Consider the following 144,179-nt stretch of genomic DNA (forward strand, 5'->3'; position numbering starts at 1 on the left):
CTTCTGCCACTAAACTGACCTAAGTGACTGCAACTTCCTCCTCCTAAATGTGTTAACAAAGAGGAGGCTGGGACTCTTTGTGTTTCTCCAGTCCTTGAGAAGCACTTCTGTCACCACAGATCTGTTAAACAGACCCACCAGAACCTCTCTGAGCTCCCTTGATGTATAACATCTGATCTGGCCCATGGCTTTACTCATTTTCACTTTGGCTAGTTCCATAGACTTTCTCCCCTAAACACTGTGGCAATTTGCTTAATACTCAGCTGTCTACAATGAACAAGCGTCCTTCTCTAATCTCTTCAATCAGTTTGTTTAACATTTCTGCTTTTCACCAGCTGGGAGAGACCACTTCAAGATCCATGAGCAGCTACAAATTGGCCCTTCTTCCTTGTGGGTCCCTAAAATCTTCTGAGCAGAATTTACACGTCTCTCTTAAGCAATAGCCACAGTTCCCTCCCTGCCTCCAACAGCTGTGCATGCTGTCTTCACATTACCCCCACCTCCAGCCACTCTCGTAGTAATATTTTAAGTAATTTAATTTTGCAACTTAAGTTGGACACTGAGATTTTTTATATATTAAAACTATTTTGTTCGAAGTTTAATTGTTGTTGTAATTAAGTTGACCATGTCCCTGTGCTGTATATTGCATACATTATACCTTCACGCAATTTTCTATGAAAAGAAAGAAGAAAACATATAGCCAGAATAAAATACATGTAACGTATAATATATATGCATACATAAAATAAGTCTAATGAATACTTCTATTTGCATGCCGAAGATCACTGGCAGGGAGGTGGCAGGCAGTTCCTTGCAGGCAGCGCAGCGATCTCGGACCTGCTCACCATGGTCATCCACCCTCTTTCTCTTCATCGTTGCTGGGGCAGGGGTATGGGAGGGAAGCAGGAGGCAGGACAGTTAGAAAGATCCAGGAAAGGGATGCTGAAATGCCTTCCTGCCCCCAATCCTCCCGCCTTGGGTTATAACAGTGCAAGACGAATGCGGTACTCTTTGACGTCGCGGAGGAATTGTGCGGGTAGCTGAAGAGGTGCCGCGTCCCGAGCCATCTTTGGTCCAGTTGTCAGTAGTAGCCGCTTTTCCAGGCTTTCGCTGCAGCGCTGCATCCCTGCAGCCTCCTCTTCCGCCTTAGCAGTAAGCATGGATGAAGAATACGATGTGATCGTCCTGGGCACCGGCCTGACTGTGAGTACCCACCCCTGAAAATGACAAGCACGTTACTTCTATCTGCAGTCAGAACTCAAAGACTCCCATTGCCCCCTATATGCAACCCTTTCCCGGACTAGAGAGGGCTGGCCACATAATAAGGATGATTTAGTGGACTGGGAAATATGTGCATCAGTTTTTCTTTTGTAATGTTGCATCAGTCTGCCACTCCTTCCCGTTATGCAGGCCTATGTTTATTTTTTCCGATTTTCCTATTATTTTTAGCTGTGTGCTGTTTGGGGGGATTGCAGGGTGGAGAAGAGGGCGGTGATGATGGCGAAGGTGGGGTTGGAAGAGCTGTGCGAACTGGAGGGTTTAGTCATTTTAAAATGACTGAAAAGAGCTCGGGATTTTGCAACCTGCAGTATAACCTTTTCTTAGAAGGGGTGAACTAAAATGACACACACTGTTCCTTTTATGTAAAAGATATATATATAAAGGTGTGGATGGATGAACAGTAAAATGGAGGCTCTTGTATTGATTCACCAGTTGCTGAGGCTAGTGGTTTAATAACCCATTCTTTCTATGTTGCCTTTATTGTTTGTTTTCTGGGTGTGAGGAGGGGAAATGTAATTATGACACTGGAATCTCAATAGGAAGGCATGATTTAGGATAGGGATTAGAGATTCTACAGCCAACTCAACAACCCTCTTGTTAAATTATCAGTAGGAATATAGGGAACCATGTTTTTCCTCCACAAGACAAACTAATCTGGGTATTGTGTGGCCTTAAAACGAGATTTACATAATTCAGATCTGTGTGAATCCATGGCTAGCCATCATGTTCAACCTGTGATCTGTCATTCTGCTGTCACCGACTCTTATGTTAAGGTCTAGCATTCTGCTGTCACTGACTCTTATGTTAAGGGACTACAGAGTATCTAGCCACTCTTGTACTCGAAAGTGTGGCTGTCTTGTATTTTTTGATGGTACAAAATTTATTACCTAGGTGTGGTATAATTTGGAAGCAGAGTCCAATACCAGGCTCTGTTATTGACTATCCTTGTCTAACTGCTGGGGATTCATGTTATCTCCCTGTTCTAATCCCTGGCCCTGTCACTGATGATATGGCACTTCGAGCCCTTGTATTGCCCCGGGTCTCGTTGTTTTTCCTTTTTTAATTTGTTAATGATAAAAGTGACAATATATGACATAATATGATTCTAGTTATTAATGCCTCTGGTGGCCGCTTTCATAATTATTCAATTGTAATATGTGTATTTTTTGTTTTTTTTTAATCTTGTTTGGGTGAAAGACATGTCTAAAGTACTGTTTATATATTTTTAATGTGTATGAACATATGTGAATTTGGTCCATGTCCAGTATATCACTGAAATAGCCTGCAGAGCCTTAAGCTTGGCTCTGCCCAAACAGTTACTGAGAGAGCCTGAAGTGCATTAAGCTCAGCCCAGCAAGCCATTAATACACTGATTTTTGCAGGAATGCATCCTCTCTGGGATCATGTCGGTGAATGGTATGAAGGTATTGCACATGGACAGGAACCCATACTATGGTGGGGAAAGCTCTTCTATCACCCCCCTTGAAGAGGTAAGGAGGAGGAAAAGGGGATCTGTTAAAGGAACAGCTCCTGTATTTATTTCACAATGTTTCTTACTGATTTAGGGGGAGTAACGTGCAGAGGAAGCATCCCCAGCCTGAACGGCACATCTCGCAGCACTCGGCCTTGCTTAGATTTGGTCTTTGTGTTTGCTGTTATTGAGAATTAGTGTCTGTGCATTCAAAATGCAATTTAATTTAATTTTGGCATGTATAATCTGCTTAACCATCAATCACACATTATAAGCAGGTACTTTCTCAGGCCTAGGTGGCTCACAATCTGTTTTTGTACCTGAGGCAATGGAGGGTTAAGTGACTTGCCCAAGGTCACAAAGAGCTGCAGTGGGGTACAAACCCAGGACGCTGGGATCAAAGCCTGATGCACTAACCATTAGGCCACTACTCCACTCATGAGACTTGGTTCTCTAAAACCCATCCTATAAGAGGTACTCCCTCTATCTGGCAGTGGAAAATTACAGTACTTGGGGTAAGGGTTTATATCCCAATATGACCGATTTCTTGTACATATAGAGGCTCATTTTGTAATAGGTTGCCTAGGTGAGGAACAGTTGTGTAGCCAAACCTTAAACTTTGGAGGTGTCTGAGCCCAAACTTGGTGGGGGGGGGGGAGAACAAACCTTTGTTCCACCCCTTCTCTCTGCTCCTGCCCCATGACAATTGAGGGTGTTGGCATTGCAGCCTATGTAAAGTGCTGCTGACTGGTAGGCCAACAGTGGAGGACCTTTTCAGCCAGCAGAACTTGGGGATTCTTTCCAGCCCCAGTGTCATAATTTTGAGGGGCCCTGATCCCAAAGTGAGGGGCCTCCCTGGTGGCTATATCACTGGTGAGAAGGCTAAATAGACACCTGTTTTTTTTTTTATTTGTATGAAATACCAGTACAAATCCACACCTGCTGTGGATCAGATGTAAATATGTGCATATGCAATATTTGCGTAAATCACGACTCTGCCCATGAGCCACCCAACATCCACCCTGAATATGCCTAAAACCTATGTGGCTTAAAAGTATGCACATTTTTAAAAAATTCTTTATAAGTTTCATTACTACATTTACATAACATAAATGTTTTAAAGAGAAAAAGAAATAAAATATACATAGAATTTTTTTTTTAATTACATATGTTCGTCCACTATATAATTGGACAAGATACTAGGAAATAAAATAATAAGAAATTATCTAAACTAAGAGGGGGGATGCAAAAAGTCCGCTAGCGATTTCCAGCATTCAAACTGTAGGAGCATCCAGACTACGAACAACTCCTCCTTCATGGGATATTATAAATTCCTGCATTTTCTTTGGTTCGAAACCCCCCCACACAATTTACCACATTTAAGGAAACTAAACATCTACAGGCAAATTTTAAAAGAAAAGTCCCATTCAAGGCAAGAACTCTTGATTTCAAGCCCATAAATTGCCGCCTACTTTTTTGAGTTTCTTTATTCAGATCAGGAAATATTTGTAGTTTAGTACCAAGAAATTGGTCAGATATATGCCTGAAATATAATTGGAGTATGTTATTTCTATCAGTTTCAAAAGCAAAAGTCACAATGAGAGTTGTTTGCTCTGTTATCACCTCGAGGGAACTTTCCAGAAATTCCGTTAAATTTAATTGCTGTTGAGGGTCCACAGGAGAAGCAGTTATCCGAGTAATATAATAAGCTTTAACAATAGGTGGTAATGCCTCTTTAGGAATCGCTAGTACTTCTGTGAAATACTTCTTGAATATCTCAAATGGAGCAATCAGTGGTGACCTTGGAAATTTAAGGAATCTCAGGTTGTTCTTCCTCATCGGATTATCTAAAAATTCTATTCTTTTATCCATAATATTTCTATCCTGGATAAGGGTTCCAATGGAACTTTGTAGTTTTTTTTATTTCACTATCATGCGTATCAATTCTTTGTTCATATGATTGAACTCTCTCTGAATTATTAATTCAAAGCTGAAAATTCTTGTTTAAATGAGTTATTTACCTGAAGACACGAGGCATTCAAAGTCTGGATAGCGTCCCATAGCACATCTAGTGTTACTACCACTGGTTTTTGCATCGCCTCGAGGTCTTCGGAAGTAGTTCCCATAATTGGAGAAGACAGAGGGGTCCTAGCCTCCACTGCATCTGCTGATATTATTTCCACTGGGCTAGATGAATCGGCAGGGCCTCTCCCAGCCCTCGAAGTAGAAGTACCAACTTCGGGAAAATCACTTTGAGGCTCAACTGCCGCCATTATTCTGCTTCCTGGTCTCGGTGATGGTAGTTGAAGAAGCGGGCTTAGCGAAGCCTCTTCAATGCTGGGTTCCTCCGCAGATTGGGAGGAATCAATCAAAGCGGGCCTTTGCATACCCAGTGGTGGAGCTTTGAAATCCTCAAGCGTCGTCTGAGAGCGGGATTACCTCCGAGGTTAGGGGAGGCTTTCACCCCGGTTTTCCCTTTCCTCTTCCCCATTTGAAAAGGGGAAAAAGTACTTCTCCTCGAGGGACGCGCTAGGGGTTTCAGGAGCTCTCAAAACACGTCTCCTCTCGTGGACGCCATCTTGTCCCAATCAGTATGCACATTTTTAAAATTCTATTTTATTGAAAGAAAATAACATCTCATACAAACCAGAAACGAATCACTATACAGAATTGCAGGACTGAAGTACATATTACAAAATATAGAAAAAAAAAACCTCCCCCAGCCCCCCATAAATGAAAATAAAACAAGCCCTACCAGTCTAGGTAACTGGAGAGCTGTGTGACCCCGCTTGGGCTGGCAGCAGGGTGTGCTAGAGTCTGATTTCCAGGTGGCCTAAAGGTTCCAGATATTATGATAGATAATATGCCCTTTCCGAATAGCAGACAGCTTAGACATCAGATGGATATAGTCCAACTTCCGTAGAATAACAGGCAGCCCCAGCAGAGTGGGTTGCTTCCAAGCAGCTGCTAATGTCAAATTACTAGCAACATATACATGTACCACAAGCTTATGAATGGCTGGCTTGACTGCATAGAGCTTAAAATGTAGCAGGCAATGAGCCACTTTGAGCGGATAAGAAACGTGCGTTAAACTATTAAATTGTAACACCTTTTTCCAGTCTTGTTGCACCTGTGGGCAAGTCCACCAAATGTAAAGTATGCGCACTCTTGTCACATGGGGTAGTTTTACAAGCAGTGTTTTATGTGCCTGTAAAAAAAAAATTGATCCCTTTGGAGAACTGTTCCCATGAGTTGTCTCTTTGGGCTAGCAGATGTTTGCTACCTGTGTTCAGAGGTTTGATGTTGCTTGGACAGTCATGGATAGCATCCCCAAGGTGAGTCTCGGTGGAGATGCAGGGCAGTACAGATGAATCGGATAAGAACACAGGAGGATAGAGAGACTTCAGACCAGGCAGCTCCCTTTCTGGTTCACAAAGAAGCAGGGGTATCATTAGCTGTGGGTACCTCCTGACACTCAAATCCTGGAGCTTTAAGTACACTAGTACTCCATTCCCTTTCCTCACAGAACTTCGCTCCAGCAACTACTTACTACTACTTAACATTTCTAGAGCGCTACTAGGATTACGCAGCGCTGTACAAATTAACAAAGAAGGACGGTCCCTGCTCAAAGGAGCTTACAATCTAAAAGACGAAATTTCAAGTTGGGGTAGTCTAGCTTTGCTGAGTAGAGGTGTAGTGGTTAGGTGCCGAAGGCGACATTGAAGAGGTGGGCTTTGAGCAATGATTTGAAGATGGGCAGGGAGGGGGCCTGGCGTATGGGCTCAGGGAGTTTGTTCCAAGCATGGGGTGAGGCGAGGCAGAAAGGGCGGAGCCTGGAGTTGGCGGTGGTGGTGAAGGGTACTGAAAGGAGGGATTTGTCTTGAGAGCGGAGGTTACAGGTAGGAATGTAAGGGGAGATGAGGGTAGAGAGGTAAGGAGGGGTTGCAGATAGAGTGCATTTGTAGGTGAGTAGGAGAAGCTTGAATTGTATGCGGTACCTGATCGGCAGCCAGTGAAGTGACTTGAGGAGAGGGGTGATATGAGTATATCGGTCGAGGCGGAAGATAAGACAAGCAGCAGAGTTCTGAACGGACTGAAGGGGGGATAGATGGCTAAGTGGGAGGCCAGTGAGGAGTAGGTTGCAGTAGTCAAGGCGAGAGTGATGAGAGAGTGGACGAGAGTTTGGGTGGTGTGCCCAGAGCAGGGGCGTAGCCAGACAGCCAATTTTGGGTGGGCCTGAGTCCAAGGTGGGTGGGCATGGAATTCATGCTCCCCCGTCCCTAGCCCCCCTCTGCTCTGATTTTCTCTGCTCTTTGTCCCTCCCTCCACCTGCAAGCCCAAAATATTAAACACCTGAGCAAGAAGGGATCTAAAAAACCCCGCCAGCTGAAGATTTCCTCTTGCTCAGGCAGTCAGCGCTCTTCCTAACAGCAGCCAGCAGCACTTTCCTTGAGCTGATGCCACAGCCAGCAGGCTGTGCATGCATGAAAACTAAGCATGTGCAGAGGTGTCAGCTTGAGGCAAATTCTGCCAGCTGTGGTTTGAAAGAGCACCAGCTGCCTGAAGAGGAGGAAATCTTCAGCTGGTGGGGTTTGAGGATCTCTGAGAGCCACAGCAAGAATGCCAAAATTTTGGGTGGGCCTGAGTCCAAATAGGATGGGTCCAGGCCCATCCATGGCTACGCCACTGGCTCAGAGAGGAAAGGGCGAATTTTGCTAATGTTATAGAGGAAGAAGCGACAGGTGTTGGCTATCTGCTGGATATGTGCAGAGAAGGAGAGGGAGGAGTCGAAGATGACACCGAGGTTGCGGGCAGATGAGACAGGGACGATGAGGGTGTTATCAACTGAGATGGAGAGTGGAGGGAGAGGAGAAGTGGGTTTGGGTGGGAAGACAATAAGTTCGGTCTTGGCCATGTTCACCCAGACTTTTCTCCCTTAACCATTCCAGTGTTCCTGGGCTGGTGCGTGAAAACCCCACACTTCCTCCTTCAGCATCGTGGTTCCTGCAGAAGCACTGTTTGAGCCAGGTGGAGCTCTGAAGAACCCCAAGCAGTTCAAGTAGGAACCAGATGACTGAAGGAGGCAGCTATGAGAAGCCATCACAGTGCAGGAAGAAACATGGGATTTTTTGAATGCTAGACCAGGTGCAGAGGGTGGCTGAATGGGGGGGGGGGGGGGGGGGGGGGGGGGGAGACACTCCTGTGCCTTGTGCTACCACTGAAGCCTCTGGGCCTGCATTCTGGAAACTTCCAAAGCTGCTGCATGGAGACCAACTTGGAGACTGCGATAGCAAATAAGAGGGAAGATGAGGGAGAGACGCTTTGTTTGGGTTTTTTTTTTTGCCTGGTCACACGTGTAGTAGCCTGTTAAGGGAGGCAGTGAGACACTTTGGGGAAGGGTAAAGGATGTAATAGGAGAAAAGAGGGAGACGTGAAGCACCCTGAGAATAGAGGATAGATGGAAAAGGTTGGATGGAGGATACTGCTTCTTTGTAGAGAGTGGATGGACAGAGAGGAAGTGGAGGCAAGCAAGGATGGGAGAAAGGTGTGGTGACGGGAATAGAGAAGACTAGAGGCAGAAAGAGAGGTGTGTGGGCCTGGGATATGAGCAGGGGCAGACTGATCATTGGAACAGGGCAGTGCTAAAGGGTCCACCGCAGAAGGCGGCCCGCTTTTCGCTAGTTCCATCTAATTTAATCACTTTTGATAGGTGGTTAGGGGCCCATGTCCCTTACTTCCTGAGGGCTGAGAACACTGTCAGGCCACCCCTAGATGTGAGGCAGAGAGGTGGCAAGGAATAGAGGGGAGAGCGTCGGGTGACTGAGATAGAGTGAGTCAGGCCAGAGATGCTTAGCTATAGGAGGGGAGAACTAGAAGTATTCTCGAGGGAACCTAGATTTGAAGGAGAAGTGCAAGTGGGGATTGGTAGGGAGGGGAGTGCCAAGATTGTCAGATTGGTGGGTAGGGGAAAGAGAGTGGGCAGATCCAGATTTGATGGGGGTCTCAGATAGTTGGGGAGAGCGGGCACTGAGAGATTGTATGGGGATTGGATGGAGGGGGGGGGGGACCTGAGGATTAGAAAGAGCAGAGACTCAGTTTGGGTAGGAGGAGAGTGGGAACTCGCGGAAACTGAGTAGGTATTTGGTGGGATAGTAGGGAGTCAGTAATTGAATGAGGGGCAGGAGTGTGAGCATGAATGTATTAGATGGACTGGGAGATAAGACCACGGATATATTGGAGGGACTGGGAGATATGAGCTCAGGCTAGGGGTTAAGATGGGGTGGGAGAGAGGGTTAAGAGTTGAGGTAGGTAAGAAGAACCTGGAAGACTAGGGAATTGGTAAGAAGTAGTGGAGAGGAATGAAGACTTGAGACAGAGGAAAAGCATGGGCCTGTAAGGAGGCCAAGAGGGTGGAAATGGGACTGGAAGCATAATAAAAGATGTAATGGCAGGGTGGGAATACAAGACAGAAGAGAGTGACTGGAGGCAGGGAAGAGAGTGAGTGAAACGAGGGACTGGGGTGAGTCAAGAGATGAGGGATTAGAAAATAGTAGTTAAGGGCTGAGGGGGCTAATGGAAGTGGGGGAGTTAAGATGGGGCAAAAGATACAGGGGAAAATAGTATGGAGTGAGAATACAGGGAGGAATGGGAATACAAAGGAGGGACCAGAAAGCAACAAGATGAGCTGGAAAGTGAGTTGGAGATGGAAGGTAGGTGAGAAGTTAAAGGAGAATGAGAAGTGGGAAGGAGTGGAATCTGAGTTGATAGAGAAGAAAATAGATAAAAGGGGGAAAACAAATTGATGTTTGGGACAAAAGTAGGGAAGGTGAAAAGAAACTGAAAATGGAAAAGAAGTGAGGGGAAAAGTAAGGGGGAAAAACACACACACTTGGGTCATTGTTATGACAAATGTTTTCTTGCCCATTCTCCCATAAAACAAATATCAAAAAGAAATAATACATCAGCAGTATCCAAATCAGTTCAATGCCCAAGAAAGAATCCTATCTAAAGAATAATCCACCCCATTCTGTATTAGAAGTTCTAGAACCTAATACAGTTCCAACCTTCAGCCCTGTATAGCTAATTCAGTAAATGGGGAAACAGATTTTCAAAGCTTTCCTGAGTTTGGAGAGATCATTCAGCACACGGAGGCAACTTATTCCATCACTTCAGAATAAATAAAAACACTTTCACATGCGTTCACTAATCTCTGATCTTTTTGTGGTGGTGACACAAAGACCCTATTACTCAGACTAAGACTCTAGAATCAAGGCTTTGAAGTGGGCTCTTTAGAGCGTTGATTTTTCAACCTTTCATCTCGTGGCATGCTGACGAGGAGCAAAAATTGTCAAAGCACACCATCGTTTTTTTTAAGGAAATATATATTATATCATTTAGCAAATGAATATTAAAATTTCAATAATTACATTTTTAATCCTTCTGTGAGGACACAAGTTGACAAAAAGGCAACAATACATTTCAAAGATAACGAAATTAGCCACAAATAACATGTATTCAAAAACATGGAAGGCACCATTCAAAAAATGTTCTGATTCTTGTGCCGTCTGAGCTATAGCTAAATAACTCTTCTCCAACTAAGCACATTGTGAAATACAAAACCTGAAAAGAATCCTAACGTTCATGAATAAATATGTCTTACATCAGCACTAATTTCTATGATTCAAATAGCAAGAATCCTACATATGAATAGGCAGCACTACAAATATTACACGGGGCCCAAAAATACCAATACACCTCCTGGTAAAAGAACAAGTGAGATAGCTACAGAGCTCTACACAGAAGCTACATGCCCACAGAACCCATACCTCAGTCCAGGGCCGCCGAGAGACTGGGCCAGGCCTGGGACAAGGCCGCCCCTGGGCTCCCCTCCGTCCGCCGCCGGGCCCTTGCACTATATGTAGATCCTTCAAGAGGTAGTGTGTCATGATTTAGGCTCTACACCTTTTCTGATGTTTTGGTGCCACCTCAGTAAGGCCAAAACACAATCTCTCCACTGCAAAACACTATACACAAACTTGTGCAAAAACCCACTCATAACCTTACCCATAACAGCACTAATTCCAAGGACAGGACGAGCTACAACCTTATGCGTGGAAAGGCAGCACTATAATTACAGCGGGCTCTAAAACACCAGTACACAACCTAATGGAAAACAAAACAAAAAGGGCTGCAAATACTACACGCTAGCAGAATACTGTACCTTGATCACACATGAAAAACACATGACAACAGATATGACACAAGGAACTAGAAATAAAAAAAAATATGAAGGCAAAATACTGAACTAGAAAGCTACCTCAAGAAGTCAGACTCAGCATGCAGCAATACTAGAAAAATTGAAATTTGCATGAAAAATATCACAGATACACATTTCCAAAAGCTGACATATTCCAATTAAATAAAACACTTTTTTCTACCTTTGTTGTCTGATCATAGTTTTTCTATTCGCTTTGATCCCGTCTTCTGTTTTATGCAGTGTCTTCTTTCCATTTGCTATTTTTTCTTTCACCATGTCCACCATCCTCCTGTGTCCTTATGCGTCCTGTCTACTATCTGTAGCCCTGTCCCTATCCTTCCTCAAGTTTCGGCGTCTGTCCTGAAAGTGTTCCGATCCAGCCCTTAAAATTCAGCAATTTTCCCTCCATCCATATCCAGCATTTCTTCACTCCCTTCCCCTCCATCCGTGTGCATCTCCTTCCTTTGTCTTTCCTTCCCTTCCCTTCATCCGTGTCCAACATTTCTTCTCTCTTCCCTGCTCTCCACTCCATTCATCCGTGTCCAGCATTTCTCCTCTCTTCCCTCCACCCGTGTGCATCTCCTTCCTTTGTCTTTCCTTCCCTTCCCTTCATCCGTGTCCAACATTTCTTCTCTCTTCCCTGCTCTCCATCCATCCGTGTCCAGCATTTCTCCTCTCTTCCCTCCCCTCCATCCGTGTGCATCTCCTTCCTTTGTCTTTCCTTCCCTTCCCTTCATCCGTGTCCAACATTTCTTCTCTCTTCCCTGCTCTCCACTCCATCCATCCGTGTCCAGCATTTCTCCTCTCTTCCCTCCCCTCCATCCATGTGCATCTCCTTCCTGACTTCACTCCCCTCCATCCACCCATATCCAGTAAATTTCCTCTCTCCCCTGCCCCCTCCAATCATCCATCCATGTTCAGCAGTTCTCCTCTCCCCCCTGCCCTGCCCTCCTGTCCAGCGATCTCTTCTCTCTCCCCTCTGCCCTGCCCTCTTGTCCAGCAATCTCTTCTTTCTCCCCCTGCCCTCCCCTCCCTCCGAGATCCAAGGCCCCCCTCCGTCCCTCCCTCCGTCCAAATTTCAAAAGCGATCTTCTTACTTCGTCGGGGATACGGCGACAGCAACACATAGTGAAAAGCGTGCAGGCTTGCGCTTCAGCCTTCCCTTGTCTGTCTGTCAGCTCTGGTCCCGCCCTTGTGGAAACAGGAAATGAGGGCGGGACCAGAGCTGAGAGACAGACAAGGGAAGGCTGAAGCGCGAGCCTGCACGCTTTTCACTGTGTGCTGCTCTCGCAATAACCCCGACGAGGTAAGAAGATCGCTTTTGAAATTCGGAGGGAGGGACAGAGGGCAGGCCCTGGGAGTCGGAGGGGGAGGGACTGAGGGCGGGCCCTGGAACTCGGAGGGAGGGGTGAGCACCTATGGACTCGGCGCCTATGCATGCAAAGGACATGCGGTGCCGGGCCCCCCTGGCGGCCCTGGCCCGGGGAATTTTGTCCCCCCTGTCCCCCCCTCTCGGCGGCCCTGCCTCAGTCACACAAAACAAAGACAGACCCTCATCAAATACAGAATGAGATCATAAATTAGAAATAGAAATATAAAAACAAAAATTGATCTGGGAACCCCAATAATTCAAGCTAAGCATATACCACAACATGAGAGAAATAACAGAAATGCATTTCCTCATAATACAAAAACATCCACGATGTACATTTCCTAAACTAACATTGTTAAGCAATTCATAGTAAAACACTTTTTTCTACTTTTTGTTGTAGGGACATTTTCCCCATCATATTTATTCTAATTTTTCTTTTCTGCTTTCCTGTCTGTATTCTCCTCTTGCCAGGGGTTGCTGTCTATTTCTCATTTCTCTTTTCTCCTCCTCTCTTGTTCCATTCCCTTATTACATCAGTCTCTGACATGTTGATATTTTCTGTTTTAATACTTTCCTTCCTTTCTTTTTCTATCAACTCAAGATTCCAACTGCTTTCTCAGCCCGCAGTACTCTCATCTATTTTTTTTTTTTTACTTTTTAAGTACTTATCAACTTTCCATATCCTTCTCTCACCTCCTAGCTCTCCCAGTTCATTCCTTCCCCTTCCTCCTAATCTCTTTTATCTTTCCTCTTCACCATTGCCACATTTTTAGCCTCTCTACGTATTATCCTCCTTGACACCCCCCCCCATGACCTCTCCCTCATAGTTCCCCCTCATGCCCAGTTTCTCTCCTTCTATTCTGCATTTGTTGCCCCCCCCCCCTTCCTTCATTGTAGCCTGACATCTGCATGTTTCCTCCCTTCCTTTCTGCCCCTGTGACCCCAACATCTTTCTCCTTCCCCTTTACCTTCAGGTCCATCATTTCTTTCTTCTCCACCCCTTGAGTTCATCACTTCTTTCTTCCATTCTCCCCCTCCCTGGTCCATGGGTTTTTTTTTCTTCCATAACTCCCCTCCAATCCCTAGGTCCAGTATTTTTCTTTTTCTTTCTTCCTTCCTTCCTTTCCCTTTCCTTCCCCTTTCCTTCCTTGCGGTTCCAGCATTTGACTTTTTCTTCCTTTCTCCCAGGTGCAATCTCTCTCCCTCTCTCTGTCTGCAACCCCCCCCCCCCCCCCCCCCCCCACACACATGATCCTCCTCTCCTAATCCCATACCAGTCAAACAGTGAATCTGAGTTTTGTGATCTCCTCTGGCTTGTCTGCATATAACTACAGATGTCAGAACTGTCTCCATGTGGTGATCAATTACTTTTGATCACCCAGAGATTATTGTAATTTGAAGAGAATTGTGCTCGTGACCATCTTGGACTAAAATGGCAAATTTGAGATGATGTGAAAACTTTCAGGTTTCAAAGGCTCAAGTGAGAGCTTATTGATTTATTTGTGTTTGATAATACCATAATTCATTAATAATATCAAAGCAGTCCATAATAAATATAGCTGCAAGATTGGTCATTATGTAGAACCCAAGGGAAATAGAGGCTAAAAGTATAACAGTGTAGGCCCCAACAATACAATAGAGAGATTATAGATAAGAAGGAAGAGATGTGGTTTGCAATCTATGTTTGTACATTTTAGGATGGAAAACAAGAACCCAGGGCACCTGCCAGGCAAACCTCATCCTTTCCGGAAAAGAAAGGGGGAAGAGCCATGTCTTAACTCCAGTCTTGAACCTGAGATAAGGCGTCTCCATCCTTAAGTTCAGGGGATAGAGAATTTCAAAGTGAAGGAGCCACATAGCAGAAAGAGTGTCATATAAAGTCAGGCTGATTTTTCTTTTTTTTTTTTTTTTTTGGGCAGTGGAATGCAGAGATTACTTTGTAAGGATCTAAGTTTTTGGGAGGGGATGGGGTAAGGGATGAGCAGGGTTTGTTTATTTATTAAAAAAACGTATATTCCGCTCAATCCATATTTCTTAGTGGATTACAAATTTTCCTACATAATATAAAAACAAACCAGACTCAACATCATAAAATAAATCGCTGAACCAGTCCAGATCTTCATTCATCACCTCAACTATAGCCTTGCATAAACAGTTTTCAGTTCCCTCTGAAATTCTTTGAACTCTGTAATTAAGTCTGAGGGGTGACCCCATTCCAATATATTGGGCCAGCAATATAAAATGTCTTTGTTTCTGTACTTGTCTGATCGCTCATATGATGAGATGGAATATCGAGCAATTGCAATTCCTGAGTTCTTGATCTTAAAGGCCAATTTGGTTGATAAATATGAAGTCTAGTCACAAGTATCTCTGAGACTTGTTGTGTCACCAAGAAAATGGTTTTAAACTGGACCCTATACTCGATAACCAATGTAAACTTCTGAACACTGGAGTGATGTGTTCAAAGCTATTTGTCCGTGCCAGAACCCTAGCTACTGAGTTTTGAGCTGTTTGTAATTCTTTAATCGGGGTCTTTGAAAGTCCAAGTAATAATTCATAATCAAAACAAGGAGTAATTAAACTCTGCACAACAGTTCTAAAATTATGCTGACTCAATGAGTTCTTCAATCTTCTCACTAGCCGTAATTTTAAAATAAACATCTCTAATAATCTTCAACGCATGCACTCTCATTGTCAGACCATCATCAAGCATTGACCCCCAAATCTGTTTCCAAACAGTAGATATTAATTATCATAATGAAAAATTGTGGGAATATCAGGTGACTCATAAGTTGTCAACAATAAAATCTGAGTAGTGTTAATATTCAATTTCAAACTGTTTGCAGACATTCAACAATTCAGAGTGCATGATTAATTTCAATTCATCAGATGTATCTTGAACACTTTTCTCAAATGGAATTAAAAATTGTATGTCATCTGCATAAAGTCTGAATTGAATTCCAGAACAATTTAACAATCTACAGAGAGGTATTAAAAAGAATAGCAGATGAGCACAATCCTTGAGGGACCCTTCTTTCTAAGAACCTACATTTCAGCTACCATATCCATTTACATACAGTCTAGAACAGGGGTTCTCAACCCAATATTTGTGACACAACCATCCAGTCAGGTTTTCAAGGTATCCATAATGAATATGCATTAGAGAGATTTGCATGCACTGCCTCCATTATATGCAAATCTATTTCATGCATATTAATTGTTGATATCCTGAAAATCCGATTTACTGGGTGTGTGTCGAGGACTGGGTTGAGAACCCCTGTTCTAGAAGGATCTACTGGATCATCTGTTTTACTGTAATGTTCATACCTTATATATGAACAAATAGTAAAGCTGATCACACACACACAAAAAAACCCTCCTGCCTTAAGTCATGTTATATATTCTGTATCCCCTTCCTTCCCTTCCTACCCCTCTCTATCCATAACACCAATAAATAGTAGTGATAGCCATGTAAAAACATAAGAGAATAGACCCCCCGGGGATGTTATGGCACATCTGAACCTTAAACCAGAAGGGACTTGGACTGTTATAGTCCCTTCCTTAGTAGACTTCTCTAGTGATTGTTGTAAGTCACTCTCTGCCTACCCTGTGTACCCCATCCTCCCTCCCTCCTGGGCACCCAAATGTACTCATAGCATTCTAGAATCTTCCTCCCAACGAATTAACCACTAAGCTTCTTACTGTCTGGGATGGAGATATTCAGACTTGTAAAAATGGTTTCTTCTTTCTAGGAGATTGTTTAGCACCCTGAAGCTCCAGAAAAATGAATGCATGCACGTTATTCCTCTTCCCAAAAAGAGGGTGCGGAGTTCTGTGTTCACGATCCCAGTGTACATTTTAAAAGCAATTGCTCTTGTTTTCTGAATAAATAAATTAGCCCCCAATGACTCCCAAATCATTTCCCTTCTCCAGCACCTAGCCCAAAGGAAGATATTTAAAACCTGATCTAGAATGTTCTGCAAATATTGTATAACAGAACCTCAAAATCTACAAACTTTGGGACAGCACCAGAACATATGTCCTAGATCATCATTTAGGACAATCATAAGGATCCACCCAGCCTGCTCTAAATGCTCTGACTGAGGAAAAGTAAGCTCTATGGAGTACTTGGAACCAGTATTCCCTGTAATTGGCACTGTGCAGTACATTTGGGATTCTGGGAACAATCCTTCCTATATCACTATTCCAAGAATTGATCCCCAACTCCTCTTGTCATTGAGTTATCAGTTCCCTATACGTTTTAGCTGGACCTAACATAGAGATAGCTTTATACAAGGAAGGCACCGAAAGAGGGTCAGGCTTTCCTCTCGTAAAATCTCCTGTACTTTGGAATTTCTACCATTAATGCCCTGGAGTTTAATGAATGAACGTAATGAGACAGTTAATAATATGCATAGTTGTCTGCCGGGCAATTCCCTGCTTATTGCCATATGGTTTCCGAAGATAAAAGCTGGCTGCCTTCTTGAATCATATGATCCGGCAACAAGATTCCTTTTGCCTTTCACCTAGTAAAAACTTTCATATTCCGGGGAAAACTCTGTGTTGCCTACCAACGGAAGGAATTGTGAACATGTGGAGTCGATACCTCCGAGATTATGCAGCAATCTCCAAACCTCACAGGGGGGCCAGAAAAATATACTATTCCTTAGAGACTGTGGGAGCTTTCCTTGCATGGCCTGAAGTAAGTAATTGCAGATACCATGGAGAGAAATGCTCCCTCTCCATAATCACAATGAGAGTAACTATCAGTATCGTAAATACAATCATTTAAGTGATGCAACAAACATGCCCAGTTTTATTTTTGAAAAATTGGTAACCCTAATCCCCCCCCCCCCAACCATTTTCCCACCAGAAAATCAAATTGCATCTTCTTCCCTGCCCGACAAAATCTCCCTAATTCACATCTTAGAATACATAAATCTTTACATAAAATATGGAAGAGTCCTCAAAACATAAAGCCATCTTGGAAACAAGGTCGTACAGTTTAACGCTGTTCTGTGTGATAGTGATAATGGAAGGCTCTGCCAAATTGTTTGGTGGTTTGAAGCAAGCGGGAAATGTTTCTGCTATATAAAGTTCAATAGTGGACGTTGTCAACTGAATGCCTAGATAAGTAAAAAGAAAAAAAAATCAGCCCAGCATAATGGAAAATTCCCCCTCCAATTATGACGCTTGGTATCATCCATCAATAAAGCTTCTGACTTATAAAATTTCAATTTAAATCCCAAGAAACTTCTGAACTCCCAGAAACTTTCCATGAGTTTGTAAGGGGTTTTCAGGAGACATCAGGTGGACTAAGAAATCATTAGCAAAAGTCCATTTGGGATAGAAAAGTACCTGCAAAGATAGTATACAATAATAAAATGTATTGATAACCTGCACTATCATAAAATTCTAAGCGAGGAACAAAATTGCATATATATGTAAACTGCTTTGACAGTATGTACAAAAAGTTAGTATAAAGTGTGGAATAATATGCACTCCCCTAATGTCTAAATTATTCTGAATTTCTTGGATTAGAGGATCCATCACAAGTATGAACAACAACAGGGACAGTGGGCAACCTTGTCTGGTACCTCTGGAAATGGAAAATGAGTCTGAAGAGGAGAGGCATAAAAAGCTTGTACTGCCCTGATTTAAAAAAAATATATATATCTCCCAGCCCGTACCTCTGCATAACTGTAGACATAAAATTCCAGGAAATTCTGTCAAAGGCTTTTTCTGCATCAAAAGTAGAGGAGTGTGGTAGCCGTGTTAGTCCACTCTTAAGGTTATCAATAGAAATCAAACAAAATAAAACATGGAAAAGAAAATAAGATGATACCTTTTTTATTGGACATAACTTAATACATTTCTTGATTAGCTTTCAAAGGTTGCCCTTCTTCCTCAGATCGGAAATAAGCAAATGTGCTAGCTGACAGTGTATATAAGTGAAAACATTCAAGCATTACTATGACAGTCTGACAGGGTGGGAGGATGGGGGTGGGTAGGAGGTATGCATGGGGACATCAAAGCATATCATTGATATTCTAACAGGGTGGGTGTGGATAGGTGAGGGGAGGGTGATCAACAGAGACATACAGCTTTATGGTTTATAATGGGCTAGGAACCCCAGATCCTTGTTAAGTCCTTTCTGTTGGGTGTTAAAATATTTAATCATTCTGACTTCAAAGGTTTTACGTTCTTGCATCAAAACTAATCAAGATGAATGGTAACAATTTGCCATGGACCACCTCAAAGTTCTGGACATTGTTGGGTCACCTATTGTAAGTGGAAGCACCGAGCCAAACGGTGCACTAGAACCTTTGCCAATAATTTTAGTCTTCTGTTCAATAGAGATATAGGTCTATATGATTCAGGTTTCTGGTGGCCCTTACGTGGGTTAGGGTGGACTATTATTTGTGACAAGTTCAAAGTCTCATGTAATTTCTTATGAGTTAGGATTGCCATAAACATTGCTTATAAAAAAGACACAATATGGTCTTGTAAAATTTTATAAAACTCCATGTGGAAACAGTCTGACCCAGGCACTTAATGACAATGACTGTCTCACTGCCCATTCTTCTGAGACGGGACATTCCACAATTGTTTTGAAAGACTGGTCTAAGACGGAAAGATCTATACTGATTTTGCTATCCACCCCCCACCCCCAAAAGTATTATATAAGGCTGGGTAGACTTATACAGTCTGTGCCAGAGCCGGTGGTTGGGAGGCGGGGCTGGTGGTTGGGAGGCGGGGATAGTGCTGGGCAGACTTATACGGTCTGTGCCCTGAAGAACACAGGTACAAATCAAAGTAGGGTATACACAAAATTAGCACATATGAGCTATCTTGTTGGGCAGACTGGATGGACCGTGCAGGTCTTTTTCTGCCGTCATCTACTATGTTACTATGTTATAATATTGAGGAAATCTCCCTGTCCTCTTTCACTTCCTGTCCGTCTCTTGTTTCAGTGATAAAATATGCCTTTTCCTTCACCATTGTTTGTCAACCTTACTAGCAGCACACCTCCTGTATTGCCATGCATTTAAAGCTTATATTTGTAGTACAGCTGTGATTTCACTGCATGTTGATGGAGGCATGTATTTAAAGTCACCTGAGTGGCCATTAGATGTGCTTTGACCTGAGAAGGGACTTCACCGTAAAGGCTGCGTAGTATTTCTCTCAATCTCTAGTCTTTTTTTTTTTTTCTTTTATGAGCCATGTAGGCAGTTGTTTCTCCTCTAAGTACTGTTTGGCTGCCCCCCAAAATATGACAGTCCTATCTTTATTATATGAATTTAATGCCTTGTATTCCTGCCACTTTTTAATGAGGGAATCCTGAAAAGCAAGATCTTGGTATAATTCCAAGGGAAATCGCCAAAAGTAAGGGCTCCATGATTATATGCCATATCAATATCGAACCATACCATGGCATAATCTGATATTGCATAGGGACCTATCCGGATTTTATTTTCGAGAACAAATTCTAGTGGTCAGTAAATCTACCTTGCTTGAGTGTCATTCACTTAGATAAGCGAGCACAGTCTCGGTCCTGTGGGTGAAATATCCGCCGTACATCCAAAAGATGAAGAGCTGCTAATACCAGCGGTATACCTTTTAAAGGATCTAACTTGTCTCTTGGTGAAGGATGAGATTTATCTAATGTGGGATTATGGGCAGAGTTAGTCACTTCCCAGTTTAATAGGAATGTTGTTTTGTTTTTTTTTGCAAAAAAAACAAAACAAAAACCTTTTTATCATAAACGGGTGCATATAAGTTACATAATAAATAGTGGTTCTGTTCAATTGTCACGTTCTAAAATACCTCCCTTCTTCCCCTATATAAACTTTCTGTTTTTCAACCAACAGGTTTTTATAGAAACGAATCGCACACCCTCCTTTCCTATTTACTGCTGATGTTGCAATGCTTTCCCCTACCCACCACTGTTGTAGCTTAGCATGTTTCAAGGTGTGTCTCTTGCAACATTGCTGTAGAAACTTTTTTTCTGGTTGAGTGCTGCTTGTAAAATGTTACTGTGATGGCGACGTAATACCACCTACATTACAAGAAATTACTAATTTTACGTAATTGCTTCACAGTTATATAGCTTAAGAAAATACATAATTAGCAAACTTAGGGCCATGTTTGCTAAGCCGCACTGTAGGCGTGCACACTTTTTTTAGCGAGTGCTAAAAATTAGCACACGCTAACGATAAGAGATGCCCATTATATTCCTATGGGCATCTCAGCGCACGCTTAAAAAGTGTGCGCGCCTACAGTGTGACTTAGTAAACAGACCCCTTGAGGGTCCTAGCCACACACAAATAGGAAATCAAATATATCTAATCCAATATTGACATTTTTATTCTGCTTATTGAGATGACTTGAGGCAGATCACATATAAAATGTAAACCAAAGAGATAATCCCTCTTATAACAGTATATTTCTATGATGATTGTTCTGGTTCATATAGAATCTCTAAACACATGTCAAATACAAGGGAAAAAAAGCCTTTAATAATTCTCCTAAAAGTGTTATAACATTGTGGATATTACACGGCAGTTCATTCCACAAAGCCGGACCCCTACCAGTCAAAATTTTCTGCCTAGTCATTGATTTCTGACAAGTTGATATCGCTGGAATATATAATCTAACTTCCTGAGCGGGAAGCAATACCCTGGAAAGGGAATAAACAGAAATTATATATTGGAAGATATTCAGGAGTTAAACCATATAAAGTCTAAAAAAACAAATGTCAGCCATTTTAAAATGTATCCTAGCCTTTACCGGCAATCAATGCAATTCAGTAAGCAATGGGGTAACATGATTATGATTCCTTCCCAAAATCAGCTTCACAATTTGGAGTTGATGTAATTGTCTTTCAGGTAATCCTAAAAGAACAGTATTGCAATAAACAATCTGACTTAGTACCATAGATTGCATGACCATCTTAACAACAATTGTATTCACTTGTTTTTCCATAGTTAGTTTAGAATCCAGAATTATTCCTTTTATATTCATTTGAATTAGAACTTCAGTCAAGGCTAACTTTATTGTCTCTTGTGGCAACTTCTTTGTGTGCTACCCATCAATTTGTCATATCTGGATTAGTTTTCAAACCATTTGCATGCATGCACAACGAAATAGAATCAAACACCTCTGACATCTACAGTATAGTCTCCTGAAAGCTTCTCGCTACAGGAAATATATAGAGATATCATCTGCATAAGAGAAGTACTTTTACTTCAAAAGAACTAAGCACATGTTGCAGTTCATTTAAGTATACATTAAAAACAACTGGAGAAAGTTGAGCCTTGTGGGACTCCACAAATCATTTTTTCAAGCCATTGAAAGAGATTTATTCCATACTACTTACAAAATGCGGTGCTTCAAAAATCCTGAAAACCACTTCAAGACTGTATCTTGAGATTTCAGTTTGAGATAATCTACCTAACAGGATATCGTGATTGACCAGATTAAAGGTGGTCAACAGATACAGATCCAACTTCATAACCACTGTTGGAATGCCGTTATCTAAGTTGGTTTTATTTTTTCTTAAGTTTGTCATTAAGGCCAGTAAGAGTTTCAGTGCTGTAGCTAGGACGAAATCCCGATTTGTTTGGAGTCCGATATTTGGATATGAGAAGGGTAATTCTGTAGCTGTAATCCCACTACTGCCAGTACCATTTATCCAAAAATGGAATGTTGGCCACTGGTATAATTAGAACAGAGATTTTAATTAACATTTAAGCTCTTCGGCAAAGGAGACGGCAGAATATGCCCCAGTTGAACTGGCATATCCCTTACCTCAAAAATTGATCAGCTGAGTAAGTATAGACACCAAATGAGAAGGCAAGGATTTCAGATTTTTAGCTAGACATGGATCTAGTTGACAGGACCCTTTTGCAAACTTATGTAATTTTGCTTATGACACCTCATCTACAATGGAAAAGGAGTTCCAAACGTGCTCGTTAAGGATTCCCATAGGAACCACAACTGTCTGATCCCTGTCTAACTCTAGTTCTGTCTTTCCTTTGAAATATTGCTCTTTATCCAGTTCTCGTTGAATTTCTAGAATTTTCTCCTTAAAATATAAAGCTAAATCTGAGTGATGTCCGATTGTGAAACTGACTTCTCAACAGGACTCGACAAGTTTCTCACTATATTAAAAAGTTCCTTAGAAGAATTGCAGCTGTCCACAGTCTTTTTGAAAAATACCTCATCTTTTGCTGCTGAATTTTATTTAAAAAAAAAAAAAAAAAAAAGATTGATTTGCTGTCTCCAGAGAGATTTTAACTCATCTGTCTGTTTTAGTGTCCAATCTGTTTCCAGTCTTGTGCATTTCTTTCTTTGCTTCAGCTCCTTGGTGATCATGGGTCTATCAAAGACCTTGGCTGCGGGAGTTGACGCAAAGGCATAGGAGCCGGCTCTGTGGATGCTTGAGCACCCCCAATATTGAACAAACTCCTTGACTGCATTCAGAGAGAGGTAATTTTCCAATAGGTCTAGCACCCCCAATAATTTTGGAAAGTTGGCTTCTATGTGCAAAGGATCCATATTGTCTAATGTAGGTTGAAAAGTTTCGCTCCAAATTTGCAGTGAGATGTTTGTAGATGATAACTCAGAAAATCATTTTTCAACCTCTAAACATAATTGGGGAAAAATCTTTCCTACCCCTTGAAAGAGCTATAACTCTATCCCTATAATGTGATTTGTTTACTTGTAAGTATAAAGTAAATTCATGCAAGAAATTATCAGACCATAAAGACTTGTGAGCAGCCCAATGATCTACTAAGGTACTTCGAGGGGAGTCGAATGATGTTATAATAGCATCTAACATGTCCTGCCTAATGTGTGCTACCTTTGTTTATGATCTGTAAATTTTTTTATTTTGTAAAAATTTCCAAAAACGCTGTTACAATTTTTATCATGTTTATCTAAATGGATATTTAAAGTCCCCAGCAACAAGAGTGGATTGAAATTGAGGCAGGCTGCTTCAATATTGCAGAAAGATCTTCAAAACTCCCCTCCCAACTGCCTGGTGGCCTATTTTAAAACTAGTACTCCCACTGAAGTCATAAGAACAGCCATACTAGGTCAAACCAATGGTTCATTTAGCCCAGTATCCTGTTTCCAACAGTGGCCAGTCTAGGTCACAAGTACCTGGCAGGAACCCAAATAGTAGCCACATTCCATGCTACCAATCCCAGGGCAAGCAGTGACTTCCCCATGTCTGCCTCAATAGCCTTCAACTCGTTTTTCATAGTTGCCTCAACTAGCTCCACCTGTAGAAGTTTGTTGTAGATAATCGCTAGGCCCCCCACCTCTCTTATGTTTCCTAGCAGCAAAATGAATTGCATATAGCCATAAGGGCATAGTAAATTTGCTACAACCTGATCCACCAGATTTCTGACAAGAGGAAGTTACCAACCCAATTATCTGCCACAAAGTCTCTAAAAATATCTATTTTATTTACTACTGACCTAATATTGGTATACTAAATGGGTACTGGTAATAAATCTTCTGTTACATTCCACCTTTTTAGCTTAACTTTTTATAAGGCAGTTTTTCCTTTTTATCAGGAAGTCTCCTAGAGAATTTTTTTTCTTCTATATTTACCATTACCCAGAACAACCTCGGCTTCATGATTAGCCAGCAAACAAGTTGCCCTTAATAACACCATGACCCATAAAGAAAAGAAAAATCTCTCCTCCCCCAAGCTCCAAAAGGGGAGAAACCAACAAATTCAAGTACCACCCAAATGAGTAAGCATAACTAGGCTACTTGTAAGGTATAGCAATATACTACTACTACTACTACTTAACATTTCTAGAGCGCTACTAGGGTTACGCAACGCTGTACAGTTTAACAAAGAAGGACAGTCCCTGCTCGAAAGAGCTTACAATCTAAAGGACGAAATGTCAAGTTGGGGCAGTCAAGATTTCCTGAATAGAGGTGTAGTGGTTAGGTGCCGAAGGTGACATTGAAGAGGTGAGCTTTGAGCAAGGATTTGAAGATGGGCAGGGAGGGGGCCTGGCGTATGGGCTCAGGGAGTTTATTCCAAGCATGGGGTGAGGTGAGGCAGAAAGGGCGGAGCCTGGAGTTGGCAGTGGTGGAGAAGGGTACTGAGAGGAGGGATTTGTCTTGAGAGCGGAGGTTATGGTAGGAACGTAAGGGGAAATGAGGGTAGAGAGGTAAGGAGGGGCTGCAGATCGAGTGCTTTTGTAGGTTAGTAGGAGAAGCTTCAACTGTATGCGGTACCTGATCGGAAGCCATGTAGGTTAGTAGGAGAAGCTTAAACTGTATGCGGTACCTAATCGGAAGCCAGTGAAGTGACTTGAGGAGAGGGGTGATATGAGTATATCGGTCCAGGCGGAAGATAAGACGTGCATCAAGGGATGTTACAAAAAAAAACCCAAACTGTTCCAAATCCTTACTAAAAAAAAAATGGCCCCAGGCCTTAGACCAGGTCTGAATGTGTTCTGCAGGCAAATGTTCCATAGTACAAATATATGTTGAAATAATTTTTAAAGTTAGCCAAGTACAGTGTTTCAGTAAATTTAATTCATGAAGGGGGAAAGCTGTGTTTAGGCCTTAGCTGTAAAGTTAAGCTTACAGATTCACCTTCTAGCTGAGGTTTTTGACATCTAATGGTCTTAGTAGAGCTGGAAAACCCCCCAGTTCTGTTGATGTCTCGTGTTTTTGAATATTGGATTTAGTGAGGCTCTAGCTCCACTTGTCCATTTTGTTAATCAGAGTAACAGGTATCTGAAGGAGGCGGAGACTTCTGCTCAGGATGGGGCTGGTGGAAGTTGAGATTGTTGATAAGGTGAACAAGGTTACCAGCTGGCTCTAGATTCTCTGGACCAGGGGCGGACTGACAGTGATCTGGGCCCTCTGGCAAAAAAGGTCATGGGGCCCCCAACCACCTACCAAAAGTGATTAAATTAGATAGAAGTTAGGGCACAGTGGGCCCCTTACTGTTGTGGGCCCTTGGGCACTGCCCTGTTGTCCTCATAGTCATCCCCCCCTTCTCTGGACAGGCCTTATCTAGTCCTGGGTTGTGCAAGGACCTGTAGTTTTCTTCTTTCTATTGGAATACAGTTGGAAATCGGAACTAGAAGTCCCTTCATGCAGTGTGATAACTCCAGGACTACATCAATGCTATCAGGCAAAATCTGGAGCCAACTGGCACTCCTCACCCATGAATTAACCCTTGTAGTCTGTGCCAATCATTTCTGCACAGACACTGCATGTTCTTTGGTCCCATTCAACACACACACCTACACCCCTCGTATCCTTACAGCAGAACACACACACATATATTACACCCTTAAACCTAAATGAGATTTATAATGTTCTGTTTAATGTATAAAAATATTTAACTTTTTGTATATAATTTTCAGTATTTTGGTGCATGATTCCCTGCGGTTTATCTTGTAGCAGAAAACTCAAGAGTTGCTGCTTATCATAAGTATAGGGTGCGGTTGCAGAGATGGATATTGTTAGTAGGATGAATTTTGATGTTGTGGACATGGTATGATAAAGGTCTACAGAATTCTAAGTGGGTAGAATGTGTAAACGTGAATTTATTATTCTTTCAAAAAGTACTATGATTAGGGACACTCAATGAAGTTACATAGTAGGTAATACTTGTAAAATAAATAGGAGGGAATATTTAAACTTTGGAACTCCATTACCAGAGGATATGGTAACAGTTTAACAATGGTTAGTGTATCTGGGTTTAAAAAAAGGTTTGGACACGTTCCTGGAGGAAAGGTCCGTAGTCTGCTATGAGATACACATGGGGGAAACCACTGCTTGCCCTGGGATTGGTAGCATGGGATATTGCTACTGTGGGTTTCTGCCCAGTACTTGTGATTTGTTGAAAGCAGGCTACTGGGCTAGATGGACCATTGGTCTGACCCAGTATGGCTATTCTTATGTTCTTATTACAGCACCTTTGCTTCTGAATTTGTTTTGTACGGTATCTTCCTCACTCACTCCCCCTCCTTCACACACACATTTACTTGCAATGTTGTGCCAGGCAAGAGCAGAGACGAGGACTGTTTCATTTTTCTCTCTCTCTTCTTTTTTTGCCTTCTATTCTGCAGCTTTATAAACGATTTGAGATCCCTGAAGGACCCCCTGAGAGCATGGGGCGGGGACGAGATTGGAACGTGGACCTCATCCCAAAGTTTCTGATGGCGAATGGTGAGTGAAGTGAAAATGAGGTGTGCTTTCTGGACTTTATGGTTCTTGCCTAGGTAGCTGGCCCCTTAATGAGGGCAAGGGTATCCCTAGAGGTCCTACACAAAAGCAGTTTATAGTCATTTTAAATAGGAAGAAAATACTACTCCCCCCCAGCAAACCAGTACACAGAGTAAAATATTCTGGGGAATAGGATGAGGCCGGGGTGATGGACACAAGGCCTAAACTGGATTAAAGGCAAAAAGATCTCTCAAAATCAAGACGAGCTCAAAGTTTAAACTGTAGTTGAGTCCTTAGACCTGAAGTTCTCTTCAGTGTTGTTCTCTGGTTCTGCCTTTAGTGATGGTCCCTAGGTGAGCACCTCTGTCCCCACTGTCCTTGAAGATGACTAGTTTCACCTTCAATCGTTTGAGTGTCTAGTTTAGGCATCACCAGAATAGTTATGCTCTGGTCAACAGAACACCAAACTTTTTTCTCAGTCCTTCTAATTCAGCAGTTATCGACCCAATCCTCAGTACACACCCAGTCAGACTGTTTTTTTTAAAAGATACCCACAGTGAATATGCATGAGAAGTTTGCATACATGCAAATTTATCTCATGCATATTCATTAATACTTTCTTGAGCCTTGTGTTATAATGGTATATAAAAACTGTAATTATTATTAATAATGTGGATATCCTGAAAACCTGACAGGAAGTGCCCAGCCAGAGGACTGGATTCAGAGCCACCACTCTGGGTTAATTTCTCCTGTGGCTAAGGGATTTACTTGTGGTCCTCCCTGAGAATGCAAGTAAGAAAATTAGATTTCAAACTGTTTAAAAGAAACTCCTGGATAAGAGGTGAGAGATGCACTTGGGAGGTAGATCCCTGACACCACAGTAATCAGTTCTCTCAGGTGTAGAGTAGATGGGCAGCAGGTCTCCCTTCAGACCCTGAATCGGTTCTCTTCTCTTTCCTGGCTCCTCTGTTGCTGGATTCTTTATTCACTGGCTCTCTTTTCCTGTCTTCTCCTTTTTTCAGTGTGGTTGAGGGGTCAAGCCTAGATGGCTTGTGAATGAATTCTATCCTGTAACAAGTGGCTGAGTGGGTCATACAGGATGCAGCACCCGTGGGCAGAGCCGGGCCCCAGCTGTGGGTTCAGAGAGCTTCTCCAAGAGCTGGTGTCAACTATGTTGATGCCCATAGCAGAAGTGTCATGGGGGGCCCTAAGGCTCACCACAGTAGGCTGTATCTTGTTTACATGTTAGGTAGAATGGGGGTGTGACAGAACAGTGGGTATTTTTAAAGCCTATAAAAGTGCCTTAATTTTTAGTGTATTTCTCTAGTTTTGCCAGCAGGTGGATTATGTTTATTCTTAAAGCTGTTGTCGCTTTGTCACCAACTTCACTTAGTAGACCCTTGGCGGGTGCACAATCCCACTACTCGGGACTATACTCATCAGTCCAAAGTTCACCAAACCTGGTCGAGAATTGATTATATCTTGGTTTCTCAAACATGGTTTTTCAAGGTCAGGAAAGCAGAGCTGGGCCCGATGGCGGTTTCCGACCATGCAATGATCTGGTTGGTACTGGATCTGGCTGTGGGTTCGCCTGGGGTAAGATCATGGAGATTCCCCCTCATATCTACACCAAGACAAACAATTTCTAGAACATCTGCAGGCAAAGTGACAATTCTATATTGATACTAACGCTGACTCGTGCGATTCGTCCATTACATTTTGGGAGGCCTCTAAGGCCGTCATGAGAGGGGAGGTGATTGCGTACCTAAGTGCAAGGGCCAAGAGACTAGCTTCAGGGGTACTTAAGGGGAGTATAAGCTAGCAAAAAAAAAAGTATATTGCGCTCCCTTCTCGCGCAAAGATAAGATGGATGCTTCCCTGGTGGCACTCAACACCCTCCTCCATGAACAAGCCCAGAAACATTTATTGGCAGGCCGGCTAAAATTTCAGTGCTTTGGTAACAAGTCGGGTAGATTGCTGGCAAGGGTAGCACGGTCGCACGCCCCGCGTCAGTTTATCCCCACGATTCTTAATCTGAGTGGGACCCGGGTCTCTACCCCGCAAGCCATTTTAGATGGGTTTCGAGCCTTTTTCGAGGACATGTATGCCACGGGTGACCGCGAACTCGGACCCCCGCCATGGGATTATTTTGAGGATGCAGGAATGCCCAAGTTGAGGGCAGACGCACAACAGGCGCTATCTGCTCCAATTCAAGGGATAGAGGTACAAAAAGTTATTAAGACATTGAAGTTGGGCTCTGCCCCTGGGGCCGACGGATTCTCCAACGAATACTTCAAAATTTTGGCACCCCAGCTCTGTGGCCCCATGGTGGCTTATTATGATGAGGTGATAGAGCGGGGGTTCTTCTCTAGGGGAGAAAATGAAGCTCTCATTACATTGATACCTAAACCTGGCAAGCCATCAGACCAGATGGAATCCTATCGACCTATATCCCTGCTTAATGTGGACTTAAAAATCTTGGCCAGAGTCCTGGCGGATAGGCTAGCAATCCACATTCCATCTCTAGTGGGGGAACACCAGGTGGGTTTTGTACGGGGCCGGCACGCGGTCACTCGTGTGCGGAAGGTACTGTTAGCTATGGCCAGGTTACTGGAGACCCACTGCTATTGGTGAGTCTCAATGCAGCCAAGGCCTTTGATAAAGTGAACTGGGACTACTTATTCCATGTCTTAGAGTATATCGGGGTGGGAGGGCTGTTCTTGGCTGCCACAAAGACTCTCTATCGCAACACTACGGCACGGGTGCTGGTCAAAGGGCTCCGCTCGACCCCCTTTCCAGTGGCGAGGGGTACTAGGCAGGGGTGTCCCCTTTCCCTACTGTTGTTCCTTCTATATTTAGAGCCCCTCCTGCGTACTATACTAAAGGATCCAGATATCAGGGGAGTGACATGCCGTGGGAGGGAGACGCGGGTGCTTGCCTTTGCGGATGATCTCTTCCTGACCCTTACATAGCCTACCATCTCAGTCCCCCACGTACTTGAGGTCATAAGGGAGTTCGGGGTTTTTTCTGGACTCACCCTTAATCTACAAAAATCGGTGGCACTTCCGGTCCAATCTGTGATAAAAGAAGAATGGGTGGGGGGATTTCCCATTCCAATGGGCCGAAGGGATGGTCCGCTATTTGGGTGTGTTGATTCCATCCGACCTCACCCGGTTGTCCGCCATAAACCTAGCACCATTGAGGGATAATCTTTTGAATACGCTGCGGGGATGGAGGGGGCTTCCACTTTCGTTGCAGGGCCGCATCGCTTTATACAATAAGATCTTATTCCCTAAATGGACGTATATCCTGCAGATGCTACCGCTTATCTTGGGCCACAAAGAAGACTTGTGGCTCCAGAAGCAGCTTAATGGGTTTCTGTGGCAGGGGAAAAGAGCACGAATTGGGATCAAGACACTAATGCGGCCCCAGGGGAAGGGAGGACTGGGGCTTTTAGATCTGAGACTTTTCTCTATAGCCAGCTGTCTACGTAATTTATCGGATTGGTTTAGATCCACTGAATTTTTCTCATGCATGGAGATCGAGACTGCCTTGATGGAACCTCTTCACTTTGCATATTGGCTACAGGCCCCCCCCCCCCCCCCCCCCCAGATCAGCTACCCCCCTTGGGCCCCTACAAAGTCATTTTGAACCCTTTACGTAAAACATGGCAATGGCTCAGCAAAACTTTTAAATGGGACAAATCAGTGTCGCCCTTACTGCCAATCCGGGGTAATCTGGCATTCCCAGAGGGAGGGTCCTCAGCTCTATGGAAGAGGTGGTCTACTCGGGGGATCCACTTTCTATTCCAGGTGGTCACGGAGCAGGGATGCATAAAATCGTTTCAGTCCATGTGTGAGGAGTTTGGTTTAGATAGGGGTAATGCATTTGCATATTTACAGCTGAAACATTATGTTCGGTCACTGCCGGCTAACTTCTTGACTAGAGGGGTGTGGGAGCGCCAGGATGAATTACTGGGGCTAGAGGCACAACTGAGGACTCCTCTGAAATACTATCATGGTTGCTTACGAGACTCTTTACCACCACTTGACACCACTCCCGTATGCACTCGGTGGAGTCAGGAGCTGAAATGGCATCTGGAACCTCAACAGTTGGAACTTTGTCTGAAATTGTTGTGCAAAGTGACAGAGAATACGGCGTGGTGGGAGTTGAACTACAAGTTTTTACTGCGCTTACACATCTCACCCCACAGAGCCTTTAGAGCAACCTTGAGAGAGTCAGATGATTGCCCTAAGTGTGCTGGAGGAGGCGCCACCCTGGGCCATATGTTCTGGTCTTGTCCGGTGGTGCATGCATTTTGGTTGGCCATGGGCAAGCAGGTATCAGGACTGTGGAAAGTGCGATGGAAGCCCGCCCCTGGCCAGCTGTTTGATGTGTTTTCGGTGCAAGGGCCCATGCCAGAGGGAATGAGAGACTTCTTGAAGAGATCTGTGTTGATGGGGAAAAGAACCATCTTGCAGCAGTGGCTCACCAGGGAGGCCCCCTGTATGTCGCATTGGTGATGCGCCATGATGCAATGTTGCTCAGTGGAGAAGCAGAGGGTCTCTAAACGGGGAGACCACTTTTGCAGGACCTGGTCTCCGTATTGGGACTCGCTCACTCCCACAGCAAAAAGTAGAATCTTGAATTGTTAGAGGGGGTGGGGAGGGGGGGTTTGGTGGGGGGGGGGTTATACGGGGGGTAGGGGGGGGCGTAAGTGGTAAATGAAAATTTTTGATGGCACCTTTCATATACAGGCCCTATTCTGTTCTTGTTACCCAGTGAAATGTTTCTGTGGTTTTGGTATTTTGTAACATATTGTGTTGTGCCAATAAACAATATTAAAAAAAAAAAAAAAAAAAAGCTGTTGCAGCGAAGACCTGCAGTGATGTGGCCAGCTTTCTTTTTTAAAACTTGTGTTCTGGGCTCTGATTGGCCTAGAGTTTGAAGTTACCCAGAAGTTACTGGCTTTCATCTTCAGCGTTAGCCAGGAAGAAAAGAGATTAGGATCTCCTTGCTGAGGCTCTGTGAACAATTATATGTCCTGATCTTCCCAGGTTACTACTGATAGTATACAAATGTTTACTTACTGTTATAATTGATCCACATTTCAGTTACCTGTTATTGTTCTGCTGATTGCACTTTTCCTATTTCACTGTTCAGTTTTTCAGACAATAAACATTCCTTTTGTTTATTGCCTCTGCTTGTCTGGACTGATAAAGAATACTGGTGGTTTGTGTGTTGTGTGTGTTGGGTCTGTGAGTGCTTTCTGGAAACTGTGGAACCACTGGGAGTGTGGACTTCAGTAACCTAGAAATCACTGGCGATAGTTTTGAGAGTGGTCGCCCAGAGGCGGTTCTGACCTAGTTGGTGGGAGGAGGGTGCTAATGTAGAGCACAAGTGGCAGGTACAGGAAGACCTGAGCTGTGCTAGGGATAGACCCTCTTAAGTGGGTGCGAGGTAGCACCAGGCAGATGGCTAAGCATTTTGTGACAGGGGGGCCTATTATATATATATATATATATAAGAGAGTGTGTAAATCTAATGTTTGGGATGCACATATGCTCCTAGAATGGTGGGATTATAGTAGTGGATGGGGATTTAAATGATGTGGTGGATCCTCAAATGGATAGGGACAATTTGACAGTATTGTGTAACTTCCCTTTCCTATTCCCTCCCCCCCCCCCCCCCATTCTTGGGTACTTCAGATGCCAGGTAAACATATTTGTGATGTTCTGCAGCCATTCACACATGCATGCGTTTCTGATAAGATGTCCCCACTGTTGCTGCAGGTCAGCTAGTGAAGATGCTGTTGTACACAGAGGTGACCCGGTACCTGGACTTCAAGGTGGTAGAAGGCAGCTTCGTCTACAAGGGTGGCAAGATTTACAAAGTGCCGTCCACTGAGACAGAAGCACTAGCATCCAGTGAGTGGCAGCAGATACTGCATCAACAGAGACCCAGTGTGATCACTGGGTACTGGGGGCAGGTAGTAAGGTTTCTGAGAGAAGGGGTCCCAAAGGAGGAGGAGTGGGGGTGGTGTCTCTGTGGCATGGGCTTGTGGCATTTTATTACAGGGTTCAAGCCAACTGCTGTGTCTCTGGCTGACTCGCACCCCCTCTGCCTTCTTGTCTGTATCTCTCTCTGGTTGAGATTACTTGCTATTTCTCTGTCTGTGTCTCGGGTGGTGAGAATAGCTCTATAAGGAGCTACTAGCTGCGTGAGTGGGGCCCAAATGCTGGGCATAAGGCCTCTACTTACCCTCCACAGTTACATTTATTGACAAAGTAATACCTGAAGCTGTAAAAGTACAATTAACCAAAGACAGGACTCAGGTTCTGGGGATGTGCAGTGTTCTCTCTGTTCAGGTTGCAGTGCATGTCTCATGGCACGATATATCAGGGGTAATATTCACTAGTGACAGTCACCGTATTCAAACACCAGCTGTGGCATTTAAGTTAATACCTATGAGTACATAAATATTGCCATACCGGAACAGACCAAAAGTCCATCAAGCCCAGCATCCTGTTTCTAACAGTGGCCAATCCAGGTCACAGGTACCTGGCGAGATCCCAAAACAGTACAGTATATTCAGCACTGCTCTAGTTTTTTTGAGTAGTGCAGTGACCATTGCCTTCACTCTCCCCTGATTGTATAACTGGGCACCCACATCATGTGAATAAACTTACAGAATACTGAACTCATGCGCTTCAATGCGCACTTAACCTGAAAAAGCGCTAGCACACGAATGCAAGGGGGGCAATAGGCGGGGGTCCCACTTAACAAATGCCCCTTCCTCATTTAGGCACCCACAGTTAACACCAGGTCTGTGGCTGGTGTAACTGCAGTTGCGTAAATATAAGACACGTTTATTTTCTTGTTAAGCTAGCATTCTATAACAGAATCTGGGCTATGCTAGCGTTCTGTAACGGAATCTGGGTGCTTTAACTGTATTTTCTCAATTTGTAATTTTTCCTAATTTTGCTGTAAGCCACATTGTGCCTGCATGTGTGGGGAAATGTGGGATACAAATGAACCATAAATAAATAAATTTAAAGAATAGGCATCTGAGCGCATCTAAATAGAGGCACTCACTTTAGAATTGTCCCCTATGTGTTTAGGTTACTGCTCAGCAGGCCCAAACTAACCATATCATGAGTACATATAGCACCTGCATATCCCCACTGTATGGATCACTTTGTGACTCCATTCTCCCTCCACCTCTCTACCATATGGATAGTGTCTGTCTGAAACCTGACCTCAGTATGTGTTGCTGTTTATAGCTGCTGTTTCCTCCAGTATTAATCAAAACTTTTCCTGCTGATTCTTTTGTGGGAAGGTTTTGATTTTTCTCTGTCTTCTTTGGGAAATCTCTGCCTGTCTCTATGTTTCTGTCGCTCTGGGATAAGGTTACCTGCTGTTTCCAGGTTCAGTCTCTAACCATCGCTTCCGCTTTCCACCCCACTTCCACCCATCCCTGCTCAGATCTTATGGGCATGTTCGAGAAGCGACGCTTTCGGAAGTTTCTGGTCTTCATAGCTAATTTCGATGAGAACGATCCCAAGACCTTTGAGGGGGTGGACCCCAAGACCACCACCATGCGGGATGTTTACAAGAAGTTCGACCTGGGGCAGGATGTCATTGACTTCACCGGCCATGCTTTGGCGCTCTATCGCACTGACGAGTGAGTGGTGGGGGGTGAGGGAGTCTTCTTTCAGCATGTCTGTGTGTGTAGGGAGGGCTCTGTCTGAGGTGGTCTTCTGAGAGTCTCTGGGGCTTTGAGGTTTTTTGTGTGCCTCTGAGAGGATTTCCAGTGTAATGTTCAGCTAAGTATGTGGTATAAAAATACAAACGCCAATAAATGCATGTAATGTTTTTCTCTACCTTTTGGGTGATAGTTACCTGGACCAGCCTTGCCTAGAGACCATCAACCGCATCAAGCTGTATAGCGAGTCCCTAGCAAGATATGGAAAGAGTCCTTACCTCTACCCTCTCTATGGGCTTGGAGAACTCCCACAGGGCTTTGCCAGGTGAGGGACTGTGGCCCAAGCAAATCTTCCCTTTTTTAACTTGTACAGCTGAAAAAAAAAATCCAGAAAGAGTGTTCCTGTGACACATTCTGTCCCAAGACAGCAGGGACTGTGCAAAAGGACAGTGTCCCTGTAAACACATTCTACCTGAAACAACAAGGTCTGTGCAGAAGGGACTGAGTGTCTCTACTTGAAACAGTGGAACATGGTAAAAGGGTGAGCACCCCTGTGTGACCCCCCCCCTTTCTTTTGCCTCCAGGCTGAGTGCCATCTATGGTGGGACCTACATGCTGAACAAGCCTGTGGATGAGATCGTGATGGAAAGAGGAAAAGTGATTGGTGTAAAGTCGGAAGGAGAGGTACACTGTTGCTGTTTCTCTTGTCCCCTCTCTCCCTCTCTCTCATATGTTGCCCCATGTCTCTCCCTCTCTCTCTCTCTCATATGTTGCCCCATGTCTCCTACTACTTCTCTTGTTCTGTCCTCTCGCGCTGTCTCTTTTCCTCTCTGTATCTGTGGCAAAACGGGGAATTTAATGCTTGTGACTTGTAATGTTGTTTTATGGTACTCTTTCCCCTTCAATGCATTTCCCTTGTTTGGCCAGCAGGTGGCATCTATCCTCTGCTTTATAGCCATCGCCGAGGTCTGTTTTCCTTTTAGCTTATCATCCCCAGAGAAAGAGGAAACCCTTAGTGTTAGTGCTGTGGGCCCTGAAGCCCAAGATCTAGCCAGAATATGCTAGAATTTCTCCAGTCTCAGCTGGGTCTGTGGACAGTGAAGACTTCTGCACCAAGACCCTGTTTAAATCCTATGAGCAGTTATTTTTCCTGAACTCCCCAGGTACTAAAGTAGTAAGACAGTGTTTAGCTAGTTTTAATGTTGATTCCTGTAAGTTTACCTGTTACTGTTTGCTGTTTACACCTTTATACCGTTCACTCATTATTCTGTTTACTGTTCTACCTTTTTTATGATAATAAACGTAATAGCTTGTTAGCTCTGTTGTCATGGACTAAGAATCCTGGTGGTTTGTGTTCTCCGTCTGTGGGTGTTTTCTAGGAACTGTGGGTCCCCCCGGGATTGTGGTACCAGTGTTCTTAGAAACCACCGGGGAAATAACTTGCGGGTGGGAGACTCGCCCAGAGGCAAGCGGAACCCAGTAGGTGGGTGGACAAGTATGCCAGTGTAGAAGCAGGTGCGAGCGGGCCTGGGCAGTGCTGGGACAGACCCTCTAGGTGGCTGCAGGGTTAACCCCAAGTGGGTGCTACAGGTAGCACTTAGGCGTTACATGACAGTATCTCTCTCCTGTTGCCCCATATCATTTTCCATTCTTGAACTCCCCTCCTCCCCCCTCCCCCAGGTAGCCCGATGCAAGCAGCTGATCTGCGACCCCAGTTATATTCCTGATCGTGTGCACAAGGCTGGTCAAGTGATCCGTGTCATCTGCATCCTCAGTCACCCTATCAAGAATACCAATGATGCCAATTCCTGCCAGATCATCATCCCCCAGAACCAAGTCAATAGGAAATCAGGTGAATTGTCGGGTTTGGGGGTGGAAGATGGGGGCAGAGGGAAGCAATGAATGAGGGCATAACTCCTTATAGAGATTCTACCAGTGCTAATCTGCAGTGGGTCGTTAGGGGTCAGTGTAAGGGCTATGCGTAGCTCACCACATGTCCTCTTCTAAGGGCAGTGGATAGTACTCTCCCCTACCTTCTGTAAGCAAGAGACCAATCAGGGAAGTAGGAAAGAATAATTTGGCTAAAAGAGAAGACAGAAACCAGAGGCATCAGCCGGGCAAGAGGTGTACTGGTATTTTGAAAGAGAAGGGAGGTTGTTAGTCCCTGATACCCATCTGCCTCTTTCAGCACCCCGTGCTCTTGATCTTTTCCACCCCCTGCAGATATCTATGTCTGCATGATTTCGTACGCACATAACGTGGCAGCACAGGGCAAGTACATTGCCATTGTCAGCACCACCGTGGAGACGACGGAACCAGAGAAGGAGATTGAACCAGCATTGGAGCTGTTGGAGCCCATTGACCAGAAGTAAGGTTCCTTAAGTAAATCTCTTGGGAGTGAGGTGATGCTGCTCTGTTAATTTGTCATCAGGACCCTTTGCAGGCTCTTCGCTGATGCTGTCCTAAGCTAATCAGCTCTGATCTGTGCCTTTCTGGGTGCTGTTGGCATGAAGTGCCATGGATGCTAAGTTTCTTCCTGGTCTCTTTCTCCAGGTTCGTTGCCATCAGTGATTTATATGAACCAACAGATGATGGACTAGAGAGCCAGGTAAGGTCCTTAACATTCCTGTAATGGCCTGTGGTAGAGGGGAGGGTGCTGTAGAAACTAGAGTTCTAGAAGTCAGCAAGGCTTGAACACTAAATAATTTGAAATAGAAATCCAGCAATGTTTTTTAAGGGATGAGGTGGGTGCAAGAATATTTATTTATTTATTTATTGCATTTATTTATTGCATTTGTATCCCACATTTTCCCACCTATTTGCAGACTCAAATGTGGCTTACAGAGTTTATGACGTAGTCATTACATAATATCAGATATACATAGTATTGAATAGAGATTAAGTAAGGGAAGAGAGTAGGAAGGTATTAGGCAGGATAGTATGGAAGGTGGACTTTGATAATTGGAAGGATTGGTGAGGTGGTTTTGTGAGGTTATGGGTTCTCTTTGTAGGCCTTGTTGAAGAGATATGTCTTCAAGGATATGCGGAAGTTGGTTGTTTTGTCAGTGGCTTTCAGGGCTGTAGGTAATGCATTCCACAGCTGCGTGCTCATGTAAGAGAAGGTGGTGTTGTGTATCAGCTTGTATTTTAGTCCTTTACAGCTGGGGAAGTGCAGATTGAGAAATTTGCGGGATGATCTTAAGGCGTTCTTGGGAGGCAAGTCCACGAGGTTTAGCATGTAGATTGGGGCGTCTGCGTGAATGATTTTGTGTACAATCGTGCAGATCTTGAACGCAATGCGTTCCTTGAGTGGTTGAGTTGGATACTAGAGAGTTAGATGAGAGGGGAGGAATCAAGAGCTTTTTTTTTTTTTTTAATCTGGCCACAGGCACCAGAAAACTTGGCGTTGACCCAGAATAGCCTTTCCTTGTAAGGGGTTTCTGCTAACAAAACTGCCTCAGTTTTCAAGCTTGAGATCATTTTTATTAAAGAGAAGGAGGCTGAGGAAAATGACCTGTCTCTTGACACATGAGTCTGTTTTATTGCAGAAATGCAGTCCCAGGGTAGGTGTTGATTTTTGGCAGTAAAAGTTACAAATGTGGAAAGGAAAAGCGCAGAGGTTCTGTTGGAGTGGGAACAAAAATGCTGTATTGAGAGGAGGATACAAAACATGAATGTAGCTTGCCTTGAGCTACAACTGAAAAAGGAGTGCGCCAAATCCAAATAATTTAAAAAAAACAAAACATTTTGTGCAGAAGATCATAAGGGAATAATAGGTTGCAGTTTACGTGGATAGAGAGGGTCTGGAATTGGCTAAAGGTGCAGCTATACAGGAGCTTTCAAGGGTACCTTTTGAAGAAGGGACGTGTGTGCTGTCTGGAACATTCTGTTATTTTTATGTTGGTTCAGTAAAAGGAGTCTCAGTTTCCATAGAGCAGGCTCTTCTATGACCCCAAGAAGCCTGCACCGTCCTGATCAAGGTAAGAAATGTGGTTAGGCAGTTGGCTGACCCTCTGACTTCTCAAGTTGTCTCTTTCTCTCTTGTGGCTGGGATTTTTGCAGGTGTTCTGCTCCCGTTCGTACGATGCCACGACTCACTTCGAAACCACCTGCAATGACATCAAAGACATCTACAAACGGATGAGCGGCACAGACTTTGACTTTGAGAACATGAAGCGCAAACAGAAGGATGTCTTTGGGGAGGATGAGCAGTGAAGAGAAGGAAGGGGAAGGTGGGAGCAGCTACATGGAGGAGTGGAAGCTCCTCCCCCCCATGCCGTTCCTTCAGTGATCTAGCCGATGCTGCTGCTTATCCACTGTCACCCTGCTGTTCAACAGTTACCTATTTTATTTGTCTATCCTAGGAAAAACACCCCTCATTTCTTTTTTTTCTTTTTCTTGGAAAAATTAAATTGGGCAGCCCCTCCCCCCCTCCAGCTTCCCATCCCCACACGTCCCATGCCCTGCCCACAACTACCCTGGGCATAAATGCAGTTGTTTTCCTTTTTTGCCACTTTCCTTTTTCTCACTGGTGTTCTCTTTGGGGGAGGGGAAGGGAAGGTTTTCTTGGCATTCTCCAGTCTGGAACGTGTCTTATAGCTGCAGGTCCAGGTTTGGAAGCGGGGTTCTGTTTTACAAGAATGGGTCGCAGAACTGGAATTCCATGTACAGAAATGTCTATCTGAATGGAACATGCGTTGGACAAAACTTTTGTCTTGTGGTTAGTGTAAATGTTGCTTTAAAAAAAAAAAAAATTGATAGCCAGTTGCTTTCATAATTGAAATGATTGATGGAACCAAGTATCCTTTTAATTCCTTCTCCTACTTCTGCCCAACACATATTTAATTCAGAGAGAATTAATCCAGTTCCTCCATCTGTTTACCCCTTCCTTTCCATTAGCACCCCTCCCCCGTTCAGCGATTTCTTGCTTCTATCAGAAATTGACATTTTCCAGATTTTTGTCCACAAGGTGGCGACCTTGCTTCACCCAGTAAACTGAGGGAGAGCAGGCAGATGGTAGGGGGAAATTACATTACGTGCTAGTATGAAAAGAGACTTTTGGGGGTTGGGATTTTTGTTTTGTTTTTCTTGTTAACTTGGTTGAAGCTTTGTGCACTATGTGCGTATGTGTGCACGTCATTGTTGCACAGCTAGATCAATTCTGTCATCTCTGTATCCATCTCCATGACGCCCCTTTCTGTCTCTTGATCCAGGGACCACAAAGCAATGCAACTTGTCTTCTGAATCCCTTTGTGATGCTGTGTCAGGAAAGGGAATTTCTCTTTCAAAGAATTACAAACAAAAGAGAGGGGGTGGAGGGGGGAGCAAGAATGGAAGCGAAATTTAAAGATGTAGCCTGAAGTAACTTATTTTAACTTATTCATTAATGGACAGCTGAGAAGCCATGTGGGCAGCAGAGCTGATAGACATGCAGGGAATATGAGACCCAGAAACATACGTTGAGAGCGTGTGTTTGGAGTTGGGGGGGGGGGTCATGCTGATTGATGAGGAATACCTATTTCGGTGTCCGTTCAGCCAGGGTCTCAGCACAAGGGTTTAAAAATAGTTGCAAGATTTAATTCTTGTTAGAACATGTAAGGACTAATGGAGGATCCCCTTTCTCCTGACCAGCATTCTCCCAGTGTCCTTCAGTTCTGTTTTCCTTGTGGCATTGGCTTGAAATAGTGGATTCAGCTGGTGCAAGAATCCACCTCCCCTGTCACTGAAGCCTGGAGCTCCCTTGGTTATAGTGTTTGGATTTTTCTTTTCTCTGGTGTTTTGTTTTTGGAGGGGTGAGGGAGGGTAGAGTATCCATTTTTTTTAAGTTCTTGAACTGTGTGTCGCCTTCTGCGTCATTTCTGAAGAAACCAAACATAATAAACAGGAAAGGTATCTGAACCGAAAGTAGATGTCTCCCTTTAATGTGTGTTTGAGAGAAAATAAATACAAATTAAACGTGGGATAAAAAATGGTTATAATTTTGTGACTTTTGTACTTGATTGCATCCTGAAGTTTGTAAGGATTTGACAGACATCCTTAGCTATGACTATCAGGTAAGAGTTAATAGCTGGGGCAATGGTTCCCAACCCTGGTCCTTGGAGGCACACCAGCCACTTAGGTTTTCAGGATATCCACAACAAATATTCGTGGCAGATTTACATTCAGTGCCTCCAGTGCATGCAAATTTCTCTCATGAGTATTCATTGTCAATATACTGAAAACCTGACTGGCTGGGGTGCCTCCAGGACCAGGTTTGGGAGCCACTGAGCTGGGGCCTTAATTTCTCTCAAAGAGGATCTAGTCCAGGTTTTCAGCCTACCCAGTAAGATGGTTAGATTTGGACCTGCTTCTCAGTGGTTACACCCCTGTAGTCCTTGTTTCAAGGAGGTTTGTTGAACAGGAGACAGTGTGACATCACAAAGCTGAAGCTGAACTCCACCCAAGAAGGTTTTAATTCTCTCCAAGTCAGCTGCCACCATCTTGGTACACCTAAAACAATAATTGATATGGTGACAAGCTCATAAGTATTGCTCTGCCTACCTGCTTCAACCCAGTAATGGGCTAGATAGGTTTATGCCGTTTCCTGTTCATCAAACCTCCTTACGTTGTTTTTAAAGTATGAAGGTCATTTAAGTTTTGCATTGATTCCATGCTTTTTCTATATTGGGATTTATCTCGCATGTTTTTGAATTCTGGCACTGTTTTTATCCTCATTACCTCCAACAAGAAGGTGTTTCAACCATCTATACAACCCTCTCTGTGAAAAAGTGTTTCCTGATGTTACTCCTCTAAGCCTGTCACCCTGCATCCTCAGTTCATGTTCTCTAGTTACCACTTCCTTGGCTCTGAAAAAAAGATTTGTTTGTATATTTCAAGTATTTATAGTTAGGCCATTTAATACCAGATTAAATAATTCACAGCGAGTTACAACAAGATACTAAAGCACAATTTGCCCAGAATGTCACAAATTTAACAGAAACGGTTATAGGTTAGTTTATTTTAAAAAGTATATAGTGGCCTAGTGGTTAGGGTGGTGGACTCTGGTCCTGAGGAACTGAGTTTGATTCCCACTTCAGGCACAGCTCCTTGTGACTCTGGGCAAGTCACTTAACCCTCCATTGCCCCAGGTACAAATAAGTACCTGTATATGTAAGCCGCATTGAGCCTGCCATGAGTGGGAAAGCGCGGAGTACAAATGTAACTAAAATAAAAAATATATATTCTAAGTATATATGATTATTTAAAATGTCTGTATCATATCTTCCCATTCCCCTTTTTCTTAAGAGTTCTGATTTTCATTTTATTAAAAGGAACTAATGTCCATTCCTGCAAGGGAGCACAACGAAGACGGGCTCAAGCTGGCCTTAGGTGATATGAGCTCCTTCTTGCTCTTTCCTAGCCACCTCCAGTCTTCAAGATTTATAGAGAGATGTGATAAAATGAACTTTGAATTCCATAAGGGGACTTTAAACCGGAGCCTTTTTTTGTAGGCTCTCCAGAGGGGGAAGTGCTTTATGGAAGACTAGTAAAAAAGCCCCGTTTCTGATGCAAATGAAACGGGGGCTAGCAATGTTTTCTTCTGTGTGCATGTGGGAGTGTGTGTGTCTCTGGCCTCTCTCCCCTCCCCCCTTTGAGTCCTTCACTGTTACAGAGCCAGCGATTTGATTTCGTGCTCTGCTGCTTTCCTTCACTGACTGTGTTACAGAGAGGGCGGGGCAGACACTCATAGGGAAACCGGATATCTCGCCCCCTTCACACTTCCGGCTGGAGGCTTCATAGAACGTTGGTGTTGCCTTTTATATAGAGAGATTTGGGTTTGATTACAGGGCCTCTGCACATCTCACCGTTTTAGTTGGTCACTCCCCACCAAGGTGGTGGTTCTCTTTCTGGCAACAACAGATGGCAGCACCCTTTCTCATACTCTTTCCCCTCCCCTCAAAACCCCTTGTTCTGTCTCGCTCTCCAGTTCCCTTTGCTTGTTCCCCGCTCATTCTGTATCTTGATGGTTAGAGATGCATGTAAGGTTGAAGAGGTGGAAGAAAAGGGGCTTGTTCTGTAAGAGCTCCACTTTAAACAACCTCGTAGACGTGGTTCCATGCCAGAGAGTAGACGCTGAGGCGTGTAGCTCTAGCATTCCCTCCTATTGATCTCTCAATTACAGCTGCAAAATCTTGCTACCTGGTCTGGGAGTGAGAGGTTTCTTCACACTAGCGCCTGAGTATTCCTCAGTGTGGTGTTCTGCAGCATAGCTCTTCTGGAAAGGCAGCTGAACCTCCACGGAGGGTGACGGAGCGGAGTTAAGGTGCCTGAGGGAAAGAAGGCGGATATTCAGGCCCTGCTCTGTCAGCTCCACATGGACTGCGAAGGTAACGGCTGCAGTGGAAGCTAGTCTCAATTTTTAAAAAGCTGCAGTCTATTTATGACCGGGCAGGAGTAGCCCATGAAAGGTTAGATGGATTTAATTTAGATTTATATCACCTGCAACAGCGTGTGAGTAATGTGGAGGACAGCATGGCGGTGGGAGGTAGCCTGATGAAGGTGATGAGTAAAAAGGCTGGCGGAGCTAGAAGCTAAAGTTGATGATTTAGAGAACTGCTCCTGCTGGAATCATCTGCACCTCATCGGGTTACCAGAGACTTTGAAGGACTGGTAAACTTTCTGGAACACTGGATCCTGCAATCTGTACATCTGGGCCACCACTTAGGGCCTTTGCAGGTGGAGCGGGCACATTGGGTGGGCCCCCTGATACAATCCAATAATAGATCTCACCCTGTGATAATGTGAATTTTGAATTATGATCACAAACAAGCTATATCAAAAGCTATCTGTTCTGGGCAATCTTTAACTTACGAAGGAAAGACTGCTAAGTTTCAGGACTATTCAGCACATGTAGCTATGGCCAGGAAAACATTTGCTTCTCTGTGCAACCTCTTTGAAAAGAAACTTAAGTTTTCCTTGTTATACCCTGCAAAACATGAGGGTAGTGATACATTCTTTGAGAATGCAGGTCTGGCCAAGGAGTTCATTGCATCTCTACATCTGGGTTCTGAGGGCAAACTTCAAAGGCTTTAAACTGTTGCTGAGATGATAAGGGTTACCTCTCTGGGTTCCTGGTTTATTTTTCACATGTTTATGGATTCAACCTAGCCCTAGGAGAATGTCCCCTTCTTGAGACTTCATGATGTTATGTGACTTTGTTGCTGACTGCTGTTGTGAGGAGGTGTGGAAGTGGACTTTAATGGGGTCCTTGCGTCGCATCTGCAGTACGTTTTCCCTTTATCCTGGACTCCACAGTCTTTGGCTGGGCAAAGAGAACAGCATAAGCTCAACATGCCTTGTATTTGTTCTTTTTAATGTGTTTGACCCATTTTGGCTTTTTCTGCCGCTGTTTGTTGTGGTATAGAGTGTTCTTATGGGGTTGGGGTATGGAGGGGATGGTTTGGGCATGTGAAGGGATCAGGGGAAGTGTTTGCAATGGGAGATTCTTTCTCTTTATTGTCTTTTCCTTTTTGGAGAGGGTCCTACAACTAGGGAGGGGAGGGGTACCGGGACGTGATGAATTTGCTTTGCCAACTCATTTGTAGGTGGAAGGGTTGGGAGATCCAGTTGGTTTGGGGGGTGGGGGTTGGAGGGAGGATCCACCACTTTTGGGATTCAATTGGAGGGATAGTTTTTCTTGTGTGTGGGTTTTTTTTTTCTTTCCCCCTTTTCTTCAGATGCCTGTGAGATGCGTCAGGCTGGAGGAGGATATAGGCTGGGACATCCTACTGGCAATCACTGTTGGTGGGAAGCTGGACTACTTTGATGCTAGCGATACTTGGAATGTCAGTGGTGTTACTTCACCAGTTAAGTGTAGTAAGATACTGCAGGTGTTGAACAGTCAAAAGACACAGGTAGCTATGTTGCAGGAGACACGTTTAAACTCCATAGAGCACAAGAAATTGTCTGTGGTAGGTGGGGGATTATTTAGAAGGTCCCCTTATATTATTTCACAGGAGCTTCTGGAAATTTAAAAAGCATATCATAGATCCATTGGGGCATTACATTATCTCACACATGAGGTGTTGGATCATGTGCCAGTGCTGTTGGTGAATGTGTGTGCTCCCAATCAGTATGATAAATCTTTTTTTCAAAACTCTGCTCAGGTATTCGCAAACCTTTGATAGTGTCCCTATAATTATTGGGGGGTTGACTTTTAATTTGGTTTATGACCCTCTCTTAGATAATTCTAATTAGTCCAACATTGCCCCCAATAGACTATTTGAAGGGAGTTTTTTTTTTATTGTGTACTGTACTTGATTTATTGGACTCTTGGCAGCTTTTCTACCCTGGTGAAAAAGATTATAGCGAAGATGACTAACAAAAACAAAAATAATCCAAAATGTAAAAAAAGATCAAATTTGTATTTAAAAATACAAATACATAAAAGAATTAAAAAAATGAAAAAGACGACACTTGTTTATAAAAAAATTAAAACACTTTATTAATTAAAGGATAGCAGGGAGAAAGGGACTCGACACAGCTGTGTTTCAGCCGTGCAGGCCTGCGTCAGGAGTCTTCTTGATTTCACAGAGACGAGACGTTGCTCTGATGCTTTTTGCCTCACTTTGTTACAAAGATCATTTAACGCTACAGCTTTAAAAAGAGACTCACATATTTTCTTTATAATTGGATAGAATTAAAAATCAACACACGGTGAGAAGACTCCTGATGCAGGCCTGCACGGCCGAAACACAGCTGTGTCGAGTCCCTTTCTCCCTGCTATCCTTTAATTAATAAAGTGTTTAAATTTTTTTATAAACAAGTGTCGTCTTTTTCATTTTTTAATTCTTTTATGTATTTGTATTTTTAAATACAAATTTGATCTTTTTTTACATTTTGGATTATTTTTGTTTTTGTTAGTCATCTTCGCTGTTTTGCTTTTTTGGTGTTTTTTGCGAAGACTGGTTTCTTCTGTTTTTTGTACGAAAAAGATTATACCCATCACTCATGCGCTCATGATACTCTAGCGCTGATTATTTTTTTAGTATCCACTGAGTTGGCTCCTCTTCTGTATCAGGCTATAATCAGTCCGTCTCAGGCTTTCAATCATGCTTCGATCAGGATTGAGTTGGATTGGGGCTCAAGGGTACAAGAAATTTTCGCTGGCAGTTTCCCAGATGTCTGTATTGTTTCATACTTTCTTGCACAGTAAATGGCATGACTATTTTTCTTCTAAACTGGACCTTGTCCAAACCTTTTTTTAAACCCAGATTCGCTAACCACTGTTACTGCATCCTCTGGTAAGAGTTCCAGACCTTAACTATTCATTGAGTGGAAAAATATTTCCTCCTATTTGTTTTTCCGTGTAATTTTATTTAGTGTCCCCCTAGTCTTTGTACTTTTTGAAAGAGTAAAAAATTGATTCACTTCTTGTTCTACACCACACAGAATTTTGTAGGCCTCAATAATCTCTTCTCAGCTGTCTTTTCCAGTTTGAAGAGCCATAACCTATTTAGCCTTTCATCACAGAAGAGGAGTCCTATCCTCTTTCATTTTGGTCGCTTTGAACCTGCTCTAATTCTGCTATATATATATATGTATTATTATTTTTTTAATATATTTTGAGATAGGTGAGCAGAACTAAACTGAATACTCAAGGTGAGGTTATACAATGGAGCGATGCAGAGGCGTTATAGTATTCTCTTTTATCATTCTTTTCCTAGCATCCTATTTGCTTTTTTGGCCATCGCTGCACACTGAACAGAAGACTGCAGCGTATTGTCTACAATAACACCTAGATCTTTTTCATGGGTGCTGACCCCCAAGGTGGACCCTAGAATCGGATAACTATTATTCTTCCCAATGTGCATCACTTCGTATTTGTCCACATTAAATTTCATCTGCTATTTGGCTGCCCAGTCTTCCAATTTCCTAAGATCTTCTGCATCACAGTCCGCATGTGTTTTAACAACCTTGAATAGTTTTGAGTCATCAATTTAATCACCTCACCCATCATTCTGATTTGCAGATAATTTATAAATGTTAAATAGCACATGCTATGATGATCTGTTGTATGCATGCTTTTTACGACACTCGATTTGTCTACTAGCAAGCTTATCACCAAAGGTCTTTCTAAAGACCCGTACAACAGATCATCATATCACGTGCTACCTACGGCACATATCAGCTGTTCTTCCTGGCGTCTGAGACTCAATAAACGACACGTTATTGAGCAAGATTCCTGATGCAGGCCTGACGGCCGAAACACAACAGTTGTGTCGAGTCTTTTCATCAATAAACAACCTTTGTGGCTTCATTCCAGATACCATGATCACGGTTTGTTTCCTAGTGGACCCAACACCATTACATCTTGTACTATGCCCTGCACTCTACTACTACTTATCATTTCTATAGCACTACTAGATGTATGCAGCGCTGTACACTTGAACATGAAGAGACAGTCCCTGCTCGACACAGCTTACAATCTAATTAGGACAAAGAGGACAAATAGGATATAAGGGTATTACGAAGGTGGGGGTGATAAAATAAGGTTACTGAACAAGTGAGTAAGGGTTAGGAGTTAAAAGCAGCATCAAAAAGGTGGGCTTTTAGGCTAGATTTGAAGACGGCCAGTGATGGAGCTTGATGTACTTGCTCAGGAAGACTATTCCAGGCATATGGTGCAGTAAGATAAAAGAAGCGGAGTCTGAGCAGTGGAGGAGAAGGGTGCAGATAAGAGAGATTTACCCAGTGAACTGAGTTCCGGGGGAGGAGTGTGGAGAGGTACTGCATAGTGAATGCACTTCTAAGTCAATAAGAGGAGTTCGAACTGTATGCGGAAACGGATAGGGAGCCAGTGAAGTGACTTGAGGCGAGGGCTAGTATGAGCATAGTGACACTGGTGTAATATAAATCGTGCAGCAGAATTTTGACCAGATTGAAGAGGAGAGAGATGGCTAAGTGGGAGACCTGTGAGAAGCAAGTTGCAATAGTCTAAGCGAGAGGTGATAAGAGTGTGGCTAAGGGTTCTGGTAGTGTGCTCAGAAAGGAAATGGCAAATTTTGGTGATATTATAGAGAAAGAAACGACAGGCTTTAGCAGTCTGCTGAATATGTGCAGAGAAGGAGATAGAGGAGATGACCCCAAGGTTACGAGCTGATGAGAGTGTTACCCACAGAAATAGAGTATGGGGGAAAGATAAGAAGCTTAGGCTTGGTCATGTTTAGTTTCAGATGGCGGTGAGACATTCAGGCAGCAATGTCAGATAGGCAGGCTGATACTTTGGCCTGGATTCCTGCTGAGATTTCTAGTGTGGAGAGGTAGTTCTGGGAGTCATCAGCGTAAAGATGATGAGATAGAGTACCAAGGGAAGAAGTATAGATGGAGAAAAGAAGAGGTCCCAGGACTGATCCCTGAGGGACACCAACTGATAGTGGGATAGAAGTGGATAAGGATCCACCAGAGTATACACTAAAAGTATGATGGGAGATAGAAGAAGAAAACCAGGAAAGAACAGAGCCCTGAAATCCAAGTGCCGTCAGCGTATCAAGGAGTAGGCTGTGATCAACAGTGTCTAGATCTAAACTGGCTTGCATTGGGTTTGCACTCTAATGCTTCCACTAAGGCTCGCTCGCTGGCATCTGTCTGTGTTAAATCAGCTGGTCCATTCTAGGGCCCAGAAGTCCTTTGCATGCTTGACCAATTGGTAATGATAGTAAGTAACCAAGCAGGGAAGTTTACGAGAGCAGTATGATTGTATGTTCTGTGTATTCCCAATGTTCTGTCTCCCCTCAAACACCTGAGGTTCCTCTCCCCCTCCCCCCCCATGGCCACCTGCAGTTCTCTTAATCCCCCCCCCCCAAAAAAAAAACAAACAAAAAAAAACAAAACAAGTGTTCTGGCATCTTCCCCTAGCCCTAGACTGCTTCCCAGCCAGTTATACCTTTTACCAGTTTTAGTAACATCTTCGGCCTTGCGGCCAGGGTTGCCAGGTAGAAATTTTTTTTCCAGCCCAAAACCCGCCCAAACACAAACCCCGCCCCTGACACCCCCACCCCCGCGTCACCGGCCCCGCCCCCACCGTCACCGGCCCCGCCTCCCACGTCATCGGGCCCGCCTCCCCGTCATCAGCCCCGCCTCCCCATCATCGGCCCCGCCTCCCAAGTCATCGGCCCCGCCTCCCTCGTCATCGGCCCCGCCTCCCACGTCATCGGCCCCGCCCAAAACATCACTAACCCCGCCCACAAACGTCACTAACCCCACCCCCCGCGGCCGAAAAAAATCAAAAAGCCGCCCAAAAAGCCGCCCAAAAAACCGCAACCCGCCGCGGGCAAAAATTTCCCGCGGCGGGTCGCGGAAAACCGCCCAATTGGGCGGTAAAACCGCCCACCTGGCAACACTGCTTGCGGCAGCGGTACTGGAATGCTACCCGAGGCTTGCATTGGGCCTTCCCTTTGACCCATCCCAAACAGGAAGTTGTATCAGAAGGCTAAGGGGGTGGGGGATGGCTCAAAGGGAAGGTCTGGTCCAGGCCGCTTTTCAGTAAATGGAAAAAGGTAAAAGTGGATGGGAAGGGGAGGGAAAAGAGCTGCCGATGAGCTGGGGGAGGGGGGAGAGAGGCCATACCATGTGCGGACAGGGAGGTAGGCAGAAGGCAAATCATTGCTCATATTTAAATTTTTTATGATTAACATGCAGCCCTAGTAAAAGCTGAGCTTAACATGGGCTGGTGCTGTCACGGGTTCAGGCATTTGGTGCCTTTTAGCGGCTGCGCCCTGGCCTACAGCCTCACCTGGTCCATAGCTTAAGCTGGCCCTGGCTCCTTCCCAACAGAGACACATGAGTAGTGGTGGAGGGGAAGGGAAAGGGCACAACAAACCTGTCACGAAATGCCTAGCCACCTGCCTAGGGTTACCCCGTGGCACTTAAAGGGTCTATCCCCAGCACAGCACAGGTTCATCTGTACCTGCTGCTCGTATTCTACACTAGCACCCTCCTCCCACTGATTGGGTCACAACTGCCTTTGGGCAAGTCTCCCACTCTCAAATTATCCCCAGTGCTTTCTAGGTTACTGGAGCCACACTCCCAGTGGTCCCACAGTCCCCCGAAAGCACTCACAAACCCAACACACAAATCACCATGATTCTTTAGCAGTCCAGCTAAACAGCATGAGCAAAACAATTATATTTATTCTCTTTTAAAATATTGAACAGTGCACCATTTACTGGCCAAACAGGAGAAATACACTTCAGACATATTTAAGACAGGAAAATATCGAATACATTTTATAGGCTTAAAACACACTGTTTCTTCACAAAACCGTTAATGAGTAACACTACCCCTGGCCCCAAACTGCTTCATCTGTAGCTTCCCATTGGTATTAACATAGAGAAGGTGAGGTTCTTAGTAAACCCTGGGAAGGGAGCCTCCATGTAATGCTGAAATAACTAGAGTTGCAAAAATGATTGTATGTTCTGGATATTCCTGCAGATTCTCTTACAGTGTAGACATGGTTCCACACTGCATCTACCAATGCTGGTGAAATGATGTTGTATAGAGAGATGAGAGAGCATGATTATGTAGAGAGAACCAATTGGGAGAAAGAGAGGCAGCGATGTAGGTTCAGATACCTGTACACAATGCATGTGTATGTCCAAAGGTAACATCGCTTGAATCTGGACATAGGTGAGGTAGTGTAGGGGGGGTGTGAGAACTTCCTGCAGTTGGTGAGCTGCACACTTGGCCTGTCTACAATGCTTTGTCTACTTAATTGGAAGCAGCTCATCAACCTACGTGAATGAGGAGGTACGAAGTAGTAAAATGTAATGTGCCATACCCATTGAGTGCACAGTTGACAATGGCTTACTGGGCACATATCCTGTTATTGGCTCGTTCTGTGGCCACGTAAATGGTGTGCACATCGAGAGTAGGGCACCTTAACCTTTAGGATGCACACAGTGTGGGAGTGTGCCTTTAGGCTCATGTTCCAACCAACCCGCTGCTTGTGGAAGTTAATAGTGATGAAACTCTGAGGGCCTTAAGAGAACACATATCCTGTAAAGGAGGTTTTAACCATAGCTGTTGTGGGTGAGGGATAATCTGTCCCAAGTATGAAATTTACAAGCCCTGGTGACTGGAGCGCTTCTCGTGACTTAAAGTAGAGAAGGTGAAGTCACTGTGCCTATGTCGGCAGAACTTGCCTTCAGGTCTGAACCCACAGCAGATGTTCTAACTGCTAGCCTACCCCAAAATGTAATTGACATATTCTCATGGCCACATAAACCCTCATACAAACATTAGAAAGCTGAACATACAGACCTGAGGTGGCTTGAGATCTTCGTTGCTGCTCTGGCCTTAAAGTACAACAGGTGAAGTTGTAGTGACTATGTCGGCACAGCCTGCCTTCAGCTTTGAACCCACAGCACTTTGATGACAGCAGATGTTCTGTTAGGCTACCCCCAAAGTTTAATTGACATGTTCTCATGGCCATGTAAACTCTCATACAAACGGAAAGCTGAACATGCAGACGAGGTGGCCGCATCTCAGAAGTGACAAACAGTGGCTACAATAAGGGCTACATGTTACTCTGTACTGATGGCAGAACAGCGCTCTGGATGAAGTGTGTTCTTTTTGAGGGTGTGGATGTGAAATCAAGGCTGCCATGTTCAGCTCTTGCTGTATCATGTGGGGATTATGTTGTCATCAGTAGGTGGAGTTCCCAACCCTTTTATATCCCGACCCATATGACCTCATGTACTCCCAAGTGCTGGTATTATGGAGTGCCAGACCACTAGGTCAAAAGCCTTCTCTGCATCAAAGCTAATTAACGTGGCTATTTTCTGCTTTTTTTATGTGTTCTAATGATAATAAAGTGCTACAGACACTTTTTTTTACAGCTTATTTACTTTGTACAAAGCAGTGGCTTAGCTATGGGGGGCCTGGGCCCCCCCCACAAAATGGATCCGGGGCCCCCGCCAGCTGAAGCATTTCTCCAGCACTACTCTCGTTACACTGCCTGCCCTGTTTCCCTCTCATCGCGTGCATGTTCGGTTTTAGTTAAACTGAGCATGTGCGACACTGCGCATGCTCGATTTCATTTTAAAATTGAGCATGCGCAATGTGAGGGGAAGCAGTGCAGGCACTGTAAGGAGAAATGCTTCAGCTGGCAGGGATTGGGACCCCCACCAGCCAAGGTATGTGATGTTGCAGTGGGGAGGCAGGCCAAAATATGTCCCCTCACTTTGGGCTCTGAACCCCCCCCCCCCACACACACACGGGTGGCTACACCCCTGGTCCAAAGCCTATCTGAGAGGCTCTGATAAGAATAGGAAAATATTGTGCTAGCCTATTTGCCATAATTTTGGCCAGGAGTTTTGCTTTTGGCAGCGTAGGATAACAACATGGCTTTGGAAAGACTATAATGTGTGCTAAATTTAATACCTCTGGCAGGTTCTGCGATTGAATGACTCCAATCATTAAATACAGTGGTCACTTTAGTAGTGAGTGTAACACTATTTACACTCACTACTAGATGGCAGACGAGAACAATCTGATCGCCTGAAACAGCACGAAGAGTTCCCCTTGAGAAAGCCAGGAGGGTGAAACAGGCTCCTGTTGGGGTGTGCTGCTGTATAGGCATACAGATAAGTGATTGATCCCTTAAGCCATCAGCTATAATTATAATATAAGAGCCAAATGGCATGCTTCGTAAAAATACACGAAAAAAAGTAAAAAAGAGTAAAAATGTTGGTCAACAAGGGTGCTAGGTAGCTCATTTAACGGTAGGACGGTGGGTAACAGTCTATGATTATAACTAAGCAGCATAAGAGATACTAAACGATAACCGCTGCCTGATTATGAGACTTTACCTATAAACTCCACCATATAATTCTCCCTTAGCACTCTGCTGATTTATTTGTTGGTAGTAACCTAGAAATAAGCAGTGGATTTTCCCCAAGTCCGGCTAGTTGCATTGTCTTTTTTTCACAAGTTCCTCAGACACCATCACCCCAAGGTCCCTCTCCTAAACTGTGCTTATCAATCTCTCTCCTCCCATCTGATATATCTCTTTTGGATTTCTGCACCCCAAGTGCATCACTCTACACTTCTTGGCATTAAATTTTAACTACTAATATCTAGGAAACAATGGGCTTCTTTTACAAAGCTGCACTAGCGATTCCCACGTGGCAACTGAGAGGAAGCTCACAGGAACTGAATGGGCTTCCTCTCAATTGCCGCACTGGGAATCAGTAGTGCGGCTTTGTAAAAGAGACCTAAAATAAACAAATCCTTGTGCTCAACCTTAAAATAATACTAACTAGCACAGTGCAAACATGTACAAAAATAAACCCACCAAAACACTCAAAAACTGTGCACATGTGCTCAAACCAACACCATCAAATGTAGCCAGCAAAGAAACTGATGAACACTGGCACACCCAAAACCCACAACAAGCCACTACTATTCAACATCTAACAATTTGGACCACAATAGACCTTTCCTGAATACTTTTTAATCCCTTTAAAAGAAGGAACACTCAGCATTTGAAGGGTACAGGCTTTTTGTTCTCTTCCTGTGCCCAACAACTAAGGTAGTCAGATCAGTCAAGCCATAACCATCCAATATTTTAAAAACAAAACAACATATTTTAAAACCATTCTTGCCTTCACAGGTAACCAATGCAGATCAATTAGCAAAGGGGACACGTGATCATATTTAGCTTTCTGATATATAAGCCTAGCTGCTGAGTTTTGAAGAAGTTGCAACCTTAGCAGCTGCTTCTTAGCAATCCCAGTATAAATAGAGTTAATCTAATTGTGATTAGGACAAGGAGCTGAAAATGTTCAGGGATGAAATAAGATCAAACTAATAACTGCAATTGTCTTAGTTTAAAAAATACCTTCTGAGAACCATTAATTTGAGCACTCGTATTCATAGAAGAATCCAATATAACACCTAAGACTCTTGACTTTTTATCAATAGTTAGCAATGAACCATCTGAACAGAAAGCATGGCTAAGGTATATTTGACTCATTTGTACTGAACCATAAAACTTTTTTCTGTATTTAGATTGCCGTACTGAAAGGGACCATAGTTTTATTAAACCCACTCCAGACTTAACACCAATGAATAGACCATTCACCAGAAACCAATAAGAAAATATAATCAGCAAAAAGTTTCATACCATCCTCCAGCTTCACATGCCTAAGCGAAAGCATATATATGTTATACAGTAATGGAAATATAGGAGATCACTGCAGAACTCACAAGGTGGTTGTGAATGTGATGAGATTCTTATAACCCACAAATTCCCAACTAGCGGTTCATAGCAGGATCCAAACAAATGAAAAAAAGAAAATTGAATACAATAAATGAAAAAGAGATAATGGAATAAAACTAATAAATGAAAAAATGAAAAACAAAATTAACTATAGAATTTCTGAAACAAATATGTTTTCAAATGATTATAAAAGCTTAAATACGTTGCTGATATTCTAAGAGTAACAAGTAAACAGCTGCTTGATAAGGAAAAGCTTCTAATGGCAACTTATATTTAATACCAACTAATGAAGGAAAATAGAGAAGATGGAACATTCCTGATCTAGAGAAAAATGAAGCAAATGGAAAAGCAAACAATCTTACTAAATACTCAGGACTATAGCCATCAAATATTTTAAAGACCAGAGAAATCAGCTTAAAAAATATTCTGGCCTTTACAGGAAGCCAATGAAATTGAACCAGGCAAACAGTTGTGTGATTATATCTTTTTTTTTTTTTAACTAAAAATCGATCTGGCTGCAGTATTCGGCAGAACCTGTAAACAGGACAGCAAGGTAGATGAAGCAAAACCATACAAACTATTCCAGTAGTCTAAAGGGGACTGAATCAGGGACTGTACCAAGATAGCAAAATGTTCTACCAAAAAAAAAAAACAGATCTCAACAAATGAAATTTGAAGAAGACTGATTCTGCCACTGAATTAACTTGTGGGACCAAGGATAGAGTGGTATCCAAATAAACCTCTAATACTTTAAAAACTTGTTCAATAGCAAGAAACAAGCTGTTAGTCAATGTAATTCTAGAAACAAGAACTGTGTCAACTCAGCTAAGCCATAATAATTTTGTCTTTGTTAAGATTAAAGCCACGAGCAGTGCTTAATTTTTCAATTCTTTTTCTATGCATGATGTGATATTAGGTAAGACAGAGAAAATATCTTTATCAATATGTAGTAACAAAAACTTCTATTACATCACAAGGATCAGTCCAGACAAATGGGTTGTGACCAGCAGGTGGAGATAGAGAACTCAGTTGTGCCTCACAAGCTCCTGTGTTTGGCAACCAAGCCAATATTCTCTATCTCCAGCAGGCAAGAGAGCAGATCCTGTGCGCTGTGGTGACTTCTGTGTGGCCTCCTGTCCTGCTTGCAGGTTCAGTTGAGTTTTGGGTGGAGAATATCCCGTGTCTCAGGTGTAAACGTAGTGGTCTAGTTCCCCCCCCTGCTCCCCCGTTGCCACTTTCTTCCTCTTTATCTCAGTCTTCCCTTCTCTTTTTCTCCTCTATAAAATAAACAAACAAATAAATAAAAAGCAGTCACTGCAGTTCTTTTTGAGAGCACTTGTGCTGTGGGAAGATTGTGGGGCTTCAGTGCCTTGGAGGTTACAAGACTGGCTGTTTTCTGTGAGTATTTTTATTATTCTCTATGTCTGAGCCTATTAAGTCTTGTGTGCATTGCGGCAGTAAGCTCTCGGCCACTGGTTCCTCCACGCTTTGCTTTACTTCTGTGGACATGCCGCTTTTACCTACTTTGGACATCAGTACTCCGTCTCCGGGGGGTTCAATCCGGCTCTGCTCCGATGGCGGTTTTGGCGTGCTCAACGACAATGGCTCCTGTACTCCACGAGGCTTCGGTGACCATTTTGACAGCAGGTTCCTTGCCTACCATGTCCCGGGATATTGGTTTTGTGGGGGTAGAAGTCTCTGCCCTGCTTGCCTGAATTTGTTCTTTTATTACATTAGGCCTTTTTATTAAAGTCACCTCAAGCTGCCTCTCCTTCTTCCCCTCACGTTGCTTTTGAAGAGCAGCTTTCTAAGAAATGAAAACTTTCCGTTTCACAGGATTTGGAGAACATTCCTCCTCAGGACTCAGAGGTTTTATCTGTGTATTCTGACTGTCCTAGTTCTGCTGAAGGCCCTGCTATGGCAGACGGGGGTGATGATCCTACTGTAGCTAGGCTGCTTTTGAGAGAATTGCCTCTGTTGATCACAAAATCTATGGAGGCTTTAAACACTTCTTCCCCTGCTTCTCAGTCCCCTGGTTCTTCTCCATCTATTATGTCAGGTAATAAGAGACCTCCTGTATCTTTCCATATTTATGAGGCTATGCAGGAGCTTATTGCAGCTCAGTGGGATACCTGATTCTAACCTCCAGGTGGTTTGCACTATGTCCGAATGATATCCCTTTCTGCCGTCTGATTTAGAGCAGTTTGCTCTGCCTACGGTGGCTGCCCTTATTACAGCAGTTACTAAACTTAACACCACCCCTGTTGAAGTTGGCACTGCATTAAAGGATATGCATGACTGCAAGTCTGAGGCTTCCCTAAAGCTTACCTTGCAACTAGCTGCGTTAAATTCTCAGGCAACAATTTATTCTTCTTTTGTAGCCAGGGCTTCTTTATCGTGGCTTCAACAATTGTCCATGTTGAACATGCCTCCAGACTTTCTTCCTACCCTAGAGGAGGAGTTGTTCTATTTGTCAGAAGCTCTTTATAATATTCTTCATGCATCAGCTAAGAGTATGGCCTTGGCCATTTCGGCACGATGCTGGCTATGGTTCAGGCATTGGGCTGCTGATGTGGCATCCAAATCTCAGCTGGCAAAGTTGCCCTTTCAGGGGAAAACTACTCTTTGGTGCAGATTTGTAGCAGGTTATTAAAGACCTGGGAGATTACAAGCTCCAGCGGCTACCTGAGAACAAGCCTAAGCCTCATCTCCAGGCAGCTTTCTAAGTCTCATTTTCAAGAAGTACAGAGGTATAGAGCTTTCACTAGTGCTTTCACTCAAAAACCTCGCTTTCCTCACTCAAGTTTTACTTTTATTTGATTTATTTATTTGTTGCATTTGTATCCCACATTTTCCCGCTTTGCAGGCTCAATGTGGCTTACAATACATTTTGAGGAGGCAAGAAGCCCTTTTCCATTTCCTCAAGAACCTCTTCCTCTTCACAGCCCTCACAATGATGGGGTTGAGGTTCACTCCTTATACATAGACACAGGTGGGTGTCATTCCTGCTTTCACAAGCAGTAGACCACCATTACTGCAGACCAATGGATCCTCTGTATCATTCTCCATGGCTATAAACTAGAATTTTCAAAGCCACTCACAGATCTTTTCATGCTATTCCCTTGCTGCAGCTCTGCAACAAGACGGACAGTGCTAACTACCTTAGCCGCTTTAAAGCAACTGGGAGCCATTCAGACCGTTCCTCCAGCAGAAAGGGGCACAGGCCAATATTACATCTATTTTGTTGTCCCAAAGAAAGAAGACTCTTCGCCCAGTTCTAGATCTCAGAGGGGTGAAAAAGTCTCTCAGAGTGCTGCACTTCCGCATGGAGACTCTTTGTTCTGTTTCTTACCTCATTGGACCTCGAGGAGGCTTATTTTCATATCCAAAATTTCACCAGCAAGGGATCCAGGTACATCCTTACCTTGGCGATTGGCTAATTTGGGCGCCTTCTTATCAAGAGAGCCTTTGCAGTACACAGTCTTGTCTCTTCTTTCTGTGCGGGGTTGGGTGGCGAATTACAGCAACAGCCATCTAACCCCCACCCAGATCCTGGTGTTTCTGAAAGTGTACTTCAATACCCAGGTGGGGAAGGTTTTCCTGCCTGAGCATCGTGAGCAAATTCTTATGCTTCTCTTTCTTCCCTGCCCACGGGCGTGGGATTATGCTCAGATTCTCGGTTTATGGCAGCAATTTTGGATGTTCTGCCTTGGGCAAAGTTCCACATGCGGCCACTACAGTTGTCCCTATTGAGCCAGTGGTCTCTGGTCTCGGGGACTTACAACCAGCTGGTGCCATGGCCACCTCAAGCCAGACCGAGTCTGACTTGTAGCTTCTCCCTGCACACACTCAGGTGGGGTTGCCCTTTCAGACTTCCAGTTGGTGTGTTCCCATCTCCAATGCCAGCCTTTTTGGATGGGGAGCCCGTTATCTCCACCACTCTGCACAGGGCCGCTGGTCCAGAGTGGAGGCTTCCTGGTCTATCAAAAGATTGGAACTTTGAGCTGTCTGGAAAGCTCTAGTAGCCTTTGCGCCTCTTCTTTACGGGAGGCCGGTGTGTGTGCTTTCAGACATCACAGTCATGTCTTATAGCAACAGACAAGGAAAAACAAAGAGTGTATCTCTAGCCCAGGAAGCATGTCTTTCTTTTCAGTGGGCAGAATTGAACATTCTGATGATTTCAGCATCTCACATAGCAAGTTCACTGAACTCACAAGTGAATTTCCTCAGCAGAGTGTCTCAGGACCCGGGGGAATGGCAACTGTCAAAGACTGTATTTTGATTCATTTCTAGAGTGGGGCTTCTGGTTCTGGACCTCATGGAACCCAGACTCAATGCATAAGTACATAGATTCTACAGCTGCTTCAGGGAGAAAGACTCCCTAGGAATGGATGCATTGGTACTGCCTTGGCCATTGGACAGCCTCCTTTACGTGTTTCCTCCGTGGTCTCTTGTGGGAAGGACATTGCACAGGATTGTGCATCATCCCAAGAAGGTCACTCCTATAGCTGCACACTGGTCCAGACATCCTTGGTATGCAGACAGAATACATCTTCCAATTGCTTTTCAGTTGACTCTTCCTCCACAGATGGGCTTATTGCACCAAGGTCCAGTACTTATGGAGGATCCCTCCAACTTTGGTCTTATGGCTTGGCTCTTGAGAGGGCATCATTGAGGAAGAAGGGTTATGTGGATGATATTATTACCTTGCTGCAAGCCCAAAAGTGGTCCACTTCTTCTTATTACGCTAGAGTGTGGAGAACGTTTGAAAGCTGGTCTGCACAGAATGGTGTTTCTTCATTTCGTGCTTCTTTGTCGCATTTTATCCTTCCTTCATAAGGGATTCAAAAAAGGCTTGACTCTCAATTCATTCAAGATTCAGGTGGCAGCACTGGTGTCTCAAACAGGCAAGATACAGAATGCCTCATTGGTTGCTCATCCTGATATAGTGTGATTCCTCAAGGGAGTTGCTCATCTGTGTCCTCCTCTCCACAATATTTGTTCTCAGTGGAGTCTTTAAGTGGTTCTTAACTCTTCAGTCAGCCCCCCTTGAGCCCCTTCATTTGGCAACTATCAAAGATCTTACTTTAAAGGCAGTATTTCTAGTTGCCATTTCGTCAGCATGGACAGTTTCAGAGCTTTAACCTCTCTTGCAGGGATCCCTTTCTCTGCTTTTCTGACTTGGGAGTTTCCATACGGACAGTTCCATCCTTTTTGCTGAAGATTGTATCTCCTTTTCATGTCAATCAGACTGTGTTTCTTCCTTCTTTTTCCAGAGAGGTCTATTCTGCAGAATATGCTTCCCTGTGACTATTGCATCCTTATGCGCTATCTTACCGCTACCAACGATTTCAGGCTGTCTGATCATCTTTTTGTCCTCTTTGCGGGACCTCAGAAGGGTTTGCCAGCCTCTAAAGTGACAGTGACTCAATGGCTTAAGAAGGCTATTTATTCAGCTTACATTCGGAGGGGTAGATCTGCTCCCATGTACGTCAAGGTTCATTCTACCAGGTCTTAGGCAGAATCTAGGGCAGTTTCGTTGGCAGAGATCTATCGGTCAGCAACGTGGTGTTCTTATTAAGCATTACCATTTGGATGTGTCTGCTTAGATGCTTCCTTCTGGACCATGGTTCTTGCTGCAGGGATATCACAGTCCCTCCCCTCTTAAGGATTGCTTTTGTACATCCCATTTGTCTAGACTGATCCTTCGGACGTAATGGAAGGAAAAATTAGTTAATTACCTGATAATTTTCTTTCCTTTACTTCCAAAGGATCAGGCCAGAGCCTGCCCTTCTGTGATGGTTTTGGTTTTTCCCGGTTCTATGTAATTTCGGCTGTTTGCATTGTTCTGGTTCCATTATTTCTATAGCATGGGTTTTGCCCTTTAATTCATAGTTCTTTTTGTACATGGAGGCTGGAGGTTTTTTTTCCTCTTAAAGTTACTCTCTTTCACTGCTTTGCTATCGAATACTGGCTCGGTTGCTAAGTGCAGGAGCTTATGAGGCACAACTAATTAGAGTTCTCTATCTCCACCTGTTGGCAGATGGTCACAATTCATTTGTATGGACTGATCCTTTGGGACTAAAGGAAAGAAAATTATCATGTAATTAACTAATTTTTCCATGTCATCTGCATAAGAAAAAAATTGCTGAAATGTAAGAAAACTAAAACAGAACTAGGTCATATAAATATTAAAAAGTGTTGGGGCAAGTGTGGATCCTTAGGGAACTCCACAAGATGAATACCAATAGGAAGAAAAAGTGTTCTTCATTTTAACTTGATAATGCCTATGAGACAAAAACTCATTAATCCAGGATAGCACATTACCTGCAAGACCCATAAGACTCAATTTATATAGCAAACTGTGGTTGCCATGAGTTAGAAGACTTTCCATCTTTCATTATTGAATAATACCTATTTACCAAAAAAGAATGAAACCATTGAAGAACAGATGAAGTAAACCGTAGTTCAGATAACGTCAATTAGATTACTGTGATTAGAAGTGTCAAATGTGGCAGAAATATCAAATTGAAGCAATACAATATCTCTTCCTCTTCTCCATACCTTCTTCATGGTGAGCGCCACTCCCTACCTCTGGGTGGCAAAAGGCAGCAGCCCTGCTGGTGTACATGGCAGGCCTGTATAGTTCCATTAATGCAAATTAACTGGCTCCAGTACTAATAATGTTTTGATGAGTGTAACTGTTATATGTTAATAAAGCTGTGGCCTAATGCTTTCCCAAGAAGCTAGTGTCTGTGTCAGTTATTTAGGTAAAGTCACACTTTCTCCTGAGCGAAAGTGAATTGGGCATGTTTCATGGTGGACAGGGCAAGGGAATGTTACAGCTGCCTATGTTATAATGAATGACTTTGCTAACACCCCATTAGGCAACTAATTCAACAGGTCCTGGGACCAGGGTGTTCACCTCTGTCAACACATGTGCTGAATATAAATATATATTGACCAGCACTGCAGCAGGGAAAATCATTGCTGGCACTTATGGAAAAGTTCAGGTCCTCAATATTGTGTGGAGGGGAGGCAAAAGGCATAGTAAGGACGATTCAATGGTTTAGACAGAAGGGCTGCTAGAGAACACAGCAGAGATGTGTACACGCGTGAAGCATCTGACATGAGTAGAAGCTGGACCGGTTGATTCTTGGAGTGGGTGGGCTGAGGTGTATTGCTGGACTCCTCCATCTTCAGGATGTGCACTGGCACGACGAAAGAGAACGGGCAGAAGTGAAGTGTGCAACGCCATCAGCAGGGTAGACAAAGAGGTGCAGAGCAGGCGCGAGGTTTACTTTGCAGCGGGGCGAAAATGACGCCGCCATTGCCTGTCTGTGACGTCATCAACGGAGCGGAAGTCAAGAGGAGGAGCAGGACGTAGACGTGCCGAGGTGGCGGAAGTGGGACTGGGTCTCTCTGGGAGACAGACGACGAGTTGAAGTGACAGTGTTGCTGTTCGGTTGTCGTTTGCTGCTAGTTGCTGTGTATTTTGGTCTCGGTTTACAGTATCCACAATGGCGCAGTACAAAGGAGCGGCGAGTGAGGCAGGGAGAGCCATGCAGCTAATGAAAAAGAGGGAGAGGCAGCGGGAGGAGATGGAGCAATTGCGGCAGAAGATCGCCGAGGTAACATCTGCCCCCTCCTCGTCAAAATGCACACAAATATATATCCTCGTTTACGACTCACAAGCATTTCATTAATGTGTGTAACTTGCCTCGGATTAGGCTGACTAACATAGTGCTGGAAACGTACAAATATTAATATTCAAGACACCACTTAGGGACTAATTTTCAAAACACTTAGACTTACAAAGTTCAATTGGTTACCATGGGGCTCATTTTCGAAAGAGAAAAATGTCTAAAAAGTGGCATGAAGCAGCATTTGGACATTTTTCTCTCCAAAATGTCCAGGTCTGTATTTTTGAATCCCATTTCCAGATGTTTTTCTATGCTGCTTATTTGCAGTGTGGCCAGATCTCAAGGGGGCATGTTAAGGGTGGGACTTGGACGTTCCTAAGACCTACATGCTTTTTCAGCCATAATGGAACAAAATGAAAACATCCAGCTTGGAGAAGAGACGGCTGAGGGGAGATATGATAGAAGTGTATAAAATAATGAGTGGAATGGATCGGGTGGATGTGAAGCGACTGTTCACGCTATCCAAAAATACTAGGACTAGAGGGCATGAGTTGAAGCTACAGTGTGGTAAATTTAAAACGAATCGGAGAAAATTTTTCTTCACCCAACGTGTAATTAGACTCTGGAATTCGTTGCCGGAGAACGTGGTACGGGCGGTTAGCTTGACGGAGTTTAAAAAGGGGTTAGATAGATTCCTAAAGGACAAGTCCATAGACCGCTATTAAATGGACTTGGAAAAATTCCGCATTTTTAGGTATAACTTGTCTGGAATGTTTTTACGTTTGGGGAGCGTGCCAGGTGCCCTTGACCTGGATTGGCCACTGTCGGTGACAGGATGCTGGGCTAGATGGACCTTTGGTCTTTCCAAGTATGGCACTACTTATGTACTTATGTACTTATGACTAAAACTAAAATCTTTTGAGCTAGACCTGTTTTAATGAGTAAGCTGTAAAAAAAAAAAAAGTGCCCCAAATAGCCAGAAGACCACTGGAGGAATAAAGGAATGACCTTCTCTTACTCCCCCAGTTGTCACTGACCCTCATCTCCCCCCCAAAGATGTAAAAGAAACAGTACATACCAGCCTCTGTGACAGCCTCAGCTTTTATAGCCAGTCCTATTACTGTAGTAAGCAGGCTGCTGGAGTAGCCTAGTAGTCAGTGCAGTATACTGTGGAGAAGGGGACTGAGGCCCATATCCCACTCGTAACTGTTACACTCGTGGTGGAATGTGTTAGGCTTCCAAAACTCACCAAACACCTACTGTACTCCCATACAGGTGACCCCTTAACCCATAAGGGCTATTGTAGTGGTATACAGTTCGGGGCAAAAATGCCCCCTATGTAACTTTGTAAGTCCTTCCCATTTATAAAGCTGTGCGACAACGCCGACACAGCCCATTCAAAGTGAGTGGGCTGTGTCGACAGTAGCACACCATCAGCCGCTGGCACGACTTTGCTTTAAAAATATGCCTCCATGTAACTTTGTAAGTCTAAGTGCTTTCAAAATATGCCTCTTACTGTTCACGTACTGTAGTGATATACTGCCTTATTTTATTTGCAAACAAATGACCAGATTAATTTATTTCATTCTCACCTAGTTTATTGTTTGTAAACACTGTTGTAAAATTTGACATTATTAACATTCATAATTTAAGGATTTTGTATTGGTATTAACATTGCTTGATTTGATGTAGATGTTTTTAATATTTATGATATCATTGATATGTGGAACTTCTTGGTAATTGCAAAGCTATTTTAATATTAATAACTTTGTTTTCATGTCTTTTAATATTCCCAAATACATACTCTTTCTGAACTCAGTATTTGTAAGTCTCTGTTAGCAATAACACACATTACTTATTAAAATGTTTGTTGACATCATGGATAAAAAAAACCCAGTTCTCTGATATATCTGGCTTTCTGGTCCAAGTTTTAAACCTATCTCCAAACAAATATTGGTAAGTGCATTTTGCAAGGAAAAGATACCTTTCAAAGCTGTTTCTGTGGGTAATTTTGCGTGTTGTTCAACAACCTGCCCACTTGTCCTCATATTTGGGGGAGGCATTTTTGGGGGATCACAACAAGGCATGTAGTTTTCACCAGAAAAAGTACCTCGTGAAAAAAGCAGTAATAAAGCCTATACTAAAGTGCAACTCTGGTGACCTGCTTGACTTAAACAACTATCGCCCTGTCTCCAACCTTTGTAAAGCTTCTAAGATTGCATAAAATATTGTATTCAACCAACCTTCTTCTTTTGCTGGAAAAATTCATATTAGTCACCCAAGACAGACTGGCTTTCGGACTAATCATAGCACAGAAACAACTGTGACCATTTTACTCAGCGATCTTCATTCTGTTCTTTTGAGAGAGGTCAGATTGCTCTTCTGATCTCATTAGATTTGTCACAGCATTTGACCTCATAGATCACACACTTTCTTCTCTCTTGTTTGCAATCTATTGGATTGTCTGGACATACTCTTGCTTGGTTTACCTCATTTTTGAAAGGCTGCATTTCCAGTGATATCCCTCTTCTGTGTGGAGTCCCCCAGAATTCGGTTCTGTCTCCATTACTGTTTAATATCTTTTTCAGTCCTCTGGCTTTGGTTTTACAGGATTTCAATGTTCAGTTCTTTATTTATGCTGACAACATTTTGATTGTCTATTCTACCTTTCCACTCCTAATCTGGCACCGTTTCAGAATGCACTACTTACTCGCTCTCAATGGTTAGAGGATAAATTGGTTTTGAATCCCTCAAAAACTGCTTGTTGGATAACTAGCTCCTTATCTTCCCCTTCGTCACCGGTGTGGTTGTTGGATCTATCAATTGTTCCAGTTTCCTCTTTCTGTTATCTTGGGGTTATCATTGATTCTAAGTTGTCCTTTGGCAAACACATGTCTCAGGTGGTAAAAAAAAGGATTCTTTTGGTTGCATTGAATTCGCTCAATGAGATGTTGTCTGGGTTTGGCTTCAGTTCACACTCTTCTCCATGCTTTTGTCTTATCATGCACTGATTACTGTAACACTATTTATGCTTGGCTTCCTAAATTTCAATTACAACGTTTACAAACTCTTCAAAATTCGGCTGCAAGAATGCTTCTCAGGGCTGATCATTTCAATTCTGTTACCCCTCTGCCTGTTTTTTATCGCATTTGATTCAAAGTTCTTTTTTTTTTGCCCATAAAATTCTTTGTTCTAATTTGACTAGAATGATTGTTCTATATACCCCCTTTCATAACCTTGGATCTCTAGACTCCAACCATCTTACCTTACTCTCGCTTAAATTTGCTTATTTGGAATCAACTAGATCCTTGGGGGGTTTTTTATTTTCTTTTTATCACCTAAACTTTGGACTGATCTCCCCCTGGATGTTCACTCTGAATTATCTTTATCCAATTTTAAAATCAAACTCTTTTTTTTTTCAATTGGCTTTCGGGTGTTGATGCCACAGATGTATTCCTGCGGTAGGTTCAGAGAATGTTCAGTATTATGGCATGCTGTTGTAATGTGTTTTTCTTTGTTTTTAAATGCTTTTTTTTGTTATAGTTGGCATTCTTCTATTGTATTTTATTGTAAATCTGAATAAACATAAATATATATGGCTTCTTTCCTGAGGTGATTTTCAAATGGAAAATTCCCATATGCGTTTAATTTGAAAATTGATGCAAAATCACTATGGGGCTCATTTTCAAGACTTACAAGTTCCATAGGTTACTATGTAATTTTGTAAATCTAAGTGCTTTGAAAATATGCCTCCACATAAAGTACTTGTAGACTTTGTAGCTTTGTGGGCATTGTAAGAACTGCTTTCATAAAAACTAGTTACTACCATGGGTTTCTCCTTTCCCTTAGTCTAGTTAGACTGTGATCAGTTTAGCTTTAAGAGTCAAACGGATGTATGTCGATAGATCCCATGAATATTCACTGCAGGAACCTGAAAAATCAGCTAACTTGAGGCTACTAATTGAATATTTATGAAATATATTTGCATACATTTTAAGAGTACTGACTGAAAAAATAATAACAATTTAGAGGGGCTGGCATTGGAAACCTTGGTTAGCAGGATGGCTTGTCTTGGTTGCACTGAAACTTCAGAGCCTGTTTGTGACTCTCAGGAATGAAAGGAAATGGTGATTAATTCCTAACTACCTTATCTACCCCTACCTTGTAGGAGAATGTTGTGAAGTCGAACATCAACAAGAAGTTCTCAGCGCACTATGATGCTGTGGAGGCAGAGCTCAAATCCAGTACTGTGGGTAAGTTTAAAAGCTGGCTTACCCCTCCTTTTTCAAGCACTGTTCCCAGCTTCTGGTAGGATTATCAACCAAGGTTTGAGCCTTCTGCCTTTGTAGGGAAAAACTTGTCATTGAGTACAAGTGTGACAAACAGCAATAATGGAGGTCGGTAGGTGAGTGACTGGGCCTACTAGCCTGCAGGTAGTCACCAGCTGGGGAGACACTGCTGAGGCATCATGGGACCCCAGATGATTGACTTTCTACCACTAGTAACATGTTTTGAATTGATTTTTTTGCTGTCCTTCTGAGTTATTCTGCTTTCCGGACCCATTCTGTCTTTCTCTGTCTCACACCTCAGGTCTGGTGACCCTCAATGACATGAAAGCCAAGCAGGAGGCTCTGGTGAAGGAGCGGGAGAAGCAGTTGGCCAAGAAGGAACAGTACAAGGACTTGCAGCTGTGAGTTGCAAACTGGTAACTGCAGAGCTGGCTTCAGTTCATCCTCTGCCATCTCCAGTCTTCTCTGCTCTTTCTTCCCTCACAGTGTGTAGTGGCCATTCCAGAAGACACTCCCTGTCCAGAAGACACTCCCTGGCTATTCCTTCAATTAAGCACTTCTGAATCCGTTGAAACCAACCACCCTCTTCCCTTTAGATATTTGTGGGGAGAGTGTGATACGCTAGGGTCTCTAAGGAGGATAATTTTATTAATTGAATGTTTTACTGATTGTGTGCTTTGTATGAACGGGTAGTTCTTTTCTATCAAGAATATGGTGTCCTTTTATTTGTTTGTTATGCTAAGTGTATTTTATTGTATTGTAAACTGCTTTGGTCTTTTAAAGTTAAGCGATATATTAAAATTTAATAAACATACATCTCAAATGTGGAGAGCCACACGGACTCTTGCCTACTCCTGATTGTAACTATGTCTTTTTATTTTTCAAGAAAACTGGAAAAGCAGCGAGAGAAGGAGCGAAAAAAAGAGCAGAAACGTAAGATTGCTAGTCTGTCCTTCAACTTGGATGAGGACGAAGCAGAGGAGGGAGAAGAGGAGGAGGACTTGGACCTACAGGGTAAGAATCTTACCCGCTCTAGGCTTTAAATGTTTTAGAGTTGAGATGTGTGGAGGCAAGAGGATTTGAAACTGGGTCAGCCATGGGCCCCTTGTTTTTGTTTCATTAATGTGGCATGGAAGAAGATTGTGGATTGAGGCTGGGGTGGCATAGAAGATGATTTTGTTTTTCAATATAATATCTATTGAGAACAAGCAAACATAACAAAGTAACGATGGGCATCCATAATACACTAATGCACAACAGCAGCAACAGTCGTTAATGCCATCTTATCTGGCCTTATCGTAAGGGACTGTAAAGTCATACATTTGTTCTAATCCCTCCCTATCCACCCCCCTTCTCAAAGATGACAATAAAGAAGAAGTTGTGACTCCAGTGGTATTCCTTACACCCAAGTCGGATTAAATAACTTATACAGAATTCTGCAAGACCTTCTGGATGAATAATTAAGAACCCAGCTACGTGTCTGACTTGGCATCCTTCTCCAATGGCATAGATAATTAGTATTGTGTGTGTGTGTGTGTGGGGGGGGGGGGGGGGTCAATATTTAAATGCTGAAGTCAGCTTGTATTTAAATGCTCACCAGATAGCGAGCAGTAACATAGTAGATTTATTTATTTATTTGCATAATTTACTACACTGCACAATGCAGAAAGTTCTTGGTGGCCTACAAAAGTAACATACATAGTTAAAAACATAAACAATACAATAACTTTTATGTCAGATGTATATGTTTTAACAAAATCAACCTTAGTTAAATATCAAGCAATCTTCCTCCAAAATAAATATTTAGGAGTTACTAAACATTACTGATGACAGCAAATAAAGACCTATACAGTCCATCCAGTCTGCTCAACAAGATAAACTGATAACATAAAGTATGTGATACTACATACTTACACTTGATCTTGATTTGTCCTTGTCATTTTTGTGGCACAGACTGTAGAAGTCTTCCCAGCACTGGCTTTATTCTTCAGTTACTGAAGCTGAATCTGTCCAGTCACGATCGGGGCACAGACCGTAGAAGTCTTCCCAGCACTGGCCTCATTCTTCAGTTACTGAAGCTGAATCTGTCCAGTCACGATCGGGGCACAGACCGTAGAAGTCTTCCCAGCACTGGCCTCATTCTTCAGTTACTGAAGCTGAATCTGTCCAGTCACGATCGGGGCACAGACTGTAGAAGTCTTCCCAGCACTGGCCTTATTCTTCAGTTACTGAAGCTGAATCTGTCCAGTCATGATCGGGGCACAGACCGTAGAAGTCTTCCCAGCACTGGCCTCATTCTTCAGTTACTGAAGCTGAATCTGTCCAGTCACGATCAGGGCACAGACTGTAGAAATCTTCCCAGCACTGGCCTTATTCTTCAGTTACTGAAGCTGAATCTGTCCAATCACGATCGAGGCACAGACCGTAGAAGTCTGCCCAGCACTGGCTTTGCTTCCCAATTACCTGTATTGCCATCTAATCACCACTTAGCTTCTTTGGATCCATTCCTTCTAAACAGGATTCCTTTGTGTTTATCCCACTCATTTTTAAATTCATTTACCATTTTCATCTCCATTACCTCCCGCGGGAGGGCATTCTGGGTATCTACCACCTTGTCTGTAAAAAAAAGTACTTCCTGACATTATTCTTGAGTTCCCCACCCCTTCAACCTCAGTTCATGTCCTGTAGTTCTGCCACCTTCCCATCTCTGGAAAAGGTTTGTTTGTAGATTAATACCGTTCAAATATTTGAATGTCTTGTCTGTATCATATTACCCTGTCTCTCCTTTCCTCCAGGATATACATGTTCAGGTCCTCAAGTCTCTTCTCATATGTCTTGTGATGCAAATCCCATACCATTTTTGGTACTCTGCCACTTCCTTCCTTCCTTAAAGGGAAAGGTGATTGGATTTGATATACAAACTTTCTGTAGTTACAATTAAGGTGGTTTACATATTATATACGGGTATTTATTTTTTATCTAGGGCAACGGAGGGTTAAGTGACTTGCCCTTAGTTACAAGGAGCTACATTAGGAATTGAATGCAGTTCCCCTACTTCTTAGGCCACTGCACTAGCCATTAGGCCACTCTTCCACTCATCTCCAATCCTGCAGAACTTCTCCCGTCTCTAAAGATCTATTAATTAAAATTTTAAGAGGTTCCCCCCCCCCCCCCCCCCCCCAGGATTTCTCTGAGCTCCTGGGATGTATCCCATCCAGTCCCTTAGCTTTGTCCACTTTCAGATTTTCAAGCTGTTTAGTAGAGAAGCTGTTTATAAATGCTTTCTTCCGTGAATGATGAATAGTGTTGAATAGACCTGTAGATTTTCAGTTGCAAACCATACAGCTATGTTAGAAAGCTTTTTTGTGGACTCCCAAGTTATCCATTTAGCTAAAGTGAGGCAGAACACCCATTCTCCGTGCTTGCTGTGCCCTGGCACTGTCCGGATAGTGCAACGGTGATCTTTAAGAATTTTTAGTAGCATTATCCAGCTGCTGCCCTGAATGTTGGCAGGTAGGACATTTATCCTTATAGAAGCTGTCTCTGGATAAGTGCTTTTGAATATCCAGCCCACTGTTTAGTCATGCTTTTTATGTTAGCTCAAGGTAAGTTATATTGAAACACACTAGGTATTTCCTTGTACCTGAGGCAATGGAGCATGGAATGGCTTGCCCAAGGTTACAGGGAGCATCATTTGGAATTGAGCCCTAGATTCCTAGTTATCAGCCCACTGCTCCAGCCTCTAAGTTACTCCTTGAGTTGTGTAAACAGCAGGGGCTTGCAACCTGCTGCCAGACTCAATTTGGGACATTCCATTTCTCCCCTCTTCACCGTTAACCCCATTTTGTTTTCTTTCTAGAGATACCCACAAAAAAGAAGAAGAAACAGCTAGGGAAAAACCCAGATGTGGACACCAGCTTCCTTCCAGACAGGGACCGTGAGGTATACTGTCCCTGCTGACTTCTGTATTCTTTTACTGTTTCTCTTCTGTCTCCTACAAGAGGAAGAATCAACACACAACAAAGCCTTGGGATCCAAGATGGCTACTGGCCCGCAGTATGCACTTGAGCTCTGACTGGCTTTGCTTTTTCCTTCACTATTTTTTCAGTTTAGGGTACTATCTCTAATGGTTCAGGAACAAAAGGACAGAGGAGATTTTGTCTTAGTCCGAGTCAGCTTCACCTGTCTTGCAAGCAAAGATTGATGTGTTTCTCTGGTATCTGTCTTTAAGACATGCCTCAGAGACCATCAGTGTATCCATATGGGGGAGGGGGGTTAGATGCATCTGTCTCGAGGTACTTAGCTCTGCCAGTCATCACAGTTAATCTGCACTGTCAGCACAGCATGCTGTCATTGAGGTGAGAGGAGACAGTGTGGGAAGAAGCTGCAGCAAAGGCACCATTGTTGGGGCAGCTGATTGTAGAGGTCCCAGGAACCTCTTGTCAGCTGGAGTGTAGAGGTGACACAGAGGTTCAAGGTTCCTTCTGTGGAGGTACATGGAACGACTTACATTTTGTCTAACATGCCACATTCTGTGACTCTCCATACTCTCTGGGTTGCAGTGGCTTTGTTGAAAATGTCGCTGTCTAGTTGGCTGGATCAGGTTTACTGATATGACATCTTGGCTCCAAGGGCAGGAACAGAGGTTGTTAGCACGGGAGGCCAAGGTGAATGAGGTGGAGCTCAGCTGTCGGAGATCCAGGATAGTGTGTCCACCCTGGTTAAGAGGAAGTTGGAGGCCCTAATAGATCAGAGCAGGGGATGTCATTTACATTCCTAAATTTCCTAAGATCACCAGTAGTTACTCCTGAGCATATGTGAAAGGCTCGGAGGAGAAGAAAGAGCTCCAGTTACTGGAGGACAATTTTGAATTTATCTATGAGGTATTTGGAAAATTCCTTGGAAGAGCCAGAGTATGTTCTATGCTGTTTGTTATTCTTGCCCTTGAATATGATCAGAGTTGGATCTTAAAATGTATCATTGTCATTTCCATTACAGACAGGAGTGCCTTTTGAGAGGGAAAGCATTTGGTCATGATAAAGATTTTTTGGTTCTGAGGCAGAGCCTTTGTTCTTGGTAGCCTCTTTCTTGTTCAAGTGTTCTCAGGTTTCTTGGTGTTGTATTTTTTGAACCAGAACAACTTACAACATTTTTTGATACTAATTTTTCTTGGGACATTATCCTCCCCATTCTATATCTTGGTGTCTAAATTTAAACGCTGTTTGAACGCTTAAAATGTTAGAGAACACTTACCACATAAGTGCTAGTATATTCTGTAGCATTAAGTTGCTAGTTGAGCGCTCAGTGCTGTTCTATAAATGACATTCACAACTCGTCTACTACATAAATGCAGGGGGGTTCATAAGAGAGGAGCATGGGTAGGACAGACATTTACATGCATAACTTAGAGTACAGTAAATTATTCACTAAAGTGCCACACTTAGATGCATACATTTACACCTGTTTCTAGCTCGGGCAGTTCTACTTCCTCAACTACACTATTGTAATTAATTGTATCTTCAGATTACGAGTAAATTGCACAGTCGTTTGCAGCTGTTGCAGAACACTGCTGTTAGGCCAGTTTGTGAACTGAGCTGTTTTGATAGTGTGTCATCTTCTATGCGTGACCTTCACTGGTTGCCAATACGCCAGCGTATAAATTTTAAGGTGATTTGTTTAATTTTTAAGTTAGTTTTTGGATTAAGTTCAGAAGTGTTAGATGAAATGCTTGCGAGCACTTTGAAATTAGGTTTCTCCTCTTTGAAGAACTATTAAAACTATTATTGAGAAATCTTTTCCTTTTTCTGAGACAAGACTATGGAACATGTTGCCAGTAGAATTAAGATGTATACCTTCTTATTTTTCCTTTAGGAAAGTCCTAAAGGCTTATTTGTTTGATCAATAATTGGAATTCTGTTAGCTGCTATTTGCTTATTTTAAATTGATTTTTTAATTGTTGATTTTTGAGGTGTTACTTCTCTTAATTGTACAGTTCTTGATATGTAAACCGCTGTAAATCCTTTTTGGAAAACAGGCAGTATATAAGACGAATAGAATGGCGTAAGTGCGCACGCCTAAATGTGAGGGAAGATCATAAGATGTTATGAGTTACAGGTGTGCTATATATTAGTGATCCTTTAGGTTAGGGGATGTTTGCCTTTTAAAAAAATGTTTTCCCTTTGTTATATTTTATTCTGTTTTCCTTTAGTTTGGTGTACAGCGCTGCGTATGCCTTGTAGCGCTATAGAAGTGATTAGTAGTAGTAGTTTCCCCTTCAATCTCAAGTACATCAGGGCTCATGTGAATGGAGGGAGTTAGGTTTTCTCTGAGGGCAAGTAGGCCAGACAATTCTCACGTGGGTGACGTCGTCCACTTCGCCAGGTGAAGAACGCTTTTACAGCATTCTATATGTTTAAGAGCACATAAAGACCATCGGTCTCTCTTCATCCACAGTGAGGAGAGAATGTGCTATTTGCGGGCTCCTCTCAGTGTCTGGTGCGTCAATTCTTTTTGAGCTTTTTATGTCTTTCCTATGGTTATGTTTTTCCCTGTTTTGTGTTTTTTTATCTCTTCGGGATTGTTTTCACCTTAACCATTAAAGTTTTAGTTTGTTTTCCCTCGCTGTTAAGTTTCCTTATTTTTTTTTCTCTAGCTCACGAGGCCATCTTAGACCTGAGCTTTGGTCGTGATCCTTTCCCTTAATTTTTCTTGGTTGTTTGTCCCTTTTTCTGCCACCATCGAGTTGTTTGACTTGGCCATGGCTGTTTTCTCTTCCATCTCATCGAAGGTTCCCAGTGGCTTCAAGTGCTGTGCTTGATGCAGTCAGACCTTCTCGGAGACTGACACACACATTTCTGGTGTCTCCAGTGTTTGGGGCCAGACCAACAACTCTACTAGCTGTGTTCTTTGCTTGTATATGCAGAAACGAACCTGACTCAGAAAGAGAAAAAGTTTTGAGCAAGGTCCAGATCGTCGAAATCGACATCGCTGTCTGTGCTTGCACCGGCATTGGGTGCATTTGTTCTCATGGCTTCTAGACCCATGTCCAACACTGGGAGTAGGCGTGCATCGAGCAGGTCTCCACCTGCCTCAGAGCCGTCCGCTGTGCAGGGCCCCTGGGTCCGGTCAGTATCAGACCCGACACTGAGGAGGCATGAGGATTTAATGTCCTCATCGGCATGAAAGTCATCATCTAGGCCATGTGCAGTAATTGTAATATAAGCCATCGTGGTTCTGTTGGTCCAGAGATCTATGGTAATGCTTGCATATCTCAGACCTTGAAGCTGACTCAAAATGTAGATGGACATATCATAATATTTAGCTTCAGTCATTCTGCCTAAAGTTTGATGTGATTACACGGTATAACACTCGTTGAGAGACTGAGAATAGGCCAAAACGTCTTCATCTGTAGTAACACTAAATGGTTGCATATCTTTAACAATAAAATACATGAGGGCAATGTCAATTTTTTTCTTATCTGCTGGTAGAAGTGGCTTGTGGAAAAAGCATGAAACCCGGGCTTGAGAAGAGGCTGCTGATGGTTTAGTCTTTATGGCCACAAAAGTGTCAGACTTAACAGATTTCATAGAAGTGTCTTCCTCCAGCAGAGTGTGTTTTAGACTTGGAGAACAGAGAGCCACCGGGTCTTAGGAGGGGCGCCACAGGGGAAAGTTTCAGTTGTCCTGCTGTTGTTTTTCGGTGAAAGCAATGATACTTACCTGTAGCAGGTATTCTCTGAGGTCAGCAGGCCATTCATTCTCACATACCCTCCCACCTCCCCTTGAAGTTGTCTTGTATAGCTGTTTTACTGTATTGATGGTTCTATGCTATCGCGACAGGCGGGAAGTCACTTGTGCATTCGAGGTGGGAGCGCTGTTGCGTGCTCTTAAAGATATAGTAAGTTGTAATAACAGTCTGCACCAGACACTGTGGATGACATCACCCACACGTGAGAATTGATGGCCTGCTGTTCTCGGAGAACACCTGCTGCAGGTAAGTATTTTTGCTTTGCCTAGTGATGTAATTGAAGGGATTTCCTTTGTTCAAGTTTTTTTTTTTGTTTGTTTTGAATTGTGTAATTTTGCATTAATAAAGAAAATAAAAAGACACAGTTATCTGCAGGGTATAAATGAGGTTGCTTGCCTGTCAGTATGGTATCCTCGCTGTCCCTCCCCCTCATCCTACTTTTATTCTTCCCTTAACTCAGGAAGAGGAGAACCGTTTGCGGGAAGAGCTTCGGCAGGAGTGGGAAGCCAAACAAGAGAAAATAAAAAGTACGTACATCTTTGGAAAAAGTGCCTACTGACTGTGAGGTCCTCGGGATGGGGGAGGTTGTGAACATCTGAGAGTTTATCATTGAAGGTAGTAACAGTCGAGGCACGCTGCTTATGGGGATGGAAATTGTACCCTGGCATGAGTTTCTTCCATTGCTTCCTGCAGGTGAAGAGATTGAGATCACATTCAGTTACTGGGATGGCTCAGGACACCGCCGGACTGTTAAGGTGAAGCCTTTTCTTTTTTTCAAATATTGTCCCCCCCCCCCCCCCCCCCCCACACCAATCATACTGCAAACCTAGACTCACCTGCACTCTGTACACTTCCTTCTAGATGAAGAAAGGCAACACGATGCAACAGTTCCTGCAGAAAGCACTGGAAATCCTTCGGAAGGACTTCAGTGAGCTCCGGTGAGTTTTCAGATAATATGGTGTGACAACCTGACCCTTTCAATATAAAGGAGCACATAGTACCCCACCCTCCTTTCCCTGAGGAATGAGTCTGGGCCATGGAAAGATTGTCCTGACAGCTCCCACCTTCTTTGTGACTTTTCACTCCTGCGAGTTGCAGTGAGCACTGCTGTGTTGTGGTTTTTATTCAATTTGTGCTCAGAGAAATTAGGACTTGTGTGAACTGGATTATAGGTGATGTACTCATTTAGAATGGGCACTGGGGGGGGGGGGGGGGGGAACGGTGCTGAGGGTGGTATCACATGATTATATAAGGCAGTGGTTCCAAAACCTGATCCAGGAGGCACCCCAGGAAGTACATGCAGATCTCTCTCATGAATATTCATTGTGGGTATCCTGAAACACTGGCTGGGGTGCTTCCAGGACCAGGTTTGGGAACCACTAATAAAAGGCCTTGCTTCTCTCGTCTACTCTCATGCAACGTTATTTACATAAATGGGAAATTATTTTTAGGTATTTACTTAAGGTCTCAATCGCCAGTAGCTTAATGGAAAATGGTTACAAAATTTTATATCTGTTGTCTTGCCCGGATATTTAGGAAAGGCACTGGGAATTGGAGAAATTATGAGCAACAGGGCGACGTATCATATTTGGTGGACTTTTTTGGTGATACAGCATTTTTACATAAGTATTGCCATACTGGGAAAGACAAAAGGTCCATCGAGCCCAGCATCCTGTTTCCAACAGTGGCCAATCCAGGTCACAAATACCCGGCAAGATCCCAAAAATGTACAAAACATTTTATACTTCTTATCCCAGAAACAGTGGATTTTCCTCAAGTCCATTTAATAACAGTCTATGGACTTTTCCTTTAGGAAGCCGTCCAAACCTTTTTTAAACTCCGCTAACCTAACTGCCTTTACCTCATTCTCTGGCAACAAATTCCAGAGTTTAATTACACGTTGAGTGAAGAAAACCTTTCTCTGATTCGTTTTAAATTTACTACATTGTAGCTTCATCGCATGCCCCCTATTCCTAGTATTTTTGGAAAGCGTGAACAGATGCTTCACATCTACCTGTTCAACTCCACTCATTATTTTATAGACCTCTATCATATCTCCCCTCAGCCGCCTTTTCTCCAAGCTGAAGAGCCCCAGCCATTTTAGCCTTTCCTCATAGGGAAGTCGTCCCATCCCCTTTATCATTTTCGTCGCCCTTCTCTGCACTTTTCTAATTCCACTATATCTTTTTTGAGATGCGGCAACCAGAATTGAACACAATATTCGAGGTGCGGTCGCACCATGGAGCGATACAAAGGCATTATAACATCCTCATTTTTGTTTTCCATTCTTTTCCTAATAATACCTAACATTCTATTTGCTTTCTTAGCCGCAGCAGCACAGTGAGCAGAAGGTTTCAACGTATCATCGATTACACCTAGATCCCTTTCTTGGTCTGTGACTCCTAATGTGGAACCTTGCATGACATAGCTATAATTTGGGTTCCTCTTTCCCACATGAATCACTTTGCACTTGCTCACATTAAACGTCACTACCATAGTACATACTTTACAACAGGTTGTTCAGGTGGCCTGTCCAGTTCAGGCGGAATATTGTTTGCTCCATTTCAGGCCTGTGGGAGTCAAAAAAGGAATAACGTAAATTAGTTACTAGCCTTTTACAGCGAACTAACTGGTATTGGCAGTCGCTTGGAAACTGCCACTGGCACCCCCTATAGACAAGGTTCTTTGAAAAATGGACTATATTTACCAGATTACTAAACTTATTGCTATACAGCACGGTCAGATGTTTGCTTTTCATAAATCCTGGGACGTTTATCACGGATGGTGATCGTTTGGGTTACGGGCCCCATCTTGGGGTCTTGAGTAAGCCAAGGCCATGGAATTTTTGTTGGAGGGCTTCCTGTTTTGAAGAGTGAACACTGGTCTCCAGTGAGAGGAGCTTGAGTCTTGGCAGTGTGGAAAGGGGAGGGTTGGGGCTAGGGAGGGATTTTCTGGATTTATGATTGTGTGAAGGGTTGTGGTTGAACAAATCATGTTATGTGGTATGGTATTTTTCATAATAATGATCAAAAACAAAGTTATTAAAAAAGAATTATAATTGATGGTCTACATATGTAGATATGGCTCTGAGTATCTTCTGTCTCATGTCTAGATCTGCTGGTGTGGAGCAGTTGATGTACATCAAGGAGGATCTGATAATCCCTCATGTGAGTGGTGTCTGCCCTTTATTTTCCCCCCGCCCCGGGCTTTCACAGCTGTCAGTCTCTTCTTTCCATGACCCTGCCCTGATTTATTTGTGTTCATTAATCTCTGCTCCCTTCTGTTTTCCAGCATCACAGTTTTTATGATTTCATCGTAACCAAAGCCAGAGGCAAAAGTGGTAAGTACCTAGCTCTCTATTTTCCAGCGTACTTCTCAGCTTACTCTTGGCCCACATTGTATACAGATACTGAATTTGTATCATGTCTGAAGAGGATATGCATGTAGCATGGCTAAGTGATTATTCCACAAAGGAAACAGGAATGATGTGAATTTCATAGGTGACACCCCAGTTTCTTATTCTCCACCTCCCCTCACGTTCTCTTCCAGGGCCACTTTTCAACTTTGATGTCCATGAGGATGTTCGGCTACTGAGTGATGCCACTGTGGAAAAGGATGAGGTAAGGGAGGCTGTGATGCTGAATTCTTGGTTGGGGGGGGGGGAGGGGGAGGGAAGCTTTCCGGGTTCAATTATCCCCCAGTACATAGTGACCCTGATCTGAGTCTCCTCTCCACTACTTTTTCTTCTCTCTCTCTCTCTCAGTCACATGCTGGAAAAGTGGTCCTGCGTAGCTGGTATGAGAAAAACAAACACATCTTCCCAGCCAGCCGTTGGGAGCCCTACGATCCAGAGAAGAAATGGGATAAATACACGGTAAGGATTTGCGCTGTTGTTACAGGTTCATCATCCATTCCTTTGAGTCCGGGTCGGATTAGTGTGCATTCCTTTTCATCCACAAATTGCTGAGCTTTCAAAGGAGCTTACCATTAACTCATGTCTTGGTGCTGTCACGTAGAACTTCCTCTCTTTTGCCAGAGTCCTAATTATCCCTATTTTTGTCTTGCAGATCCGCTGAGGGAAGCTGAAGCCAGAAGTGCAATTTCTGTAGTCTTTACATGGTTGTTGCCACTTTGACCATGGAACAGAACTGTTTTATCAGCTCTTGGCTTTTATTTGCCTTCTACAGCTGTGAGACGACTGCGCTTCCTCTGGCTGTGTCTTGCCCAGATTGTCTCTTTTAAAGAACAGTGAGGGGCCCTGGTATAAAAGCAGTTTGGACCGCACTGGTGTTTCTAATGTATTTGTACAGATAAATCCCCCTTATTCCATCCTTGCTCAAATAAATACCCTGTGTCCCTCAAATCATTTATTTCATTTCTTGAGCATCCCCTGCCCACCTAGAGACTTGGCCTTCACGATCTGGCCTGACAGCAACGGCAGCGTGTGTGAGTGTATGTGTGTGAGTGAGAGATGTGCTGTGCAGGTGACACGGGCATGGGTATCGGTCTGTATAGTGACAGAAATCTGAAACAGTGAACATAATTTGTCAGAACTAATAACAGTGCCATTAATCCCTGGTGTTTCAGAAGAGGGGAAGGCAAATTGTTAAACCTTGTACTGAGGCAGCTCTCTGAAAGTTTTTTTTTGTTTTGTTTTGTTACATTTGTACCCTGCGCTTTCCCACTCATGGCAAGGCTCAATGCTGCTTACATGGGGCAATGGAGGGTTAAGTAACTTGCCCAGAGTCACAAGGAGCTGCCTGTGCCTGAAGTGGGAATCAAACTCAGTTCCTCAGTTCCCCAGGACCAACGTCCACCACCCTAGCCACTAGGCCACTTTTACCTCTAGTTAGAATGCAAATGTGTAGTTCTCAGTCCTTATAGATGGTATGCCCTGATAGCGTGCTTTCAGTTGGGCCTAGTATTCATTTTACCAGCTGGAACTGTCAGTACAGGAAGGAAACCCTGGCTAGAGTCTATTAATTATCACTTAAACCATACGTGTTCGTTGGCATGCACATGTACTGAGATTCAAAGGTTTTCTTAATTGAGCTAAGAATTCACAATATTTATCAGGATTAATTGTGCTGTGTACAGTGACAGTTCTTTATATGAAATCACACTTCCTTGCACAATGCTGGTTCTGCTTTACAAACAATAATCACTGTTCTGCATCTGTACAGTGCTGTGTACCCTCAGTGCTTATTCTGTTCTGTGATTGCACAGTTCTGTGTATACTGATAGAGGTTTTTATAAATAATATCAGGGCAAAACTGAATTCTTTCCTGGTTAAGGATCCAGGCTGCAATTCCAAAGCGAGAGCTGCTAGAGCCAAGTATCAAGCTATGATATCAATCCAGTCCCACGCAAATGCTGCTGATCTCGTGGAGGTTTACTCTCCTAAGACCCAAGTATGCAAAGATTTCTTCAATACCATCAGCACTGATGTAGATGACAAATGCATTGATAATGCTTCCCAAACTCCCAACTTAATATTGTCCTCTTTGTAGCACAGGAAGATATATGATCTCTTCCCGCTGGTCCAGAACCTTTAAAAGGAGTGGCGTATGCAAAAGATTATAACCTTCCTAAACATCTGGTTCTGCTTCAGGCAGTTTCTGTGTAGGGTTTAGTTAAGTTCCTGAAGGAAAGGGCACTTGGAAGAGCCACTACATATACCTGGGTATCACTAAGGAGGACTGTGGTGATATTCTTTGGGATCCTCCAGCTTCTTGAGACCTGGTTGACTAAGAGGCTGGACTTGATGGACTATTGGTCTGACCTTCCCCTTACATATTGATCACATTGGTAAAAGTGAAGTTCAGATTAGAACTTATATCAGTGATTTAGACTAGATCTACCATAATGCTGGAAGTTTCTCTTTGAAATCGCTCAGCTTCTGAAAGAGTTCCAATTCCTCACAGGCCTGCTCATGAAGGGTGTTCCTCATATGAAGCATGCATCATTCTGCCCTGCATGCCATATATCTTCCTTCACTTGAGTCTGAGTCACAAGGTAGATCAACTGTGACTGTGGAGTTAGACTCAATATCAGAAGCTACCCTCGCTTCTGGCTAGGCACCCTCTCCCCCTCTGGAAGACCCGTTCGTCCCAGTTTTCACTGATGTTGCAAGCACTTCTGCCTTTCAACAAAAGAGAGTCAAGAACTTGCTAAGATTCATAAAATATCTTAATTTACTAAGGATAGTGTAGCAATTTCAGTCCTTCAAATCCTGAGAGTTTTAACAGAAAAAATATGGGAGACTCCTCCAGTAGGTAAAAAAGCTGGATAAAATATTGGATCCAGACAACTCCAAGGTTTTAAGAAGATTATGACCCTCCCCCATTAGAAGTAGGACCAGCAACTATTTAGAATGATAAGTCCCCTAGGCGGGCCTTCCACATGGGCTTGTCTCCGGCAGGAGAATGCCCCGGATGCAATTATGTGGGTGCCACACTGGGGCATATGTTCTGGACTTGCCCACACATTGTACAATTTTGGAAGCAACTTTTATCAAAAATGTTGCAGATGTGGGGCACTCACTGGATCCTGGACTGCACGTTACTGTTTGGACATATTAAAATTGTGGCTCCACAGCCTAAAGGATTTAAAGAATTTACAAACAGGGCGGTCATTGCAGCTAAGAAGGTGATCCTGTTGGAATGGATGGCATCAAAAGCTCCGACTCTACAACAGTGGAGGACTCAGATGATAACCTTAATGCGAATGGAGAGATTTGACATAGTACAGCTGGACAATAAAAGAGGACAGCAATTTAAACAGAGATGGCAAACGTTAATGCCAGCAGTGAGGGGCCATCTGTTAAATATATAATGTTGGTAGAGGAGGGCAGAAAAGTCTTGCGTTGTAGTCCCAGATGGGTGGGTGGGTGGGAAGGTTAGGGAAGAATGGGGGGGGGGGGGGAGAAAACAAAAGAACAAGAAACGGCTGTTTTTGGTTAGACAAAGGATTGTTCTACGAATATTGCAAACAGTGCAAGCTTGAATCTGTGCATGTTTCTATGATGTGTTGTATTTTGCTTGGTTTCATAATAAGCAGATTTAAATATAGAATGATAAGTGGTGCATAACAAATACAAAAAATTAATTCAACTAATTGAAACAAATATAGATAATACATCAAGAGCAAATGTTAAAATGACTTGGCAAGCAATTACATAAAATAAATGACTAGGGTTACATGGGGTGAAGTCTTTGATTGGTGTCTTTTCTATTCTTTGCATTTTGTATTGGCTATTTTGTTAATGTGGGCTTCAATGACAATAAAGATATTTACAATACAAAATAAATGGGTTGAGGAAGAAAATATCAACATGAAATAACCAAATACTATCCTCAAATCATATAAATAGCTCACTTGAAATCATAACAAAGGTAGGAGGAAAAGCCTCAAGGAGCTCCAGGCATAAACACTCTTGGAGCTGAGAAACTCTTCATGATCAGCATAAAAACCTTCATACTATTTTTATCAATTCACTATTTTTTTTATCACACTATTAATTAAAATTAAGATATTGCATTACTGCACTTATCTAATCCTCTCTTGCCACCATGATATTCTCATGATCTGGTATCCAGGCCCCTACTTTGGTGAGGGCCCTCTAAGGGGCCTCAGATTCTTATAGGGCCTAGGATCCTTTGAAAGCTCCTTCAAAGCATGGGAAAAGGCCCAGATTCCCTGGTTAGGATTCTTGGGAGCCATTCAACACTAGTTATCCCTTTGTCAGAAGGGGGTCCAGATGGTGATGGTCTTTCTGTGAGGAATTCTGGGTGAACTGCCCAGAAGAAGGGGACAACTCCCCATGAGGCCATTTTGTTTTATCAGGAGGCGTCACAACTTCTTATTGATCAGGTAGTTTTTGCTTTTCATATCTCCACATCTTCACAGGAGTAGACTTCTGATGTTGATCCTATTTTGGAGATGCTGAAAAAGCTGGCAAAAGCTTTTCTGCTCCATAGGTGGATCCAAATCATATATTGGGGGTGTTCTTAAAGTGAATGTTTGGGTAACAGTTTGACTAAAAATAAAATGATTCTAATGGAAAGAGGTTCTGTGCTTAAGGATTCTTATGACAGGAAGATGGAGCTGTTCCTTCAGTTTCATATCCCTTGTGGTTCAGCTGGCTGTCTGTGGAGGCTATGAAGATCAGTCAGTGGTCCACTGTGTTCAGCAACTCCCAGTCTTGCCAGAGATTGCCTTTCTCGAATCAGGGGCATCATTTTTCACTGAAGTGTATGATTTATTTGCATTTGCTCCAGATTGACAGCCTCAGTGGTGATAGCTTGGTGTGCTGGCTTTGGTTGAGAAATTACCAGATTCTGCCTCCAAGGCTCATTTGAACAATCCTCTTTTTCAGGAGATGATTTGGGTGGGGCTAGGCTACAGTGTATCTCTGAAGTTAAGTCCCGTTCATCTGTGGTGTTGGATGGTAGGTTTGGAGCCCAAGGTTGGTTTGTTCCCAGTAGTTGAAAAACAGTTCTCATTCCTCTGTAGGCACGTGGAAGAGTTATCCTTTTTGGGCTCAAAGAGGTTGAGGATGTCCCCTTCTCTATATCTGCTGTCCCAAAGGTCCCCAAAGAAGGTCAGCAAGTCCACTCTGTGAAGAAACAGGTGGAGGCAGACCGCCTCTTCCTGTAGGAGTGGATGCTTACTGATGTGTTTCAGAAAGGTTATTTTCTTGAGTTCATGCGACTTGTCTCAGACATCTTTTATGATTGTCTCCTTATGGTTCAACTTTCAAAAGAAGAGTGGTGTAAGAAACCTAGCAATGTCTCATTGACTTGTGCATATTTGAACCCAGAGTACTGAAAGAATTCAAAAATGGAATTGTAGATCTACTATTGCTAATCTGTAACCTGTCATTAAAATTGTCCACAGTGCGTGAAGATTGGAAGGTGGCCAATACAATGCTAATTTTTTAAGAGTTCCAGAGGTGGTTGGAAAACTACAGATTGGTAAGCCCAAAATCAGGCTGGGCAAATTGATATAAAGAACAAAATTACTGAACACATAAACAAGCATGGTTTAATGGGAGAGAATCAACATGGATTCAGCCAAGGGAAGTCTTGCCTCACTAATTTGTTACATTTTTTGAAGGCGTCAATAAACATGGATAAAGGTGGGCTGGTTGATGCAGTGTATCTAGATTTTCAGAAAGCTTTTAGCAAAGTCCCTCATGAGAAACTCCTGAGAAAACTAAAAGCCTTTGGATAGGAAGCAATGTTCTGTTGTGAATTGGGAACTGGTTAAAAGATAGAAAAGAAAGTAGGGTTAAATGGCCAGTTCTTTCAATGGAGGAAGGTGAACAGTGGAGTGTCACAATAATCTGTCCTGGGACCAGTGCTTTTTAACATATAGGAACAATGAGGTGATCAAATTTTGCAGATGACATGAAACTGTTCAACTTTGTTAAATTACATACAGACTGCATGAAACTGAAGTAGAACCTTTGTAGGCTGGAACACTGGACATCCAAATGGCAGATGAAATTTAATGTGGACAAGTGAAAATTGATGCACATTTGGAAGGATAACCCAGATTCCCTGAGGACAAGCAAGCCTTTGTATTCTCACCAGGCAGAGACATCATCTGATGGTGCTTGGTGTGGATGCTAACTAGCTACGTGTAGAACTTTTCTAGCAGGACTGCACTGGGCATGTGCAGGTCCTTTCTTACCCGATGCAGAAGCACCATCACCTCAGTGTTAGTTTTTCCGTGAACTGAGAGGACCCATCTTCTCTATGTGGCGCAACTTGGATTTTTCAAGTGCCTTCCCGCATTATTTCTTTATTTTTCTCAGTTTTTAATTTAATCCTTTTATTTCTCTTATTTTGCGGCATTTTTAGGTTTTCTTTGTTTTTTTGTGTTTGATCGGAACCCCAAACTCAATTTGGCTGCTGCCCCACTTTTTCAGTGCCAAAATTGAGGAGTTTAATGTGGCCTCGATTCTTTTTTTCGATATCTCAGAAGGTGCCCAGTGGCTTCAAAAGGTGTTCCCAGTGTAGTAGAGTGATTTCCATGACAGACCCGCACCCATGGTGCATCGGGCCTGGTGATGACCCTAATTCTTGCTCTTTCTGTTTGAAAATGCAGCTGAGAACACAGCGCAGCAGGCAAGATTTTTTGGCTCTTCAAAGTCCGGTGTATCGAGAACGGCACTAGAAGCATCAACCTCGATGGCTGCACAGACTTCAACATCCATTGAGAAGGTCTCCACCTGTCAACATCAGGAGCTGATGGTAGGCCCTGGGATCAGTCAGCATGGTACCCGATACTGAGGGCACACTCTGGTTCAGCAACATCCTCATTGGCACCGAAGGACTGTGATACAGTGCCTCGGTGAAATCCAAATTATTATTATTTATTGCACTTGTATCCCACATTTCCCATCTATTTGCAGGCTCAATATGGCTTACAGAGACCTGTTATGGCATCACCATACCAGGGCAGAGAGTACAGTTGGTGTTATACAGAAGTCAAGGAAAACAAGAAGATTTGGTCAAGCAGTTATAGAAAGATACATTCTGAGTGAAGGTAGATAGGTGTTGTTTCGTAGATAGTTATGGGTTCTTCTGGTAGGCCTTGTTAAATAGGTAGGTTTTCAGGGATTTGCGGAAGTTGGTCAGTTTGTTAATCGCTTTCAAGTGCTTTGTGAGTGAATTCCACAACTGCGTACTTTTGTAGGAAAAGCTGGTTGCGTGTGTTAGTTTGTATTTTACTCCTTTACAGCTGGGGAAGTGTAGGTTAAGAAAGGTGCGGGAGGATCTTTTAGCATTTCTTGGTGGTAGGTCCACGAGGTCTAGCATGTAAGTCGCGGCGTCTCCGTAAATGATTTTATGAACCGTCGTGCAGATCTTGAACGTGATACGCTCTTTAAGTGGGAGCCAGTGTAGTTTCTTTCTTAAGGGTTTTGCACTTTCGTATTTTGTTTTTACAAATATGAGTCTGGCCTCAGTATTCTGTGCTATTTGAAGTTTCTTGATTGTCTGTTCTTTACAGCCAGTGTAGAGTGCATTGCAATAGTCCAAGTGACTTAATATCAGTGATTGTACCAGGTTTTGAAAAATGGCTCTTGGGAAGAAAGATTTTATTCTTTTGAGTTTCCTCATGGAGTGGAACATTTTCTTAGTTGTGTTCTTTATGTGATTTTCAAGTGTCAGATTTCGATCAATGGTCACTCCCAGAATTTTTAGATTGTTTGAAACGGGGAGGGAGAGGTTTGGGGTGGTTATGGTGGTGAATTTAATTGTGTTGTGTTGTGAGGTGAGGTGAATATAAGGCGTGTTTTTTCTGCGTTGAGCTTTAGCTGAAATGCATCCGCCCAAGAGTTCAGGATTTGGAAACTTTGGTTGATTTCATTGGTGATTTCCTTTAGGTCCTGTTTGAATGGAATGTAAATCGTGACATTGTCTGCATATATGTATGGGTGGAGATTCTGATTGTCTAATAGCTTGGCTAGGGTTATCATCATTAGGTTAAAGAGTGTTGGTGAGAAGGGGGATCCTTGGGGGACTCCGCATTCAGGTATCCATGGGACTGATGTCGCCGTTTTGGTTGTTACTTGGTATGATCTTGTTGTCAGGAATTCTTTAAACCACACAAGCATCAGTCTTCCTCGATGCACGGTGCTGGGAGCGTCAGGACATCGTATGCACCAGTACCTAAGAAGCGCCGGCACCAAGAGAAGCACTCCCTTTCTATAGAAGAGGTGTTGGTGTGCCAGTTTCCATGCAGTCAGGTCCCAACTTTCGGTTCGACACTGACAACTGCTTTGACTTCCACCCTACCGGTGCCCAAACCTTTGCCGATGCCTGCCTTCAATGAGCAGCTCCGGGCTATGCTTAGAGAGGAGCAGGTGCAATTACTGCAGATGCAGACCACTCCAGCATTGAGGGTGCTTGCGCCACAGGAGGATCAGCCCCAGCCTCTCTCTGAGGACCTGCTAATGCTTGGGCGGAGATCCTTGATGCCAGCACCTCGCGGCAGGTGTTGACCTTGATATCAGGGGAGTCAGCTTCCCCAGGGTTGGAAGGCAGGACTGAGCCTCGGGGCCCTTTAGGGCATGATCATGGCTCCACCAGGCTGAGTTGGGCATAGACTCCAGCAGTTGACTATGAATTTGATGAGTCTGTTTGGGACCACTCCTGGGATTCAGAGGAAGAATCAACGATATTTCTTGGAGGAGGAATCATAGGTCTTTTCTGTGATCCCTCTTCTCCTCAAAAGAGATGAAAATCTCCTCCTGAGGGGGACTTTTTCATGGGTTTTGTGAGGGAGATGGAGGCCACCGTCCCATTTAATTTGGAGACAGAGGGAGAGCCCAGAGTTGAGATAATGACTGTTTTGGATTACAAGTCACTTCCTAATGAAGGGGGTCACTGCCATTGCACCCCATCCTGATGAAGAACCGGGATTCTCCCCTCAGTGCAGGTCGCACCCAAGAAGGTGGATACACAATACTGTATCAAAAAGGCACAGCTTCCGCACCATTTTATGATTGAATCTGTGCTCAGACAAGCTAGGTCTCAAGCCTCAGCACCCCCTGGTAGAGAGGCTAGGACCTTAGACTCATTTGGGAGAAATATTTTTCAGGCCTCAATGCTACATCCAGTCCTACCAGCTCTACACAAGCCTCTACTTGGAGTCTTTGGTAAACAGTACAATCAGACTTGCAGATTCTCTTCCTCAAGAGCAGGCCGAAGAAGCAGATGGAGTATAGGACATATCTGGCCAGGGGCATGTACAATACCTTTGATGTTGCGTAGAGACTCTCCGGCATGGGTGTGGGAATGCGCAGACTCTCATGGCTGTGTATTTCTGACTTAGAACCAATGGTTCATAAGAACATAAGAGTAGCCATACTGGGTCAGACCAATGGTCCATCTAGCCCCGTATCCTGTTTCCAAAAGTGGCCAAGCCAGGTCACAAGTACCTGGCAGAAACCCAAATCATGGTAACATTCCATGCTACAAATTCCAGGGCAAGCAGTTGCTTCCCCATGTCTGTCTCAATAGACTATGGACTTATCCTCCAGGAATTTGTCCAAACCTTTTCAACCCAGAAACGCTAACCGCTGTTACCACTTCCTCCCGCAAAGAGTGCAAGAGCTTAACTATTTGTTGAGTGAAAAAATATTTCCTCCTATTTGTTTTAAAAGTATTTCCATGTTACTTCCTTGAGTGTCCCCTAGTCTTTGTACTTTTGGAATGAGTAAAAAAATCGATTTACTTCTACTCGTTCTGCACCACTTAGGCCTAACCTTTTTAGCCTTTCCTCATACGAGAGGAGATCCACCCCCTTTATTATTTTGATCGTTCTTCTTTGAACCTTTTCTAATTCTGCTATATCTTTTTTGAGGTACGGTGATCAGAACTGAATGCAGTACTCAAGGTGTGGTCGCACCATGGAGTGATAAGAGGCATTATAGTATTTTATTTTTTATTCACCATCTCTTTCCTGATAATTCCTAGCATCCTGTTTGTTTTTTTGGCTGTGTCCGCACACTGAACAGACGATTTCAACATGTTATCTACAATGACACCTAGATCTTTTTCTTGAGTGCTGACCCCCAAGGTGGACCCTAGCATCAGGTAACTATGATTCAGATTATTGTTTCCAATGTGCATTACCTTGTATTTGTCCACATTAAATTTCATCTGCCATTTGGGTGCCCAGTCTTTCAATTTCCTAAGGTCTTCCTGCAATATTTCACAGTCTGCATGTGTTTTAACAACCTTGAATAGTTTTGTGTCATCTGCAAATTTTATCACCTCACTCGTCGTTCCAATTTCCATATCATTTATAAATATGTTAAATAGCTCTGTCCCAGTACTGATCCCTGCGGCACTCCATTGAGAGAAATGACCATTTAATGAATTGAATTGAACCCTACTCTCTGTTTTCTGTCCAATAATTCCTAATCCACACAAGAACCTTGCCTCCTATCCCATGACTCTTTAATTTTCTCAGGAGTCTTTCATGAGGAACTTTATTAAATGCTTTCTGAAAATCTAGATACACTACATCAACCAGCTCACCCTTATCCACATGTTTCACGCCTTTAAAGAAATGAAGCAAATTGCTGAGGCAAGACTTCCCTTGGCTGAACACACGCTGGCTCTGTCCCATTGAACCATGTTTGTCTATGTGTGTCTATGTGTTCAATAATTTTATTCTTTATAATAGTTTCCACTATTTTGCCTGGCACTGACGTCAGGCTTACTGGTCTGTAATTTCCCGGATCATCCCTGGAACGCTTTTTAAAAATCGGCGTCACATTGGCCACCCTCCAATCTTCAGGTACTAGGGACGATTTTAATGACAGGTTACATATTACTAATAGCAGATCAACAATTTCATGCTTGAGTTGAGTACCCTTGAATGTATGCCATCTAGTCCAGGTGAGTTCAATACATCTTCCAGATTCACTGAGGTTTCTTTTAGTTCCTCCACATCATTACCCTTGAAAACCATTTCCAGTATAGGCAATTCTTACATCTTCTTCGTACAGACCAAAAACAAAGAATTCATTCAGTTTTTCCACTATGGCCTTATCCTCCCTGAGTGCCCCCTTTGATCCTTCATGATGTAATGATCCCACGGATTCCCTCACAGGCTTTCTTCTTCTGATGTACCTGAAAAAGTTGTTACTGAGAGTTTTATCCTCTGTGGCAAGTTTCTCTTCATATTCTCTTTTAGCCTTCTTTATTAATGCTTTGCATATGGCTTTCTAGTGCTTATGATGCTTATTATTTTTTTCATTTGGGCCATTTTCCATTCTTTGAAGGACATTCATTTGGCTGTAATAGCCTCTTTTACTTTTAACCATGCTGGCTGTCCTTTTTCTCTTCTTTCCACCTTTGCAAATACGTGGAATGCATCTGGTCTGGTCTTCCAAGATGGTATTTTTGAATATCGTCCATGCCTATATTTAGTGTCCTAATCCTTTTAGTCAGGTGAGGTTGGTGGACATGTCATGCCAAGAGGACAATCTGTTTGGGGATAATGTGGATGAGCTTGCTGATCGTATCAAGAAGCATACCGACACCATCCACACTTTATCTTGGCACCCTTCATCTGCTACATCTTTCACCAGATTTTTGAGTGTGCCTAGGCAGCGGACCTATTACTCTCAAAGGTGTAGGTTTCCGCCTCTTTCTTGCTCCACCCAGGCGTCCCAGGCATTGCCAGCCCTGCGCCCAGAAGCCCCAACAGGCTCCCCTTTCAAAGCTGGGAATGGGCTTTTGACTGGCTTTTGCAGAGCATAGCCACATTTACAAGTAACCATCCTGGATGGCCTATGGTTGGGGGGGGAGGAGGCTGAATTTTTATCATCATAGGTGGCCCTTTGTAACCTCCAACCGGTGGGTCTTCAAGTAGTCCATCTGTTATGCCCTGGTACATTCCAATGCTTGGTCAATCGCTTGTTAGATGGACTCCAGGAGCATGCTAGGGATTATCTTGATGACATTGCTATGTACAGTCAGATTTGGTATGACCACCTGATTCATTTAAATGGGGTGTTAGACCGGATCAGGGAGACCTGCTTGACCATCAAGCCCAGCAAATGTCAGATGGGAATGGCAAAAGTGAAATGTTTAGGGCACAGAGTGTGTGTGTGTGTGTGTGTGGGGGGGGGGGGGGGGGGGGAGTGGACAGCTAACAAAAATGGGGAGTCCACCGAACCACTGGCGGTTTCTCGGTTGCAGGTGGTAGCATTGGGAGGGGGGTCCACTGGATCCACTCAGTTTGCGCTAAGGCCCACCCAGCAGTGGTGCACCCTTGCCAATGCCGAAGCAAACTAGGCTTCCGCGTCCCTCTGCAGCTGCTCCCATTCAAAAGGGTTGCCGGCATCATATAAGAATTGCTGCCAGCTTACCCAGAAGCCTTCCCTCTTCAACTGCACTCATTTAAAGGGTCACCAGTAGCATTAAGAATCGCTGCTGCCGGCTGACCCGGAAGTCTTCCCTCTGCTGCATCTTCCCTCCCCCCACAACTATGATGCAATTTCCTGGGAGGAAAGCCACGGCAGAGGGAAGGCTTCCGGGTCGGTCAGTCAGCAGCAGTGCAGCGATTCTTATACGCTGCCGGCGACCATTTGAATTTTAAGTGCTACGGAGGTGCTCTTGATGCTGCATGGGGGGGGGGGGGAGTTGGAGAGAGGTAAACTTGTTGGGCATGGGAGTGGAGGGAGAAAAGCTAACCGCCCCTACCACATTCTCTGGCAACGGATTCCAGAGGTTCGATCATGTTTCCCCCTTGCTGCAGAAATATCACTGGCGTCTTGTGGAACAACATATTATTCACAAACTCCTCACTCTGGCTTTTTTTTTTTTAATATCTGTTTATTTTAATCCAGAACAACTTACACCATGCAAAACAAATCAGATAATCATCAATCTAAACTGGATAAAGTTTTACATATGTCTATCTACCATATCCCTTACTCCCCCTAACATCTCTTCTCTCACTCTGACTTTTAAGGCGCAGAGGTTGTCCCTTCTTATCTCTCTTACCTCGATATGCCTTATTCTCTTTCTTGTCTGCTTTGCTCTCTTAAACGACTTTCGGCTAGTTCTCCCCAATCCTAGAAATGCACAACTGGACAGTACTAGGCATTGCACTTTCTGGCTTTTTAGAAGGGCTTTTCCTCCTGTTTAAAGTTTGTTTGGCTGTTTCACTCTGCCTCCCAGTTTATTATTTCCCACATCCCTCCTGCCCCTCCCCCTTTTCTTTTCGAATGATTGTTTCATCTTTCCTGTATACATTTTGTAGTTCCCTTTCCTGACTTTTGATATATGTATTGTTTTTGTTTTGTAAACCGCTGTGAACTACCAGTTAGGTGTGGAGGTATATCAAGCACTAATCCTATAAAATCTATAATTTGCACCTCCGTCTGGCTGCCTGGGTTCGTAACATCTTTAACATCTGATGACATCAGCCAGCCTCCAGGGTTAAAGGGGAGGGGGAAGTAGGTTTCGGTTTCTGAAGTTGAAAAAGCAAAGGGGAGGGGAAGATAATAGGTTTAACAGAGCTGTTCTGATAATAGAGAAACTGAGAGCAAAGCTTTGATGGTGTCAGCATGGTCTGTGCCTGCTCTCAGCTACTGTATGAGGCTTCAAACCTTTACTGCGAACTTTCTCTCTCTCTCTGTCTCTTTCTGTCTCTCTGTCTCTCTCTCGCCCACTCTCTGTCACTCTCTCTCTCTCTCTGTCTCTCTCACTCTCTCCTAATGGTTCCCTTAAAAACATAATCGCCATTACATGATAACCTTGCTAGCGCTCGTTTCATTTGTTTGAGAAATGGGTCTTTTTTACTAGTAAACCATAAAGTTGGATGGTCGCGATCTTTCTTTCCTCTTTCCTTTTGTTGGTCTTCTAAATTCTTTTCTAAAGTCTGTTTACCATTTCTTCTTTGCCCTCTACTTCCTTCCCTATATCTGTGGCTGACATCAATCTTTCCCTTTCTTCTTTTTTCTCAATTTCTTTTCTGCCTCGCTATTCACTCATAGCTTGATTTCACTTCTCCTTCCCCCACTCTAGTCCTTAGTCTCCCCTTGTTTCACCTACCTCCCACTCACTCCTCCCCAGTCAACCCATTTTGTCCTCTGACTTGCTCTCTTTCTCTAGTTTTCTGTTCCCTTTATTTTTCATGTGATCCCTAATTTCCCATTTGTAACCTTCTGTACTCAGCTCCAGCTTCTGCCCTGTCACTTATCCTTTCCCTGGTCTCTAGCTCTTTGTTCTATCTCTTACCCTCTATTTGGCATCCTGTACTCCTTTTTACCAAGTCCTCCATTTCCATCTTCTCTCATCCTTTCACAGACCTATGTATTTCACCTCTTTTCTAGCCCCTCTATGTTCAGAGTTTTACACCATCTCTCCATTCCATTCTATACCTCTCAAATATCCTAGTTCATCTCAAACACCCCTACATGTTCCTTTACCTAGTAGCCTTGCCCTCATTGCCACCCAATCCCTGTATCCCCACTCAATCACTCGGTCCTCATTCCCACCATCCTCATTCAACTTTAACTTGAACACATTTGCTATACCCCAATTTTGGTTTTAAATAAAAAGTAATATGTTTACCATCTGTCTGGTTACTGGGTCTCAAAATCCTATTATTTTCCATTCTGCTCCATAGTTTAGAATTTTGGAGATGATGTTAATTTAATTGTCTCTGAGCTCAGGGGGTGAACTATGAGCTTGAGGTATTTGGCCACGGGTAATAGTAAAGCTTTCAGGGCCCTCTGAGACTCAGCAGCTACACTTAAGAACTTAAATTTGGCTTCCAGAATCTCCATCCCACATTTTTCTATGTCATTGGTCCCCAAATGTAAAAAGACAACAGGCCCCTCCCCAACAATGTCTAAAATCTTGTCTAGGTGCCACATGAGGTACGCTTCCTTCGCAGCAGGCAAGCAAGTGACCAAGCAATCATTACATCCAGGAGCCACCCAGCTGTCTGCATGCCTAATGATTGAATCTCCAACTACAACAGCTGTCTTAACCAGGGTTGCCAGATTGGAAAAATTTTCCCCACCCAAAATCAGCCCTAACCCTGCCCCAAACCCGCCCAAAGTCAAACCCCGCCTCCGTCATTGAACCCGCCTCCAACATCATTGACCCCCCCGCCCCTGACATCACCTCTGATGTCATTAACTCCGCCCATGATGTCAACTCTGCCCCGGAAAAGCTTCTATTGGACCAATAGAAGCCCCGGAAAAGCTTCTGTTGGACCAAATTGGACCTATAGAAGCCCCAGAGAAAGCGCCCAAACCCGCACAGCTGCAGCGAAAAAGAAGCCCAATTTCCCGCAGCCCGCAGCCTTCGAAAATTTCCCGCATCCTCGCTTAAAAACCAACCCAATTGGGTGGGAAACTGACCCATCTAGCAACTTTGGTGTTAACCCTTTCCTCCAGTGTGAGAGGATGTTACATCCTCTGCAGGGCAGGTCCTGGCTATAGGATCACTTCCTGCCTCTCCATAGTGATGCTCTCCCTTCAGGAGACCGTTCTCCATGGCAACATAGAGGTTGCCAGAGTGGAGGTGGGATTTCTCTGTTATGTCCCTGTAGGCCTCTTCTTGTTATGGCATTTCTCATGCAACTATGTTTCTTTGTCCTTTGTGTTTGTTCTGAGGCCTGTTACTGCAGACTTCAGCACATCCTGTTCACTGTAACCAGAGGCCTGATAACGGTTTTATCTGAAAACTAGTACAAACCAGTTTTAGCTGGACATATAAGAACAACGGTTGGTAAGACATGAGGTAATGACCAGACACATGGGCAGAGCCCTGTGTATGTGCAGGATACCTCCTTGGGTATTATGAGGTGGTGCTCTGTGACGGAAGGCGTATATAAGTGACTGCACATCTAGGGAATGTTGGAATATATTCTTCTGGTAGGTAGGGCATATTCCCTGGGGGGGGGGGGGGATGTGTGTGCTTCCCCCCCCCCCCCCCCCCCCCATGATTATGGGTGGGGACTTAGTCTTTGCAGCTAAGAATCTTTAATTCTTTCTTTCCTTCTTACTTTTGTTTGTTTCTCCTTTCTCTCAGCTTTGTGTCCTTCATATGATTTCTATGTATAATACTCTGCAGAACTGCCGAAGCTCAGAGCCCGTGATATGTCTGTTCTTTATATAATTAGCCTGCCTTTTTATAACTACCAAGGTTACTGATGGTAGGTCTGTGAGATTACTAATGTTTGCTACAGATACAATTCCGCAATCTGGTACAATCGCTGGTACTCAGTCATCTGGACTATTGTAACTCACTCTGCGCTGGCTGTTAAGAGCAAATACTCAAAAAACTCCACACAGCTCAGAATATGGCAGCCAGACTAATATTCGGCACACCAAAATACGAAAGCGCGAAACCCTTATGAGAAAAACTACACTGGCTCCCACTAAAAGAACGCGTCACGTTCAAACTTTGCACTTTAGTCCATAAAATCATCCATGGTAACGCCCCAGCCTACATGTCAGATCTAATAGAACTACCACCCAGGAATGCAAAAAGATCTTCCCGTACACCCCTCATTCTTCATCCTCCCAAGTGTAAGGGTTTGAAATACAAATCAATGCATGCATCTACCTTTTCCTTTACGAGCACGCAGCTCTGGAATGTGCTGCCACGCTACTTGAAAATGGTCTATGAACTGACCAATTTCCGCAAACTATTAAAAACCTATCTCTTCGAGAAGATATATCACAAAGATCAACATGTGTAACTGTATAATCTTTTGAACTTCTAGTACTGTCTTACAATGTCTTTTGCTTTAACACCATTATATAATTCACCACCATGTAACACAAACCTTCTGTAAAACCAGGGGCGTAGCTACGGGTGGGCCTGGGTGGGCCTAGGCCCACCCAGTCTTGGTTCAGGCCCACCCAGAAGCGCTACACCCAAATCAATTTCCTCCCTTCCCTCCACCCTCGCATGTCCGGCGCCTCTCTCTCCCCTCCCACAGTTCCGGCACCGCTACCTACGTGTCTTCCTTACCCACCCGCCATCCTTGCCGCGGAACTTGCTCTCTCTCTATGATCGCCGCCCAGCAGGAACTTCAAACAGCGCGTTAGCGCTGTGTCAGAGCCTTCCTCTCTGACGCATCTCACGCAACTTCCTGTTTATGCAGGCTGGGTGGGACGCGGCAGAGAGGAAGGCTCTGACACAGCGCTGACGCGCTGTTTGAAGTTCCTGCTGGGCGGCGATCATAGAGAAGTTCCGCGGCAAGGATGGCGGGTGGGTAAGGAAGACACGGAGGTAGCGCCCTGGCGGTGCCGGAACTGTGGGAGGGGAGAGAGGCGCTGGACATGGGGGTTGGAGGGGAGGGAAGGGAAGGGATGGATTGGATATTGTTGTAATGTTGCAAGGGGGAGGGTGGGAAGGGGGAGTGGGGAGAAAATGTTTGATATGGGAACTTTTGAGTGAGCAAGCGCCGCGCGGCAAGGGCGGGGGGGGGGGTAAGGAAGACATGGAGGTGGCGGTACCTGAACTGTGGGAGGGGAGAGAGGTGCTGGACATGGGGGTTGGAGGGGAGGGGAGGGGAGGGGAGGGGAGGGAAGGGGCCCTGGACATGTATGCTTGTGGATGGGAGGTTGGAGAGAAGGGAGAGAGGTGCTGGGCATGTAAGGAGGTGCTGGAGGGAAGGGATAGAGTTGCTGGATATGTAGGGGGAGAGAAGGGATAGAGGTGCTGGATATGTGGGTGGGAGGGAAGGGAGAGAGGTGCTGGGTATGTAGGAGGGAGAGAAGGGAGAGATGTGCTGGGTGAGAGTGTGGGAGGGAAGGGAGAGAGCTGCTGGATTTGTGGGGGAGGGCAGGCGGGAAGGGGGAGGGGTGCTGGGCATGCAAGGGAGGCTGCAGCAAAGGGAGAGAGGTGCTGGATATGCAGGGGAGGACTGGAGGGAAGAGGGAGAGATGTGGACCTGCAAGGGGGGCGAGAACGAAGGGAGAGAAGTACTGGACCTATGAGAGGGGGAAGGGTTAGTGTTAGAGGAAAGGGAGAAGGATGTTGGATCAAGGAGATAAAGGAATGGGGGGGGGGGGGGGGTCAAATGCTGAACCCACAGTGGAGAATGAACCAGATGCATAAGGGGGAGGGAAGAGAGAAGGAAAGTTGCTGGTAAGAGAGGAAAGGTGTGTGGGAGGGAGAAAGGGGACATAGAGAGGTACAAAGAAACAGAAGGGATGAGCATTGGATGGGAGCATGGGGACAGGGACACAGATGAGATGCTGTATTGGGATGACATATGGGCACATAGGGGCAATGCCTGACATGGGGGTGGGGAGGGATATATGGGAATAGAGATACAATGGACATGGGGGGGTATGGGAATAGAGATATAATGGACACAGAGGGGAGATACCAGACAAGAGGGAGAATAGGAACACAGATGGGAGATGCTGGGCATGGGGTACATGGGTGCACAAAGGAATGATGATGGATGCGGGGATATGAACACGGGAGATTCTGGATAAGGAAATATATGGACACAGAGATGGGAGATGGATGGTGGACATGGAGACAGAAGAAATGTCAAATGGACAGGAAAGACACAGGGAAGCAGAAACCAGAGACAGGGACCAATATGATATGAAAAATAAAATGACCAGACAACAAAAAGGTACAAAAATTATTTTTATTTCTATTTTGTGATTAGATTATGTCAGATTTGGCATATGTCAGACATGGCTGGGGCCCAGGGAAGAAATTTAGGAGAGGACCCCAAAGCCCATTACCAGGCTGCACCTTCTTCAGCTTCTGGCAGGCTTGGGGCTCTCTCTGGCCAGAAAGCCAAGCACAATTGCCCTATTTGCACCCCCCCCCCCCCCCAAAAAAAAAAAAAAACATCATCCCTGGCATGTAATACCTTTAAATTTTGCACAGGAGGAAATGCCTTTCTTTTTTGTTTCTCTAGTGTTGTACTACATGCAAGGTCTGGTTTCTTGGGGTTTCAGTTTAATTTATATTTATAGAGTTTGTGGTCACTTATTCTGTATTTGGCTCTTGTGTTCTGTGTGCGTGGCCCCGAGGTATTCTGTCACCATGGTTTCTATGTAGCATTCTGTAGTAATTTGGCTTGTTCAGTTTTCTTGATAGATGTATCAATATTTTAGAGCCACTTTTCATAGGTAGAGGATCCTTGTTTTGGAAGTTAGTGCTGGCATGGTAGATTTGCTCTAGATTCTGAGTGACTTTTTGTTTGTAGATTTTTTTTTAATTACTTTACAACATGTCTATTATTGAGATTACCAGAATTTCTTTGTATGGTGAGTTTTATTGGGAAATGTCCTTGCTGTGCTCTGCATCCATTATTGATGGAAGGCCAGGAGGTGCTCTGGATGCAGAATGTGTTTGGCGTTCAGTGTTTGGCTTTCAATACCATATGTGTGTTGGAGGACCTTGGCTGAATGGGGGCTGAAGAAGAGTGCAGTTCCTTGTACTTCCTTTAGCTCTCAATTAATTGGCCACTGAAGCCTGCACTGCTACCCTCATTGAAGTAATGGGGAGTGAGGCAGAGGTGCAGCATGGGGTGGGGTAGGGGTAAAGCATGGGTGTATTAGGTGGCTGGGTTTTTTTTTCTCTTTCAAAAAGTTGGCAACTCTAGTGCCCACCCATCCAACTTGTTGGCCCACCCAAAAATTGCCTTCTGGCTACGCCACTGTGTAAAACTAATGTATATTCACTCTATTTCCAGTACCCATGATGTATTGTAAGCCACATTGAGCCTGCAAAGAGGTGGGATAATGTGGGATACAAATGCAATAAATAAATAAAATACCAGCTACATTTGTAGTGGGTAATAAATTCTCCCTTTTCCTGTCTTTTGGACGCGTCTTTCTGAGAGAATAGCATAAGCCACGCAGCTACTACATAATTGGTAAACCCGACGTTTGTTTTTTGGTCCCATGAGGGACCTCCTTGAGCTTGAGTACTACTGAAAGGTGTGAGCAAATCTAAATAAATAAATATTTGTTTTTAAATTGTTTTTATTTCACATGTTGAAAGTCCCTCCCAAGTATGTTTAACTTCTGATGTTCTGGTTATCCTAACTATCATTGAGGGTCAATAGTTAGAGGAAACCTCAGGGGACGTCTTGAAACTTGTGGTTTATTTTTGTCTCTCTGCTTCAGCTCCTCAGTCTACTATTCTAGCATCCAGAGATTGGACCCATTCCCTTAGTGCTAAGAGCTGTTTGCACAGAGCACACACATACAACTTCTCACCAACTGGGAGATAATCAAACGTGATACTCAGTGCAAAAGACTGGATAGCCCCCATCTTGCTACTGAACTGCTGCCTGCCCCTTATTATTAGTGATTTTTTAATTAAGTTGCTAATTGAGTGGGAATATATAAGCTAAAGTCCCTTAAGATTACTAGTTATATGCTAGGCTATACTAATATTTAGTTTTTATCAGTTATTTTTTTGTAGGAAAAAGGGTACTGGTACTCATGGGTGGGATCACCATCTATGGCTCCGCCCCTAAGGTAGCCACACCCCTTATACCAGCCGTGGCGCATATAAGCAGTATCATTGAACATACTATACCAGTATAGGAGAAAAAAATAACTTGTGATTTTTTTTTCCATTATAAATAAATTCTGTAAGCTGTTATAGCTCCAATATACCCAGTGCAAAATAAGACAGAAGATGTAAATTCTCAAATTGGACATATTCCAAACACTAAAATGAAAATAAAATGATTTTTCTACCTTTGTTGTCTGGTGACTTTTTTTTTTCTGATCATGTTGGTCCCAGTCTCTGATTCTGCTGCTCTCTATCTGTTCCCTTAATTCCGTTTCCAGGACTTCCTTTCCATTTATTTCTTTACTTTCCTCCTTTCTTCTTCATTTCTTGCCCTACATCCATAGGTAAAAGCTGGGTCCTCCGCAGACTTGACTGGAGGAGGTATAGAGTGGATTCAGCTTTTGCCTATTTTATCAATCCATGTGCAGTTTTTCCTTCTCTTTTCCCTTTCCCTCATCTCGTCAGTATGCATCTCCTTCCTCTTTCTATCCACTTCCAGCATTTCTCCTCTCCCCTCCCCTCCATCCATGTTCATCTCACTTTCTCTCTCTTCCCTCCTTCCATCCATGTCCAGCATTTTAACTCTCCTGTCCCCTCCATCCATGTCCAGAATTTCTCCTGTCCCCTAAATCCATGTGCATCTCCTTTGTTTTCCCTACCCTTCATCCATGTCCAGCATTTCTCTCCACTCCATCCATGTGCATCTACTTCCTCTGTCTTTCCTCCCCTCCATCCATGTCCAGTATTTCTCTTCTCTCCCTTTCTCACCAACCGTGTGCATCTCCTTCCTCTGTCTTTCCCTCCAACATTTCTCCTCTCTTCCCTGCCCTCCACTCCATCCATGTCTAGCATTTCTCCCTTCCCCTCCATCTGTGTGCATCTCCTTCCTGTCTTCCCTCTCCTCCATCCATGTCCAGCATTTCTCCTGCCCTTGCCTCCATCCAACCATGTCCAGCGATTCTCCTCTCTCCCTTGCCCTCCCCTCCATGTCCAGCGATTCTCCTTTGCCCCTATCTTCCCCTCCCAACCATGTCCAGCGATTTCTTCTCTCCCCTGCCCTCCCCTCCCATCCATGTCTAGTAACTCGCCCCAGCCTCTACCTGCCCCCCTTTTCAGCCCCCGTCGAGTTCCAGTACCAACCCCAGCCCTACCTGCCTATCCTTGGCTCCCCGTTCCTGCCGCCCATGTTTAAATCTTTTTTTTTTTTGCCTGAAGTCGCAGTGCCAGCGGCGCCGTTAGTAAAAGCAGCAGGCTTGCCTCTAGCCTTCCCTCTCAGTTTCCTGCTCTCACGGAAACAGGAAACTGTCAGAGGAAGGCGGGACACTGAGAGAGAATAAATAAAATAAAATCTAAAAAAAATGAATTAATTAAAAATACAGAATTTTAAAATAAAAAAATCAGGGAATATACAAGTTAATAAAATATTTTGAAAAAGAAATAATTAGAAATACAGAATTTTAAAATAAATAATTAGTGAATAAAAATCTTTAAAAAAATTAATTAAAAATACAGAACTTTAAAATAAATTAGGGAATAAATAAAATGTGTTGAAAATAAATAGACAATTAAAAAAAAATTTGGGAATAAATACATCTAAAATGAATAAAAATAATGAAAAATACAGAATTTTAAAATGAAAAAATTAAGGAATAAACATTTTTCAAAAAATTAAATTAAAGCTACAGAATTTTAAAATAAAAAAAATTAGGGAATAAGTAATTCAATAAAGTTTAAAAAAAATTAAAAATACAGGGTTCTAAAAAAATGGAATAAATAAATGAAATAAAAAAAAAAAGAATTTAAATAAATAATGGAAAATACAGAATTTTAAAATAAAATTAGGGAATAAATTACATAAAATTGAAAAAAGTAAATAAATAATTAAAAATACAGAATTTTAAAATAAAAAATTAGGCTGTAAATAAATTCTAAAAAAGTAAAATAATTAGAAATGATAAAATTAATTTTTTTTTAATTATTTTATTTATTAATATAAGTCATTATTTCACAACAAATTATGAATATGCAATAGGCATTAACAACAGGAAGTAAAAAAAAGGAAATAACATTTAAGGCCTATTCGTCCACAAGTTAAGAAACATTGGTTCCAAGAATCAAGTAATATAACTAACAAAGGCAATAAGAGAAAAAAAAAAAAATTATAATCCCCACCAGTTGCTACCTCGGGGTTGCTGATCCCAGCCTGCTATTTTATGGAGGGCACACAACATTCATATCTACTCTAGCATCAAGAAATTCTTTTAACTGTTTAGGGTCAACAAATTGAAACTGTTTGCCCTCAAGCATTAAATTACATATACAAGGAAATCGTAATACAAAATTTATTCCCAATGCCAACGCTCTAGGACGCAGTTCCAAAAAGGCCCTGCGTCTAGCTTGAGTAGGCCTTGAGAGGTCAGGAAAAACACGAACCTTTGAGCCCATAAACAAGTTTTCTAAATGTCTTAAGGAAAGTCTTAATATTGCATTGCGGTCAGGCTCCAAAACAAAAGTAACAAGCATAGTAGACCTCTGGGTAATAATCTCTAGTGAACTCTCGAGGAATGAAGTTAAATTCATTCCATCCCCCACCACTGGGAGGTTTCCATCACCCCCCTGTGGGTTCCAGATGTAATAGGCCCGTGTTATGGGGGGCAACGAATCCTTGTCCATTCCAAGAATGTCCACCATATATTTCTTGACCATTTCAACAGGTGAAATTAAAGGAGACTTAGGGAAATTTAGGAACCTAAGGTTAAGTCTCCGAATCTGATTCTCCAGGTATTCTGTTCGTTTATGAAGAAAAGTATTGTCCTTAACCAAAACAGTCTCTAAAGTTCCCATCTCTTGTAATTTAGTATTCAAATTTTCCAATTTCGAGGCTTGCTGCGCAGATACCTGTGCTTGGAGTAGCGCAGCTTCAGAAATAATTCTTATATTATCAGTATTCTCTTTTAATGTAGGTTGCATAGAGATTTGAATATTATGTACCATGTCACATAGTGACTCTAATGTCACAATTGCAGGTCTAACCACGCCAGAAATTCCAGGAAGGGGTTGAATTTGAGCACCAACTTGAGATAGTTTAGAAACAATTTCTAAGGGAAGTACCTGTAAAGCTGATTGAAAAAGTGCTTCTTTCGGTTGGGGTTCACATTCTATCGCCGCAGACCTTCCCTCGAGCAGGTTGGGCTGAACGCCTACATTCTCCGTCCCTGCTTGGGCTGCCAGCAATTCCCTTCCGGGTTGAGGCGGAGCAATGCGCTCTACAGGGCTCAAGGAAGCCCCGTTGGCGCTCTCAATCGACGCCGATGCGTCGAGAGCGGCAGAGGGGGTCGAAGCTCCCCGAGGTCCCGGTAGCTGCTTCGGAAACTGGAGAGTCGTCTGCCGTAACGCCGAGGACGCCTCAGGAGCCGAGGAACGCTCCTTAACTTTCCCCCTCCGTTTCCCCATCAAGGAGGCCACAGAAGCAGCGAAACCAGCAGAAAACAACGGAGTCACCTCAGCAGCTGACACAGGTGCGTCCGGTCAAAGCGCCATCTTGGAACCAGTCACCTAAAATTAATTTTTAAAATTATTGTATAAATGTAAAAAATCAAACTTAATAAAAAATAAATATGTAAATAAATTTAATAACACAAAATTTAAAATAAACAATTAGGGAATAAACAATTAAAAAATAAATTAAATAAAAATATAGAATTTTAAAATAAGGTTATGGAATAAAGAAAATCTAAAGAAAATTTAATTAAAGAATTAGAAATACCTAACTTAAAATTAAAATTAGTTAAAAATTATTTAATGAATAATTAAAAATATTAAAAAACAAATATGTAAATGCACTTTTAAATAAATTAAATACAGAATGTAAAATAAATTGGGGAATAATTAAATACAATAAAAAATGAATTAAATAAAATACAAGATTTTAAAATGAAAATTTAAAGAATAAATTATAGAATTTTAAAATAAAAAATTAGGGAATAAAAAGCTAATATAAATAATGAAAAATATAGAACTAAAATTAAAAAATTATGAAATAAATCTAAAGTAAAAGAAATAAGTACTTGAAAATACAGAATTTTAAAGTAAGGGAATAATTTAAAAAATTAAAATTAAAAAAATGTATTAAAAATACAGAATTCTAAAATAAAAAGACTAGGGAATAAATAAAATCTAAAATAAATAGATACATTAAATAAGTAAAATTAAAGAATTTTAAAATAAAAATGTTAGGGAATAAATCTATACAATAATTTGTACCTCAGGTTCTTTGGATGGCTTGCTGTCTGGGTTTGTAACATGTTGACATCTACTCGCCTCCAGCGTTCCCTTCCCTCTCACTTTTCCGCCCTCGCATAAAGACAAAATGACGTCAGAGGAGGATGGGACACTGAGAGGGAAGGCAAGGGAATGCTGGAGGCGATGCGAGCCCAGCCTGCCTGCCGCCGCTCCGACCTGAGGTAAGATGGACGACTTACAGGCAGGGCGGCAGGAAGGACAGAGTCACTGGCCATGGAGGGGAGGGGAGAATTGCTGCACATGGATGGGATGGGAAGGCAGGACAGGACAATTGCTGCATATGGATGTGAGGGCAGGGCAGAAGTGAATTGTTAGATTTCGATGGGATGGGAGGTGAGGGGACAATCGCGGGACATGGCAGAGGAGAATCGCTGGACACGGAGGGGAGGCCAAAATCGTGGGACACGGAGGGGAGGGGAGAATCGTGGGACACGGATGGGAGGGCAGGGCACAGGACAATCACTGGACATGGAGGGGAGGACAGAATCGCATGACATTGAGGGGAAGGCAGGGGCGAGGAGAATCGCTGGACATGGAGGGGATGGGAGGCGAGGGGAGAATTGCGGTAAAATGTGAAATAATAGAGAGGAAGTGACGTCACGTAGCCGAATGGACGCTTGATCCTCTCGCTCCGCGATCCCCCGCTGATTAAACTGCAGAAAACGCGCGGTAAACCACTTTGATTTGCTGGAAAGGCATTAGCACGAGGGTGAAAAGTTCCCAAAGCCATGAGCAAGAAAAATATTGCTCCCCCGCGGGAGAATGAGCGACTATCTACGAGACAGGTGACGCGAGGCCTGTCCCAACCAGCTTCTCCAAAACCACGAGGCTCGCAAATGGGCGAGTCGGAAGGGCCCTGTACCCGCGGCGACGCTAGCGATGCTGCTCCGATACCAGCCCTGCCTGATGAACTGACAAAATGCCTTGAAGCAATTCGGGCAGAAATTCGGGCTTCCAAAGAGGAAATTTTGGAACATGTGGACGCCCTGAGTGTAGAGCTGAGGGAGCTGGGAGGCAGGGTTGAGATGCTGGAGGAAAAAATAGACGAACAGGAAGAAAAGAACGTTGAAGTGGAGAGGAGGCTAAATAAGATGGACGAGCAGACAGAGGAGATGCGGTTTCAGATGGACGACCTTGAAAACCGCGGGCGCAGACAAAATTTAAGATTTCGAGGCGTGCCAGAGAGTGCAGGTACGGAGGACGTACATAGAGTGGTGAAAACCCTGTGTGAGCAGCTGATGGGAGAAAGCTTTGACGCTGAAGGAATGGGTATTGATAGAGCCCACAGAGCTCTGGCAAAAAACAGAGACAACAGGCCAAGAGACATAGTGGTCAGATTCACCTCGTATGTCAGCAAAGAGCAGATTTGGCAGAAAGCCCGTCAAACATCTACATTGGAGTTCAACGGGGCGCCTATATCAATTTATCAGGATTTATCCATATTTACTCTGAATCAGAGAAGAACCATGAAACCGGTAATCGAAATCCTGATGAAAGAAAAAATTGCATATAGATGGGGTTTCCCATTTGCTCTCTGCTTTGAGCTACAAGGAGAGAGTATTCGCTGCAGAAAAATGGAAGCGGCGTGGAAACTTTTACACGAGGCGGGATTGGCTCCGATGGAAACACCACCTGTGGGTATAGCACCCTCTACAAAGAGCCGGTTGCAGAGATGGAAACATGTGGAAAAAGCAGGAAAGAGGAAAGTGTATCAGACATGAAGGACTATAAACTGACTTGGGTGAATACCTTGTTATATACGTATTTCTGGTCAGACCGGAGCAAGTTAAGAGGGGAAATTAAAAACATGTTCCAGGTTAATATAGATATGGGGTGCATAATTGAAGTGGCTTTACAGAAAATGCAGTGGGGGGAGGGGGGCGGGGTGGATTGAGTGGAAGTTGGTGGAAATCCTATTTTCACCTTAAGTTTGGCTGGTGGGGTTATCTTTCTCTGGGCGCCCAGGTAGTGCTGAAAAGCACTGGTTGGTGGGTAGATGAGGGAGGGAGGGATTGGGATGGAAGGAGACGGAGGGCAGATGGGATGGGGAGTTAGAGTCTATGTTCGGGGAGAAGAATGGGGGGGGGGGGGAGGGAGAGGGAGGGGCGGGAGGGGGGGAAATATAAAGATAACCTAAACCCTTCATCAGAAGGAGGATGTGAAATGGAAAATGTAGATGGCTGACTTTAAGTTGCTTACTTACAATGTCAAAGGCCTAAATTCTCCGTATAAAAGACATGCCTTGGGGAGGGAAATACGTCTAATGCATCCACAGGTTGTATTTCTACAAGAAACCCACTTCCTAAAATCACATGAGAAGCACCTTTTTTTTAAACAATATTCAAATATGTATTTTGCCTCAGATGTGAAGGGAGCAAAAAAAAGAGGGGTGGCAATCCTGCTCCATAGAGATGTACAGGCTCAGATTTTGCATGTGAAAAGGGATGGGGAGGGAAGATATTTATTTTTGCATGTTCTTTTGGAGCGGGAGGAATATACGCTGGTCAATGTTTATGCCCCTAATGAGAGACAGGAGCGCTTCTTCGTGCGGCTCCATAGAGAGCTGCAGGCCTTTGTTAGAGGGAAGCTGCTGATGGCTGGAGATTTTAATGCTACCATGCAACCTGGGTTGGACCGGTCGGCTCCTCCGGCTCCAAATGATATGAAAATTTCTCGATCCCTGAAGAATCTTGTAGATGAGATGGGGCTATACGATGTGTGGAGACTTGGACACTCTAGGGGGAGGGATTATACATATTATTCCCAGGTGCACCTTTCCTACTCTAGATTAGATTACATATTTGTTGATAAGACTCTCTCGGAGGGGGGAGGTGAATCACATATAGGTCACATTACTATTTCGGACCATGCTCCGGTGTGGGCTGTCCTCCCTTCTCTGAGAGAAGAAACGAGGGATAAAAGATGGACCCTCAACAATTGCTTATTGCAGGACCCGGCCACTGTGGCTAAATGTACAGAGGTGTTACAAGAGTACTTTGAGCTTAACATGGACTCAGGACCGACATTGGATATAGTATGGGACGCCTTTAAGGCGGTGGCCAGAGGGTACTTTATAAAGAGGGCGGGTCAGAGGAACAGAATACACAAAGAACGGCTGGCTCAATGCATGGAGAAACTTGGGGCCTTGGAGGTTAGATATAGGGCAACTGGCTCTGTGTCTGACTATCGGAGGCTCCAAGCAGTGAGATTGGAGATAGCGGGCCTGCACGAAGAAAGCCTGAAATTTGTGCAGTCACGCTTGAAACAGGTATATTATGAATCCACAAATAAACCAGGGAGACTTTTGGCCCACAAATTGAGGAAGATGAGAGCAGATAGACACATTCTGAGAGTGAAGGATGACAAGGGAAACATGCTGCACACTTCAGCACAGATTAGGGAAAGATTTGCAAAATATTATGAATCTCTATATGCGGAGGATGCTGCTGTACAGACAGGGGACATAGAGGACTACTTAAATGACAAGGATCTGACAGTGTTGACAGAACAACAAAAGAGGGTTCTGGAAGCCCCGATTCAGGTGGCTGAGGTGGCCCAGGTTATCAAATCCTTGCCAACAGGGAAGGTGCCTGGCCTTGACGGATTTACCAACGAATTCTTTAAAACATTTGGAGGGATATTGGCCCCATATCTTACGCTAGTTATTAACTCAGTGAGAGCAGGTGCCCAGCTCCCTAAGACCATGATGGAGGCGTGGGTAGCAATCATACCAAAACCGGACAAAGATAAAACGGAATGTGCGGCATATAGACCAATATCAATACTTAATACAGACGTAAAAATTTTGGCAAAGGTGCTAGCGAACCGACTGGGCGGGGTGCTCCCATGCCTGATCCATCCAGACCAAGTTGGATTTGTGGCCAATAGACAGGCAGGGGACAATATACGAAGAACGTTGGACTTAGTGTATCAGGTACAAAAGAAAGCTTGTCCGATGGTGCTGTTAGGCCTAGATGCAGAAAAGGCTTTTGACCGGGTACATTGGGGCTACCTGGACAAAGTCCTCCAAAGAGTGGGGATTGGACAGCTCTATAGATCTTGGGTCCGAGCGCTCTACACAGCCCCACGGGCGTGTGTGAGGGTTAATGGTGGGCATTCAGAGGCATTTCAGCTGGGGCGAGGTACACGTCAGGGCTGCCCGTTGTCTCCTCTTTTGTTTGCATTGGCGATTGAGCCACTGGCAGCGGCTATACGGGAGAATGTGGACATAGGGGGGGTCAGGGTGGGAGGACAGGAACACAAAATTGCGTTATTTGCGGATGATGTGCTTTTGTCATTGACCAAACCGTTGATATCCTTTCCAAATGTCATGAGAGAAATAGAGAGGTATACAAGAGTGTCTGGATATAAACTTAATGCCAGTAAGTCGGTTGGCCTGGCGGTGGGAGTCCCGAGGGATCTATTAGAGACGTTGAAAAAATCCTTTGCTTTCAAATGGGAGGAGCGAGCAATAAGATATTTGGGGGTGCAAATTCCGCATGACCTGTCCGAGGTATTTGCAGTTAATTATCCGGCTCTCCAGAAAGCAGTAAGGCGGGATTTGGAACGCTGGATGCCAATGGGATTGTCTTGGATGGGGCGGATAGCAGCACTTAAAATGAATGTCTTACCTAGGTTGTTATATTTGTTTCAGGTACTCCCACTTAGATTACCGAGACAATTTTTGTCCGGGCTCCAGGACAGTCTAGTCCGATTCATCTGGAATAATAAAAGACCACGCTTACCTAGGGCTTTCTTATATAAAAGTAAGAGGGATGGGGGTCTGGGGGTTCCCAATCTATTAGGGTACTACTGTGCAGCCCAGTCGAGAGCAGCAGTGGAATGGTTCCGGAAGGAAGAACATAAAATATGGGTGAATATAGAACAAACATTAACCGGGTCTCGAGCATTAGGGCATCTAATGTGGTTACCAGGTAACCACAGAGGGCAGGTGGATAAATTTCCACCATCTGTTCAAGCTACATTCCATTATTGGGATTGCATGTTTAGGAAGCGCCAGCCCCCAGTGTCTGGGTTGACACCCATAGTGGACAACCCGAGGTTCAGACCTGGAATGGGGAGTACTACATTTCGAAGGTGGGCTACATTGGGGCTAGACTTGTGTGGGCAATTGCATGTAGGAACGGATATGATACCATTTGATAGATTGGTAGAAGACTATGGACTTGGGCCGGAAGACAGATATGCATACATACAAATACAACACTTTTTACAGGGTCCTAATTATGTAGAGTGTATGAAAAGAGAAACACACCCCCTGGAAGAGGTGTGTGTACAGACGAGGACCACGCGGGGTATGATCACTTACCTGTATGAATTCTACGGGACACACATTAGGCCATATACACTGCACAGACAGAGGTGGGAACAAGAACTTAGTTTTACCATGCCGGAGCAGGACTGGATCAGGCTAGAGAGAACGATTTTGAAATCCTCCCGGGCGGTAGCGGTAAAGGAAAGTGCTATCAAGGTATTCTACAGATGGTATCTCACTCCGCAGAGACTACACCACATGTACGCACATGTCTCGAAAGACTGTTGGAGAAAGTGTGGTGGAGTGGGTACTATGGGACACATTTGGTGGACCTGTCCAAAGGCGCAGGCCTACTGGAAAAGTGTGCAGTCAAGACTTCAAACCTGGACGGGAAGAGCTGTGCAGTGGCATCCTGCGATATTCATTCTGGGTCGGAGGCCGGATGGTCTTACGGCTGGTCAATGGGCTCTAGTGAGGGGATCCTTGCATGCTGCTCGCATAAACTTGGCACAGCAGTGGAAGGGGGAGCGGGTTCCCTCGCTGCAGTCCTGGATTACGAAATTAAGATATATCTGTGATATGGAGAGGTTGACAGCTGTTAAGCATCATTCTTTGCCTAAGTGGGAAAAAGTTTGGAAATCCTTTTTGAGTGCATGTGCTTGATGGAGGGTATTTGATTGAAGAGAGAGGAGGGATGGGGGAGGGTGGGATAGGGATACGAGGGGGGGTTAGGTTGGGTTAGGGGGATGGATACTTAATTTAAAAAATTAAAAATTTTTGAAGTGTCAATACAATCCAAATATAATGGCTGCAGGACTTTCTTTTCTGTTTACACAGTGAAAAATTTGATACTTGTAGGAATATGTGTTACGTTGACTTGAAAAACAAGTTCGCTTATTGTTCTGTATCACCATTATGCAATAAAAACTTCTATAAATCAAAAAAAAAAATGTGAAATAATATAATATAATCTATTCTCCACCAATTAAATTTAATGTAATATGATAAGAATATGTAAAAGGGGGAATTAAATAATATATTTAATTACATTAACCTGCACTGTAAGGTTTTAGGACATGTGTTGAGAACCATATATTTAACTTTAGAATGTTTATTTACAATACAGGTAATGTAATAATATTACAAGAGAGGCAGTTTTTAGGAGTCTTTCACAAGGGGAAATGTGCTTCAAGATTAGAAAAATCAATTATAAATTAAGCTGAATAATGGCAACTCACTTTGATGGAGGCTACTGGTTGGAGTGATGAAGGAGATCCTCGCTGGATAAGAAGTCTTTTTGTTGCAGAGCTGTTGCTGGAGTCTGGAGAAAGTCTTATTTTAGATGACTGTGAAGTCCAGAAGGAGGACATCACCCTGGTGCAGTAGGAAGTACTCCTGTAGCCAGGACCTGCCCACCAGGGGATGTACTATCCTCTCGCACTGAGGATATGTCTCCAAGTGCTGCCCGGGAGGGAAAGGTTAGGACAGCTGTTGTAGTTGGTGATTTGATCATTAGGCATATAGATAGCTGGGTGGCTGGTGGACGTGAGGATCGCCTGGTGACTTGCCTGCCTTGTGTGAAGGTGGCGGACCTCACGCATCACTTAGATAGGATTTTAGATAGTGCTGGGGAGGAGTCAGCTGTCTTGGTACATGTGGGTACCAATGACATAGGAACATGTGGGAGAGAGGTTCTGGAAGCCAAATTTAGGCTCTTTGGTAGAAAGCTCAAATCTAGATCCTCTAGGGTAGTATTTTCTGAAATGCTACCCATTCCACATGCAGGGCCCAAGAGAGGCAGAGCTCCAGAGTCTCAATGCGTGGATGAGACGATGGTGTAGGGAGGAGGGTTTTAGATTTGTTAGGAACTGGGCAACATTCTGGGGAAGGGGGAGCCTATTTTGAAAGGATGGGCTCCACCTTAACCAGGGTGGGACCAGGCTGTTGGCATCGGCATTTAAAAAGGAGATAGAGCAGCTTTTAAACTAGAAATGGGGGAAAGGCCAACAGTCGCTCAAAAGCGCATGGTTTGGGATAAGGTATCTTTCAAAGATATCACCAAAACAGGGAAGATAGGGTATCCTGATAGTAAGGTTGCAAAAGAGACCGTAGTGTCCTTAAATAAAAATCAGACAAAAGATTGCAAATTAGTAATGTCAAGTACTAAGCATGATGTAAATAGGAACAACAAACATACTTTGAAATGTCTATATGTGAATGCCAGGAGCCTAAGAAATAAGATGGGAGAGTTAGAATATATTGCACTAAATGAAAAATTAGATATAATAGGCATCTCTGAGACCTGGTGGAAGGAGGATAACCAGTGGGACACTGTCATACCGGGGTACAAATTATATGGTAGTGATAGGGTAGATTGAATTGGTGGAGGGGTAGCATTGTATATTAACGAGAGCCTTGAGTCAAATAGGTTGAAAATTCTGCAGGAAACAAAACACGTCTTGGAATCACTGTGGATTGAAATTCCATGTGTAAAGGGAAAAGGATAGTGATAGGAGTGTACTACCGTCTGCCTGGCCAGGATGAACAGACGGATGTAGAAATGTTAAAGGAAATTAGGGGCGCAAACAAACTGAGCAACACAATAATAATGGGTGATTTCAATTACCTCGATATTGACTGGGTAAATGTAACGGGACACACCAGGGAGGTAAAATTCCTTGATGAAATCAAGGACAGCTTTATGGAGCTGCTGGTACAGGAGCCGATGAGAGAAGGAAAAATTCTAGACCTAGTCCTTAGTGGAGCACATGATCTGGTGCGGGAGGTAATGGTGCTGGGGACGCTTGATAACAGTGATCATAATATGATCAGATTTGATATTAGCTTTGAAGTAAGTATACATAGGAAATCAAATACGTTAGCGTTTAACTTTAAAAAAGGAGACTATGATAAAATGAGAAGAATGGTGAAAAGAAAACAGAGGAGCAACTGCAAGGGTGAAAAATTTACATCAGACGTGGATGCTGTTCAAAAACACCATCCTGGAAGCCCAGGCCAAATATATTCTGCGTTTTAAAAAAGGAGGACGGAAGACCAAACGACAGCCGGCATGGTTAAAAAGTGAGGTGAAGGAAGCTATTAGAGCTAAAAGAAAATCCTTCAGAAAATGGAAGAAGGAACCGACTGAAAATAATAAGAAACGGCATAAGGAATGTCAAGTCAAATGCAAAGCGCTGATAAGGAAGGCTAAGAGGGACTTCAAAAAAAGATTGCATTAGAGGCAAAAACACATAGTAAAATTATTTTTAGGTATATTAAAAGCAGGAAGCCGGCAAAAGAATCATTTGGACCGCTAGATGACTGAGGAGTAAAAGGGGTGATCAGGGAAAACAAAGCCGTAGCGGAGAGATTAAATTAATTATTTGCTTCGGTCTTTACCGAGGAAGATTTGGGAGTGATACCAGTGCCGGAAATGGTATTCAAAGCTGACGAGTCGGAGAAACGTACTGAATTCTCTGTAAACCTGGAGGATGTAATGGGGCGGTTCTACAAATTGAAGAGTAGCAAATCTCCTGGACCGGATGGTATTCATCCCAGAGTACTGATAGAACTGAAAAATGAGCTTGCAGAGCTATTGTTAGAAATATGTAATTTATCCTTAAAATCGAGTGTGGTACCGGAAGACTGGAGGGTGGCCAATGTAACGCCAATTTTTAAAAAAGGTTCCAGAGGAGATCCGGGAAATTATAGACCGGTGAGTCTGATGTCGGTGCTGGGCAAAATGGTAGAGACTATTATTAAGAACAAAATTACAGAGCATATTCAAAAGCATGGATTAATGAGACAAAGTCAATATGGATTTAGTAAAGGGAAATCTTGCCTCACCAATCTTCTACATTTTTTTGAAGGGGTGAACAAACGTGGATAAAGGTCAGCCGGTTGATATTGTGTAACTGGATTTTCAGAAGGCGTTTGACAAAGTACCTCATGAAAGACTCCAGAGGAAATTACAGAGTCAGGGGATAGGAGGTAGTGTTCTATTGTGGATTAAAAACTGGTTAAAAGATAGAAAACAGAGAGTAGGGTTAAATGGTCAGTATTCTCAATGAAGAAGGGTAGTTAGTGGGGTTCCCCAGGGGTCTGTGCTGGGGCCGCTGCTTTTTAATATATTTATAAATGACCTAGAGATGGGAATAACTAGTGAGGTAATTAAATTTGCTGATGACATAAAGTTATTCAAAGTCGTTAAATCGCGGGAGGGTTGTGAAAAATTACAGAAGGACCTTACGAGACTGGGCATCTAAATGGCTGATGACGTTTAATGTGAGCAAGTGATGCATGTGGGAAAGAGGAACCCGAATTATAGCTACGTCATGCAAGGTTCCACGTTAGGAGTCATGGACCAAGAAAGGGATCTGGTGTAGTCGTTGATGATACGTTGAAACCTTCTGCTTAGTGTGCTGCTGCGGCTAAGAAAGCAAATAGAATGTTAGGTATTATTAGGAAAGGAATAGAAAACAAAAATGAGGATGTTATAATGCCTTTGTATCGCTCCATGGTGCGACCACACCTTGAATATTGTGTTCAATTCTGGTCACCGTATCTCAAAAAAGATATAGTGGAGTTAGAAAAGGTGCAGAGAAGGGCGATGAAAATGATATAATTTATTTTCATTAAAAAAAAAAAAGGAAGCAAGGGAAATATAAACTGCTCTTAACAGAATTTACTTTCATTTCAATATCAATTCATTTACACACGTTAATAAATTTACATTTTTCACAAATGTTAACCTTTGTCTACACTTCAACACATCAAAAACTGCATGAAGCAAAGCCCAGATTTCTCACTGATGAAATAAGCAAAATCACACTGTCAACATCAAGATTTTTTCCCCACCTATTGTGGAATCTGTAGCATACAAAATGTTTCCTCTTACAACTTTCCATAGGAAAAATATATTCAAATTCTGGGAGCACCTCAATAATAAGAACACAAAATTCCTTCACTGCCAGATACTTAGTGAAGTAACACTGAATCCTGCGAAGAAGCTTCTCAGAGCCTATGCTGCAAACCTTAACAACAACAATTCTGAACTCACAAATACCAATGACAGTATCTTTAAAAAGGAAGCAGTAAATATACACAACAGCGCCAGACAAGTCAGACTGATATAGATCCCGACACTAACCACATGCCAGCAGAATCTCTGTCACATGCAGAACACAGATCAACCCTGATCAATTACAGAATAAAGGACCAAATATTTGAAATTGTCCCTACCCCCCCATTCATCCCTGTAGCCTAACATCAGCCCTACCCTTCCCTACCCCCCCCCCCCCCATCCATCCCCATAGCCCGGCATCAGCCCTACCCTACCCTTCCTATCCCCTCAATCTATTCCTGTAGCCCAAAATCAGCCTTACCCTTCCCTACTCCCCCATCCCTCCCTATAGCTCAGCATCAGCACTACCCTTCCCTTCCTTTCTCCCCCATCCATATAACCCAGCATCAGCCCTAACCTTTCCTACCCCACCCCTCCCTGTAACTAGTGCCAACCCTACCCTATCCCCTACCCCATTGTCTGGCATCAGCCCTGACCTAGCCCCTCCCCCACCCAGAAGCACACTAGCATTAAACACTTTTTTTTTTAACATCCTGGGTACTGCAGAGACCATTTCCACCCAAAAACCCACCATGAATGAAATACAAAACTTTATTTTTTAACCTGGGCAATGCAGACAGAGCCCACCCCCACTCAAAAGACCACCAGCATTACACAAAACAACTTTTACCTGGGTTTGAACTTCCCTGCAGGGGTCTACCACTCCTGATGAGGCCCAAGGTCACCTGGTGCAAAGTGCAGCCTGGAGAGGAGGCCCAAGATCACCAAGCTGATTCCTACAGTGCGCCCGATTTCTCCAGCACTGCTCAACTCTCCAATTTTGCCCTTTGCAGCAGGTTTTCACCAGCCCGCGTTGAGTCCTGGAGCTTAATGCTGTGCTTAGCTATGACGGCATGGAGGGAGACTGATTGATGCGGCCGCGGGGTCACTGGGCAGCATGGGCGTAGACTGGGGGGGCGAAGGGGCATTGCCCCCCCCCAAACGCAAGGCCAGAGAGCCAGCACAATGCTGCTCCCTCCCGAGTCCTCGTCTGCCCGTCTCTCCCGTCCGTGTGGGCACTCACTGGCCTGAAGCCTGCTGAAGCCTGCCTTCTCCGTCTCCCTCCTGCGCAGCACCGGCGATTCAGTCAGTCAGCTTTCTGGCAGCGTCGGGGCCTCTCTCTCCTCAGGCGCGTCCCACCTCTGCGGAAAACTGGAAGTTGCAATAGAGTAGGCGGGACGCGCCTGAGGAGAAACAGAGGGTGCTGGGGAGGGGGATTGATGGCAGCGGAGGGAGAGAGGGGAAACAGAGGGTGCTGGCAGGGGATTGATGGCAGCGGAGAGAGAGAGGGGAAACAGAGGGTGCTGGGGAGGGGGATTGAAGGCAGTGGAGAGAGAGAGGGGAAACAGAGGGTGCTGGGGAGGGGGATTGAAGGCAGTGGAGAGAGAGAGGGGAAACAGAGGGTGCTGGGGAGGGGGACTGATGGCAGCAGAGGGAGAGAGGGGAAACAGAGGGTGCTGGGGAGAGGATTGATGACGGTGGCGAGAGAGAGGGTGCTGGGGAGGTGGAGGATAAAATATAGGTGGAGGACTGAAGAATGAGAAGATAAAATCTGAGGAGAGAGACAGAAAACAGAGAAAGAGGAAACGAGTCCGAGACAGGTATAGTGAGGGAATAGAAGAAGATAAGAAGGAAATGGAGAAAGGACAAATGGACCGCACCCACTGGAAAGACAGCAGAAGACAGACAGAAGAAACTGGGACCAACATGCAAATAAAATACCCAGACAACAAAGGTAGAAAAAAGTATTTTATTTTCAATTTATTTGGTGGTGTGTTTTTCATGTGATCAAGGTGCAGTATTCTGCTAGTGTGTAGTATTTGCAGCCCTTTTGTTTTGTTTTTTTCTCATTAGGTAGTGTACTGGTGTTTTAGAGCACCGTGTAATTACAGTGCTGCCTTTCCACGCATAAGGTTGCAGCTCGCCCTGTCCTTGGAATTAGTGCTGTTATGGTTTGGTAAGGTTATGAGTGGGTTTTTGCACAAGTTTGTGTATAGTGTTTTGCAGTGGAGAGATTGTGTGTTGGCCTTACTGAGGTGGCACCAAAACATCAGAAAGGGTGTAGAGCCTAAATCATGACACACTACATATGGTCATTAATAAAAGGAGCTCATTATGAACACTATCCACTCTAACTTCTTGAGTTAACTTTCCAGTTCAGTATTTTGCCTTCATACATATTCATGATGGTTATTCCCCAAAAAAGCCAGCTCTTTTTCCCTTCCTTCCTCCATATTAGCATATTCATTTGCATATATATATATGTAAATGAATATGCTAATATGCTCCGCCCCATCCTTTGCTCCCCCCCAAATGAAACAGTCAAACTACGCCTATGCTGGGCAGGCATCACCATCATCACATGAGCAGCACTGCAGAATTGACCGCGAGCTGGGGATGGCAGATCCTGAGGTACGCGGCACCGCTGCCACGTCATCCGCCGAAGCAGGTCCCCGCCGGCCCGCTCCAATGCCTGACTCCCAACGCCGACGGACTCCCAGTAAAGATAGGAGGCGCTGCGGGAGAGCTGTTGCTGTGTGGCTTGTTTGCTGGATCGACTCCTGGAGGCTGCCTTGCAAGTCTGCATGTGATGTGACTGATTGCAGCTGTGATTTGCAGTCACAGAAACTGGGTGGGCCTTAGCTGAGTTTGGGTGGGCCTGGGCCCACCCAGGCCCACCCATAGCTACGCCCCTGCGTCAACAATGAGGAGTCATGAGAGACATTTGCATACTGCATGCAAATCTCTCTCTCTCAAGACTCTTCATTGTGCTGGACATCAAATCAAAACAGGCTGCTGTGATTCCCGGACCAGGTTGGAGACTCACACAGGTCTAGGCTGTGAACTATCAACTTTAAGAAAATATGTAGAAATGCCTTTACAAAAGTGACCACATATCATGTGTTGGAGATGTAATCCTGTTCCCTTCAAATCATGTGTGTGTGCATATAAATGCTCGCCAATTCTGAGACATGGACAGATAGGAGATAAAACACACATGCAGTGTGCTCTGCAAACCAGTCTCTCACATAGTCTATGTTCCCTAACTGTAACGATAATATTGCAGTTTAGTGGTACAAAGATGGCAACCTACTGGTTTGTGCCTCCAGAGTTTGGAACTGAACAGGCTTTAGAGGTACATCCCAGATCTGTGTGGCACTTGTAGTGCATGATCTTGCCCATTTAAATCAGTGCAGCATATCCCATAATGCACTTGGGTAGTTTGTTTGGAAATCCTGGACTGTCACCAGTGCCTTGTGTCTTTTTACATCTGTGCCCATTGTAATTTGTGTTTGTGTTATGTGGTGTTTAGGTCATTCGTTCTAGTCTACATCATGCCAAGTGATGGTGAAGTCTGTTGACAAGTTTTAAAGAAGGGTTCAGGTTTCAAGGGGATATGGGCTAACATCTTTAAAATAGAGATGGTTTGTGGTTAGGGTTACCATATGGCTCCAGAAAAAGGAAGACAGATTGAGCAAGTCTGGGTTTTAATTCCATTGCTTTCAATGGAAGCAAAACCCAGACTGGATCAATGTGTCCTCCTTTTTCTGGAGCCATATAGTAACACTATTTGTGGTGCGACACAAGCGATTTGCTAGATAGCAAGGGGTCAGGTCATTGCCTCTATATATCAGGTCTCTATCCACCATTTAAGCGTGCCTATATCTGATTTGGCCTCAGTAAGTCTCTCTATCTGCCTACACATCATTGAAGTGTGGCTGTACATGGTCTGTGTAGATCCCTCATCTATGATTTTCACTGGTCATGTGTGTGTTGTACTAGTATGTCATCACACATACCTTACTCGAATGATGTGTGTGTGGTTTTCACACAGGATAGTTAATGTAATAGCTTGGACTGTGACATAGAAACAACCAGTTGAGGCACAGAAATGGCTGTTTATGTTTGTATATGTGTTTCTCAAATTACAATAACTATTTGTTCAGGTTGGGGTTTTGACATTACCTTTTTATTCCTGTCAGCCTTGGTCTGGGGTTTATGCATCAAAATGTTCACAAAGGTGTCTGGACCATTGCAATGATGATCAGTTCAGGGTGAAGGTTCATTGTAGTTTGCATGGCCTCAGAGCCACAACTATAAATGATATTAATGTGCATTTAGGATCTGAAAAGTGCTACAGAATGGATGATCAAGATGAATATGCCCAGTGTGTCCATCTACATTGTTTGATAATGTGATTGCCTCCTTAGATTGATAGTTTGGGTCCAAGGCATAAGGCTATTCTGAACTTGTGTGACGATCACAATTCTAATACATTCTCAGTGGAAGTGGCTAGTATGTACTTATGTGTTGTGGAGCACCTTAATTGTCATCTGACGGTCATAATATGTATCATTCATGTTCTAGGTGACGCTGGATATGGCTGTTGTGCCTGGCTTCTCACACCAATGCGTAATCCCGCAACGCCTGCAGAACAGCAATATAATGAGGCACATATTGCCACTCGCTGCATCATCGAGCGAACTTTTGGCGTGTTAAAAAGTTGCTTTAGGTGTTTGGATAGAACAAGCGGTGCCTTACAGTATGCCCCAGAGACCATCGCTGAAACAGCGCTGGCCTGTTGCATGCTTCACAATATTGCTCTCAGGTACGGTGTCCCAGTTGATATTAATCTGGATCTACCACCAGATCCACCCTGCAGGTACGTGGAAGAACATACGGGCTGGGGATCAGGTACAGTGCCGGGTCATCGATGAGTATAATGCTTGTGAGTATGTGCACTGTCCGTCTATTCACCTATACATGGGGTGAGGGACCTAATCATTTTAGACACATCATTGATGCTGATGTGTCTTTTACAGGTTTTAGGTTCCTGTTGAACACCCACCACCCTGAGTCTGGTGCCAATCGTGGAACAGCCTCTCCCTAAGGTGAGCATGACGTATCTCTTTCCTATTAACTGTTTAACATTGTGCTTACCAGTGTATAGCTCTGGGTTCCTGCCTTGATCCATTCATGGGGTACATGTTGTCCATCTCTGTCATCCAGCTGTACCCACCTGGTCTTGGTCTACTATTGGCGTGACTAAAATGATGTGCTCTGTCACGAATTGATCTCTGATTAGGCCTCACTGCATCAGGGTCATGGAATTAGCAATGATGGCAAGGTCCCACTAAGAGATGCACTGCACAGTGAGTGGGGATACAAGGCAAACGATCATCAAGTTATGCCAAACAGGCATCCAAACAGCAGAGCACTGGAGCAGAACACTGGAGCATGGCTGGAGCAGAGTACAACAGCAGAAGACTGGAGCATGACTGGAGAAGAACCTTGGAGCTGAAGACTGGAGGAAGGCTGGAGGAACCCTGGAGCTGAAGGCTGAAGGACGGCTGGATTTGAAGGCTGTAACTGAATGCTGGTGGAAGGCTGGAGGTGACAGATAGAATTGGATGAGAACAAGGCTGAAATTTGCACATGGCTAGCTTGTGCAAGTGATTGTCCTTTATGTTCCATGAGGTTGTGCAATCTGACAAAATAGCTTTTTCACACTCTGCTGCAATCAACCTGCTGACCAGGAACTTATCCACTGACATCCCTTGCAAATATATCCTCATATGCATATGTGAACCCATGCCAGCACCAGGTGCTGTAAAGGAGTAGGTGAATGTGTCTTGCAATGCCCTGGAGTGTCCCACATGGCAGGACATATGATATTCATTGTTGAGATTGTGGCATCAGATTGAGTCAACCAACTGTGGGAAAGACTGTGCGGTAAACTATGTTTGGCTAGACCATCAGGTGAACTTCGGTGCAGAGGGCATGGCTGTGGCTGTGACATGAGGCAAAACAATCTTTGTGGAATAGGATGGGTCAGGGGGTCAAGTGAATAGTAACAGCACAAATTGTGCCATCATCCCTTGGATCATGTCACAACAGCCATTACGGCAAATGTAAGCCACATTATGCCTGCAAATTGGTGGGAAAATGTGGGATACAAATGCTACAAATAAATAAATAAATAAAATAAATAAATAAATAAATGGACAAATCACTGCCATGTTCCCCTCACATATTAGTCACTTCTAATGGCGTCCACATTGTATTCTAGCATCACTTTCCACACTTACCTAAATATTCAAACAACATCCTCTAAGGTCAAAACCAAATAATAAGCATGTCCTGTCTTGCCATTTCACCACATCACACCAACGTGAACAACCACAGGCAGGTCACATGTTCCAAGGTCCACAAGCCGTTTTATCAATCTACATAGCTGAGGTTATCCGTGTTTGCTATGTTAGTTGCTGCTTGGGGGGCAGGATGAAATACACCACCATCTGCATTACCAGGTACTCGCCACATTTCTAGGTAAGAAACTGCTAGGACCCATCCAACAGGCTTAGCTACCTCAAACATTGGTATGCAGACATGGATGCAGTCAGCAAGCCGTCCAAATATAGGAGCTGTCAGTGCATGCATAATAACATATTCAACACAGACATTTGTTCACAGGAGGTGGCACAGATGCCTCCAGCAAATGGAAATCTTGCACAAGAATTCTCATCTCCTACGGCAGGGCCATAGGATAGGTAGGAGCACATATATGCGACCAAGGTCTGACCAGTCAGTTTTGTTTGGAGCACAGAATAATCTGCTCTGGCAAACTTTGATGCACTGTTTGGGGAGGCCAGCATAAGGATGTCAAGAGCATCAAAAGACTGTATATGAGTTTCAATAGCACGAGCAGTCACAAACCTTGGAGTAGACACCTGCAGTGTGGAGCAGATAAAGCACTGTTTCAGAGACATCAAATCGGATGTGGAGGAGAGCTACAATTGCGAGACACGCACAAGCGACCAGTGGAGGGAGCCTATGTAGAGAGTGTTTGACAAGGTACCACATGGGTTCAGTATGAAAGGATAATACATCAGCAGGTGTCAACCACTAATTTGCCCATACCTTGGATTTCCTTTATGTTCAATGTGTATGTTCAACCTTTCCAATTTGTGTAACCTCAGCTGCCAGCAGCCTTGGACACACACATACACACACCACATTTATTAGCTTGCCTTGTTACTGTAAATTATAACTCAGTTCACTTGTCTATTAGATTGTAAGCTCTTTGAGCAGGGACTGTCTCTCTTTGTTAAATTGTACAGCGCTGCGTAACCCTAGTAGCGCTCTAGAAATGTTAAGTAGTAGTAGTAGTTTGAGCAAAGTCTGATTAAGGCTTACTTATCATATCTGATAAGTCACATGTCCACACTCATCCCTGTTGAATCTCCTCATCAGCTGGTCGTGGTGGCAGTGGGGATGGAGATGATCCTGCTGCAAAAGTCCCAGGTACATGTTGCTGCTGCTGCTGCAGTACTGTCTGAGTCAAGGTAGTAAGGATTCTTCCCAGCTGCTCAAATCCTCGGCTCATTCCCTCAGCAAGAGTATCTCGCAGCTGGCGCTGATCCTCCCAGGTGCTCTGTGTACGTTCCCGCATCTCCTCCCTTATAGTGTCTACAATCTCCTGAAGGCCCTCTCGTAATGTTCGGTGCATCTCTCCAATCTCTTCCAACATTCGCTCATGAATGGACTCCATCCGGTCAAAATGTTCTTGTTGTAGCTGCTGCAGTTCAGCCAGCCTTTTCTCACTTGGATGCGTCTGATACCTTGGCTGTTGCTGCTGCTGCTCCTCAAGTAATGATCATTCCATTTCCTCTATGGATTCATGCTCTTGCTTCTCCTCTGTGAGTGCCTGTAATTCAATGTCATCCCCTAGGATCGCCTCCAGGCATAAAATGGTCTTTTCTTCCATGTGGCTCTCCGTTAGCTGAACAGATGACTGCTGTGCAGTCTCCTGTTCCTGCCTCACCTGCTTGCTCCCATGTGCCAGGGCCGCCGAGAGACTGAGCCGGGCCCAGGGCAAGGCCGCCCCCAACCCCCCCAAGGATTGCCATTGCCCCGCCTCCCCCCAATCGCTACTGCTGTTGCCTCCCTCTCCTGCTCCCAGGCCGCTGGCGCTGCAGTCCCCAGTCTCCACCTACCTTCCCTCAGTTCTCTTCTGTCTGCCACCTGGCCCCCTGCATTTAAAAAAAAATCTCGAAATGGGCAGCACAGCGCCTTCTGTGTGAAAGCGGCAGATCGCCTCGGGCAGGCCTTCTCTCACTGTGTCCCACCCTCCTCTGATGTATATCAACAATCCCTATACCTTGAGGTAAGTAACACAAGTAATGCAACTTTGGTAATAGATGTCCTGTCACTCTTTCAGCCATCTCTAGGCACCCGGTTGTGGTTTAGGCCTAACCAGTAGGCACACATCTTCATTCATTTGTGCCATAGGTACACACATCAAAGTCAGCAGAAATGTGCCTGCCCATCTGTGTGTGTCTCAAGTCATTCTGGAAGTAGCAGCTGTTGAGACATGTGGTTGATAAATACAGAATAAATATTCCAGGTGATGTGGTCCATTAATTAACACCATTATATTGACATCTCAGTCTGACATTTTTGGTGGGTGTATCCACAAGACAATAATACCAAGGGCCCACTCCCAGATCTCCAACATGACCAACACAGAGCTAACAGAATGGCATGTACTACACAGATGGATATGTTCCCTTCATTGCTCTCATATTGATATATGATGCAGTCACATACATAGGCCACTACAGCATTTGTGTGATATTAGGCTCTGTAGTCATATACCTGTGTGCCCACACCTCTGGTTAGGGTTACCATATTTGGTCCCCCACAAAAAGAGGTCACATGCCCCGCCCCCTTTCACACCCCACCCCGTCCTCTGTCACATATCACCCCACCCCTTTCACCACCCCCACCCCTGGTCACACCCCCCTAAGGTTGTCCTCCCCTCCCCTTACCTTACTCTACTGCCCTGGTGGTCTAGTGACCTCTTCAGGGCAGGAAAGAGCCCCCTATTTATTGCCCAGAGTGCTGCCCTGCATCCTGTTCCCCTTGCAATGCTGAGTGCTGATGGTCCCAGTGCCGATTCAAAATGGCCACCGAGAGTTGAAGCGGCCTCGTGAGATTTCAACTCTCGGAGGCCATTTTGAATCGGCACCAGGAACGTCAGGACTCAGCATTGCAAGGGGAACAGGATGTAGGGCAGCGCTCCGGGCAGGAAAGAGGGGGCACTTTCCTGCCCCAAAGAGGTCACTAGACCACCAGGGCAGTAGAGTAAGTAAGGGGAGGGGAGACTATGATAGGACACCATTAGGCCCGCCTACCAGCCTACCTGTCTGCGGTCAGGCTGGCAAAACCCACCTGGTTGCCCGGCCATGTCCTCAAAAAGAGGACATGTCCGGGTAAAACTGGACATATGGTAACCCTACCTCTGGTAAGCTGCTGACACCTACAGTACCTACCAGGAGCCCACCCAGTCACAAACCCAGTTAGAAATCTGCATACATTTAGAGTGTGTTCATTGCATTGAAAGGTGATCCTCTGTACACCCACCTGCAGCTGCAGACTCTATGTCAAAACGCTCCCTGAGGCCTCCAAAGTATTCTGGCCCAGCTATGGCAATGAAGCACTCCTCTAGCCTTGTCAAATGCTCTCTACATGGGCTCCCTCTGCCGGTGGCTTGTGCATGTCTCACAGTTGCTGCTCTCCTTCGCTTCACATCCAACTTTATGTCTCTGAAACAGTGCTTTATCTGCTCCATACTGCGGGTATCAACTCCAAGGTTTGTGACTGCTCATGCTATTGATGCCCATATGCAGTCTTTTGATGCTCTTAAAATCCTTATGCTCGCCTCCTCACACAGTGCGTCAAAGTTTGCCAGCACCATTTCTAAAATAAGTTCAATTTCTGCCTCAGAAAATTGGACTGCTTGCATCCACTCTGGGGGCTGGTCTGATGATTTTCTACTGCTGCTGCCCTTCCTTTTTACCCCATTTCCACAGCTAGAAACTGGTGCTGGGACCTCTCTGGGGGGAGGTGGTGGCTGGGGAGCACCCTCCCTAGCTGTATCCCTAGCACTTTCATCTGGCCTAGCCTGGCCACCATAACCAGATGGTAGCCCATGACCTGGTCTTCCATTGGTGCCCTCTTCCTCCTGCTCCATTATAGAATTCCCACAACCAACACCAAGGACGCCCACCACCAACACATTCGGATCCCCACATAGTGTTTGGACAAGGTTCTTATTTTTTGCCGTCAGCTGGGCATGCTCATATTGGACTTTTGATGTCAAATGACTCCTGACGCAGCAGGTGTTGTGCGCCGAAACACGGCCCATGTTGGGTCATTGATGTACAAGATTGATCTACGCTGTGGAATAAAAGGACTTGCTCTGTTTTTGAAGGCTCTTGGTACTTCTTGTGCTTTGGACTGTGCGTGCCCTCTCTGTGTTGTTTTGCCTAAAATTAGGCACCAGTTTATAAAACTGCCTTTAAAGGTTTTTTTTTCCTTTTCTCAAACATCATCATCACACACACACACACACATCATACACATATATGCTCATATGCTCACATAAGTGCCCATATTCACTGCACATTACACCTTATACACATGTACACACTCAGCCTCTGTCACAAGGAGAGACCTCTCAACAGGGAGCATAACACAAAATTCTGCAGAAGAGCTGGTGAATTGTGTATCTCTGAGTGGGAGAGAATATATTAGTCTTCACAAGCCTTGCTGAGTACCTTCAAGCGGTGACTCACTGTATCAAATCTATACCAAATCTAAGCAAGGTGATGCTACAGTGCATATATGGTAGGATGATAAAGGAAGAACACCTATCAGCTGCACATCAGCCAGTCAGTATAAAAAGATGTCCACCCACAGCTTATGCATTAGGCCTAAAGAGGGTGGTAGTGATAGTGTAAAACAATGGCTTAGCCAAGGGTGGGCTTGGGTGGGCCCAGGCCCATCCACTTTGGGTTCAGGCCCACCCAGTAGCAACACATCTATAATGAGGCTGACAGGGATTCCCAAGCCCCACCAGCCGAAAACTCCCAACTGTCCCTCCTGCATATCTTTTAAATAGCAGATCTTTGCCTGCAGCAAGCAGCGAATGATACATACTGTTCGCACCGGCCCCGCAGCGTTCCCTCTTATGTATTCCCGCCTATGCGGAAACAGGAAGTTGCATCAGAGGAAAGGCTGTGGTGCCAGCATGAGCAGTGTGTATTAGTTGCTGCTCGCTGTTGGTGAAAATCTGATATTTAAAAGGTATTCAGGGAAGGGTGGATGTTTGAGAGACCATATGAATGCAGGCAAGAAATCACTTGTGGGACAAGGTGGAGTTCTGCCCACCCATCTTGGGCCCAGGCCCACCCAAATTTGGGTGTCTGGCTACGCCCCTGGTGTAACGTTTAGGGGAAAAATGCAGCAGTAGGCCACAGTGAACTTGTTTAAGGACTTAGTGCAACAGAATAAACCGCAGAAACTATTGAAAAGTTAAGAGGGCTAGAAGCAGTTAGGTGGACTCCTGAAGATGAAAAGAAGATGTGCACCTGAAGATGAAAAGAAGATGTGCTGCAACTATTATGCCATGAATCCTGTGTTTGATGGCAGAGGGCACATAAATATGCAGCTTGCCAAAAAATGGAAGTTTGAACAGTTGCAGTAACTTTGAGTGACTGAGATCATACTTCACATACACTAGCTTAGGAATGAGGTTCAACACTGTCATGGTATGTGCAAAACCAACCCATCTGAGACTATAGGCAGACTGTCACCACAGCAGAGACTCTGACTGTCTCATAAGCTAATTAAACGTTTGCTGTAAGAAGTCCAGTCATTGCATCTGGCTTTATAGATATCTATACAGTGCTCAGCTCACACCCTTGCCTTTTTAGAAGTCAAGGTTTATGTACACTTTCTTCGTTGATGTTAGGAAAGGCAGAGGAAAGAGAGGGTCTGGCTCCTTTCCAGGTTCTCCTCCCAGTCCTGCACAATCAGGGGCTTGTATCGGCCTGAATAAAGCTTCTATACACCATATCCCTGCTGCTCCCTTCGACAGTCTTCTCTGAGACTCCACAGCCTGCCTTGGCAGAGCTTCCAGGGGGATTGCTGGAGAGATTCTGGAAGACAGTAAACATCATGACAGCACTGGGGAGATTTGCACCAAGTTTCCTTTTGCTCTTGAATTGTGTACCCTGCCTTACACTCAGATCTCCACAATCGGCAGTACCCCACAACCCTGCATTACAGGTATGTCACCTTAAAACCACTCATTTAACAGGCACCTTAGCTGGGAGGGTGCAAGAAGCCCAACTCATAGTAGGATATCTCTAATGGAGCTCTTAATGCAGTCAAAAAAACTTCTTTGATATACACAGCTTCTTTTCAAACAATAGAAATAGAAAAACTAATGATGTATTAAAAAAAAAGAAAAAGCTGAACTACACATACTGTTTTGGTAAATGGAGGAATTTTATGATACAGCTTCATGCACCATTTAAGGGAATGATTTGCAAGACATTTAAAGACTGGGATAATCTTTGCTGAATCCTGTCCTTAGCACCAAATGTGGACCGTCTGAGGTGCTCTGGTCATGTGCAATGATGCTCGTTTTCAAAGCACATTACATAGTAACTTATGTAACGTCGCAAATCTATGTGCTTTGAAAATGAGCTCAAATCCCTGTCCAAAAACAAAATGTTTAGATTAGTGCTTCCCTTTATTTTATTTATGACATTTATATCCCACATTTTCTCAGACAAGTTTGAGTTCAATGTGGCTTACATTAAACAGCATAGGATACATAACAAAGAATAATACACATGAAAGTAATTTCTTGTAAGAATCTAATTTTACAATACAGTATCATAAACATACTGGGATAACTATGGATGTTTAACATTTAGAAAATCTATTATGAATGAGAAATTGTACATGAAGCAAAGAGAAGGTTAATGGTAAATATAATAATAACCAATTCAAGTAATAATTAATTGTTTGAGATATGGTTGTTCTTTCTGAGGATTTTGCAGAATCTAGTATATTCATGTATATTTCTTATTTTTTATTATAATTCTTATTTCTTATTCTAATCTTATGTTTCCTGGTTAAGAAACAACAATTGTATTAATGTGAAAAGTAAAATAAAGAGATGGGAAAGGTCTACTTGCTTTATGGGAAGTTGGGGGTGTTGATATTGGATCAGATTCAAACTTCTGCAGCTACTTTAAGCTTAAATTTAAGTCACGGTTCTCCATCTAGTGAAAGAATCCTGGCAGGTGCTGTGATGAGGAGGTTTGGGGGAAAGGGAGGAAAAGATGCAAGGACAATGACAGGGATCAGGAATAGCTGAGACACTGTGACAGGAGGAGAGAAGCTTTGTCAGAGAACCAGCAACAACAACAACAACAACAACAAAAATAGAAACTTAGTCCTGTAAATTTCATCTCTCTCCTTTCAGCAAGTGCCACTTGGTGCAAGTTCTTGTACCTTTTCCCTTCTTTTGTAGTCTGGACTGAGGAGAGACAGCAAGTTTGATAGTACATGTTTATTCAGGAGCTATACCCTGCACAGGTTGCATATGTAACCCTGCTCATTTTTTGTGATGCAAGGGGAGAATAATCTTTATGGCACAATATTGGTTGGGGGGGGGCACTCTTCTCTTTAACTTCAGTTGGTCTCACCAATAACAGAAAACACAGTGGACTGATGTTCCCAATGCTCTCTCCTTTTACATGAAGTAGACAGTACAGAATATTTTCCTGCAGTTAACAGTCCAATCGTCCCATCAAAACTGAACAGGTACTTTCTTCTCTCCCCTGCTCCTTGAGACTACAGCTTACATTTCCCTATGGGTTTAGTTCCAGTTTGGGGCAGCAAGGAAATCTCTTTTATGGAGGACAGAAAAGATTCCATTGGTGTCCAATCCAAGTTGTTAGACCCGGCATTGCATTACTGCCTGGCTACCGTGCCAAAATCGGGGTTTGCCATTCCCTTCCCGCTAGAGCATAGTTAATCGTTGACAAAGAATGCCACAGATCCCATGGAACTGTGATCCTCCTAATGTACTGGTCAGACTGATTCACTGGTGTCAGTGCTGTTGATCAGGGCTGCAGATAGTGAAAGGAACTTCTACAGGAGGGTAGGGACTCATATTGGGTTCTCCCAGGGCCCCTAGATTCTTTAGGCATTAAGGAAGTAATTCTAAAAGGAGGGTGCCAACATTTAGTCACCATGAATGCACATAAATGACCAACCAGAATACCATAAATACCAGTTATGTGCTTTTCTATAACATGGCTCCTGAATGTGATGGTATGTAGTTTAATAGCGGGTACACATATGGACAGTGTTTGAGTGGAACATGGGCAGGGTGCACAGTTATGTGCATAAATTAATAGAATACTATAATTTACATGCATTTTTCCACACTTTAGGTGGAAGTATTTATACCAGCTCTCTAGCTGATGCAATAGTTCATTCCTAAATGGTACGTGTGTACTTACCCTGCAACACTAGTATTATTTAAAGGAAAATAGGTATCTAATTCTCCCAAGTTCTTGCTTCTCATATAGGCAAAATGTGGAAAATCCTTAAAACTAAGTAACAGTTGCAATATATTCCAATATTTATAGAGTAGTTTGCTAATCTGCTGTGTTTGTTGTGACTATGGCAAAATGCACAGCGGAGCATTTCTTTGCTCAAGCTGCTGTTGCTGAGAATGATTAAACAACCATTATCTCACAGCATTAGAGGCTCTTTTAAAGGCTTCTTAAATTACTTTCTGGGATATCACCTTTGTTTAACTCTATCAAACATATCCACAGAATATTTACAGAAATCTTCTTTACGGTTGCACAGCCTTTTTAATCTGAGGAACTGACCCTGAGGAATACTATCTCGTAATTTTTTAGACTGGCAACTTTTGTAATGCAAGAGTGTGTTTCTATATGAGAAGCAAGAACTTGGGAGAATTAGTTAGCAATATCTCCCCTACTGGTTTAGAATTACAGGAGGTTGGACATTCATCATGTGGCCATTGTAAGTACTTCCAAAATGCAATGAATATTAGATTAAGAAGTAAAACTAACTGAGAACTGGCACAAGTACTTTATGCCATCCAATATCCTTGCAGTCTCATATATATTGGTCAAACTAAAAGAAAGATCAAATTAAGAATAGCAGAACACCTGTATAATTTACGTCACAACCAGCATGAGGCTCCTCTAGTTGATCATTGGGAAAAAGCCCAGCACCTAGAATCGGAACTGCGGTTTGTGATACTACAGCAAATAACATTAATTTGTAGTGGCAATGTCTCTGAGCTATTAGTGCGCTTTGAGCAAATGTTCATATATCAAGGCCATTATCTTGCTTCCAGCAGTGGCCAATCCAGGTCACAAGTACCTGGCAGAAACCCAATTAGTAGCAACATCCTATGCTTCCAATCCCAGGGACAGCAGTGTCTTTGCCATGTCTATCTCAATAACAGACTATGGACTTTTTCTCCAGGAACTTGTCCAAATCTTTTTTAAGCCCAGATACGCTAACCACATCTTCCAGCAACAAGTTCCACTGCTTAACTATTCTTTGAGTGAAAAATATTTCCTCCTATTTGTTTTAAAATTATTTTCAGGTAATCTGAGAGATTGCATAAGGAATGTTTAAAGAACACAATTCTACGTTATCAGGTGTGGGACAAGTGCCTAGAGGGAGAGTGATGGCAATGTTTCTTAGGCTTTTTGCACTGCAGTTCCCTCGATGCTCGAAGTACCGATGAGGAGGACATACAGTCCTGGCATGAACGTGGCATCAAATCGGATGCAAACCATCCCAATGCTGCATGGGTGCGCTGAACGCTGATGCCAATGCAGGTTCCACATCTTTGACTGAATCTCCTGCCATGTTCAATGCTGATGCCAAAGTCAATGCAGAACCAAATGTTTTTGGTATTGGATTCTGCGGGCTTTAATCTGCCTCTTCTGCATATGCTGACAAAGGTTACAACAAATATCTCAGTGGTCTGGACCTAGGCTCTGCAAACACCAGTTACGGGGGTCTTTTGCCTGAAATTGTCGTATTACACTGAGTACACTTTAAAAGCCACTCTGCACCCTCGATGACATGGAGGGGAAATACGGCCAACGCAAGATCAAAAGGCTCAATGACCTGGGAGCTTGAGTAATCACAATAAAAAAAAATGTTATAATGTTAAACTATGACAAAAACAAATGTTATGACCTGAAAAGGGAAGGCATCAAAAGGCAAAATTTACGTGCTGAGGAGAGATCAAAACTACAACCCTGTCTACTCTGCGGAAAATGAAAGATTGCAGGTCCTGCACTCTGTGTCAGGCAGTAGGGCACTTGCATATGCGTGGTGGGGGCACTGCCTTAAAGATTTAAAGTGGCAGTACACTTTGGCAGTGTCCGCATCAGGCTCCGTCGGATGATGTCACCCATTTCTGAGAATATTATGCCTGCTTGTCCTTGGAATATAACAAATGTCAATATCATTCAAATATCAGAATAGGGCTCTGAGAGACAGACAGCTGATACTATATCTGTTCACAACTGAGAAAAACAGCATAGCTACTACTCACTGAGACAAACAGCAGAGAAAAGGCTCTCAGAGATGAGACAGACAGACATAGCCAGAGGTAGACAGACAGTCATCTTCTACTACTATTACTTTTCATTATTAAAGTGCTATCAGGTCTATGAAACACCATACAGATGCATATTAAAACAGACAATTTAGTGTGATCATATCACAAAGCTTGGGAGAGATAGGCAACAAATGGCAGTGGAACCAGAGACAGAAATCAGTTGGTGTTTCTGAGATATCTAGGATCAGCAGCAGCACTGGTAGAGAGGAATAAAGTCTCCAATCACCTGTAGTCCACTAGTCAAACTAGAGAAAGATTTCTTTGCGAGAAGAGTACCAACAGCTCCAGCTTCTAGTGTTAATGTGAAGGACCAGTTGTCTACTCTCATCACTATTGAAGAGAATCCACAGTTCTTGTTTGAGGAGCTGATGCAAATCGCAATAAAATGGGCTGAAGAAGAAAAATCTCCTAACCTAGACCGAGATACAACTGGTCATAGAATTCTCCACCATGAAAGGAGAGAGATGGGGAGAAGAAATGTTGCATCTTCTGAAATACTTGTGAGTGGTGACAGAGAAGATAGAGCACTCAATGAGATAACCAAGAGGCTTGGTCAGCTTGAGAAGAGACAAGAAGAAATGAGGTGTCAAAGATTTGAATATGAGAGACCCAGACAAAATAGATGGGAGTCTGAATGGAGCGATGTGAGAGGAGATTCTCGAGAGTTTTCTTCTCAATACAGAAGACCTATGTATCCCAATGAATATAGAGGAATGGGATCATACATTTTTTTTTATTTATTCATTTATTTAAAAAAAATTACAAGAAACCTCTTGCATAGAAAGTCTCTACAAACATAGTGAGATTTAACAAGGAAAATAATGCAATAAAAGTAAAATAATTCACTTCAGGAATAGAGACTCAAGTCCATAAATCTAGAAATCCAATATGTAGGAAATCAACTGGAGAAATAAACAAAAGGAAATAAACATCAAATATCACACATTCACTAAGTGGAGATGCCTTATTCTTATCACTTTCCTTATTTGCCGAGGCTATAAGTGCAGACACATGAGCTGGTTCCATAAATACATATTTGTTCCCCCCAAGTCTTATTATGCACTTGCAGGGGTATCTTAAAAAGAAGGTACCCCCCAGGTGTAGAACTCCGGCTTGAGGAGTAGGAATTGTTTCCTCCGCCATCTAGTCTCCTTAGAGACATCAAGAACACAAAAGGATTTTAAAGCCTAAAAAAGGCTTTTCTTTATTACAAAAGAACATGCGGAAGATCCAATTCTTATCTGGTAATAATGCAACGGTCGCTACCAAAGTAGCTGCCGTTGCAAGTTCAGAGTCAGTAGTTTCAAGCAAAAGAGAAATATCTATCGGCTTTTTCAGTTGTCTGGTTCAATTCTTTCCCAGGACATAATAAACCAAGGTAAAGGGTGAAAACTTTGTTCAGGTATATTCAAAATTTACGCATGTAGCGCTTTCACATCTCAAGAGGGGCTACATTATGTATTCTAGGGAAAATTAGCAATCTCAAATTATGGATTTTAGTATAATTGTCAACGTTTCAGATTTCATCCTGAGACTGGTCACATCTTTTATCATCATTGATTGAGTTGTTTTAAAGTTCAAAACTTTTTGATCTAATTTCTCCTCCAATTTTCCAATTTTTTCATCTAAAACTTTGAGCTTCTCTCCTTTTTTTTGTACATCGATTTCCAACGATTTCATTTTAGGTAACATCTCATTGCTTTGTTTCAGAAAAAGCTGTCCCAAGTTAGATACCAAGTCCCATAACGTTTCTAAAGTTACTTCTTTTGTTTTTTCTACTAGCAGTTTAGGTAGTTCTAACCTTATGGTAGCCTGTTCAGGAGTCACACTCTGTTCCTCGGCTCCTCACCCCACACTCCGCGGCGTCTCCATGGGCAAATTGCCCTCCATTCCTTGCTCCACTGTTATCCGAGCTTCCTCTCGACGCTCTTCTGGGCCCTCTGTACCTTCTGGAGTAGACCCTGTCGATCCAAGGAGGAAGGAGCTCGCGCCAATTGGCTGGGGAGGTGGTGAGCGCATGGCGGGGCTTAGAGTAACATCAAGGCCAAAGGAAGCCGAGTTCTCCAGATCGTCGGGATTCCTAGCTGGCAGCATTCCACTCTCCGAAGCAGCTCCCGATGGTCTCACAAACCTATCCATAGGACCCGGCAATGAAGGAGGCAATGGGAAAGCTCTAGCCACCACTCTACCTCGGCGTTTCGGCATTTCTTTCAAAGGTAAGAGTGAGACTCGCCGCGTCTTAGTGAAGTGCGGCCATCTTGGATTTCTTAGTGGGATCATACATTTTATTTGTTTTTCGTTATTCAATGTCTCTATGGGTTTTTCTTTCAGAATCACTCAACCAGTTCTTTCTAGTTTTCTTTAATTCCAAAAAATCTTTTTCTTCTTCACCGGAGTCCGGTTCTTCAGTTGTCGGTAGCCTTGAAAGAATATCAGCATTGGTATTCATTCTACCGGGCTTGTAAACTACTTCAAAATCCAATTCAGAAAGTTGCACCAGCCACCTTTGTTCAATGGCTTGTATACACACATTTTGAAGATACTTGAGTGGATTATGGTCAGTCCGGACCACTAATTTTTTATACACGAGATACTCTCGGAACTTCTCTGTCGCTGCCCACTTTAGTGCAATAAGTTCTAGTTTAAAAGCACTGTAATTTTTGTCATTGCAGAGATAAAAGAAGGCAGAGGCAGGCACATTTTGTTCTTTGCTGAGAAGTTCACAGTTCATCCTTGATATGCCACCCATCAGTTCTTGCATTTGAGCGTTTTACATAAACCAAAGCTAAACTAAAGGAGCAGTGGGGCCAGATCAAAGGAAGCCTAGGTTGCAATAATCAATTCAAAAATATGCTATATACTATAAGGTTAGTTTAAAATGAATAGATCAAAATAAATTAACTAAGCTAATTAAGTAAGGCACAATTAGGTGGGGAGGAAGTGAGGAAAAGACATACAAGTGCAAAACCAGGGATCACTACTGACAGGTACTGCAAAGTTACTCACCTGTAGCAGGTGTTCTCTGAGGACAGCAGGACACATACCCTCATATATGGGTACAGACATTATCCAGCATTCTAGAACTTTAAGAAGCCTTCAGCAACCTCCCACCACACGTGTGAATGCCCTCCTGCCCAGCGTAAGCATGCGGGACCAGCAGTATAATAAAGCAAAAGAATACGACTCCTAGGGGAGATGGGAGGGGATGTGAGAATATGTGTCCTGCTGTCCTCAGAGAGCACCTGCTACAGGTGAGTAACTGAGACAAGCAGGACATTGTTTCTCACATATTGGAATCCCTAGCTTCTAGGTTTGCCAAAAACAACAATGCAAGGACGATAGGGACTTGCAAGGCAAGACCAACAAGAAGCAAATAACCTGAAACTATATATACTGTTGTTGTAAGGGTGCAGCCTGGAGTGGAAGAAAAATAGGCCTAGGAAGGTGGAGTTGGATTCTATACACCAAACAATAGAAAAAAACATGGAAAAGAAAATAAGATGATACCTTTTTTATTGGACATAACTTAATACATTTCTTGATTAGCTTTCGAAGGTTGCCCTTCTTCGTCAGATCGGAAATAAGCAAATGTTGGTAGATAACATTATATATGAACGAAACATCAAAGCATTTCAGTGACAGTCCATATGCATGGAGACAGGGGATGAGTGAAACATCAAAGCATTTCAGTGACAGTCTAACAGGATGGGGGTGGATAGGTGAGAGTCAGGGAGACAGGAGAGCAATACAATTTTATGCTTTGTAATGGGCTAGAAAACCCAGATCTTTGTTAAGTCCTGTCTGGTGGGTGTCAAAATATTTAATCATTTTGACTTCAAAGGTCTTATGTTCCTGTATTGTTTTAAAGTTCCCTTTCAGGATCCTTACCATGAAGTCACTGGTACAGTGTTCTGGTTTTGTAAAGTGCTGTCCCACAGGCGTGACACCTTTGTTTGTACTGGCATTTTTCATATGATGTCTATGTAAATTAAATCTCTTCTTTAGCATCTGACTTGATCCTCCAATGTAGCAGCCTACATCGCACTTTTTACACTGAATGATAAATACCACATTGGAAGATGAGCATGTGAAAGATTCCTTAATGTTGAATATTTTTGCTTTGTGAATGATTGTGGGGTCCTGTGAGATATTTTGGCATAGTTTGCATCTGGATATATTGCAAGGATGTGTGCCATTCTTTTCTTTTTGAGTCTATGTTGGGAGCTTACTTCTAATTAGCTTGTGTTTTAAGTTGGGTGGCTGTCGGAAACCAAACAAATTCTGCAGGATTGTCTGACCAAATTAGCTGTGGCATTGTTTATGCTGCTGTAGGCAGTAATGAGATGTAAATGTATGAGTTGATGGCCACATTGCAGCTCTGCAAATCTCCAAAATAGAATCTGATCTCAAGTGGGCTACTGACGCAGCCATGGTTCTAACATTGTGAGCAATAACATGACCTTCCAGGGTTAGCCCAGCTTCAGCATAAGTGAAGGAGATGCAGCCTACTAGCCAACTGGACAATGTGCATTTTCTGATGGCTGTCTCTATCCTGTTTGGATCAAAAGAAACAAAAAGCTGGGTGGACTGTCTATGGGTTTTAGTCCACTCCACATAGAAGGCCAAGGCTCACTTGCAGTCCAAGGTGTGTAGTGCACTTTCACTAGGATGGGCATGAGGTTTTGGGAAGAATGTTGGCAGGACGATTGACTGATTATGATGGAAGTGACTAGGGTTACCATATGGCTCCAGAAAAAGGAGGACGGATTGAGCCAGCCAGGTTTTACTTCCATTGCTTTCCATTGAAAGCAATGGAAGTAAAACCCAGCTGGCTCAATTACTTCCATTGAAAGCAATTGCTTTCCATTGAAAGCAATGGAAGTAAAACCCGGTTGGCTCAATCCGTCCTCCTTTTTCTGGAGCCATATGGTAACCCTAGAAGTGACACTACCTTAAGAAGGAATTAGGATGTTTGCGGAGAACTACTCTGTTATGATAAAACCTTGTGTAAGATGGATCTGCTACTAGGGCCTGAAGCTCACTGACTGCAAGCTGAAGTGACCGCCACTAAAACCAAGACCTTCTAGGTCAGGTACTTCAGATGACAGAAGTGTAACAGCTCAAATGGAGCTTTCATCAGCTGGGGAGGATGACCCTGATGTTTCATGACACAGTAGGAGGTTTGATGTGGGACTTTGTCAACAGCAAACCTTTCATGAAGTAAGCAAGTAACTAGAGACTGTACAGAGATGGGCTTACCAGTCTACACGGTGATAAGCACTGATTGCACTGAAGTGAACACTTATAGAGTTGGTGTTCAAGCTAGACTCAGAATAGTGCAGGAGGTATTCAAGCAGGTTTTGTGTAAGGCAAGTGAGAGGGTCTAGGGCCCTGTCCTCACACCAGATAGCATCCTCTTAAAAGTATAGTACCTCTTGGTGGAATCTTTCCTGGCAGCCAACAGGAATTTGGAGACAAGTTCAGGCAGTTTCAGGGATTCAAATTCTATGCTCTCAACATTCAGGCTATGAGAGCCAGGGACTGCAGGTTGGGTTGCAGAATAGATCCTTTGTGTGGCTTGAAGAGACTCGGAAAACAGTCCAGTCTCCTCAGCTCAACCGAGGACAACTCCAGAAGAAGAGGAACCAAATCTGCCTTAGCCAGTAGGGCACAATGAGGATTATGCCCCCCACCGGGGAGGTGGGTGGATACGAGGCCAAACAAAAGGATGAAATTCTGGAAGTGGTGCTTTTCTACTCGAAATCTGAAATACATCCAAATCACAGGAGCTATCTGGTGTACACATCCATTAAGTCCAGAGAGCATAGTCAATCATTTTTTTGAATCATGGGAAGAAGAGTGCCCAGGCAAACCATCCTGAATTTTTCCTTGACCAAAAATTTATTCAGGGCCCTTAGGTCTAGGATGGGATGAAATCCCTCCCCCCATTTTCTTGGGCACAGGGAAGTACTTGGAATAGAATCCTTTCTTTTCTTCCCGTAGATTGAACAGGTTTGATCGCATGGGCCTTGAGAAGGGAGGAGAGATCCTCTGCGAGAACTTACTGTGCTAAGAGCTGAGGGTGTCACTCTTTGAGGACAATTTGGAGGCTGGTGTTGCCAACTGAGAGTGTAAGCTGCCCAGACTATCTTCAGAACCCGGTCTGAGGTTACAAGGTGCCACCTTTCCTGGAAAAAATTTAGCGTCTCTCCTACAGGAAGGTTGTCCGGGATTGACACTTTTACTGTAGCTATGCTCTCTTGAAGCCAGTCAAAAGCCCATCCCTGGCTTTGACTGAGGAACTTGCTGAGGTTTCTGGTCACATTGCTGCCAGGGAGGGGAGCACTAGGCCTGGGCTTGTTGTTGGAAATGAGAAGAAGAGGTAATCCTATGCCTTTCAGAGTAGTAGGAACTTCTTCAAAATCCTCCAGAAAACCTTGGTGATGGAGGATGCAGGAGGAGGAGGAGGCCGAGACAGGGACTTGATGGTATCAGCATGGTTTTTGTTTAGATTTGCAACTTCTTCCACTTTGTCCCCCAAAAGATTGTCTGAACAGCAAGAGATGTCCACCAATCTCTCCTGAACTGCATGTTCAAGGTCAGAAAATTGTAGCCATGGGAATCTATATATTCCTACACCCAAGGCAGACAGCTGGGTCGCCACATCAAAGGAATCACAAGTACCTCTAGCCAGGTACTTTCTGCATTGCTTCTTGGGAGGAGCTGAGGCATGAGTCTGGGAACTCATGGCCCTTTTAAGAGCGGATTTGAGTACCATGGAGTAGTGGGGCAAATGAGCCTTCTCAAATCTGGGAGCCTTCTGGACTCTGTATGTGAAGTCCACATTCTTAGGTACCACCTGCACAGAGAGAAGGGTCTCCCAGTTTCTCATCTGTGCATCCTGCAGGACACTAAACAGGCACTGTCACAGCCTCCTGTGGAGGAGAATCATAGTCCAGGACAGTTAACAACTCAGGCCTGTTCTTTCTGGTGTCCCTCAGGGTTCTATTTTATCTCCTACACTATTCAATATCTCTTTTGTCTCCTTTACTATCATCCAATTTAAACCCAATGTTGAATAGGTTCTCTCTATAGCCGTTGACCTAATGTATGTTACAATCCATTTTATACTCAGGAACCTACATACAGTACCATAATTTATTCTTCTTTACCATGTATGTATGCACATATATGTTATGTTCGATGTATGTTACCATGTATGTGTACACCTTAACGTAATACCATCTGTAACTCTGCCCGGTAATGGCAACCGCCACTACGGCAAATGTAAGCTACATTGAGCCTGCAAATTGGTGGGAAAATGTGGGATACAAATGCTACAAATAAAATAAAATAAAAAATCCATGAACAAGGTTGTCAGCCATTCTGTTATACTGATGATATACATTTTCTTTTTTGTTCCTCATGTTCCTCTTCTTCACCAGATACACTGAATATTTGTCTCACTGTGGTGTCTGCTTGGTTAAAGGATAATGGTCTCTTTTTGAACAAAACTTACATAAGTACATAAGTAGTGCCATACTGGGAAAGACCAAAGGTCCATCTAGCCCAGCATCCTGTCACCGACAGTGGCCAATCCAGGTCAAGGGCACCTGGCACGCTCCCCAAACGTAAAAACATTCCAGACAAGTTATACCTAAAAATGCAGAATTTTTCCAAGTCCCATTTAATAGCGGTCTATGGACTTGTCCTTTAGGAATCTATCTAACCCCCTTTTTAAACTCGTCAAGCTAACCGCCCGTACCACGTTCTCCGGCAACGAATTCCAGAGTCTAATTACACGTTGGGTGAAGAAAATTTCTCCGATTCGTTTTAAATTTACCACACTTGTAGCTTTCAACTCATGCCCTCTAGTCCTAGTATTTTTGGATAGCGTGAACAGTCGCTTCACATCCACCCGATCCATTCCACTCATTATTTTATACACTTCTATCATATCTCCCTCAGCCGTCTCTTCTCCAAGCTGAAAAGCCCTAGCCTTCTCAGCCTCTCTTCATAGGAAGTCGTCCCATCCCCACTATCATTTTCGTCGCCCTTCGCTGTACCTTTTCCAATTCTACTATATCTTTTATGAGATACGGAGACCAGTACTGAACACAATACTCCAGGTGCGGTCGCACCATGGAGCGATACAACGGCATTATAAACTAAATTTGAAACTATGGTATTTTCTAATCCGAATTCACCTGAGGGCCACCACTGCTTTCGGGATAAATGGCTGACTGTGGCTAACACACACAGTAAGAACATCAAAGAGATCATAGCACCATCAGCTCTTCCTGTTGCACCATCCACACCACTTTCATTCATGGGCCATAAACCTTGCGGTTCCTGCTCCGTATGCCCTTCATCAATGACCATTACAGCATTCATTCATCCTCAAACAGGAAAAGCATACCCCCTTAAACACTCCTCCGACTGTAACACCAAAGGAGTGGTCTACTTAATTCTATGCCCCTGTGAAATGATCTATGTGGGGAAGACCACCAGAAAAATCAAGACCAGGATCATTGAACACAGAAGCAATATCAGGAGAAATAATATAACAGCACCATTGGTTCAGCACTGCAATGACCATTCACATAGCTTTTCTGACCTCCGCTTTCTGGTGTTCAAAAAGAAAACCATCATGGAGAGGTATAACATAGAGAGGATACTTCTGCAATTAGAGCAGAGGGCCATCTTCGAACTAAATACAGTCTCCCCTGCTGGTCTCAATATGGAAATTGACCTTTCTGTTTTTTTAATGATTTTTTAATGAATATTTTTGTGAATGGTCTCCCTCTTGAGTATTATACATGTTCATCATCTCTCCAATGAATACAGTATATGACATCATTTGTTCTAACTTTTACAAATTCATTTTTTATATTGTTTTGTCAGTGTTTATTTTACTATGTTGTATCAGATTTTATATGTATATTTCACCACCCATTTTTTATGTATTTAAGCCTGTTCATTATGCATTGAGCATTTTTTAAAATGACCATGTGCAATCATGCACTTAGCTATACAGTGTTCCACACGGTTCAACGTAAGTGAACCAACATTTTTTCTTTGAAGAGCATGATACACATTTCCTTATCTGATACAGTGTATAGTATGTGATTTTTTTTGTTCTGATTTCATTTATTCTTTTCAAAAAGTTTGTATTGGCACATAATTTTACATCATTATTTTTATATGGACATTTATACTTATAATTCATGTATGTATGTTTGTCTAATGTGCATGAGGTGTTCATCCACTTTTCTATTGGGGTTTGATTAGCTCCATTTAAGGTTTATTCAATAGCTTTTTCATATAATTTAAGTGCATCATATTTCATTTGAGTTCAATTAATTTAATTATGTCGCGATTATATTACTCAATATGTTTATGATCTCACCACACATCACCTATCGTTCATTAATTACGTTGCGCTGTATAATTTAGTTTGCATTCAAATCATATCATTCAATATGTGATTTTTATGGTTTGTCATCATGCCCTTACTGTACATATTCTTTACATTGAATCATTACTTAAATGTAAAGTTTCAACTGTACGTGCTCTCATAGACCCATTGTCTACCCACTCCATACATAATATACGGATAATGTTTGTTCAAAACACACCAGCTCTTTCATATATACATATCTCATCCAAACACTCTATTTCTTCTATACACACAGATTTGTCCCATTCATACTCTATTTTCACATGCAGCCTTTAGGACCCTGAAGGAATCATGACGTTCTCATTTTCCCCACCCTTTTTATAAACATAAGCACGTCACGATGCTTGTCCAATTTTTTGGCGGTTTTCTAACTAGCCAACATTCAGCGTGATTGAATGTACGTCCAGCGGCAGCTGGTAAGTTTCACTTTGGATTCATAAGCTGTCAGTTTAATCTTTCATACATTGAAGAGCCGAGGGTTATGTATATGCTTAAGGAGGTACAGATCGTTTAGGTTTATAACCCATGGTGGTTTATATTGTCACAAGAATCTCTGACATCTATCTGTTGCGTTTTGATACAAGATGTCTGACTCCATGTCGGAACTTCTTAAATCCACAGAGTATTTGCCGCACAAGTTCACAGTATATATAGAACGCTAAGGTCTTTGACTAATGGTGGTTCAATTAGTCACATACTGTAACTCTGTCATAAGGAATCCAACATCATAGGCTCCATCAATTCACTTTTTTATACCACTGCCCAACCTCACGTCGGGACCTTTTAAATTCGCAAAGCATTTACTGCATATGTCCTGTACGATGTGGGGCGGGGTCTAGAGAAACATCAGCTGTTTTAATATCTAAACTTATAACAAATGGAGGATAATCTTATCTTTATCATTTTATGGATATTCAAACACAATGTTTTGTTTCAAATCAGGCAATTCATTTACTACTCTTGTTTATTTCCTATGAAGACAAACCTTGGTAAGTTAATCTTTCCCCTTCATTTCAATACACGATGACTTTTTAACAATCATGACATTATGACATTGATAGAGTGTGTTGTTTTATAACAAGTAATTTATTTGACGTTTTTTGCAAATTAAGTTACAGATTAAATAAATTAGATTACAACAGGTCATCATACTACAAAGTTTTTCCAAGTGTATATGATTGCACACATTGATTTTAACTACTCCTTGATTACCACTGATTTAACTCTGTTCTCATCCATCGTTTACAATTTTATTATTATATTTTACATTGTTTTGAAGATTTAACCAATTATTATATTATTTTTTACTTCATTTTATCACATTTCATTTTGTTTTTTACAATTCAGTCATTTATTGCATCATGGTATGTAGATGTATTTATGTGTGGTCTGTACTTATCTCTATCTATTATCTCTATCTTGAAGGCCCAGTGTTGCTTTTTTTGGTCTGTGTTGTATACTTGTATGTTGTATTACCTTCTCTTTTGTGACTTCAGAAAGGCATATCATTTATTTCAGCTTAGAGCATTACATGTTCTACAGTGGCGTACCTAGGGTAGTTGACACCCGGGGCCGGTCATTTTTTAACACCCCCCCACCAAATCCAGTACTAGGCATGCCGAGAATACAAAACACTCAGGACCTATAGAGCAATTCTACCATACCATAAGCAGTCATTTCTACGAGTCACACAAGGAAAAGGAAAGCATCTTAAACACTACAGTGAGCACTAGAACATCAATTCACCTATTGTAAAACGGAACCAGACAGAATAGTACAGATCGTAGATCCTGCACAGTCAATGCCAACTGAAAGCCATGTCTTTTTCACAAACACAGATACACCCTAATCCACTATAGAATAAGTAATCATAAACTTTCTATTTAGACAAAAATTAAACTGAACCCCCAATGCCAGACTCTGCATACAATGCAACACCACAGAAACAGAAACTGTCCCCTAGTACTGTGCAAAATATAAAGACAGCAGATGTAAATTTGAAAAAAAAAACTAACAAGTACCAATCACCACTTTACAAATTAACAAATAGAAATAAAACAAATATAGAAAGTAAAATAATACCATTTTATTGGACTAATACATTTAGCTTTCAGAGGCCAAAACCTCCGTCCTCGGGTCAGTACAGTATAGTGCTGTTACAGTATCCTATCCTGACCTGAGGAAGGGGGTTTTGTTCTCCAAAAGTTAGTCAAAATGTATTAAAATTAGTCCAATAAAAAGATTACCTTATTTACATGTTCTATTATAAACATTTAACACATCTACAATACTTTATCCTAAAGCAAAAAAAATAAAAAAATTATTTTATTTACAGTTTGTTGTCTCTGGTTTCTGCTTTCCTCATCTTCTTTTCACCGTCTTCCTTCCATCCAGCATCTGTCTTCACTCTCTCTCTCTCTGCCATCCACTGCCTGCCCTTTCTCTCTGCCCCTTCAATCCACCATTTGCCCTCCCTCTCCCATCCATCCAGGGTCTGCCCTCCCTCTCACTCCCTTCCATCTAGGATCTGTCCCCTCTCTCTCTCTGCCCCTTTTTTCAGCCCCCAGTTCCAGCCCCCTTCTCCCCTCTGAACACCCCCACCCCAGTCCCCTTCTCCCCTCCCCTTCTCCTGTCTGAGACTCCCACCACAGTCCCCTTCTCCCCTCCCCTGTCTGAGACCCCCACCTCAGTCCCGTTAAAACCGGCGAAGCAGCATCGCAGGCAGCGCCTCGTGCCCTGCTTGTAAAAAAAAAATCAAATCTTTCCTTCTCCTCGTCTTGACGTCGACTCGGGCCTTCCAATCAAATTGACGCCCGAGTCGACGTCAAGACGAGGAGGAGAAGGAGGAAGGAGATTTGATTTTTTTTTTTTTTTACAAGCAGGGCACGAGGCGCTGCCTGCGACGCTGCTTCGCCGGTTTTTTTAAATGTGCGGCACCGCGGGAACGGCTACGGGAGGCGGCGGGAGCGGAGCACCCCCCACCCACTGGCACCCGGGGCGGACCGCCCCCACCGCCCCCCCCCCCCTTGGTACGCCACTGATGTTCTATGAGCTGTATAGGATATATCATAGATCTGGTATAATCAAGTTCTATAATACACTAGTTATATTGTAGCAGGGAATTTTACCCCCCCCCCCCCCACGTGTCTGAGAAGCAAATAGAAGTTTCTCACCAAAGTGGAAATATGTGTGGTAAAAGATTCATCTGAGATGACACCCAATTTTTTACAGTAAAGAAATGGGGATGCCCAGTATCAAATGAGAAGGAATGTATGAAGGAAGTGACTTACTGGAAAATAGCACAGAGTCAGTTTTAGAGGGGTTCAGTTTTAGTCCATTTTCAGAGAGCCAATCAGCGATATTAATAGTATCTAGCTTTGATAGTATCATAGAGTTAAAGTTAGTACTACGTAAATTGATGATGGTAAGAAGCTGAATATCATCTGTAAATATATACTGTACAATTTAATCTATTTGCATCAGGTACACACATACAACCTCTGACATGGTTAGATGCAGTGTCAGATTGAGTTTAAATGTTTCAAAATCTGTGGCTTGCTGGATTACAGATCAAGAGGAGCCTCCTACTCAGACTCCTAGCCTTTTGGCTACTCTAAAAAATGGATTTAGTATCCTATGTCAGATTTGTTCTTTGAAATCTTTTGATGAAGCCTCATTACACACTTTGTTACATGCTTTACTAAGTTCAGTTATCGATCACGGGAATGTTATCTATGTTTATTAGGCTCTTGTTATACCGCCTTTCAGAACAGGAATCAAAGCAGGATGTCCGCCAATATCATGGAGCATTTGAATAGAATGCAGTCATCAGAGTTTTAGGAAATTTACATAAATATGATCATATCACCCCATTTTTCAATCTGTTTGTTTTCAAATAGAATTTAAATTTTTAGTTTTGGCCTATAAAGTTTATTATGAACATTCACCTCTGTACTTGAGTTCTCTAGCCATTCCATATGTCTCTGCCAGGGCATTAAGATCCTTGAAGGACTATAGGATGGTTATCTCATCAGTTTCTAGGGTCTGATGGGAGACCAAGCGCGGAAGTATCTTTTTCATCAAAGTTTATTTTATTTTAATGATTATTGTAAACTACTGAGGTCTGGATAACCCCCCAGTTCACTTCTGGACTGCTGCCTGAATCTTAATGTCATTATTAGTTGTTTAATAAGAAACCTAGTCAAATGTAACATCCCTTAAATTTATTTGGTGTATTTTGTAGTGGACTACAGAGTTAATCTATTAATAATTTTGGATTACTCACCTGTTGATATGAATCCCTAATTGATCATTGCTATGAAAGCTTTCCTTTCTAACTTCTTAATTGGAGTAAAGTCTGATTATTGGAGAATGTACTTTGAGTGAGACGTGAGAGGGAGTTGGGGAGGCACAGTGAGAATCATACCACAGCTCTCTCACACTTTCTTAAAGCCAAATACCCTTTTGCAAACTTTTTCAAAACTCCATTGAGTCATCTCTGCTCTCTCTTTGTGGCCCATAGTGCAGAATGTCTTTGCTGCCTTCAAAATTCTGGTGCTCCAAGTTCATCTAATGGTAAAGCCGGCCTTAGGTCTACAACAATTTACCTGTAAGCTATCCAAAGTGTCTGATTCCTGTGTTTTGACCACAAGGTATGCCACAGCTCTCCCACAGTTGAATCACATGGAGTGGGAAGGGTTTAACAGTTAAAATGGAGGTGGCAGATTCCAATGCAGCTTAGAAGGAGCATTGGTCTTCGGGCTGACATTGGCGAGGGGGCAAAGGAATTCCCTGGGACCCCTCTGCCCTAAGGGGGCCATCTTAGCAAAGCTGAATGGTGTCTTTGAAACAGAACTTTAGGATGTCAAGCATTGGCTGTAGTACGCACCCATAGATTTATACATAGATCTCCAGTGTGTTTAACACCGACTCTGATTGGTCTGTGGCAGGAGGTGGCAGAAACCCATAATTTGCATTAAAAAATGAAAGAAAATGTAGGAAGGGATAAGGAGAATGAGAGGAAGTCAGCACGTCCACCAGCCATGTCTCCTCCCTACCACTAATCTCAAGATAAGATGAATTCAAAAAGTTCCCATGTAGGCTGACTTTAAGCATGTGCAATCATGCCTTTCCTTGTAGCCCCATTCCTTCATGGCCTTGGGGGCAAAGAACAGACACTGAACCAAAGGCCCCTCTGTATGGCAATGTACAGATATGCCACAAATCCACCTTCCCCCTCCCACCTTTACTCATAATAGTTTCTCTTTGTTTTTCCTTGCAGAGAACCAAGCATCAAAGCAGAAGTCCCAAAGCTGAGGTAGGTATACTATTATAACACTGTCAGTGTACAGGGCTAAATTTAAGAACCAAGAACATGTTTACATTTTTCTTCTAGAAGTTTTCCCTTGACAAAATTGTAGGAAATTAAATCCTCGGATAAAACATCCGCTTGTTCAAAATCACGAGAGCAAAGTTTATTGTAGCAAGATTCCTGCACCTTTTTGTCCTTTTACCTGATTTTTACATCTGAAACCTCAGACAGGCCCATGAGAGAAGTATATTCAGTGGCATAATTAGGGCATAGAGCTTCACTTCCCTGCTTGGCGCTGCTGCTGCTTCTTCTTCCTTTGGCATTCTTAAAGCAGGAGAGGCTGTTGTGACAAGTACTAGGCCCAGCAGACGGACACATTCATAAGTTCCACTTCTCTCCCCCCCCCCCCCAACCTCCCCATGAACAGATCTTCTTTCTAATCAGGAAGCCTGTGCTTGAGGGGGAACTGTAAGAGCAAGGTATTTTAGTGCCAATGGCAGGCAAACATATTTGTATTTTCTCACTGATACCTTTCTTTTCCGTTCATTATTTACAGTTTGATCCCTATTCCTCTTCTTTTTTCGCTTGTCCTTTTCCAACACAGGTGTTTTGAGGAGAATGGCATTTTTCCTGCATTTTCATCTGTTACTATTACTACTACTACTTATCATTTCTACAACACTACTAATGTACACAGCATTGTACACAGTACATGTATGAGACAGTCCTTGCTTGACAGAGCTTACAATCTAATCAAGAAAGACAAACAGGACAAATAAGGGATAAGAGAATTACTTAAGGTGGGAATTATAAAACAGACATGGGTAATGAACAAGTGAATAGGAGTTATGAGTTAAAA

The 144,179-nt window shown here is 43.3% G+C and overlaps 3 protein-coding genes across 3 annotated transcripts in view; all 3 read left to right on the top strand.

The window, feature by feature from the left end:
- The first annotated feature begins 1,022 nt into the window (after window positions 1–1,022).
- GDI1 (GDP dissociation inhibitor 1) lies at window positions 1,023–40,255 on the top strand. Its single transcript, XM_030194147.1, has 11 exons — window positions 1,023–1,203; window positions 2,664–2,771; window positions 26,499–26,598; window positions 32,388–32,522; window positions 34,081–34,279; window positions 34,494–34,625; window positions 34,885–34,984; window positions 35,981–36,152; window positions 36,524–36,668; window positions 36,854–36,908; window positions 38,363–40,255. The coding sequence occupies exons 1-11, from the start codon at window positions 1,159–1,161 to the stop codon at window positions 38,513–38,515; spliced, it is 1,344 nt and encodes a 447-aa protein (XP_030050007.1). The 5' UTR covers window positions 1,023–1,158; the 3' UTR covers window positions 38,516–40,255.
- Window positions 40,256–60,951: 20,696 nt separating this feature from the next.
- On the top strand, window positions 60,952–77,602 carry FAM50A (family with sequence similarity 50 member A). Its single transcript, XM_030194148.1, has 13 exons — window positions 60,952–61,192; window positions 65,373–65,457; window positions 65,795–65,894; window positions 66,380–66,507; window positions 69,353–69,435; window positions 73,700–73,766; window positions 73,933–73,994; window positions 74,101–74,177; window positions 76,352–76,406; window positions 76,531–76,579; window positions 76,789–76,859; window positions 77,003–77,113; window positions 77,307–77,602. The coding sequence occupies exons 1-13, from the start codon at window positions 61,082–61,084 to the stop codon at window positions 77,313–77,315; spliced, it is 1,008 nt and encodes a 335-aa protein (XP_030050008.1). The 5' UTR covers window positions 60,952–61,081; the 3' UTR covers window positions 77,316–77,602.
- Window positions 77,603–123,948: 46,346 nt separating this feature from the next.
- Window positions 123,949–144,179, top strand: part of ITIH6 (inter-alpha-trypsin inhibitor heavy chain family member 6) — a 76,006-nt gene continuing 55,775 nt past the window's right edge. The window contains exons 1-2 of the mRNA XM_030194149.1: window positions 123,949–124,132; window positions 143,291–143,326. Coding sequence (XP_030050009.1) covers window positions 124,022–124,132; window positions 143,291–143,326 — 147 coding nt within the window. The 5' untranslated portion in view covers window positions 123,949–124,021. The remainder of the gene's footprint in view (window positions 124,133–143,290; window positions 143,327–144,179) is intronic.

The sequence above is a fragment of the Microcaecilia unicolor genome, chromosome 2 (genome assembly GCF_901765095.1).
Source record: "Microcaecilia unicolor chromosome 2, aMicUni1.1, whole genome shotgun sequence".
Classification (NCBI taxonomy): domain Eukaryota; kingdom Metazoa; phylum Chordata; class Amphibia; order Gymnophiona; family Siphonopidae; genus Microcaecilia; species Microcaecilia unicolor.

Bases quoted from the DNA above. Each gene is read 5' to 3' on its own strand.
- GDI1 (XM_030194147.1), top strand. From the start codon at position 1,159: ATGGATGAAGAATACGATGTGATCGTCCTGGGCACCGGCCTGACT. The intron at 1,204-2,663 runs GTGAGTACCCAC...TGATTTTTGCAG, and splicing joins TCCTGGGCACCGGCCTGACT to GAATGCATCCTCTCTGGGAT. The intron at 26,599-32,387 runs GTGAGTGAAGTG...CTGTTGCTGCAG, and splicing joins AAAGTTTCTGATGGCGAATG to GTCAGCTAGTGAAGATGCTG.
- FAM50A (XM_030194148.1), top strand. From the start codon at position 61,082: ATGGCGCAGTACAAAGGAGCGGCGAGTGAGGCAGGGAGAGCCATGCAG. The intron at 65,895-66,379 runs GTGAGTTGCAAA...TTATTTTTCAAG, and splicing joins CAGTACAAGGACTTGCAGCT to AAAACTGGAAAAGCAGCGAG. The intron at 73,995-74,100 runs GTGAAGCCTTTT...ACTTCCTTCTAG, and splicing joins GACACCGCCGGACTGTTAAG to ATGAAGAAAGGCAACACGAT.